This window comes from Lissotriton helveticus, chromosome 4_1 (assembly GCF_964261635.1).
Source record: "Lissotriton helveticus chromosome 4_1, aLisHel1.1, whole genome shotgun sequence".
NCBI classification, from domain to species: domain Eukaryota; kingdom Metazoa; phylum Chordata; class Amphibia; order Caudata; family Salamandridae; genus Lissotriton; species Lissotriton helveticus.
Window position 1 is genome coordinate 907,858,136 of NC_136063.1, and position 144,179 is coordinate 908,002,314.

At 44.9% G+C, this 144,179-nt stretch overlaps 2 protein-coding genes across 2 annotated transcripts; both read left to right on the forward strand.

Annotated features, from left to right (window-relative positions):
• Positions 1 to 4,016: 4,016 nt before the first annotated feature.
• LOC144827371 (uncharacterized) lies at positions 4,017 to 15,770 on the forward strand. The gene is made up of 4 exons (XM_078685709.1): positions 4,017 to 6,490; positions 13,468 to 13,560; positions 15,079 to 15,157; positions 15,575 to 15,770. Exons 1-4 carry the CDS (start codon positions 6,470 to 6,472, stop codon positions 15,742 to 15,744), a joined length of 363 nt encoding a protein of 120 aa, XP_078541835.1. The 5' UTR covers positions 4,017 to 6,469; the 3' UTR covers positions 15,745 to 15,770.
• Positions 15,771 to 16,118: 348 nt separating this feature from the next.
• Positions 16,119 to 73,874, forward strand: LOC144828088 (maestro heat-like repeat-containing protein family member 1). The gene is made up of 13 exons (XM_078686216.1): positions 16,119 to 16,221; positions 16,334 to 16,395; positions 18,198 to 18,317; positions 20,678 to 20,785; positions 22,592 to 22,712; positions 38,069 to 38,109; positions 38,426 to 38,567; positions 41,171 to 41,223; positions 42,373 to 42,480; positions 53,950 to 54,069; positions 55,420 to 55,518; positions 69,842 to 69,925; positions 73,307 to 73,874. Exons 1-13 carry the CDS (start codon positions 16,119 to 16,121, stop codon positions 73,388 to 73,390), a joined length of 1,245 nt encoding a protein of 414 aa, XP_078542342.1. The 3' UTR covers positions 73,391 to 73,874.
• The last annotated feature ends 70,305 nt before the right edge of the window (positions 73,875 to 144,179 follow it).

Sequence of the window (144,179 nt, forward strand, 5' to 3'; positions counted from 1 at the left end):
ATTTTGCCCAGCCTTTAATAAGACTATAACAAACATTAGGCCCCTGATTTAGAGGTTGGCATACAGGTTATACCGTAGCAAATATGACGGAGTACCCTGCCCTCCAAGCTTTTGTCCACCTGCCTTATTTACAGATGGGCAGACTACAACTTTTCAATCAGTGGATTTCTTGATGGCTCAGTTGAACAAAAGCCTAGAATCATTTTCTTTTGCCAATCACTGCAAAAAAACTTGCCTGTGAGGGACAGGAAAAAACAATAATGATCTCCACACCTTGGGAGAAAACTCCCAGAGTGTGGAAGTCATGAATCTTTTGTTTTTCAGAAACTGCCGCTTCATGGGTTTCTGAAAAAAAAAGTTAAATAGTTGGTGAACGGCTGTCAAACCGAGGATGGCCATCCACCAAACCTTTTGTACCTTGATGGAAACCGCTGTGACAGTGGTTCCTTTCAAAGTACAGAGATGATCGCTGGGCAAGAGGTCAGCTTGAAACATAACAACTCAAATACCATTGGGGAAGCGGACGCAATGTCCTCTGACACCCTGGAGGACACTGCTTTGCCTGTCAAATACAAAATCAGGCCCCAAATTCCATATTTTCACTCCTAAAGAACTTCTGAAATATCTTAACAAAGGTAGCAATATTGTAACACCGAGAATCGGATTCTTCTTTACATTCCACAGGTAGGCAAGGGCTGAGAACACAAAATAGAGTCAATCTGTATATAACAAACTAATAGATTCAAAGGTAAAGCTCTCTCATAGATCTTGATTTGTATTTTGTAGAATGAATTGCCTATTTTAGTACCAGATTTGCACACAGAAATGTGTGTGCATGTCTGTACTGGTTTGTGTGTGTAGTTGTTTATGTGTGTGAGAAACTGAGAGAAGAGAGAGTAAGAAAGGGGATGAGAGTTCGGGCTGCACTCATTTTAAATCATGGACTAGATTGGCAAAAACCACAGGAGGTAGGTGGTCTTTGTTTTGCAGCAGATTCTGCCAAGGCATGTGCTGGGCCTTTTGTAACAAGCATTGTACTTGCACCCATTTCACCCCCCACACTGTGTCAAGATGCATTACACCATTTGCTAGGAGGCTAGGGCCCATACAAATGAGGGAACACTTTTGTCCAGGTGTTTCTGTCAAATTACTGAGCACTGGCAAAGGGAAACTGGATCGCAGAAGATGTCTAACTCTAAGGGAAGCGGTGCAAAGGTAGCACGCCTACCGAGGCACACTTTGGGAGGTGCTACGGAGATTCTCAGAAACCCAGTCATCCCCATGAAAATGAAGTTAAGTAATATACCCACCTCCAAATGTGTTCCGATATGCTGGCAGTACAAAACAGAACAGCAGCTTGGAAGTGCCACACATCTTTCACTGTTGCACCCTCTCTGGCCTCTGTGACTTCAGGACTTCACTAGCAAGGTCATGTTTTTATCAAGATATACAAGGAGATGAAACAACTGTAGACCTATTTCGTAACACACCACATTGTTATTAGCATGTAGTTCATGTATTATACCATTACAGTACTGTTGATTTATTGACATTGTGCTTTATCATGTATTTCCTTGTATTTTTATCTAAGACAGTCCATCCTAATTAGAGTGTTTAAAATACATTTGTGTTAGACTTAAAATAGGTAAAATATTTGTAAATATAATCATTCAGTGTTTTTAAAGCCAGTTTACCTTTTGTTCCGCTCAAAAAGATATTGCAGTCTCTAAGGCCAGTATTGTGTTGAAAAGAGGTTAAATATTTCACAAACTCATACCCCTAGTACAGATATTTTATAAGTATAAAACACTAAGGTAATCCAGGTCTAGAGAATAGCCAAATAGAATTAATTATTTCTGATGATATATGCCCCATGCCAATACAGAAAGCGACTAGGTCGAATAGCTCGCACCTCTCAGCCTGTACCAAGCAATACATTTGGTGCACATCCTAAATGGTATCAGTCACTTTTGGATACCTCTGCAGTGCAGAAAGACATTCATTTATAAAAAAAAGAAAAGCCTTTTTGATGTGAAATTAAGAAAAGACAAGAATTTCTGATATTTTGATGGACTTATTATTCATTCATTGGGGGTACCAATATATTTATAATTTTATTATGACCCATTTTTATCCTGTAAACTTTCTTGCTGCTAGGGGTCAAGAAATCTCAGACTACAGCCTTATTTTCAATCTGTTTTGGCAACTGCTGGTTCTACTTGGTCTATTTCAAGGAGTGATTACATTGTTGTTATTTGCTCCGCTTCTATCTTATTGATAATTGAGTCTTAGGGCCTGATTAGGAGTTTGGAGGACAGGTTTACTCCATAACAAACATGAGGGATATCCCGACCTCCGTATTACAATTCCATTATATCCTATAGTTGGAACATGTAATTTGGCGGACGGGATATCCGTCACGTTTGTGACGGCGTATCCCATCCGCCAAATTCATAATCAAGCCGTTATTGATTTGTTCAAGCATCTCCTGTTTCATAATATTCCCTCTATACCTGATCCATGGTACTTAATACTTGTTTTGGATTTGTTTTTCTCCTTTTGTTCGTCACAAATGTTTCAAATTACCAATATTTCCTATTTCTGCATATTTAGGAGAATTCGCCTGAAGTTGAAAGGATGGCTTTAATGTGTCAAATTTCTCTTACCAAGTGGATACCACAGTCAATATCTTCTAAGATTGTAAATCTGTTTACGGTGCCTTCTATTCCAGAGGAGGTTGTTTTTTGGGCCATTCATCAAATGACAATTCAATACGGTAATTTGAAAAAATGCTATGTTAGTGTCAAACACTGTGCTCTGTGGCAGTCTACCGGATTCTACATTCATTTTAGGTCTGTCTGCAAATATTTTATCTGTCTATGGCTCATGTCATCACAACACTCAAATACACAGAGTGGGCTCTGAAGCATGTGGCAACATGTTCTTTCAGTTCCCTTACTCCATTGTTCTTTCAGTTCCCTTACTCCATTGTTTGTTTAAAGTATTTCTACATTTTGTACAAAACCCATAACAGTGTGGCGAATTTATGCATTTTACAGTGGTGATTGAGAATGGATCAATCACTAGCATTGCATATACAATGCAAATTGAAAGTGGAAAGAAGCCACAGGGTATATTTAAGTTATTTTCTACATATATTTCAAACTGATTGTGGCATTCAGAATAGAGTCCCATGCCCATGCCTTTGCCATTTCAGCCCGCATAGTTAAAACAATTAATTTTTTAAGGAAGTGACAATTAATTGGAAGGAAATACAACAGCACCACTATGTGTTGCAACCCCATGTCATAATGTTAATTCAAATAAGCTCTAAAACGATTACTTTCTGTACAGTGCTAATTAAAGAAACAAGCATCTCCGTGCTTATGCCATCAGAAGGCTTCAAAATATGGAACTCCAGCAAGAGGCCTTAGAAGTGAATGGTTGCATCTTAAATACAGGTCCACTGACAGCCACTTTTGAAAGATGCAAATGTATTGCTGCTATTTTGGTTATTATGTTCAAATGATACATATTGTTTTAGATTTGTTGAAATTTAGTAATTTCACATTTTAGATTCACATTTTAGCACCACATACCAGTACCAGATGTCCCTTACAGGTTTTGTTTCATTATGTCTCTTGAGGAAAAACTGTTAAACACTGAAACAGCTCTACACCAACCAGCTACTTAACTATTAAGCCTTTATTTGTACAAGGATTTAGAATTTCTGCAAATGCAGCAACTCTGCTATAATGCCGAACTCCTTCATCACCGTCATAAAAAGGTGCGAGTGAATCCTGGGAAAAGACAATGTGAAACGTTCTTTTCCGCTTATTGCATTACGTTTTATGTTCTGCTGGGTGGAAAATATACAAAGCCATGCATCAAGATTTTTTTACAATATGTTTCATGACCAACACCAACTTTGCAGCACACTCATCATCTTAAGTTAGTATTAGTGTTTAGTTTAATTAATTGTTTGTCCTATTTTCTCTTACAGGACCGGAAATGGAACCATATCTAGATGTGATTCTCAGAACGCTCTTTCCTGTAATGAAGACTGCTTCTACAATCAACCAGAAATATTGGTTTAGCCTTGGTGTGCACCTGCGCTGGTGGAGCGGTCGGGTTTGGTTTGATGGTTGGGAGAGTGTTGGGAGAGGACACCTTTATTAAATTCACTTTTGTAACATTTCCTGAGAGCACCCTTCATGCAAAGAGATGCAATTTCTTATGTCTGATTGGTGCAGAGAATACCAGTCCCTATTCATTCCATTGTTTTCAACAACTGATTACTTATCTGCATTAAACTTTCATTTGTGGCACAAATCAGAACTCAACTGCAACAATGGTCTGCATAGTTCGGTGGACAAGTTGTATCCTATTGTATGTGTAATAAGAGGGACGGGCTATCCCATCACGTTTGTGACGGGATACCCATCTGCCACAGCCTGAATCAGGCCTTATGTTGTGAACTTACCTCCCTAGGAAGTGGAGCATTAAAACCTGTAGAAATTGTACATCATTTCCCAGAGGTAATTGTTCACTTCAATGGCACAGACATCTTGTTGCAACCTAGAGCTCGCAAAATTGCAAACTAGTCACCGTGTTAAGTAAAGATTTAGACTGGTGCAAATCATGGAGTAAATATATTTTTACCATTTTTGCCTCTTGAAAAATAAAGAATGCAGGAAGCAAGATTTGCTCCCAACTAAACATTTTCAATATTAGGACAGAAAAAGGGGCAATGTGATTTCACACGTTTTGCTATGCTTAATATAGGAAATTGAATGAATCAGTGTTTATTTAGATGTGAGATTAAAACCAGTGTAGTGTCTTCCTGTCTGATTAGCAGAAGAGTGCAAAATCATTACACCACTTTTTACTCTGGTGATATCTGAACCAGCACTTCTTTGTAACCACATAAAATGATTCACAAAATTACTGATAAGGAATGCTCGGATGCATCATCTTTTATATTTTTACATACTTTTTTTTATTTTGCCAAGAGGGCAAATATCGTCATACAGTAATAACTTGTGCAAAATCTGATTTCTCCACTCTTATTTCATAAACAACAAAACTGTACAGACTAAATTGCTTTGTTGCTAATTGAATGCAAAAAGTACTCTGGTGAAACATATTCTGCCTTTCCTTCATTTTAGTTCAATACAATGAGTTGCAGTAATTTGGAATTATTACCATATATTGTCTAGAATGCTTCAAAAGTGCAATAGGATGCATGATCGAAATGGATACCATTACAGTATCTATGAGAGTCAGAGAATACCTATGTGAATTGAGTCTAATACCTGCTAAAACTCATTTCCTATCAGCAGACGCATTGCACTGTTTTTGCTCAGTATGTCCTATGCACTACCAGACGAGGTGGTACATGTGTAGATTAATGCAACACTTAAGCCTTTGAACTTAACTGTAATTTTTTTTATTTTTGTGCAGTCATTGAGATGTTATCAGGCCAGTTTGCTTCCAGTGTAGACACTCCTCTAGTCACACTTTTCTTTGAAGCCTACTCAACCTGTAAGGTATTTCTTCTTGAAACCATCCCCAGTCTCCAGGAGGTGAGTTGGTAAAGTGGGGAAAGAACAGAGTGCAGTGGATGAAGGTTTAGAGCTGTTACGTTTTGTGAGATAACTGATGCATACACATTGACTGCCCCTTCCTCTGCCTTTGCATATATACTTCATTTGATGAAATACAAAAAAATATGAAATTCATTCTCTTGACCCAGACTTGTGATCTCTATTTATGTAGCTGAATAAAATGTGTAAAAACCTTTATTGTACCCGACCAAGTATCAAATTCCTATCAGGTCAGATATATAAAACAAAATCAAAGCTAAACCATGCTATAATACTTAAGTATTAGGGAACAGTAAGTGTAATACGTATTTTTGAAAAAGAAAGTGACAGAATTAGATTCTAGGGCAATTTAATAAAATCGCAGCTGCAGTAGTGTATTTTCTATGTCTACTACAACCTGTCCATGAATAGGAGGCAGAGGAAATATATTTTTTTAAAAGAGCTGGGGAGAGGGAGAAAATAGAGAGAGTGGGTGGGGAACCCTCATCCAAATAAGACAAGAGCAAAACAAATTCATGGATAACATTTCTATTTTAGAGAATCAGTTTTGTCTATTGGAATATTCTGCCAGTGACAGAAACCACTTCCTTTGCATGACAGAATCACTTCCTAGTGAACAGATGTCAAGTGCAGCTGCCTCTCCAGGGAACCCTCTACTTCCACATGTGGCTCATCTTTTCTTAGTAGTTAATGTCTAGTGTGTGGAACTGAAAACCTGGTGTAATTTATTTTAACAGGTCTGGGGGCAGGTCATCACCACTCTGGGACATTTGGCCTCCATTCTGCCAGAGGAGCAACTAGATAAGGAGCTTCCTTGGTTGGTCAATGAAGTTGAAAGGCTCCAGCCCCAGCTGCCTGCTGCTATGGCATTTCGTTTGCTCACGGTGAGTGTGACCTTTATTTGCTGTCCATGCTTGACACTTCAACCAATCCCAAATGATCCACTCATAATGAACACTGTATCTCATAATGAGAGATTAGCTGCAATGAAACACTACATTATTGAGAAATGAGGGTACATACAGAACTACAGGATTCCATTGGTGAGTTAGTTACACCACAGGTGGAGTTGTGAGATGGTTCAGGCCTCCATCATGTGTACATTGGGGCAACATATTGGCATTCCGCTCCCAACAGTACCAATGTTGTGGGTATCAGAAATTTTGGGATGTGGGAAAAATGTATGATTCCAAGTTTGCCCCTTAGGTAACCCTGAGAAATAGAACCACCACACCTATTCGGACAGTAATTCCCCACTATTTGACACATTCACGCCTGGTAATTATTTCAGTTTTGAGCTGGTGTATTGTTTTGGAAGATGAAGGGATTACAGGGAATATAGTTTTCCAACATTAATTCCAAAATACTGAACCAGCTCAATTGTGATTAGTACACAATCCATGAAGGCAGCCAGAGAAGCAAAATGCACATTTGTATTTGTTACATATGAAATCGGGATTAATAAAGGAGAAATGTGGACCGAAGCAATTGTGCTAGATTTTAAATAAACATCAACAGTGCTGAAATTTGCTTCACCTGTTGTTGTGATACTGGGTAAGTAAAATTGGTTATGGAAGTGAAATTGAGCATACTGACGCTCCATCTTGATGCGTTAATCCTAACAAAACAGCAGATCTTCAGTCACTAGAGCCCTGACATAGGTCCCAAGCTGTAATTGGGCTTACTAAAGCCCTAGTGACCTCTTATAACAAACAGTGTGCCATTGCATTTTCTCTAGTCTGAGAGGCCGCTTACACCCTGTGAAATACAAGTACATTTACAAATGACCTTCACTAAGGAACCCCATGACTTTGTATTGCACTCCTGGTGACCGAACATACAGGTAAAACAGTGAAGTCTTAAGAGGAGCACTGGAAATGTATCATGTTGGTAATCAATAATGTGTTGGAATTATAGAATACTACTTTTAGTTGCTATAAAAACAAATATAAGCAATGGAAAGAGTCCGTAGTTAGAGACGTGCAAACTGTATTAGCTGAAAAAGCAAGAGTGACGTAGACCTTGGTGGACACAATATTAGAATCATTACGTCTCCAATCTGCCAATTTTCATTTCCACAGAACTATTGTTTTTAAGGCTTGAGAATTGTAGATTAATGTTGAGGCTCTAAGTGGAACAGTTTCTGCTAGGTCTGAGCACTTACAGTTAAAAGGACAGGATGTTCAAATTTCCTTACAAGTCCTTCTTTTGACAGTCTCCACTTGTAATAAAAATTTGAATACCAGCTACAAACATAAAAACATGACCGAATTTTGTTGTATGGCATATTGACCATATACATAATTTGAGGTTGTTCCCCCAATGAGTCTTACAAGCCTTCATTGCAGGTGATCATTCTCCTCATTAGCATCTGTGTAGCTAAATGTGTTCCTAAAACTGCTTTTAGTCGTCACCCATCTTCTGTGTTGCAGCTCCTGCCTCCACGTTGCCTTTGATTTTCATAAGCAACACTATCCGTTTAGGCTCCTCTGTACTCCCATGGTTCACAGTGTGCAGGGGTGCAAGAGGGACATTGAGCAATCCTGGTCCACAACTGTTAATAGTGAAACAGATGTAGCGGCGCGTACATGGATCCAGGTTTTAGAGGAGCACCCCAATTATGTCTGTATTTTACTATCTAACAGCAAACAAGGGGAAAATGTATTTCCAATAGTGTTCATCCACCCATGCTACATCTAAGTGTGCCCTTTGGCTTGAGGGTGTATTTTGCTGACTTTGGATGAGACTACATGAGTGGAGTGTGGATCACTTGGAGAAGCAGGCAGATAACTAGAGGACCTGTAGGATGAACAGGGAGAAACAGGAGGGTGAAAGGGAGGTCAAACAGAGGAGGCGGACAAGGGAACAAGACTCTCCAAAAAGTTCAGTACAACTGAATGGAGGAGGAGGAGGAGGACCAAGATCATTTAGCAGGATTAGGAACACACGGAACTGGATTTCCAAGATAATGAAGAGAAAGCAATAGCAGGAGGACCATGGCAAAAACCTGGAGGATCAGGCAGCCAAAAACCACAGTCGACCAGGATGACTAAGACCCCAAGGATATAAGGCCCAGCATGCCCAAGACAAAGAGGAGGATCAGTAAAACCAGGAGAATAAGTAGAATGAAGTAGACCAGAAGGACCAGAACCAGGAGGCCAAAGAGGAGAAGAAGTACAAGTAGCCACTTTATTAAGCGCCATAGAAGCCAAAAACTAGCTGACTCCAAACCCTTTTGGTGGTATAACAATGAATGTAGGCAAGCAAGAATTGCCCTTGGCAATGCTATCAGGGTTGGGGAAATGGGTACAGTCCGTAAATGTGTAAATGTAGTTGAGCTTATATAGCGCACAGCTACCCGCAGTGGGTTTCCCGGCGCTTGCTTAGGGAACCCGTCCTGGTATTCCCCTGTGAGATATCAGGGTATCCACAAGGTGAAAGTCAGGCATCCCGCCGCGAGGGGCCGTTGTGGAGATTAAGCAAGCTATTGCCCAGAGTCGCAGAGTGTGAACCCGTGAGTCGAGGAGGCACCGGGGCAAGAATTATCGAGTCCGTGGAATTTTTAGCCCAAGACCCGCCGAGGCGGGGAATTGAACCCTGGTCCAGGGCCGATCTCAGCTTCCGGGTCAACTGCCTCTAACCCCTGAGCCACACTTCTCCACTACTGCAAGATATGAATACAAAAATGCTATCCATAAAGCCAAGTGCCTATGGGATGAGCTTAGATGGCAGGACCTAAAAGAAGCTAGTTTGCAGAATAATACCAAATTAGTTTGGAATATCATTAAGTGAGGCAGAGGGGGTCAACCTGATCAGCCCCTAATTCATGTCTCTCATGAAGGATGGGTTAATTACTTTAGGTCCCAATATGGGCGTAACCCATTAGATGATCAAATGGAAGAAGTTAGTTATGTTTTTTATACTGATGAGGCTTTTAATGACAAAGAAGTTTTAGCAGCTCTTAGTGCAGTTGCTGGAGGTAGAGCGCCAGGACCCGATGGTGTCCCTGCAGATGTGTTCCTCTACGACAAAATACGATGGGGTAGATACATCTTGTTGGCAAATGCAACGGCCCAGGGTGGCCCGATCTCGGTTTCCTGGAAAGGGGCCATGATAATTCCAGTATATAAAAAAGGATATAAAACTCAACCGGGGAACTACAGATCAGCGTGACGGATACAATTCAGAAGGTAGTTGGGAGGTTGATCCTAAACAAAATCTTAGATTGGATTGAAGAGAATAGTATATTGCCCCCTTTCTAAGAGGGTTTCCTTAAATACACTAGCACAATTGATCAAGTCATTCATTTTATTCTTTTATAGTGGAAGACTGTTACATTGGGCAAGGGCAGCCTTTATGCTGCCTTTGTCGATCTACGTTCAGCTTTTGACCTTGTCCCCCGTTCCCGGTTATGGGTGACATTGAGGGAATTAGGCCTTTCGGACGAGATCCTAACCTTCGTAATGAGGCTGCACGAGGGCAATCATGCTAGAATCCGCTGGGGAGGGCAGGGTAGGGTCACCACCCAGTTTCCGGTTGAACGAGGGGTACGGCAAAGCAGTGCCATGGCACCAACGTTATTCTCTTTGTATATTAATGGAATAGTGTACCGTTTGTTGCCAGTGAATACAGATGCCCCTTCTCTAGCAGGTGTAAAAATTCCGATTTTAATGTTTGCAGATGACACATTAATTCCAAGACTCCTAATGGCCTCCAATGAGCTATATCAATTTTTGAAGATTTTTGTGCTGCTCGAGGCCTGGAAGTTAATGTGTCAAAAGCGAAATTCATGGCTTTTAATCCGCATCGAAGTTTTAAGGGGAGGGTTTTTATGAATAAACAACCACTTGAACTGGTCAGGGCTTTTACCTATTTGGGTATACAGTTAGAGAAGAAACTTAAGTGGGACTGCCATATAGATTTAGCATCCCTGAAACATCGACAAGTTATGGGAGCTTTAAGTCTGGAGCATAAAAGGTCTCTAAGAAAAAACAATTAGACCAGTCCTCCAAGTTTATGAATCTAAGCTGTTAGCCCCGCTCTTTATGGTGCCGAATTATGGGGGTTTGAGAAAGCAGCACCTTTAACTCTTTCTGAAAATAAGTTCCTCCGTAGCATTACCAATTTCTCAAAAAGCACCCCTCTTAAGCCACTTAGATATGATTTGGGTAGAAAAGCTATTATTGATGTCGCCAAGTTGCGTCCGATTTTATATAACAACACATGAAGTCTCATCATATGCCTCAGGTTTTCTGGATGTAATAAAATCTGATGCCTTCCATAAAATCGGTTGGTTAAGAGGTGTTAGGAATAGCCTGATTGGCCTGGGAATGAGAATGCTATGGGAGAACCCATTAGAGGCTTCTTTTCCCTCTAAACATCCTAAAAGAGAAGTATTGGGAGTGGGCTGCTTTTAATGCTTGGAGTAACTCTGACTCATCTTCTATGGTGGGAATCTTCTTAGAAACAAAACTCACACCCAGATTAGAATCCTATTGGGATAATATCACCAGGCCGAGAGATAGGAAGCTTTACTTCCAACTCAGGGCAGACTCCTTACCTTTAAAGTCCCTTATGTCCAGGTGGACTCCCACAAGTGTTAACATCTGTCCTGCCTGTGGGAGTCATAGCGAAACAGTTGCCCACCTGCTATTTGCCTGTCCCGCCTATGCACTGCCTAGGCGAGTTTGGCTGGCTCCAGTGTGCAAACTACTTTGCACACTTAGGAGCGCCAAAGCGGAAAGGCTTATGCGCACCAGCACTTTACCATTTATCACAATAGCGGTAGCCAAATACCTAGGATGGGCGTGGGCTATAAGGCTGAAACCTAAATCTGGGTAATTCTTTGGTGAGCATTAATTTTAACTTCCCTTGCCTGGCCACTGAATGTAATTGATTATTTTAAATTGTTTTTGTCTGCTGTAATGTATTTCATAATGCAAAGAAAATTGAATTAATGTAACTTTTATCTTGTCCATTTGCTCTGAGATCTACGTTTTATCAAACATTTTTAACTATCCAGCCAAGGCATTTTTAACTGTATCTAAATGTTGTTTGTTTTGTGCTTTTATGAGTATACTTCGAATAAAGCTACTTTGGAATGGAATGGAATGGAGAAGAAGGATGTGCAAGTGGAAAGGGAGGGTCATCAGGAGGACCAGGATCACCAGAACAAGAAGGAAGAAGATGGGCAGGTCAACACGGAGAACCTACACCACTGTGAAGACCCTACACAGAATGAGGAGGAGGAAGATGGGCATGAGGATGAGTAGAAGGGGAGGTGAGGGTCCAGGACAGCCAAGAAGCTTAGAAACTCCAGGACCACCAGAAGGATTTGGAAAACTTGAACCAACAGGGGACCAATACCATGTCCAAGAACTAGGAAAACCAAGAGGATCAAGACCAGGAAGAATAGGAAAAGGATTTCTAAGAGGACTGGGAGAATAATGAGGAAAACCAGGAGGATGGAGACCAGTAAGAGGAAGAAGACCATGAAGAGAAAGCACAGGCTAGGAGGTCCAGAACAGCAGCCACCGCCATGACCACCATGAAAAACCTGAGGGCCAACACCAGGATTGCTAGGAGTAACAGCACCAGAGGATCCAGAGGACCAGGAAGAGGATGACCAAGATTAGCTGGACCATGAACATAAGGACAATGAAGATCATGAGGACCAGCAGGACTGGGACCCGAAGAATGAAAAGATTGAAGAACACCAGGGCAAGAGCACCAGAAGAACAACTAGGAGGGACACAGCAATAAGCACCATGGTAAAGATAATCCTTTTAACAGGAGTAGGATCTCAGGAGGATAAGGGCTACTTATGGCCAATGGCCAATACCTAGAAGACCAGGACCAAGAATATGTAGATAAAGACCAGGAGGATGATTTTGAGGAAAATATGAGTTGACAGAGAGGAAAGAAGAATAAGAGGATGATCAGGAGGAAGAGACCTAGAAAAGGAGAACATGAAAATCAATACGAAGATTAAGAGAACTATTAAAAGGAAGACCTGGTAAACCAGGAGCATGAAGAGGAAAACCTATAGGTGGAAGACCAGGAAGAGGAGAATGACCAAGAGGAGTAGAGGGACTAGGGCAACCAGGAAGTCCAGGAGCACTAGGATTACCAGGTCCACCAAGAGGACACAACCATCAAGGGAATCACAACGGGACACGCATCAGGAGAACTAGGGACAGGAAAAGCAAAGGCTGTATGATGATATGAAAAGGAAAGAGAGATCAACAAAACTGATGGGTACCATTAAGACCAAGACCAGCAGGAAGACCAGGAGCAGGAAGACCAAGGCCAGGAAGGAAAGGACTAAGATGGCCAAGAGGATCTAGACAGTGCCATAAGAAGAAGGAGTATCAGACAGCCAAGAGAACTAGAACCACCAAGAGAACTAGGACAACCAAGGCAAGGGCCATCATCAACAGTGGCTAAGAATACAGGGCCCAACGATGACAAGTGAGTCTAGGCTAAATGTGTTAGGGCATGCCCCTGTTAAATGCTGAACATGTTCTCTTCTGGTTCCTTGATGGACTAAAATCCAACATCTGACTCCAACAGATAACCTCTACAGAAATCACTACGTGGATCTGAAAGATCTTAAGGCACTGTGAGTCAAGAAAACAGAACAACCAGGAAAGAAAAAATTTGACATAAGCACGGTCATCTGTCAAAATCTACTTGTGGTCATATGTATTTAGAATTAGTACACAAGAGAGCTCATTCGCACACCAACCCACTCTTGCATTCAGACAGAATTTACACTTTGAAGTTTGTAATTCACCACTGACCATCATCATTTGCACAAACTGCCCTTTGGCCTCATCTCAATTTTCTTATCTCCTTGCAGACCCTTGAGTTATGCATCAAGGCAGCTGTTAGTAAGGGTTGCAGAGCGCTGAATGGAACTGTGCCAACCGTGCTTGCCGTCCTGCATCACCTGGTAAGTATATACATGAGGACAAATAAAGCATATCAGTGGGAGGCGACAGGCATTTCCTGTGTAACATATTGTAACAAATAAAGTTTCTCCTTAATCCAATTTATAGTAGGAGTGTTTTTAAAGGGCATTTGGGAACTCTCTTGCATAAAATATTAAATTATAATCCATAAAATTCCTATATGAACCAATTTGCTTCTAGGATGCTAAGAAAGAAGACAATGGATATAAATCTGCCAGTGTTGAGAGCTCCTCTGCAAGAACCACCTATAAGTCTGCCTCCCGGCAGCTCTGGCTCTGATAATAGGTAACAGAGGAACAGAGTGACAGGGAAAGGGAAGGGACCCAGGGGTAACACCAAGGATGGAGACCTGAAAGAAAAAAGCTGTACCCAATAACAATGGTTTACAACAGATACATAATACTAACAAAGCTTATCTCGGAGGTTCAATTGTCCAGGTAGACTTTACTATATAACATATACTGGACTTTTCATGACATTCCCAACAACAGTACACCCAATCTTAAATCTATATATTTAATAATAATAAGGCTATATCATATGCATTTGATTAATGCCATCAATCAAGGAAATTCAGTATTTATCCCACTAAGGTTCCTAAAGTCAATATGTGCAGAAACTACCCCACAATTTAGTTCAAATAATCCAAATACACAACATTTCTGGAATATCCTTACAATCCAAACTTGAAGCATTCAAGACCCCAGTCCACATATAAGAAGGCCCTCTGAAAACAGGTGCACAACTTGACGGCCATAAGCATGAAATTCCAAATAGCAATGCTGGCACGTGGAATCTGGAATGAATGGGAAACAAAAGACAAGCATCTCTGACGAGGGCCAAAGTGCGAGAACTGAATGCCGGTAAAGAAAAAAAAAATGAAGTGGTACAGCAGAAACAGCAAGTGGCGTCGAGAACAGAAAAAGGCCCTAATGAAGCCACTGACAGAAACACTCGCTCCCCACTCTGCTGACTAGAGACCTGGGACGCAAAATGGGCAAAAAGTGAAGCAAAAAAGGCCTGCTCTGAAAAGCATGCAACCCACTATGCTGGCCAGACACCGTAGGACGCAAAAGGGGAACAGCTTTACCGTCCCCAGAGATAAACCAAGATGAAGTGTGACAACAGCCTTCGTCTTGATTACGTTGAATAGCCGCCACTAGTGCCAGCTTTGTTAAAAGCATTAAGTACCACTACCTTCTGCAATCTCGCCAGACTTCTGAGTCTACAAACTATCCTAAAACCATAGGAAACTAAGGAATCCATCTTAGAGTGGTATCTAAGAATTTGCACTTCCACCAATATCGGGCACCCTGAATATGCTGTATTCCACACAATTAATTTTACTGTAGCGTTGTATGGATCATGGCCCCACAAGTCCTGACAAACTCCTATGCAATCATTCCCCCACTGGAAGTTATTTGCTGTCTTGATGTATGGGATTGGCTTTCAGATAGCCTAGCTTCCATTATTATTTATTATGGCTTTGTTATTGGCAGATCTGCACACCCTCAAGTGGGGTTTCCGATGAAACAGAAGAGCCACTCAAGTTGTCCACGGCTATTATCCTGTCACTGGGTGAGTTGGTCATAAATGTATGTATGTATATATTTGTGATACTGCAAGTATATATTGGCCTTTACTAGGGATCAGGTCCTCTGTAACATTAATTTCTGTACACTGCCCTGCACGTAACTTGATTGTCTTAAAAGATACTATTGCTTCAGTATTTATCTTCCCACCCAGTACATTGGTTGGCTTGCTACTGGAATATGGTGCCCAGTTTACTATATACAGCTATAGTAGTCACATGAGTACCATGTGCTCGTAAGATCATAATTAAATGTTGAAGACCATTAATAACATACCTCCTGGACATGCGTTGAAGAATGGCCTTGATGGGCTGCTCCCCGGCGTTGAGTTCCTTCTTGCATAAGTTTATGTTGTGTTATTTTTCAATTATGTCTATTTTTTCTTTTCACTTTACTCTTGCAGCCCATTCTCACTCTAGTGAGGTCCATAAATATTTCGAAAGTAGCTTGATGCAGATAGGTGCAGAGTCCCGTGTAACAACATTACAGCTGCTCTGCAAACTCCTTTCGGAAACCGGTAAGACTGTCAGTGGGTGGGTGGCAGTGTGTGATTTAGGCAGGGAAAATAGTTAAAGGGATAACATGCTTGTCATAGAATCCGGAGCCCTAAGTTGTATTCCAAACTTACTCCCTTACTTGTCCAACATGGTGCAGCTATAAGCAAAATACTTCAATTTTATATTCTTCAGCTACATTAACTGCCAACTTTTCCTGGTAGAGCACTGCAATTTACGAATACAGTCTTGCTTACATCAACTTCAATTATGTGAATCATGGTGAAGAAATAAAGGAATGCCACTGTTTTCTTTTCGGTTAATTGTTCCCATTGTGAGCCATTAATGGGAAAGGGACACTGTGAAAACCGATCCTGACATAGACACTGGACAGGAACAAAAATGGAAATAAAATATGGAGCAGGTCGACACAGACACGCTCAGTGGTACATGATGACACAGACATGCACGGCGAAACAGGAAGGCATTGATAGCCCCATGGGGCTCACAGCCACAGACTCACAAACCAAAACTGAAAGACAGGACCCTCAGGGTGGTAATCACAGTTGATAGTGGAAACTTCACTACTTATGTATTAATCTTGATCTTACTAGACAAAGTCAATATCTATGTGTTATTAACATTTGGCGTATGGCTTTATTTAATAGATTCAGAAGGTGCCTTTTATCTGGATGCTGTCCGTCACGTGCTTGAGGATGACAATCGCAAGGTACCATCAAGCTATTATACGTGTGTTAAAGCACTTTCATAATTAGCAACTCCATCTAATTAAGTTATGCAGTTTTTGCATAGTGCAGTAGTCCTACTTACATGGACTCAGAGCTGTGGTTTGCACACCACAATCTGTTGACTTTCTCCAAGGCAAGTCTTCAGTGGAGGTGTTGGGTCATGCAACCTCCAGCCATTTCTGTCAGTTCAGTGTGTCTTGTGTTCCATTGTCTCCCTGTCCAAGTGGACATATCCCAGTTTTCCTGCCCTTGTCTGTGTCAATGCATTATTTTCAGACCCAATCCCAGAGGTTGCTGATCCCTAATTGTTTATTAAATGTGTGTTAAAAGAAAGTTTGTGTATGCTGTTAACATATTTGGTCTGTATTTCACATTGAGTTGATCTGTAATACCCCTCACTGAGGAGGAGAATGTTGATGATCAAATAAGGGGTTTTGAAGTTCAGAATGTTAATATCTCCTCAAATCTTTAACAACCGTGGTGTAAGGTATTTCAAATGTCTCTACCAAGAATAATATTTGGGCTATGTCCCAGCGAAATCTCACCAAACGTGGATCGATAATACAGGATAATATTCAATGTGCACGTCTGAAAAGTCTGATTGTGATATAAAAGATGTATTTTATGGAGAAATTGGAATATATGTGACTTTCTTGATGCCATGTATGTCCACAATGTGCCTGACTTCAGTGCCATGGAGAAAGCAAGTAACTCATTATCAGAATCACCATGTTTAGCATGTTAGCAAGCACAGGACATAGGCACAAAGGAAAATCAACAAAGCTGTTTTCTTTTGATAACGAACAAAAGGCTGTATTGCCATAACTTTGTCTCTATTGGATTCTCTTTGAGAGGTGTATTGGGTTTGTCATTTTTAACCTCAGGGCACGATATAAACCAAGTTATCCTTAGATATTTTTCAGATTAAACCAGGAACATCAGAGACAGGACTCTGCTAGGAATGTTAGAATCACAGAAATCAAGCATGGATGTATTCTTTGGCAGTTGAAGCCATTGTGGCCAGATTGTGCAAATATACAGCGTACAGAACCATGTTAGGGATGTGAATTTTAACTCAATACTGGATACAGGAGACTGTGACTATTTACGGTCTTGAGCCAAAACTACTTCTTGAAAGTGATATGGATCAACCAAACAACAAGGTGTGGGACAATGAACTCTAAGTACTGCAACCCATTTGTTATCTGCTGTCCGTGTTGGGATGTCTGCTCAATCTTACAGGTGGAGTTAGACAGCGGCCATTATTCTTCCCACAGACGACTCTATTTTTTTTTAAATTCCCTCAGCAGTGGAATCCACAGCCTATTGAATTCTCATTTGCATTTTTGTAATCAATATCAGGTCCTGAGAGCTTTTTTGTTGGTTGTAATCTACCTAGGCATATTTTGCAATTTTTTTTAAAATCTATTATCAAATCTCAGGCACCTATAGAAGGTGTAGCCCACCTGGAATATTTGAATATTCCCTCAATCACACTTCAGTCAGACACTCTGTAAAAACAGTTTAATTAAATTGACTCTAGTTTCATTCTCAGAGTGTCATAATAGCCCTTTTTGCAACATACTTTAAAAGGTTGTATCCAGGTACTGGCTTTCCGCACATAAAAATGTATATCTGTCTACTCTGTGGACAAAAGGAAGGAGAGAATGCATGGTTTTCTCACACTCCCTTGCTACTTTCTCACTGGAATGTGTGATTTTCTCCTATTCGTACACCAAAAGGGTTTCTCACTAACCATGCTTACCTTTTTTCTCAATTGCAGGTTATTCTTGCCACTTTAAGTTTGATGTCCAGTTTAACAGCCAAAGGTTTTTATGATGTGAACGGAAAAGCTGTGATGGATTATGTGCTTAAAAAAACCAGCCTCCTTATCAAAGAGCAGGTATGTGGCAGATGTACATATTTGGGTAGGTGAATGTGTTATTGAACAGCAACAGTAGTCAGCACGCAAGAAATAAGTGGACCTTTTAGCCCCCTTGTGCCCCAATGTAGTTACTTTGCCATATAATATACATTGGCAGTGTCACATATTTGCCCCTGGTGGTGGAATATAGACCTCATGTCCCTCTCGTTAGTTCCCATAGTCTCACCTTGACATTCTATGTTCTTCATTTGAGCTTGATGTTCCCTACTTCCACTCCAGTGCGTCTTTCTCCCTCCGTCACTTTTATGGGTGTCCCTTATCCATTTGTCTGCTTACATTTGCACCTGAAATTCAGCAGCTGCCCATCAGTGCCAACACTGTACATGCCTTTTCGTCATGTCTTGTTCTTCCAGGGTGCCCATGATGTGAACCAAACCACTCAAGTGAATTTACTTATAGCTTTCACTTCAAGAGTCATTCTTCCAGTACACCCAATCTATGGTTTTTCTATTATAGTGAAAAGTTTAACCTAGTGTACCCTTACTAATGTGGGGTCTGAGTTAGTGATGTCAAATGCAAGTGGAGTCGTTGTCCCGAAGTTCAACTATTGCAGCTGGTTTGATTCGTACTGTGGCACTTCTGGCAATTTTATAACTTTTATCCTGCTCTTATGTTGTGCAAAATCGTCCACTGTTGTGAACAATGAGTTTCAGAAAGTGGTCTGATAATATCCTTTAGTTATTCTCTTTCTCCTTCATTGCCCTCCTCTTCCACAGGCCTCATGCATGATTTTGTATTGGGCACTTCTTCTGTTTCTTCTCTTTTCTTGGACCATCTCAAGTCATTTGGGCACTTACACTTTGATCCTATCTCTAGTAGCTGGAGGACACACCTGTCATCTGACTAGGGGCCAGGAATGGGTGTTGGATCAGTGCTCTTCACTGGTGCTTGTGGGGCTGCAGGTGATATGTGGCAGCATGGGCAATGGCAGGTGGCATGGTGTCTGAAAACTGCAGTATTCTTGGCTTTGTCAGTGTCTCTGGGAGAATAGGCCACAGTGGTTTATGGTCTCACCAATTCCTCCATAACAGCAGAGGTGCCATGACCTTCTTGATCACTGTGAACCAGGTAGGACTTCCTCAAGCTTGGCCAATGCATCCATGTTACAGAGTAGTTGTACCAAGATGCACAACTCAAGTCCATGCTCAGTAATATGTGTGGGGATTGGGCACCACTGATGACGTCTGGTATCCATCTCCTTGGGCCCTGACCATAATCCAGAGTGTCTGCAGTCCATGCTTAGTCTTACTCTTGGGTTCCCATTAAGCTCAACTAATAGATGAGCCAGACACTGTCCATAGTTTTTTTTACCACAGGCCAGAGGCATCATGCCAGGAACAATTCAGATGCCTGTCCTTATGTTGCATCGCATTGTAACAATGGTGCTTGAATACCTAGATCCCATTTTAGTAACCAGATGCACATGTTGACTGGCATGAGTGCAAAGAAATAAGATGCTCAGACACTGTGAGAATGGGACTCGCTCCATACACGTCTCAACAGCAGTGCTCCCATGCAGTATATAGGCCTACCACACAATCCAGCCTATGTGAGACAACTGGCCCTTAGACTTTGCCGGGGCTAACTGGGAAATTTCTTGGGTGATTGGGCAAGGCACATGGGCATTCAGCGAATGCACTGATAAGCTGTGTTTTTCACTGATAATACATTATCTAGTGGGCTCCTTCCTGTTACATACCCCGCTTTATCGTTGAAATGCCTAACAGGGCAAACTGCCAAATCCTACACAAAGTAGCACAAACATACTTCAAATCAGTATTTCATATCAGCACTGCCTCCAAAAAATGCAGTTCCCGGTTTTGTCTTATTGAGTGTAAGAAGTACCATAATGTAGCACATACTTCCCCATCAAGCAGCAAGGGGAGGCCTCATGGGGCATCACAATCTTTGTAGTGAGCAAGAGAGACTACCTTGTGGTGCCAGAGGTGCAATGTGTCAGATGTAGTGCCCAGTGCATCAGAACCTTACATATTATAAGTGAGTCCACTGGTATTTTCACTGTATATGAATGCTATACACTTCTCCGCCAAATGACCATATACTTTTATTCTCTGTAGAGCGGAGCATGGGTGCATAACCTCGTTTATACATTTTTATTTACATGTTTGCGGCTAGTGGTTTTAATTTCACATTTGAATTTAAGCCAAGAGGTTCTCTCTGTGCTTACAATCTTGATTTGAAAATTGTGATGTTTTCACTCTCAAATCTCTTGACCCTCCATGAGGAGAGAAAACACAGTGAAAATGATGTGAAAATATATGTTACTTTACTTCTCTTGCTTTTCCACATTTTCACAGGGCATTAGTCACATGGATCCTGAATCTGATGTTGAAGAAGAGACCATCCACATCCAAATCTTTCATCTCCTCAATAAAATTGCATTACGCCATAAAAATACTGACGAGGTAAGTGAGAAGGATGTGAAATAAGGTGGGTCAATAAACTAGAAGTGTACAAAATATAAATTGCAGAATGTCCAAAGACTCCTCAATTCCCAGGTTATCTTCATTATCCTCTAACTCACATAATAGCATGTTTTAGTAAAGCTCTCTCTGCTGCATGTTTGTATGTGGGAAATATGCACATAGTGATCTGAACCATGAATGCATGTTTAAAATGCATTCCTTTTTCACCCAAGTCGTTACCATGATTTGCCTTCGGGAAAGCACTGGACTTTGGAATAGTATTTACTATTCCAACTCCAGTCTGTGTAACTGTAGGGAAAGAGTTGGACTTAAAGTACAACATTAGTCCAACCACGCTTTCCTTCAGGGAAGTGGTTGTATTGGCTTGCTTGATAAAGGAATGCATTGAAAAGACACATTAGGGCACGTACAGCAACTACGAGTCTTGCAGGGCAATGTGTTGGGATCTTAAATACCTTAAAAACATCTTGTCTTCCTGCCAGAAGCTGCCAGAAAGACAGTGGTCCAGTCTTTAATCATGTTGCATTGTTCTGTATCGCGGAGTGTCACAGACATGATGAAGAAGACGACAGTGGGTGCAGAATATGGCAGCTTGGCTGCTTTTTCATCTGCCTAGACACTCACCATCAGCCCCAGCTCTACCAATGCTGCTCTGGCTTCCGTTAAGGCATTGGGTATATTTCAAAGCCATGTGCTATTGTCACAAGATTCTCAATCATAAAGGCCCTAAATATCTTCACCTCTGATCACACCTTATCTTCCTAAAAGAAATCTGAGATCAGCTGATACCTCTCTTGCATCTATCCCCAGAATAAAAAATGCTCACATTGGAGGCCATTCCTTCAACTACTTGGCAGGCAAGATGTGGAACTCCCTACCACTTTGGCTTAGGCAAGAAAAATCTAAAATACGATATCGCAAGAATTTAAAAACATGTTTTTTCACGCTAACTTAGATTAGGGAAATTCATATTCTTACTCTGTATAATAGGACTGATACCCCAGTGCTGGGACACGCAGCTGACGCAGCTATATGCTTTATAATTCTCATTATTATTATTATTATTAGTGGTTTGGACCAAGTTGTTAAGGCACAGCGTGGTTTGAGACGCGATGTAAAGTCTGTTTCCTCTGCTGCAGGGATAGAGGTCGGCTGTCCCATGCAGTCCTCATTCCCAGCATTTCCGGCATTCATAGAAGATTGTTGAATCCTACCTCATTTTTTTTAATGAGGCAGGTTTTCCAAATTAGTCTAAATAGCCACTTTGAAACGAGATTGAATGGCACATCAGTCACATTGCAAAACATAGCTACTCAATCTGCATCTCCTATTTGCTACTTGATACATCAAGCACCAATATTTCATATCAACAGGGTCGTTCATTCCCAGCCATAGCTTTGCACACTCTGGCACATTTATAAAGATAGTTCTGTTTTGTGATTGTTATGAGGCTAACAGCAGATAATGAGATCATTTACAAAGCAGCTCACTCACAGGGTTTTTGGAGAATAAATGTTGCACTCATTCTCTGCAAATAATTGCTCGGATATAGAATCACGGATTGTATCATTGAACAGGGTTGGTGCTACATCAGTGCAATACCAGCAATCTGTCTTGGACCCCATCAGCAAGGAATGGTATCAGGAAGGGGATAATTCAAATGTAGCCCCATCTCCAGAAGACCCACCAGAAACCCTCCCACCGGCTATGACTGTTTATCTGTGGGAATGCAGCCTTATTAAATGCTAATGATACTAATAACACATTCGCTGCTCTTTCTTGCAGGGATTTTGGAAAGAGATTTTGAGCTACATGCTGAAAGATGACTATACTTCATCTGTGCCAGCACTGTGCCAGATGCTACTTGTTGTAGATAAGAAAGCAAGCATCAACTTTCATGAATGTGGTGAGTCTTAAGCATCCTACTCATTGACACAGTGGAATCTACCATTGAAGGTGGTTAATGCTTCCTCCTCCACTCCCCAGATCCCCTCTTACTTTGTCATGATCAGGCATGAGTTGAAGAACCAGTCCATTAGCTCAGGATGTGATGGTTGAGTTACTATAGAATGTGGGTGTCAATATTTCAAATAACATTTATTGCTCTCCTTTTAGAGATAGATGTGTCTGTGCTGATGTTGCTGCTCGCTGTGAGCCTTATTCATAAGGAATTAACTAATTGCTGTGCCTCAAGCCATTTGGCTGTGCCACGCTGCGTTAATTCCGCAGCACCGGGATGCTTCATATCTACAATGATATAATCGATCCCTTTGCTCTCCCAGTGCTGGTGCATAATTAGCTGCCATGCACCTATGAAGGCACCCTTGTACCATGGTGCAAGGGTGGCAGCGTCACAGGGATGATTGTTTTTGTGCAGTAAGGCATATCTTTGTTTTTATGCAGTTAGGCATACCTTTGTGCACAAAAACAATCACAATAGGTAATTTCCTCTTCCTAAATGTGCTGCAGTATGCAGTACGCGTAGAAAGAGGTAAACAACGAGGAGAAATAAAAATATGTGTTCTTGTTGCACCTCCCTATACCTCCCCCTGGGGAGGTGTAGCATTCTTACAGATTTCCAGGTGTACTATTTCTTGTACATCTGGAAATGCGGCAGAAGCCTTGGGTGTTGCGCAGGAAATCTCACAGCAAAACCCATGGCACAACTGTTCCACACAAAGTGTTGCGTGTAAAGGGGCCATGTTTACAAGGGCATTAAAAGCCACGCAGGGTGGCTTTATCTGTCCTTGGAAATATGGAGCAGCAGGTTGCACTGCTGGTGTGTCTCAAAAAGTGATGCACAGGTGGCACAAAGGGCTTTTAAATAATCCCTATATACTTTTTGTAGTTTGCCAGACATAAAGTGACTTTCCTGTTTGTTTCAGCTCTTAGTCTGGTTAATGCTCCTACCCCCTAAATGCAATGTACTAACTGTCCCCGGTTTCCACACACCATGAGGCTACTCAGGGCTCTAATGCTCCTCTTCAAACCTTGGAGTATTCTTGCTCTCCATGATGTTACTTCTGTCTAGTATGTTGATCATGCCCTGCTGGGTATGGTACCTGTTAGACCTGTCTGACTTTTTGCGTAGTCCCTCCAATTTATTATTTATTTTGTCCCCTTTTTGCCCCTCATGCCTTTATTTATTTTTGTGTCCACTAGATTGTTATGGTGTTGGCCTGGGGGGATAGGTGCTCTTTTTCCCTCATAAACAGTCACCTCAGTTTAGGTGCCTTTCCTGTCAGGGATGTACTGAGTTTCACAAAATGGTGGCCACCAACTGTCCCCAACTGCCACATCCTAGACTGCCCCATAGGTTAACATTAGGCCTTCCAGAACTTTCTGGACCCTACTGGACCCTGTGTGGTTTGGCTATAAAAGGGCAAGGGTCAGGGAGCCATTTTGTGTAGAACAGGGAGTTGGAGGAGAGAGGCAGTGGTGTGAGGAGGAGGACGCACTGGAAGCAGTTAGTTTGTCCGTGTGATAGACAACTGTTGGAAATGGGATCTCTGGCTGGCCAAGGCTTTCGCCAAAGTCAGTCAGAGACCACCACACCCAAGTCAGGGCAAGGGAGTTACACGCCAAGATAACCCCTACTCACCCTCTAGGTAACGTGGCGCGAGCAGCAAGGCTAAACTTGGAGGCGATGTAAGTTAAGTATTTGCGCACGCACCCCAGCAACAACAACCAAAGGCCCACCACAAAGGAAACTCCACACAAGGTTATATAAAAATAGCCTTTGTATTACACCAAAACACATTAGATAAAACACACACTTTACAATGTGCCAGAGGCACGGGCAGAATTTACAGGGGATATGTACAAGACAGGGCCACCTGGACCACTGTCAGGAATCAGAAGTAGCACTTTCAGAAAGTAAAATTACTTTAGCACAAAATAGCACACAATATAACAATAGAGCGCACAACCAGTAATTACTGGTAACCAGGATCTCACTAGCACCACCTGTACTAGGGAGAAAACAACCACCTATGTATCACAATACCTGTAGGGGTGTAAGAACATACACATGATGCAATGCATGACATTCATTCAGAGGTGTAAAAACAATATCAATTGCGCCAATCTCACAAGTCACCACCTGTGACTGTCCCTGTGTCCCAATGTCAGGGGCCTAAACGTAGCAGTTGCCCACAAAGTGCTGGGCAACTGGTGCAGGGAAAGTTAGGGCAAAGTTGGAGCCTCTCTGGGCTCAAGAACCACCACTGTGGCACTGGTGAGCCTCTCTTAGGCTCTCTGACCAGTAAGGGGGGGGCTGCTGAGCCTCTCAGGGCTCCAGCAACAAAAAGGTGCAGCCTCGCTGGGCTGTGGGGTCCCCCTCTCTGGGGACCCAAAGGGATGAAGTTTGCCAAGAGCCTCGCTGGGCTCTAACTCAACTGGTGCCCCCGGGGCCCCTCGTGACTCAACAGGAGCGCTGAGGTGCTCTCTCTCGTTGGAGCCTCTCTTAGGCTCGGGACGCGGGGCTGGCAATCGAGCCTCGCAAGGCTCGCCAATAGAAAATGCCCCCAGAGCCTCTCTGGCTCTTACTGACTACAGGCGCGAGGTCGCGCTACAGAGAGGGGGCGGGGCGGACACCGGCAATGTGTCCCGACGCTCCCCCCCCTCCTCTGCAGGCACCTGCACTCACCGGGTTCGCGCTGGGCTCTCCAGCGACGGCGGGTCTCTCCCGCTGGTCCCGGGGCTCTCCTCGGCAGGCTGCTTCTCGTCTTGCCCCCGGCCTGCCTGACTTCCGGGTCGCGGCAGCGGGGCGGGACTTCCGGTCGGCCTCTCCGGGGCCGCACTGTGATTGGTCGGCCGCCTCACCACTTCCGGGTCGCCGCGGGCAGCGCGGCGGCTCGCTTCTAGGCAGGCAGGCGGCTTCCCAGATGATCCGAGGAGTGGGCTCCCTCGTAGATCAATAAAACCGGACAATAACACCGCGGCAATGAGCGGGGTGGCACCCGCGCCGCCAACTCGCCACACGGGGCGATCGGATGCCGGGTGGGCACCGGCTGTGCACACCCAGCGCTGGCAGCGCTAGTAACGAAGGGCAGGCGCTCCCAAGCGCCTCCAGGACCAAATACAGCGCTCACAGCGCTAGGGGCAAAATCAAGCGCTTTCCAAGCGCTAGGCAGGCGATTTCAGCGCTCCCAGCGCTGAAGGGCAGGGAGCAGCGCTCTCAGGCTGCAGGCCAGGAGTCCTCAGTGCTCCCCAGCACTGGAGGACAGGACAAGGCTCCAGCAGGGTCTGGAGGCAGGCAGGGGGGGCAAGGCTGGGCCAGAGCCAGCACACTGGGTCTCCAGGCAGGGAGACACCCCAAGTGGCGGTCCTCCTGGCCCCAGCAGCAGCAACAGCCCCCTCTGGCAGGATCCAAAAAGCAGAACAACCTCTGTGGGGACACAGCCCCATTTTTATACAGTGCATTCCTTTGTTCAAGGGTGTAGAGTGGGGGCGGAACCAGTCGCAGCTGGTTCTTGAGTACTCTGTTTACCTCAACCACCCTCTCTATTCACTGGCAGGGCTTGGGTCATTAGACAAACCACAGGGGGGCGGAGCCAGCATTGTGTGGGGAAAACCCAGCCCATCCAGGACACAGGTACACTCCTCCCACACATTACTCATGCAGATCTCCCACTCACCACCGGGCAGACCCATCCAGACTTCCTGGAGCCTGCCATGCCAGCCAGCTCCAGCCAATCACACGCCAGCACCCTCACAGCACACGTACAGCCATGTCTAGAAATGGCGCTTCCCTACTAGACACATACATGCTGCATACACCGTTGCGCAGCATTCACTCACATGAGTTCACACATACCAGACTCAAGCCTGTACACCCCACGCATCAGGAACTACCAGGGACACATACATTCCCCATGCATTCCTATGGGCGGGCAGGCCTAGCTCAGCACATGCACTCAGAGTGCGCACGCACTTTCCACTGGGACACAGTGAAAGTGCACAGAATCCAAAAATCACCATCTCCAGGTCACCATTTCAAGCAAAAAGTCTAGGGGTGAACCTGCCCTAAGGGCCAAAGTCCAACAACAACCACTTCAGGGAGACGTTCCCCTCTGGCCCCTGATCAAACCCTCCCAACCGCCTTCTTCTTCTGTGAAATTGGCCCGGCTGTGGCGGAAGACCCCCCCCCCCTTGAGCCCTTGGCCCCTCTTTCCCCCGTTGTCCTAGCTCCTGCTGGGGACCTTCTCCCTACATTCCCCTGGTAAACTTCACCTACCAGCGTTTTGGTGGAAGCGGATTGGAGCGAGGTGTGGTGCCCTGCGCCTCCAGGAAGCTGCAGTAGAGAGGCGAGTGACAGCGGAGCTTGTGCGGCATTGAGCACAGGAGGAAGTGAGCGTTCGACTCTGTGCAGTTCCAATAGTGCGGCAGGGTGAGGAGAGAGAGCGCAGGCTCAGAAGCGGTGTCAGGGCAGGCGAGCAAGCAAGTGAGGCGGCGCCAAGCGGGAACACTAATCACCCGTGCCTGCGCTGCCTCGCATCCTGACAGTGAGTAGTGCGTCTTGCCCGGGAGCCGGAAACCCCGATTGCTTCAGCCCAGACGCCGCCCCCTGCGAGCCCAGGCGTCTAGGGCGTGCTTCGTGAGCGGAATAGTAGCGGAGGCAGGAGAGCTGAGGGGAACCGAGTCAGCGCCACCCTCCGCTCCATTATCAAGTAAGGTGGAGGCTTAAGGGAGGAGAACAGCTTGACTGAGGGGATCACACGAGAAGCGGAGGAGGAGTTCTCTTGAGCCCTTTATTGGAATCACCTGACAGAACCCTCCCTCATTAACCGCTATTTCCTGGGGATCTCCGTGTTGAGTCAGGAAGGGCCCGGGAGAGCCGGAGACAAGCCTACGTTTAACAAGCTCAGAGGGAGGCGTTTATGAAAAATCTCCACAGTGCTGGGGGAGTGTCCTGCAATTGCGGAAAGTTATAAACTTGAATGCTGAAGTGTGAGATTCTTTTACAGAGGGGGAGGGGAAGAAGAAACGGTGACCTCATTTTATTTACCTATGTGCAAGTGATAATTGAGCTATAGAAACATTCCATTTGAAACTTGAAACTGTCATCTTGGGGTTACTGATCTCTTGCGAGGAGGGTGTTGCTCTGTCAAGGGGAGGTAACCTTCCAGGGTTCTAAGACCTGGACATTTCTAATGTGTTAAACTGAAGTGGAGGAAGTGTCAATGTTGTGGACGTTCTGGTGATATAATTAGAGAGCCTCCACTGGGGTGAGAAACCTAACACTGTAGAAGACCAACTTCTTTTGAACTAAATTCTACTGAGGTTATATGTCAACTGGAATCTTCTGACCAATTTGTACAGTATATTGAGATGTAAAATGACTGAAGAGTAGATAAAATATTTTTATAAAACAAGCTCGTATTTTTACACAAACATTGGTGTAGTGTCATTTTTGAGTGATATTTCATTAGATTACTGCTGGGTGGTTTGCAACCTTTACACATGTGCCTCTGTTGATATTGCCTTACCCTAGGCCAGGCTACCCTAGGTGACCTGACATATTTAGGTTCCAACAAGTTGGTGTCTAGCGGTGGGATCTTGACTGTGGTTGCAACTACTCTGTAGTAATTTAGTGTAATCCACTAGCCTACACCTGGAGTTTTCTCCTAGCAGCCCTCTTAATTTTTACTTTTGTTTTTCCAAATTTGTTCCTGGTGGTGGGGTGGAGGTAGCTTCAGGTTGCCCTTGCCACTCTATTCTTTTTGTGTGCTTAACCTTGTGTTGCCCTTTTGCAAAATGGAATTTGCACTGGAAAAACTGGACACTTATTCATTGGCCCAGCTAAAAGATTTCTGTCAACAATTGGGAGTGTTCTTTAAGCGTGGTGCCAAGAAGGGGGAACTCCAGACCAGTTTGAGGGCTTGGGTGGAAGCGCGCAATGAGGAGGGAATGGTGGAAGAGGAGGAATCGGACAGAGGTACTGTCATTGATAGGACTGCAGAATGTTCCCCGGGGGTGGGTGAGATGTCAATCAGCCCCAAGGCAACCTCACGGGAGGGCAGCAGTGTGTCATCGAGAGGGTTGTCAGAAACCGAGTTAGCTGACAGGAGAGAGGATAGACTGTTAAGGTGGGAAATAGCAAAAATGGAGTTGGAAGAAAAGAGGGAGGGGAGGAGGTTAGAACAGGAGAAGGAAGAGCGGAGAATGGCTCATGAATTCAAACTAAAAGAGTTAGAACTCAAGGCCCTGCAACGGGGACCCTTTCCAACTCCAAATGGTGGCAGCGAAACCAGAGAACCAACCAGGGAGGCCAGACCCTACCTGCCTAAGGATATAATTGCCAGCTATAGTCAGGGGGATGACATAGCCAAGTGGCTGGCAGCCTATGAGGTCTCCTTAAGAGCCCATGGGATCCAGGAGAAGCACTGGGGGGGTGGGTTGTATAAGTACATGCCTCCTACTGGTCGGGACACCTTGCTGGCCTTGGAATCAGAGGAGCAGACCAACTACCCCACCATGAAGCTAGCATTGGTCAGGAAGTTTGGGCTTACCCCGGAAAGGTATCGCCAGAAGTTCAGGGGGAGCCACAAGTTAAGCACCCAGAACTGGGTGGACTTCCTTGATTATGCAAGAAAGGCATTGGAGGGCTGGGTAAAGGGCAGTGAGATGAGGGATTATGAGGGGTTGTATGATCTATTTTTGAAAGAGCACCTCCTCGAGAAATGCTTTCCAGAGCTGCGCCAACACCTGGTGGACAGCAAGCTGACCAATCCCCGGAAGCTTGCAGAGGAGGCGGACATCTGGGCAAGTACCCGGGTGTCCTCAAAGGGGACTGGAGGGGATTCCCAAAAGGCCGGACAGGGCGCCCCTCAGAAGAAGGAGGGGGGAGATAAAAAACAGGAGTTCTCTAAAGGTCCCCAAAACAATTTCCAGGGAAAGGGAACAGGTTTCACCCCTAAGGCAAACCCGCCCAGGAACCCTAATCCTGGCCAAAGCCAGCAGCCAAGGGTTCTCCACTGCTTTGAATGTGGTGGTGTTGGACATTATAAGGGAGATGTCAGATGCCCAAAAAGACCACCCCCTCCCACCGGAGGAAAACCACCGGGAGTAGCTAGTGTAGCGCTCGGGGAGGAGTTGCCCTTAGATAAGGGGGGTGAGTGGGCGGGTGTCACCTTAGTGTCCCTGGGAGAACCGGAGATGGTTCCTAAGATCCAGGTGCCCCCAAATACTGTTAAGTTTGGGCAATGGATCACCATCAATGGCCAGAGAGGGGAGGCTCTGAGAGATACAGGAGCCAGTATGACTATGGTGAGAAGTCAACTGGTGTCTCTCCAGAGCAGGTGGTTCCCAATGTACTCCACCCCGCCGCGATGGCTGACGGCAGAATGGGCCACTATCCCGCGGCTGAGGTTTCCTTTGAGTGGGAAGGGGTTGCAGGTTCACTTCGAGTTGCCGTAAGCCCTGCCGTGCCAGTTGATTGTCTGCTGGGGAATGATATGGAGCACAACGCTTGGAGAGAGGTGGAATACCGGACGCATTCTGCGATGCTGGGTACACCTGACTGGGCCTGTGTGAGCACAAGGTCTGCGACTACCCGGAGAGGGAGTTCGCTTGGGTTGGAGCCTGGAACAATGGCCCAACCCGCTGCCAAAAAGGGACAGACCCGAAGACAGGAAGAGCCTGCTTCGGCTTCCACACCCCATGTGACAGATCGGCCACCTGCGGTGGTGGACCAGGAGTCCGTGGAGGGGGAAGTAGTCTCTCTGGAGGACCTACCCATCCCTGCTGAGTGGCATGTGGAGGGAGGGCCTACCAGAGAGGAATTCTTTAGGGGGCAGAGGGAGTGCCCTACCCTTGAGGGACTGAGGCGACAGGCTGAAGCCCAGGCAGCAGGTGATGTTACGGGACACTACCACATTTACTGGGAGGATGGACTCCTCTACAGTGAACCCAAGGTACCCTTACCTGGTTCATCAAGGGCCTTGGTAGTCCCGCAACAATACTGAGCCTTTCTGCTGGAATTGGCTCATGCCATACCCTTGGAAGGACACTTAGGTCAGGACAAGACCTTTGCTCGGCTTGTCCTCCACTTTTACTGGCCTCAGATGAAAGTGGCGTCCAACACCTACTGTCGGACATGTGTATCCTGCCAGGTCAGTGGGAAAACAGGGGTGAAGCTGAAAGCTCCCCTGGAACCACTTCCAGTCGTTAGCACCCCCTTTGAAAGGGTGGGCATCGACATTGTAGGGCCTTTAGATCCACCAACAACAGCAGGTCACAGGTTCATCCTGGTTCTGGTGGATCATGCCACACGGTACCCAGAGGCAATTCCTCTGAGGACAGTCACTGCACCTGTGGTGGCTAGGGCCCTAATGGGGATCTTTACCCGAGTGGGTTTCCCCAAAGAAGTTGTGTCTGACAGGGGGACCAACTTTATGTCAGCTTACATGCGGGCAATGCGGAAGGAGTGTGGAGTGACCTACCGGTTCACCACTCCTTATCACCCCCAGTCGAATGGACTGGTTGAGAGGTTCAACAAAACCTTGAAGGGCATGATCAGAAGTCTGCCCGAAAGCCTGCGGAGGAAATGGGACGTCCTCCTACCCTGTTTGCTATTCTCCTACCGGGAAGTGCCACAGAAGGGAGTGGGCTTTAGCCCCTTTGAACTTCTGTATGGACACCCTGTACGCGGTCCTCTCAGCCTGGTGAAGGATGGTTGGGAAAAGTCTCCCAGGAAACCCCCCCCAGGATGTGGTGAGCTACATGCTGGCCTTCAGGAGCCAAATGGCGAAGTTGTGGAAGCAAGCTTCTGACAACTTGGAGGCCAGCCAGGCAGTCATGAAAGAGTGGTATGACCACAATGCTCACCAGGTGGAATTGGAACCTGGCCAGAAAGTGTGGGTGATGGAGCCTGGAGAGCTTAGTGCCCTTCAGGATCGCTGGACAGGCCCATTTGAAGTGTTGGAAAAGAAGGGTAAGGCCACATACCTGGTGGACCTTAAGACCCCTCGACAGCCCCTACGGGTGCTGCATGCCAACCGACTCAAACCCCACCATGAGAGGCCCGAGGTCATCTTAATGATGGTGACTGATGGGGGAGAGGAAGCGGAAAGCGAACCTCTCCCAGACTTGTTCTCGTCTCAAGAGAAGGATGGGTCAGTGGAGGGAGTGATTCTCTCTCCCACTCTAACTCCTGAACAGCGGGAGGACTGCCGCCAGATACTGGAGCAGTACTCTACGTTGTTCTCCCTTGTCCCGGGAAGGACTCACCTGTGTACCCATGATGTGGACACAGGGGACAGTCCACCAGTGAAGTCGAAGACCTACCGGCTGTCCGACAAGGTGAAGACTAGCATCCATGGAGAGGTTGCCAAGATGCTAGAGCTAGGAGTTATAGAACCTTCCAACAGCCCTTGGTCCAGTCCGGTGGTGCTAGTGCCAAAAGCCGCTCCACCGGGCACCACGCCAGAACTGAGGTTCTGTGTGGATTACCGGGGACTGAACTCAGTTACAAAGACTGATGCTCATCCGATCCCTAGGGCGGATGAATTAATTGACCGGCTAGGAGCTGCCCAATACCTAAGTACCTTTGACCTCACTTCAGGGTACTGGCAGATCTCCTTGACAGATGGAGCGAAGGAAAGGTCAGCCTTCTCCACGCCTGAGGGACACTTCCAATTTTGCGTGATGCCCTTTGGGCTCAAAAATGCCCCTGCCACATTTCAGCGGCTGGTGAATCAGGTCCTCTCTGGAATGGAGGGTTTCTCCGCTGCTTACCTGGATGACATTGCTGTCTTCAGTAGCAGTTGGGAGGACCATTTGCAACATTTGCAAGCAGTTCTCCAGGCCCTGAAACAAGCTGGATTGACAATCAAGGCCAGCAAATGCCAGATTGGGCAGGGGTCGGTTGTGTACCTTGGACACTTGGTGGGTAGGGGGACAGTGCAGCCCCTGCAGGCAAAGATTGAGGCAATCATGGCCTGGGGACCCCCCAAGACACAGACTGAGGTCCGAGCTTTCCTGGGCCTCACAGGATACTACCGTCGCTTTGTGAAGGGGTTTGGCACTATTGTAGCGCCCCTCACAGAGCTCACCTCCAAGAGACAACCTCGACGGGTAGTTTGGACGAAAGCTTGTCAGCAAGATTTTAAAAAACTGAAGCAGGCAATGTGTGCAGCACCGGTCCTGAGGGCCCCAGACTTCTCCAAGGAGTTCATTGTCCAGACAGATGCATCAGAACATGGCATTGGCGCAGTGTTATCGCAACTGAATAAAGAGGGCCTGGATCAGCCTGTAGTCTTCTTATCCAGGAGACTGCTTCCCCGGGAACAGAAGTGGAGTGCAATTGAGAGGGAAGCTTTCGCGGTGGTGTGGGCTCTGAAGAAGCTGCGGCCATAGCTGTTTGGCTCGCACTTCCTGGTTCAGACTGACCACCGACCCCTTCGTTGGCTAATGCAGATGAAGGGGGAGAATCCCAAGCTGTTGAGGTGGTCCATCTCCCTACAGGGAATGGACTTCCGGGTGGAACATCGGCCTGGGGTGGACCACGCCAATGCAGACGGTCTCTCTAGGTATTTCCGCCTTAGTGATGAGGACTCCCAAGGGGTTGGGTAGCTCTCCCCACTTTCAGCTGGGGGGGACGCGTGTTAGACCTGTCTGACTTTTTGCGTAGTCCCTCCAATGTATTATTTATTTTGTCCCCTTTTTGCCCCTCATGCCTTTATTTATTTTTGTGTCCACTAGATTTTTATGGTGTTGGCCTGGGGGGATAGGTGCTCTTTTTCCCTCATAAACAGTCACCTCAGTTTAGGTGCCTTTCCTGTCAGGGATTTACTGAGTTTCACAAAATGGTGGCCACCAACTGTCCCCAACTGCCACATCCTAGACTGCCCCATAGGTTAACATTAGGCCTTCCAGAACTTTCTGGACCCTACTGGACCCTGTGTGGTTTGGCTATAAAAGGGCAAGGGTCAGGGAGCCATTTTGTGTAGAACAGGGAGTTGGAGGAGAGAGGCAGTGGTGTGAGGAGGAGGACGCACTGGAAGCAGTTAGTTTGTCCGTGTGATAGACAACTGTTGGAAATGGGATCTCTGGCTGGCCAAGGCTTTCGCCAAAGTCAGTCAGAGACCACCACACCCAAGTCAGGGCAAGGGAGTTACACGCCAAGATAACCCCTACTCACCCTCTAGGTAACGTGGCGCGAGCAGCAAGGCTAAACTTGGAGGCGATGTAAGTTAAGTATTTGCGCACGCACCCCAGCAACAACAACCAAAGGCCCACCACAAAGGAAACTCCACACAAGGTTATATAAAAATAGCCTTTGTATTACACCAAAACACATTAGATAAAACACACACTTTACAATGTGCCAGAGGCACGGGCAGAATTTACAGGGGATATGTACAAGACAGGGCCACCTGGACCACTGTCAGGAATCAGAAGTAGCACTTTCAGAAAGTAAAATTACTTTAGCACAAAATAGCACACAATATAACAATAGAGCGCACAACCAGTAATTACTGGTAACCAGGATCTCACTAGCACCACCTGTACTAGGGAGAAAACAACCACCTATGTATCACAATACCTGTAGGGGTGTAAGAACATACACATGATGCAATGCATGACATTCATTCAGAGGTGTAAAAACAATATCAATTGCGCCAATCTCACAAGTCACCACCTGTGACTGTCCCTGTGTCCCAATGTCAGGGGCCTAAACGTAGCAGTTGCCCACAAAGTGCTGGGCAACTGGTGCAGGGAAAGTTAGGGCAAAGTTGGAGCCTCTCTGGGCTCAAGAACCACCACTGTGGCACTGGTGAGCCTCTCTTAGGCTCTCTGACCAGTAAGGGGGGGGCTGCTGAGCCTCTCAGGGCTCCAGCAACAAAAAGGTGCAGCCTCGCTGGGCTGTGGGGTCCCCCTCTCTGGGGACCCAAAGGGATGAAGTTTGCCAAGAGCCTCGCTGGGCTCTAACTCAACTGGTGCCCCCGGGGCCCCTCGTGACTCAACAGGAGCGCTGAGGTGCTCTCTCTCGTTGGAGCCTCTCTTAGGCTCGGGACGCGGGGCTGGCAATCGAGCCTCGCAAGGCTCGCCAATAGAAAATGCCCCCAGAGCCTCTCTGGCTCTTACTGACTACAGGCGCGAGGTCGCGCTACAGAGAGGGGGCGGGGCGGACACCGGCAATGTGTCCCGACGCTCCCCCCCCTCCTCTGCAGGCACCTGCACTCACCGGGTTCGCGCTGGGCTCTCCAGCGACGGCGGGTCTCTCCCGCTGGTCCCGGGGCTCTCCTCGGCAGGCTGCTTCTCGTCTTGCCCCCGGCCTGCCTGACTTCCGGGTCGCGGCAGCGGGGCGGGACTTCCGGTCGGCCTCTCCGGGGCCGCACTGTGATTGGTCGGCCGCCTCACCACTTCCGGGTCGCCGCGGGCAGCGCGGCGGCTCGCTTCTAGGCAGGCAGGCGGCTTCCCAGATGATCCGAGGAGTGGGCTCCCTCGTAGATCAATAAAACCGGACAATAACACCGCGGCAATGAGCGGGGTGGCACCCGCGCCGCCAACTCGCCACACGGGGCGATCGGATGCCTCAGTTTAGGTGCCTTTCCTGTCAGGGATTTACTGAGTTTCACAAAATGGTGGCCACCAACTGTCCCCAACTGCCACATCCTAGACTGCCCCATAGGTTAACATTAGGCCTTCCAGAACTTTCTGGACCCTACTGGACCCTGTGTGGTTTGGCTATAAAAGGGCAAGGGTCAGGGAGCCATTTTGTGTAGAACAGGGAGTTGGAGGAGAGAGGCAGTGGTGTGAGGAGGAGGACGCACTGGAAGCAGTTAGTTTGTCCGTGTGATAGACAACCACTTCAGGGAGACGGTCCCCCTCTGGCCCCTGATCAAACCCTCCCAACCGCCTTCATCTTCTGTGAAATTGGCCCGGCTGTGGCGGAAGACCCCCCCCTTTGAGCCCTTGGCCCCTCTTTCCCCCGTTGTCCTAGCTCCTGCTGGGGACCTTCTCCCTACATTCCCCTGGTAAACTTCACCTACCAGCGTTTTGGTGGAAGCGGATTGGAGCGATGTGTGGCGCCCTGCGCCTCCAGGAAGCTGCAGTAGAGAGGCGAGTGACAGCGGAGCTTGTGCGGCATTGAGCACAGGAGGAAGTGAGCGTTCGACTCTGTGCAGTTCCACTAGTGCGGCAGGGTGAGGAGAGAGGGCGCAGGCTCAGAAGCGGTGTCAGGGCAGGCGAGCAAGCAAGTGAGGCGGCGCCAAGCGGGAACACTAATCACCCGTGCCTGCGCTGCCTCGCATCCTGACAGTGAGTAGTGCGTCTTGCCCGGGAGCCGGAAACCCCGATTGCTTCAGCCCAGACGCCGCCCCCTGCGAGCCCAGGCGTCTAGGGCGTGCTTCGTGAGCGGAGTAGCAGCGGAGGCGGGAGAGCTGAGGGGAACCGAGTCAGCGCCACCCTCCGCTCCATTATCAAGTAAGGTGGAGGCTTAAGGGAGGAGAACAGCTTGACTGAGGGGATCACACGAGAAGCGGAGGAGGAGTTCTCTTGAGCCCTTTATTGGAATCACCTGACAGAACCCTCCCTCATTACCCGCTATTTCCTGGGGATCTCCGTGTTGAGTCAGGAAGGGCCCGGGAGAGCCGGAGACAAGCCTACGTTTAACAAGCTCAGAGGGAGGCGTTTATGAAAAATCTCCACAGTGCTGGGGGAGTGTCCTGCAATTGCGGAAAGTTATAAACTTGAATGCTGAAGTGTGAGATTCTTTTACAGAGGGGGAGGGGAAGAAGAAACGGTGACCTCATTTTATTTACCTATGTGCAAGTGAAAATTGAGCTATAGAAACATTCCATTTGAAACTTGAAACTGTCATCTTGGGGTTACTGATCTCTTGCGAGGAGGGTGTTGCTCTGTCAAGGGGAGGTAACCTTCCAGGGTTCTAAGACCTGGACATTTCTAATGTGTTAAACTGGAGTGGAGGAAGTGTCAATGTTGTGGACGTTCTGGTGATATAATTAGAGAGCCTCCACTGGGGTGAGAAACCTAACACTGTAGAAGACCAACTTCTTTTGAACTAAATTCTACTGAGGTTATATGTCAACTGGAATCTTCTGACCAATTTGTACAGTATATTGAGATGTAAAATGACTGAAGAGTAGATAAAATATTTTTATAAAACAAGCTCGTATTTTTACACAAACATTGGTGTAGTGTCATTTTTGAGTGATATTGCATTAGATTACTGCTGGGTGGTTTGCAACCTTTACACATGTGCCTCTGTTGATATTGCCTTACCCTAGGCCAGGCTACCCTAGGTGACCTGACATATTTAGGTTCCAACAGTGCCTATTTATGTGTTGTTACTTTTGCCGACCGCAACAGGGATGTATTTTATTTCTCCATGGAGTTATTAGTTATGATATTTGTCTCTGCAATGTTTCTGGTTCAACATTTTGGACTTCAGCTCCAGACTAAAATGCTAGTTATTGGCCCTCACTTGTAAGCAGGGATGCATGCTCAATGATGGTAAGTGAAAATAAATATTTTGACTGACTCCAAGGTTATAAAGGAGATTCGCATCTGGTGGTGAATACCTGTAATTCCAGGGTTCCAATTAGCTCTCCCCGCTCAACTTTCCAGTGGATGTGTTGATAAAGTGCAAGTGACCTGGGCAGATGGTATCATAGTCTATTTATTTGTCACTCATGTTAGGAGTCCTGAGCAGAATCGAACAGGCAAAATATGTGCTCGTTCTTGCTTCCCCCAGGTTGTTAACCTTATTAGAAAATAGATATGCAAGAACATGCTCTGGAGTCCTCTTTTCTTCTGGGGTATCCGCTGTCAGAAAATGGCTCCCATTTTTCCATGGTCCTTCAGGATGTAAAGCACGTCCACGGCTCATGACGCATCCTCTCTTATCCCACTGGAGTCTTCTATCCCTCAATGAAAGCTGTAGCAGGAACCTATGCATGGCAGCTTAGGTAGCTCCTCCTCCAGCTTTCATTCCTTGACAGCAACCACTAAGGGAGGGAGGAAGAGAATTGCAGCATAGGCTGTCAAGGTACTGTACACCCCTGGGCACTCCTTAGTGGTAAGGGTGCCTTTGCCAGTATTTGCATGAATTTCAAAGCATCCTCATGACCGCTAGAGGCTCATTGAAATGCCACCCATCACCCATCATCTTCTTTACAGGTACTACTGGGTGTCTTAAGTGTGTGTGTCAGCCATGTGTATTCCTTTGGCAAGTATTGCTCAGTAATTTATGGATTGAGTATGACATATCTTCGTTCTTTTGTACCTAAACAGCTAAAGAAATTCCAATACACAGACTCTTCATAAGATTGCTGGTGAGTGAGTATCACATTCCACCCCCATCATATTCCACCAGATCCCTCTTCCCAAGTTGTTTGCTGCCATTTCTATGCAACCTGCTAATAGAGATCTTAAATTCAACTCAGCTTTTTTCCTTTTGAATTTGATGGTTTTATTTCCAGTAAATTGGTTATCAGTACGACATGCTACTTACATTGAACAGAAACAGCCAAAATGTGGTTGGTACTAAGTACTGCGTAGAGAACAAGGTAGCATTTCCAGAAGTTTTAGGCTAGAGAATAGGAACTCATGACAGAATCACTTTCTGAATTCTTTGTTGTGGGTTTTCAGGTAATTTCTTCATATCCTCGCTGGGATGTCGAAAGGGGAACTTCAGTCTTGGCTCTTCTCGCGCGGCTGATTCCTGCAAATTACCCATTTCTAGCAAAACTCCTCAGAAAGAAGATCCCCCCGCTGATAACATATTTAGAAGGTGAGACCCCAAAGCATGAACCAGTGAGCACACAATTTAAACAAGTATTAATGGCATTTCAAACAACCATTGACCAATGACAAAGCCATTAAGTCTGGTCTTGGCTGCTAGCTTTTAGACCTTGTCCACTCATGTTTTTTTCACGTTTTTATAAACTTGTATTGTGGTGGGAGATGATGCCAGGTTCATACCAAGATAAAAAATACTGTTTTGGTCTCAAAAGGTCACATTCTTAATAAGTGAAAATAATGTGTGTGTGGATGTGCTCCTTGTGAAAAAGCAGAATGCCATTGTTCACAGTGAAGTTAGCCAAAGTCAGAATTGGCCCATGATGTATGCTGTGGAGGACCGAAGAGAATGTGAATGATAGGACACGTTAGACCAGCAGATGAGGAGGTTTGGCTGAGGGCTTGTATAAGTAAGCAAAAAAAGAAATAGTCACAGTCTTTCTTTGTAGCTGGCCGATGCCATACTCCAAACCGTATGAGGCAATAACTGAAACGGAGTCAGGTATCTTCTTGCAAGTTCTGGGTTACTTCCGCATATAACAGAAAGGCAGTTGACACATTGGTTTGCCGAAAAAAATCAGTTTAATACAAAGCTTCTGCCATGAAGCGCTTCATCTGTCAGACGCAGCCTTGATCACATAAGAATGCGGCATCTTGATTCAGTGTTTTAAAGTACATATGTGCCAAAAAATTCCATAAACATAGAAAAAAATATTTCTTCAGTATATCCAAGGTCAACAATATTTTAGAGCACTACCTGTTTTGGCACCTTTTCTTTTATTTCAATTGGGACTTATTGTAACAACTCAGTAGCACCAACTCTTCTAATGACTAAACTTGACACAAAAACTCCTGGTGTCCTCAATACAGAAGAGATTTTGCACACACATTTATAAACACCAAACGCTCTCTCTGCGTTTGTATTAGAAGTAGGTATTAGTCAGGGTACATGGTAGGTTAGATTAGTCTACTCGGGCATAACATTGTTTGTGTGATGACTAAGGATGAACAGGGTATTTCACAGCAATTAATATGAAAGAAAATGTTAGAACTCTGGTACAACCATATGTTGCAGTTAAAAGTAATGTTTTAAATGTTTCATAATTGAATCCTACTATGTGAGAAGTTCACATGGAGGAACATTTAGAAAGGTTGGTGATATTATGTTGTTAATAAATTGATTGATACATATTTCTGTAAGGTTAGTCACCCTTGTTTTCTTAAAACAAGATTTATATTTCAGCCTGTGTAGCAGATATCATGCGGAAGTGTTTTATTGTGTTTTTAAGGTAGAATTAATTGCAAATTATAATGTCACTTATGTGAATTAGTCGGGTAGTTCCTACAAATCTATAAAGGATCTCCACGTTTTAGACAACATAAACTAAGGGATTGGTGTCCAGACTGATTCCAGACACCCCCAAAGGATATGTTAGTATGTAGACCAGCTAGCTCACAGTGCCACTATAAACCCCACAACCTTACCAAGGAGAGAATAGTTTCTGGCAACTATCGAACATGAGAACCCTGACCCCTCAGGGATCATGGAAACAGTACAATACTTTTTGCTTGGTCACTTGTGCTCACTATATCTCAGAGAGATACACAGACTAAATGGTGGGGGTGTTTTCAATAAGTATTTATTGAACCAGAGTCATTCTAGCATAAAATACATGTGCTGCAACAACCACGAGACAGAAACAGATATAGACGATTACAAGCACCAATAGAGTAAATAAAAAGTAGAATTCTACCATGGTGATAAAATAGTGAATATATGCAGACATATAAATACATAAAGTTAATAGTGCGTACTCCTACGATGCAAACCCTAACTAGATGTACCTAAGTGTACCTAGCATGTATGTTGGAGTATAGCCAAGAACCTCCTAGGAAAGAGCAAACCCCAATACCTGATGTGAGAAAGCAAAGGACCCCATCTTGGTCTCGAGTGGACAACCCACAAGTAATGTCAGACGACTGCCTACTGGAGTGTCTGCATGCATGGACTTCAGCGTCTCGTGTCAGCATGTAGTGCAAGGTAGGACAAATGTCGGTAAAAGCTTGTGCGACTACCTAGGACTATATTGGAGTACGTTGGGTATTATAGCAAATTAAGAAGTGTTACAAAATATTTTGGTCTTTGATATAATAAAGGAGTATTTTTCTATGTGTATGTAATTTTAGAGCACATATGCACTTTTTTACTCTGAACCACAACGGCGATCCCCTATGTGATCAAGGCTTAATCTGACAGCTGAAATGCTTATTGGCAGTAGCTCTGTAATAAACTGATTTTCTGCAAACAAGTGGTCTGGTGACCTTTCTGTTATATAAGAAAGGAAACCAAAATATATAAACCTACAATTACAACCAGATATAAGGAGCTAAAAGTGACATCAAGGGCACATGAACAACTAATGACCTTGAACTCAATTCCCAGGACAGGCTGAGCCAACAAACACATTTTGCACACTTTGAATTGTGCGAATCTACTTCTGCTAGTGCTTGGTATGTAAGCACATTGCCTTTGAAATGTTGCTTGCTATTCACTTTTACTTACATATATTTCTTTTTTACCAACTACTATTTCAGCTTCCACGGAAAGAAACTTTGACTTGGCAAAGTGGAAATGCACGCTTGTTTCAGTAAGGATGAATTGCTAATGAATGTCACACATGACGCTTGTCTCTTTGTTTTCCAAAGCCACTCATTCAGCGTGAATATATGCAGATATTAAATTCACCTCATCATAGTGCTGTTCTGTTATGAGGTTGCAATATTCTCACCATATCCCTATTATTTCTATGGATTATGATCGTTACTATGATGTTGATTATGATTGTGCACAGAGGGGGAGCAGCTGTACCCGGTACATAACATTTCCCTAATAAGTAATGTTTACCAGAGGCATAAAAAACCTTATTGGCCCAAGTTGACATTCATAAAACTGGAAATTGCATGCTTACGACACCTAGTCCTACATGTATCAGAGTTTATCTGCATGTTTTACCCAGGTAAATTACAGGCCCCACAGTGATCATTGCATTACTCATAAATCTGACTGTTGTTGCACAGGGCTAAAAATGTAGCCCCTTACTGGTAATTGTTTCCTCCGACTCTTTTTTATCCCCCAGGATAGTCACACTAGCACAACGGTCTTCTTTCCCTGGATTGTCACACTATCACTCTTCCCACTGCATTCCACATTATCAGTAAATTCATATTCTGCAATCGGATAGGCACATGATCCATGCTCCCTATCTTCATTTGAATTGTCACTCTGTCACTGTATGTTTTGCCAGGCCATCACACTCCACTGAGCTTCTGTTGTGCTCCTGAGATGAAATTTTATGTTCCTTGTTTTCAGTCTTCACCCTTGTTAACACTAAATTTACCTTCTGCTCCCTTGCTGGATACCCAAAATGTTTTTGCATTCTGCTTCTAAGTATGTGATATTGTTGCATAGTCCCAATGTGTTTTCTGTCTACATGGCGGCACTGTTGCTCTTTTCACAATAATTTGTGGGCAGCATGGTTTTGTTGCATGTGTTTATGTGTAAATCACGGCCACTGTCAAGGCCTCCTGTTTCTTCTGAGCACTGATATCACACCACACTATTTAAGCATTGCTGTATGTGTTCTCTGGTTCTTATGTCCAAATATAATTTCATTACCGAGGTTGTTAGCTGAAGTTTGTTTACCCTTATCTTCTCAAAATCACTGCAGACGTCAGCCGTGGATACTGCATTTACGTTTCTATTACTGCATTAAAGTCTCTCACTGTTTTTCATGCAGTTCCTGGGGACTATCCTAAAACAAGCCCCATACAGAGAATGGCATGTCTCTTTTATGGAAGAACTCACCGAACAGATTGACAGTTTTGCCCATCATGTGAATGAGGAGGTTAGTGCTCTCAAGGGTCAGTATTGAACGATTGGAGAAGTCAATTTAACACAAAGTCGGAGAAGGGTAGAACTGTGTATTCCATTAGTAAAGGTAATTTTTATAATATGGGTACACAGCATTGAGCTTAGCCTGTTGGGAAAATCAGGTATGGTTCTCCCACTCCCTGGAAGGACTGACCTACTAAGAAGCAGATGGAGATGAACTCCCTGAGGTAATCCTCTCCACTTGAATCAATAAAAGCCACAACATTTCAGTGCTATACTCATTTCCCTAATGGATCTCCTTTAGCCAATAGGTAGTCTTCATGTTAGAGCCAATCCCCATTCAGGGGATGTGAGGCCATATTCATGCAAAAAGCAGTGGAGGTATTGTTCCTATCAAAAAGCAAAGAAGAAAGGAAGGCGGGCAAAGAAGGGGGAATCTTAAGGATTATTTCTTGGTGCCCTCACACATCACTGAGAATGTAATGCTTCATAGTGGGCTTGCTTCTCATAGGTCCAGCGCTATAATGCCCTCCTTCCTTCTGTTAGTTCGATAGATACGTCCAGGAAGTTTATAATGTGGTCACTTATTTGCCATGTTAATTGGATTCTTTCATCTCTGGTGTTAAGTTCAATAAGGGCAGTTTCCAATTTGTCTCTAGTATCATCCCAGATGAAAAACAGGTCATCTATGTATCGTGCATAGAACTTAATGTGGTCTCTCCAAAGGCTCTGATCGTAGATGAATGAATTTTCAAATTCGGCCATATACAGGTTGGCATACGTCGGCGCTGCGCAATTGCCCATTGACATGCCGGACAACTGGACGTACCACTTCTGATCATGGAAGAAATAACTGTGAAAAAGCGTGTAAACCATATGTTCCATGAGAAATGTCTGTAAATCTATAGGAATGTCGCTGTTCAAGATAGCTTTTTCCATGGCCTCAATGCCGCCACCGTGTGGAATCGATGTGTACAAGCTTCTGATGTCTGCTGTGCATAGGATAAGTTGTTCATCATTAGTAGTTGCTAGCTCAGATAGTTTGATGATGAAATCCGTTGTGTCTTTTATATAACTTTGTTGTCGTTGTACCAAAGGTTGCAAGTAACGATCAAGGAACTTTCCCACGGCCTCATGAATAGAGCCTCTAGTGGAAACTATTGGTCTAAATGGTGGGTCCACGGTGTCTTTGTGGATTTTTGGGAGCATCGAGATGGTTGGGCTTCGTGGATGATCAACTGTGAGAAATTTGTTAGTTCTATCATCAATGATGCCGTCTTGATTTGCTTTCTCAAGGATTTTCAGGAGCTCTTTTTTGAATTCACTTGTCGGGTTACCTGCAAGCTGCATGTAGGTGTTCGAGTCGGAGACGTGTTCATTAATTTTAGCTGTGTACATGCTGGAGTTGACGATTACTAATGCGCCTCCCTTGTCGGCTTTAAGGCATTTGATTTGTTTGTTGTTGGATAATTTCTTTATGATACCTTTGTCTTTCTGAGTTATATTAGATGTTTTTGTCTTAGAGAAATTTATCCTTGCAATGTCTTGTCTTACTAGTGTTTCAAAAGTGTCTATGGTTTTGTGGGAACTCGGTGCCATATAAGTGCTTTTTGGACGTAGTCCTCGTAGTTGGTCCGGTTTACTCTCTGTTGTGGGTGTCAATACGTTGCTGAAGAAGTGCCTTAGTCTTAGTTTTCTGGTGAGTTTGAAAGTACTGATTTCCAGTTCGAGGAGGTTGCTTGAATGTGTAGGAACAAAGGATGTGCCCTTCTGTAAGATTTTGGTCTCATAAGGTGTTAAAGCAGTATCTGATATGTTGATAACTAGCGATTCTTCTTTTTGACTGCTTTTTTGGAGCCTCTTGTTTCGGTTTGGTTTCTTGCCCCGCCGGAGTCTTCTGTGGTTTCGGGGCCCTCCTCTAAAAAAGGATCCGTTGTTGGCATATTTTGTGTTGGTGACTCTGTGGTCGTGGGTGTTTCACGGGACTGTCTTAATGTGGTTGAAGCTGTGGTTTGCTTGGGCGGGCGATTTGACATTTCGCTGCCGGATGAGGATGTGTCTGTCTGTTGGCTGTAAGGTTTGTTACGCCGACGTTGTGCATATATGTCCGCCCAGGTGTACACTTCACCTAATTTATAATCTAAGGTGTCGCGTCTGAACTTGCAAATTTTTCGCTCATTTATTTCTTTGGTGTGTTTGTCCAGTGTTAATTGAATTTCTTCCAGAGTTTTGGTTAGTTCATCTGCTGGAATTAATTGTTCCAATTCGGTTTCAAGTTCCTTTATTTCCTTAGTTAAATCAGTGAGAATGTGTGATAGCTCTTCAACTATTAACAAGATGAGATCGAGGCTGCACTTATTCAGAATGGCGTTCCATTTATCCTGAAATTTTTTTGAGTTTTTACATAGTGAAGGTTTGAGTGAAATCCTCAGTCCTCGTGGTATGCGCAATGCCCGGTGATACTTAATTAAGGTGTTTGCGTGTAATTTTTGGTTGATTTCCTTTTTTGAGAGATACATCAATTGTCTGACACATTGCTCTTTGGTGCGATTGGAAGTTGATTGTGTGAGATCCTCATTAATTAGAGCATAGATCCGTGCTGTTTCGCTTTCACCAAATGCTAAAGTACTTGCTCTTTGTTCCGTAGTTTTTGATATTTCATTGTACTGCATTGTTGAAGTTGGTTGATTGGCGTGCCACTTGCCTTGAGGGAGGTGTAGAAATTCAAATGAGACTGATGTGGCTAAGTGCACAGCAAATTTTGAAAAAGATCAAAGAAGGGTTAATGGTTGATTTGTTGATTTTTGGGTGCAGTGAACAGGTGGCGTAACCGTCCTTGTACGTCATAGATTATGAGTGAATAGCGCAAAAACGAATGTTGATGCGTCCCTGTTAGATACGCACTCCGTAGTGGTTCGTCTAAATTAGACTGACTCCAAATATCTTAAACCATAATTTGTTCAATTCACGTGATTTTATTTAGAAGATGAAATCGTTTGATCAATGTTAGTTCATAATTGTTTAAACATCATTCTTCCTGTTGGTACAACTGCTCCAATGCATTTCGGGCTTTGCCCTTTTTCCAGGAGCTCTGTTGGTGAAAGTAACAGACTTAAAAAATGCTAGCTAGCCTGCTAACTAAATGAAATACAATAACAGATGATATTCAATGCATTATCATAATTCTCAGATGAAACGTTAATGAGATCGCACTACTGTGGAAATAACTTTAAAGAACACAATCAAAATGCAAAGAAAACATGTAATACATACCATGTGTAGTTCGAGTGTCAGGAATTGTCGAGGGAAGCTGTCGGGAAATGAAAGGAGTGGGCTGTTAGAATTGTGTACCGGGTAAGCGGTAAGTTAGTCAGGTGGTGTGCGAAGTGCTGTGAAAGCACTGTGGAACTTACTTAATGACGAAAACAATGTCGTCTAACACGGTTCTCGGTCCCGAAGGAATGAAGTTCTGCGGGTACTCCAGGGACGGAGTGAGCTGACCCGGGGGAAATGTTTGGGGCGGGTTGGAAACTCGACGGACCCAAATGTCCAGGGGTTTCAATATAGAGAACGGACTAAGCGCTGAAGAAAAGTTTGGCGGCCATATTGGAATGGTCGGCAATTGGAGGTTAAAGGTGGGACGTTGGGAGGTGCATGGGGTGACTGATTGCGGTTTGCGCAAGAGAAAACAAAAATATAGGCATTTAGTGTCACAATATGGCTGGTATAAAAATAAAGTTACAGTCAGTACATTACATAAAATCGCAAGAGCGGGCAGTGTGACAGACGTGCTTATCAAAGATAGCAACTGAGTTCAATACGATCATTAAGGCCAAATGGCTTCAATGATTGGAGATGGTAAATCCAAAATGTCTCTCTTTGTGATAGATTGGCATTGTTGTCTAGCTAGCATTTTTTAAGTCTGTTACTTTCACCAACAGAGCTCCTGGAAAAAGGGCAAAGCCCGAAATGCATTGGAGCAGTTGTACCAACAGGAAGAATGATGTTTAAACAATTATGAACTAACATTGATCAAATGATTTCATCTTCTAAATAAAATCACGTGAATTGAACAAATTATGGTTTAAGATATTTGGAGTCAGTCTAATTTAGACGAACCACTACGGAGTGCGTATCTAACAGGGACGCATCAACATTCGTTTTTGCGCTATTCACTCATAATCTATGACGTACAAGGACGGTTACGCCACCTGTTCACTGCACCCAAAAATCAACAAATCAACCATTAACCCTTCTTTGATCTTTTTCAAAATTTGCTGTGCACTTAGCCACATCAGTCCCAGCTCCTTTTATGCCACTTATGCCGGCGCCGGCTCCGCCTTGGCATTTCTCGGCGCCTCCGAGGTCATCGACGCCGATTCCATCGTCGCCGGCTCCGACTCGACCTCATGAGCAGCGGCCTGGGCTTCCAGATCCGATCTCGACGCCGGCACCGGCTCCATCGGAGTCGGTCACGGATCCGATGGCGCGACTCTTGAAGGAGAGATCGAGGCGAGAAGCTCAGCGCCTTATAGAGGAGCAAAGATTTAGAGAGGCTGAGGCTGAGGTGGAAGAAGGTGAGCTTCAGGAGGACTATTTTGATGATTTGAGGGATGCTAGTGGTTTGGAGCTTTCCCCTGAATGGGAGCTGTCCTCTGTATCTGATGCCCCTTCAAAGGACGTTGCACCATACCATGTGGTCATCAAAAAAGCTGCGGATCTTTTATATTTGACTTTGCCTACAGCTGAATACAAGTCTAATATTTTGACTTAGGTCCTCCATTCCCCATCTTCAGTTGTGGAACCATTGCTTCCTTTTAATGAGGCTTTGACTGAGCCTATATTGGAGGTTTGGAACAGGCCTCTTACAGCTCCTGCAGTGGCTAAGGGTGTTGCAAGGAGGTATAGGGTAGCACCTGGTGATCCTGAGTTTCTATCCTCACATCCTTTGCCTGGAAGTCTGGTTATACAGGCAGCCTGTTTGAAGAAGACTGTTGGTGCTTTCCCTCAAGTGCCTGGGATAAGGAGTCCAAGAAACAGGATCAGACTGTGAAGAAGATTTTCTCTTTGGCAAGTATGGCTCTAAAATCGACCAATGCCACATGTCTCTTGGGGAGATATATACATGCCCTGATGGACTCTGTACGGCAGTTGGCTCCTAAAATTCCTGAGGACAGCAGGAAGGATTTTAATGAGGTGTTGGCCGATACACAGGCGGCTGCACGTCAAGTGATTAAAAGTGGTCTTGACACCGCTGATTCAGTTGCTCGCATTATGGGAACTTCTGTTGCCTCTAGAAGGGCTGCCTGGCTGAAGTCATCTGACTTTTCTGTGGACGTTCAGGCAGCCTTGTTGGATTTCCCATTTGATGGTGCTGGACTATTTGGCAAAAAATCTGATGCAGCTTTGGAAAGATTTAAGGACAGTAGGGCTACTGCCAGATCTTTGGGGCTGCAGTCCAGAGGCTCTGCGACTAAGAGGTATAGAGGTTTTGGATGTTCGTCCTTTCGTCCCTACCGTCAAACTCAACAGCAGCAGCAAAAGCAAAATCCACTATATAAATCCTACAGGGGCAAACAAAGAGCTTGTCCTCGAGGACGTCAAGCCTCCTCCTCCTCTTCCCAACCCCCTTCACCATCAGCAAAGCAGCCCTAGATCCACCATTCCGGATCATGCGGGTCCTGTAGGGGGTCGGCTTACCCATTTTCTACGGGATTGGGAATCGATTACATCAGATCTTTGGGTTCTCAATCTTGAAGAGAATGGGTATGCTCTTCCTTTTCTGGAATTTCCTCCAGATTACCCTCCTTGCCAAGGATTTTGCTCAGAGGACCGCCTACTTCTCCTGCAGGAGGAAATCCCGTCACTGTTACGAAAGGGTGCGATAGAGGTGGTTCCGGAGCAGGAAAGGGGTCAGGGATGCTACTCCCGGTATTTCCTGATTCCCAAGAAGGGTGGCAGACTTCGTCCAATCTTGGATCTTAGGATCTTGAACATTTACTTGAAACAGGAGAAGTTCAAGATGCTCACCCTGGCTCAGGTTCTTCAGGTGCTGCTGGAAGAGGACTGAATGGTGTCGATCGACTTGCAGGATGCTTATTTCCATATTCCTATCCTGAAGTCGCACAGAAAGTATCTCCGTTTCACGGTGGGATCGCAACATTACCAGTTTGCGGTCCTTCCGTTTGGTCTTACTACTGCACCTCGAGTTTTCACCAAGGTGATGGCTGTGGTGGCAGCACATCTCAGAAGGTCGGGGATACCTGTATTCCCGTATCTGGGCGATTGGTTGATCAAAGCAGAATCTTCAGAGACAGTGCTCCATCATCAGCAAGTCACAACTCAGTTGTTGTACAGGTTGGGTTTTTCAATAAATGTACCCAAATCTCACCTGGTGCCCTCCCAGCGCAACCTGTTCATAGGTGCGGTACTGGACACAACTGTATGTCGAGCATTCGCTCCACCTCAAAGGATTCTCGACATACAGGGAATGATTCCTTTATTTCACAATGGAGCGGTCGTTCCAGTCCTGAAGGTCCTTCGCCTGCTCGGTCTGATGCCTTCCTGCATTCTGTTGGTCAACCATGCACGCTGGCACATGAGGGCACTCCAGTGGTGTCTCCGCAGGCAGTGGTATCAACACAACAGGGATCTCAGGGAGTCTGTGAGGATTTCCAGAGAAGCTGCAGCGGATGTATCTTGGTGGAGCGTGGAAGGCAATCTGTCTCAAGGAAAGCCTTTCTATCTACCTCCATCGGTTGCCACGGTGATAACGGATGCATCCATTCTAGGGTGGGGTGCTCATCTGGGGGATCTGGAGATCAAGAGGAAAGGTTGCTTCACATCAACCTTCTAGAGTTGCGGGCGATACGTCTAGCACTCAAGGCCTTTCTCCCTTCCCTTCGCGGGTGGTCGGTTCAAGTCCTGACGGACAACACCACCGCGATGTGGTATGTCAACAAACAGGGAGGAGTGGGGTCGCAGTGTCTCTGCAGAGAGGCTCTGCGTCTCTGGTCCTGGGTTCTGGACCATCAGATTTGTCTGATGGCAAATCATCTGGCCGGAGTTCTGAACGTGCGTGCAGACAGTCTCAGTCGGCAGTTCTTGGCCGACCACGAGTGGAGGCTTCATCCAGAGGTAGTTTGTCACGTCTTTTGGACGTGGGGAACTCCTCAGGTGGACCTGTTCGCCACTCACGAGAATGCTCACTGCCCGTCATTCTGCAGTCTTCAGTATCCGATGCTGGGAGCTTTGGGGGACGCGTTTCAGTTGAGTTGGGGCTCACAACTCCTTTACGCGTTTCCTCCCATACCATTGATTCCTCGGGTTCTGAGAAAGATTCGCCAAGACCGGGCCCAAGTCATATTGATCGCCCCGGATTGGCCAAGAAGGGTGTGGTACACAGATCTTCTCCACCTCTCCTCGTGCCCGCCGCTCTGTCTCCCTCTCAGGGCAGATCTCCTCGCTCAGGTTCTACACCCCCACCTCCAGACCTTACACCTTCATGCCTGGAGATTGAAAGGGGCAACCTGAATTCCTTTTCTCTCCCACATGATGTGGTGAATGTCATTCTATCGGCCAGACGTGACTCCACCAAGTCTATCTATTCTTATAGGTGGTCTCGGTTTGTTTCCTGGTGTGGGGAGAAATCCATCGATCCTTTGAGGGCTCGTTTATCAGCTATACTTCAATTTGCTCTTTCTTTAGCGCAGCAAAGGCTTGCTGTTGCTACAGTCAAAGGTTATCTTTCGGCTTTGTCGGCATTTCTCTGCCTGCCGGATCAGCCGTCCTTATTTGAGTCTCCTGTTGTTTTAAGATTTCTAAAGGGCCTTAGAATACATTTCCTCCTACTCCCTTTATTGTATCTCAATGGGACTTGAATCTGGTGCTTACTGGGTTCTCCTTTCGAACCTTTGCACAAGTGTCCCTTGAGACTCTTGTCTTTTAAGACGGTCTTCCTGGTTGCTATTACCTCGGCAAGGAGGGTAAGTGAGCTTCAAGATCTTGGTTCGAAGCCCCCATTCTTGACCATTCATGCTGAACGAATGGTTCTTAGGACCAGGGCTGCTTTTCTGCCTAAGGTGGTAACTCCCTTCCATCTAGGACAGTCTATTACCCTTCCTACCTTCTATCCTCCCCCTCACCCTTCCAAGGAGGAGGAACGGCTTCACCGTCTGGACCCTAAGAGGCGGTGAGCTTTTATCTTGATAAGACAAAGGGCTATCGAGTGGATGACCAGTTGTTTGTTGGATTTGCTGGCAGTAGAAAAGGAAGAGCTGTGCACAAGCGCACACTTTCGAGATGGATTATTCTATGCATCAAGATCTGCTGCGCCCTGGCTGGTAAGGAACCTCCAGAGGGTATAAGAGCTCATTCTACTAGAGCAAAGTCATCAACATCTGCTTTGTCTAGGGGTGTTCCTATAGAGGACATTTGTAGAGAGGCAACTTTGGCCTCCCTCCACACTTTCGCGAAGCATTACTGCTTGGATACCGAAGTGAGGAGGGACGGCCACTTTGCGCGTTCTGTCCTTCAGGACTTTCTGGTATAGAGGAGTAGACACCCTCCTCCAGGAGTGGGGACTGCTGTGGGAATCTATTCACAAGGTGAGGAATCCACTGGCAGATGTATCCATCAGAAGAACAAATTACTTACCTTCGGTAACGCTTTTTCTGGTGGATACAGTATCTGCCTGTGAATTCCTCACATGCCCACCCGCCTCCCCGTTGTCCACTCTTCTATACCTGAATTTCTGGTAATGTTTTTTTAATGTATACATGTTATCCTCAAAGGAAGTGGGTTCTTGTACATGATTTACTATGTTATATTCACACTATGTGTGTTAACTTGACTAGTTTGTACTGTGTATACTGTGTATATATCTATTGTTGTTGGTCCGTCCGTGTGCCTCGAAGGCACGGAAAAAAGGGTGGAACTGATGTCATCACGCCGGCGTAGGCCTATTATGGAGTCGGTGACGTCAGCGCAGCCGCGCGCGATGTTGTGCGTTCCTGTGACGTCGTCCACGCCGGCGAGCTACAAAGAATTTTCCGAACGTTGCTGACTCAGGGGGATATTCACAAGGTGAGGAATCCACAGGCAGATACTGTATCCACCAGAAAAAGCGTTACCGAAGGTAAGTAACTTGTTCATCTCAAACAGTAGACTAAGACAGTTACATGGTTTCTTATTGGAGGGTACCACCTCATTGGTATCAACAGAATCATTTGTGTTACTGAAGAAGAGACCAATGCCAAGTCGCAAAATGCTTATCATAAGCACTGCTTAGTGTGGTGTCTGGGACTCCATAGCCGGGCATTCCATATGTGACATGGTGTCAATGGTGATATGGTATATCAGGTCCCATGTATGAAGAAAATGTCAATCCAGCCATAGTAAGAGAGTATCTGATTTCACAGGGGACTGAATTACACCTCGCACTAGAGGATTTCATCTTTCAAACCTTTGCTGTTGGTGGAGAGGCATAAAATCCACCCTTGCTCCATTCTGAAAAGGTTTAAAGGGCTCCAGGAATTAATAGCTTCCAAAATGATCTGCCGGAGGTCATCTGGAGAGTGGTTGGATTTGGAAAAGTGATGGCACATTTTTGTAGTGCTGTGTCTGCAGCATATGTTGCTCCAGTGCTCCATTATTCTTGGTTCGATAGCGCTCGTGGTCATTCCCGCGTAATGAAGGCCACAAAGGCAGGTGATCAGGTAAACACAGTTTTTTGTACTGGAGTTACTGTGACTTTTTTGTTTCCAGGCGAATTGGGGACCCAACCTGACCTCTTAGGAATGTTTAGTCAGTGGGCATACCCCGTAGGACCCACAGGGATAGTGCTCTGTGACAGGTGGTAAGGCCCACAAGGTGTTCTGCATGTGGGACTGTTGAATATGAGGTCTGGTGTTTACCAGGAGGTCCTTCAGTTTCTGGATACACTTAAAAGCGAATCATGGCTCTGGAATCTCAAGGGGCCCAGTGCGTCATCACTCCTTCCCACGGCCGCATGCACCCCACCCAAGGACAATCACTACAATTACCTGCACCTTAAAAGACGGGTCTTCTCCCCTGCTCAGTCTCAATCCAGATGAACAGAGGATGGTAGGTATCCTGTGCTCTCTGCACAGAAACCACATGAGTATGGTTGCATCTCTTGAAAACTCTGTTTTTCTTTTTTCTCTCACCCCAAGGCAATTTGGGTCCCCTTGACTTGCTGTTTCTTTATGTTGACTATCATTGTTCTTTCCACAGTTAGCAGCTGAGTGCTACACTCTGCTTTTGACCTATGGGTCACTGATCCAAAGGGTAAGACCCTTCACTCACTCCTGAGGACAACTTGTGATACACTGTGTAACAGCAACACAGATTGGTTTTATGTTATCTGTTGCCTGTATGTCCACTTGCCTGTTCGGTTATATTGCATGTACTAGTGTGTTTTTTACTTCCTTCACATTGTGGCGACTGATCAGCTATAACAATAGCATGCACATACAGTGTCCCGGAAAAGCGATCCTGGAGACACATTGGCCCATACATGCAAAACATTTGTTTACTGTGTGTTTTCTTCAATTTCTCATTTTTTTTCTAAGTTGGACGAACAATTTTAAACTTTTTGAACAAAGGTATTTTTTTTAGGGGATTACCTACACTTTATATCACATCTTAGATGTGGGGTAGGGTTAGCTCTCCCTTTTGTAGGTCCTGAAGAAGTGGTACAGATAGTTTTTGGGCCAACAGGCAAGAAACACGTTGACCTGACCACATTCACAGATTTAGGCTACTTGGATACATTACCTCCCTGTAGTCGCCCGTACCAAATTATGTTTTTTTTAAACCTGCCAAGGAAACCATCAGTTTAAAGTCCAGTTGAATACCTATTTTTAGTCTCTCTTCATTTCACTATACACATTCACTCAACCTCACACATTCAAAACGCCCTCACACTGGCACTTTCATCAGATGGCAAAAATAAAAAGATCTCTGCTAAAGCGACCCTTTGTGGGGCCCATAGGGCATTGCATTGCCAGCCCTATGAAGAACACCCTTGATGATGAGACTTTACATGCTCATGGATTTGTGAAGGCACCAAGAAAAAATCCTTAGGATTCCCCTTTCTTTGTCCGCCTTTCTTTCTACTTTGCTTTCTGAAAGGAGCAGTATTTCCACTGGTTTCTGCATTAGCACTTTCAGAGCCTTGGTACTGGACCTTAATTGGCTCACATTACCCCTCACTTCCTTATTTTGAGTCATATTAAGGCCATATACAAATCTCTACAATGTCCAGAAAATATAACTATACTATACATAAGATAACAAACATTTCACTCAACTTATTAAGTGCTATTTGAAAGTGGGAGACAAATATGTGTGTAGAGTGAATCAAAGATGAATACTCCAATATAAGTAAGACTTTCATAGAGTGAGCAGGAGATGCTGTTTATTCTTAACTCAGACTGTCTTTAATTCACTCCCATATTAGGGTTTTATTTTCCAGTGCCTTGGTAAGTGCATGGCCAGCTGTGATGATACTGCACTGATTTTACCCTTCCTTCGAAGCATGTTCGAATCTACTAGGTTCATCGCTACGCCTTACCATGCAGTAAGTATCAAGTGCATTTCTTACAATTATCATAGATTTATTTCTCTAGGGTATTTCACCCTGTACGACCACAACAAAAACAAGTTGAGAAGGTAGTCATATGGGCTGTGGAGCATCTGGATGTACATTGTGTAGGTTTGTAACTTCATTCATAGAGCTTGATGGTAAATTATTGATGACCGGTGAAACATTCCTCACTCAGTACTTCCTCTCACCCAAAAGTGTGATTTTGTACTCCATGCATAGCCAAATTATAGTAGAGTGAAACCCCTCTACAGAGTAGATGAGGACTAAGTTAGCAGAAACTAAATGTAGAGCTCCTTTTTTCAGGTGACTAATAATGCATTTCATCAGGGATAGTTAGGAGCCTCTTTAGGTGATCTCTCTTGATAGAAGCCAGTGTTTGAACAAGATAAATCAAGTTTAATCAATGTTGCAGATAAAGTGGTGAAAGACATAAAGCTATGTGAAGGCTTTGAAATGACTCTCTCAGAAAGGCCTTCAAAATAGACAACAGTAGACATGTGGAAAAAAAGATAAGCACCGCTTCTAAAGAAATCGCACTCCTTTGTTGTAAAGAAGGTTTGTGCATTGAACTGTCCTTGCAGTTCCTTTATGTGAAACACCAGAGAGAACAAAGTGACAGAAAACAAATAGTGACGAAACGCTCATCTTATTGTCCAAAGATGCTTTTTAAGTAGCATGGTAAAGGCCCTCCAGCATAGCTGTATAAAGGTATAAAGGTATCCTTAAATCATGCTTTCAGGCCACTGAATATATTTGCTTTACGGATGTATGTTCTTACAACGCATTCCATTGCAACGCATGCCTTTACCACGCATGCGTTACAATGGAATGGTTTTTCAATGCATAACCCTTTCCTCTAATTCTTGCGTGGTGACGTTGTACGTCGTTAAGAGGAAGCGGAAGTTTCTTTCCGTTTCCTCTTAAACTACGCCGATTTCCTGCACTTTCTTACGTGATTTCAGGTGAGGTTTTTGTTTGGGGGGGAGACCCCCCCAAGCCCCCCTTTTTTATTTTGAACCTTTACCACATATGCCTTTACTACTTACCTCTTAGTAAAGGTATGCGTGGTAAAGGCTTTCGTGTTAACCACGCATGCGTTGTAATGCATGCGTGGTTAATGCATTCGTGGAAACGGCCGCGTTGTAGTGGCCGTTTCCCTTGCTTTACTAGTTGACAATCATTCACCAATACCAGCTGTAAACACTGAATGTGAAATCAAGAACCAGCTTTATCCTTTCTTTCAAATATGAAATCTCTTGTACTAAATGTCTGTGTTTGGTTAATGTCTATTGTCTCCCTGAGGTTGTCTTTCCTTATTTGCAGGGCATAGTAATTGGTTTCCAAACATGTGCCAAGGTTCATCCTTTCGCATGCCGGCAGGTACTTGAAGCGTACAAGGGTTGTCTTTCTGATATTGAGCTGGTAAGAACCATGCATCTCTTTCTGTCTCATATTTCAAACTTTCCTCAGCAGCGGCGGTTCACATTTATTAAATGTATTTTACAATTAGATAAAAGTTTACGAGAAAGAAAAGCTAAAATATGTCTAAAGACGTAGGCAGTCTACAATTCCGAAAACAAAACTGTATCAAATAAATGGCCAGTGCAGCTTCCATTCCTCATGTGTATATAACATTTGTTGAAGAAATTTAGAAATTTGTTTAGAAATTATTTTTTGAAGGGGCTTATGATACCAAATGCAACACTTTCTTAAATTTACCATAAAAACAAGTCATTCAACCTTTACTTTCTCCTTTGATTTACTCATGACTTCAGAAGTAATAGAGCACTAACGGAAATGCCACCCTCCAAGACAACTTACATTTAGGAATGTGGGTGTTCAATACAAGACCAGGTCTAAGACCAGGCCCTGGACTCAAGGGGGGAGTGGTACTCGATATCAAACAACAGGCCTGGGTAAAGGCTGGGCTCTGTATCTACAGAATACAGTTACATTGAGGAAAGGTATGCGGCTGAGTCCATATTCTATAGCACACAGCTTACTGTGCTCTAAACTCCTACTGAAATGGTGACTGGCCCGGGCCAGGAGGCAACCGGCACCAGCACTGGTGAGTTGTGTTAAAGGACTACCTCTCCTGTCTGAGGATGGGCCTTCATGAGGCCAACGTGAACAACCCACCCTGACATATGGGTAAGGCAGTGTGATTGCGTTGTAGGGGCAGAGAACCACACATATCCCCTATGCCTAGGACAAGGCCAGGGAGGTTCATTGTATTTGGGGGCTGGGTGACACTGAGGCCAGGGTTGATTTAGGCAGCCGGGTAAGGCAATATTCACTGGATCATTGGGTTTGCAGGGCATTATCTTCGTGGCGTTCCTGCCGCCTTTGAGGTTGTGTGTGTGTGTGTGTGTGTGTGTGTGTGAATAAGAGTTAGGGTAAGGGTAATGGTACACATTAAAGTTAGGTATAGAGTTAATGTAAGCATAAAGGATAGATATTGACTTCAGGTTGCGTATATTGTGCCAGTTACGGAACAGTTCTTGATTAATGTTAGTCTTAGGGAAAACTTTATGGCTAGAGATGAAGTATGGGCATGATACAGGGTTAGGGTAAAGAATTTTGTTCAGCATACTTTGCTGGAATGAACTAGGTTCAGGTCTGTGAAAAGTGGTGGGTATATTATCCTCCTAGTGTTAGGGGGTTTGGGTTTCGGTTATAGTACATAATAGTAATGGGCAAGTGATAGTGATAGCATTATGGTTAGACATAGGATTTTGGATTTGTGTACCTTACAACAAGAATAAAATCCTACAAAATCATTTTCAGATACTTATACAGCATTAAAATTTGAAATATCAGTTTCTCACTTTTCTTTTTGTATTTTTTTCCTCTATATTTAATTTCTAAATGTTAACCTAAATACCACTGGCAGGGGACAGGTGTCTTTTGAGCAGACAGGTGCACGAGGTAGTGCTGCCCAAAAGTTTTTTGACACCATAATTCAACTTTGAGTGAATAATTTATGTTGCCTGTGCCACCACAATTGTATAGCACAGAAAAAGAATTGTGTTTAAACTTTATCATAACCAACAGCCATTACACATCCCTCACTTATTTCACAGTACATTGCGTACCAGGGCAAGTGGAAGCTGCACTCCAATAAATGCGCCAATAGCTATGACAAAATATGTGTTTGTTAAGGCATGAAACCTATGAGCTGCACCCTTTAAATGAAATAAAAATAAGATGTATAAGTTTATAAATGATATTAAGTGTGATGGATCGATATCTGAAATGTAGGTTTTCGTTTGAAGTTTAGCAGTGCCCAGAAGCTGCATGAAGTCGTCACTAGATGGATGAAATTACTTTTTCCAACAGGTTAAAGATCCGCTTTCTGGCAAAGCTCTTAACTTACAAAAGTGGTTACTTCATAGGTCTTTGCTCTAGACAGCGCATGTGCGCTGCTCTAACCAGCCTGCCCATAGGCTTCCCTGTAGCTGCCCCAATCGTCACTCCATTCGTCCGTGACATGAATACACCATGCCTCTTCCTGTATTGAACCCCCCCTGAAAGCACCAGCCAATTACTTATCTGTTAACACAGCGGCCATTTTAGGTACTCATTTTGGGAATACTTTTTCCATTGGTTAGAACTACTGTGCACGGTGGTTACAGGCGCACTCTCTCGTTGATCTTGGAAATACTTGTTTTTTATTGTTATCTTGTGCTTTTATCTCAACACATTATTGGCTCAGGTTTGTTTTCCGTTTGTCGTGTTTCCGTTGTTCAGCAGGTGCCCCTTTATGGCAGCTGCTTCATTGATCTAAGGGGTATCGCAAAGAAATTGGAATTTCAACAGCACAATGCCTGTCGTCTAAAAAGCTGTTTTTCTGTAGTGAGAGCATAATTCTGACAATGCCCAATGCTGTGTTGGCTAAAACACCGCTTCTAAGTTGTGAAAATCAAATAGGAGCGCTCAGTCAGATCACATTGGAAGCAAGCCTGGCTATAGGACCTGGCAGTAAGATTATAGATGGGACCAAGCAAGATGTGAAAACATGGGGTACACGCTGCATAGGGCTGCAGTCTTCTCTGCAGGTTTCGTTCTCACCCAGCAGAAACATTCAGTTTACTCGTATACTTTCTTTCTGCTCTCCTCCTTCTGATTCTGCGCACATGTTCATGTTTAACAGCCTGAAAACCGTAATAATAATAATGTATGTTTTCATTTATAGCTCATGTAACTGCATTTTTGTAGTTTCATAGCATTGCCGCACGTCTTGCAGATAATGTTATTAACAACCCAGGCACAAATAGATATCACATAGGCCGAGGGCTTTAAGTGGGCTGGGTCTTGCTGGTGCACCAGCAGTTCTAAAAAGCAAGTGCCGGGACGTGTCCTTAACGGGGTCTCCATTTTTGCCCGCACCCTCCAGGCAGAAACCTCTGTTTTGTCTGATTCCTCTTTTTTGCTGGAATGTCTGCTCTGATCCGGCTGCTTAGGGGAAGTTCCTTGCTACAGGGAAGCATGGGTCTTTTACCATTGCAACATACTCTGCAGAACAGCAATATAATGCAGAGTACATTATTACAGTGTTCACTACAAATGACATTAACTGTCATTTTCCTCTACTAGGGAAGGTTTCTGCCCTTCATGTGCTTGTATACTTCTGCAATTAAGGCAACGATTATGCTTACATGCTGTTGTTGCACAAAAGGACATATGACTTGCCAGGCCACACCAAGGTCACGTTATGCTTTTTTCTTTCTTTTTTTTCTGGCAGTTTATATAGTGTAAACTTGGCCCTAGGGCACTAAAGGGCTTTACATGTAAACCATATATTTTTACATGACAACTGTTCTGCAGAAAGAAATGCTTTGAGTGTGTAATCGAGGTATTGAAGCATATATTTTGTTAAACACCAAGGTTGTTAAAAATAAGTTGTGCAGGAAAAAAAGTTATGAGAGAAAGGCAAGGGCTTTACTTGAATATCCTGCGTTAAACTCAGCAAAAACAGAAGATGGCCTATTTAAACTAACCTTTTCAAATCCTCCCTTTGATAACCAGCCCCCATTGAGAGAGAAAAGACTTAAAAGGAAGCAAATTATTTGAAAAGGGCATGGAAATGTTCACCCTCAGATATAGCCAATGGAAATACACACCATTGACAAAGCTGACAACCTGGGCTTGTTGTATCAGCCATGTAACTTGCTGTATTATATATCTGGGTGCAATGACAGCAGCTCCAAAATACTAGTGGGGAGGCACACTATACAGAAGCACATATTTTTTGCTTACATGTTTTAAGCCACATCCGTAATCTTCTTGCCACGCCCCTTTGAGGGGCCCACCAGTTTTTTCATACACTTGAAGCCCTGCATAGGCCTTTCGTCGTAGGCCAGGGTTTATTTAATGAAGCATGCTACAAACAGTAACTTGCTACATTTAATTTTTTTTCTTTCTGAGCATGATGAGCTGCCAACTGTGGTAGACTTTTATGTTTATGGTAATTCAGCATTAGTCGTATCATGTTGGGGCTGCCGCAAATTGCTGGACTCTTTGTTTCAAATTTTTTGAGACTAGTCTTGTTCATTATTCTATGATTCTAACTCCTGTGGCCTTGCACCCCTCACACTGCAGTGGAATTGAAAGTGTGAGCATTTAATTGTCCCTTTCCACCCCCCACCTGGGCTCTGCAGGTAGGGCCTTTTCCTGCAAAGTGTGGCCCGCACTGAAGTGGCCTCCCACTCCGTGCACTGCCTGGTCAATAAAACATGAGCATTGCCTATTTTTCTCAGAAAGTAAATGTAGGTCAAACAGTTAGTATGTGTATGGAAATGAGTGGCAAACTGTAAGGTACTACACAATAAACATTTTGGTAACTGTCAAAGTCATTTTACACTCATTATCTGATCCAATGAATCCTGTTACATATGTTTCTGTTATTATATTGATTATACCGTAATTGCATGTACATGTGATTTTTCTAGGATTACCTTCGTGGGCATTCTTCCAAGGGCAGGATGACATATTGAACATTTAGTGACACCCATATTTTCTGCATCTACAAATCAGTCAACTGCCCCCACACCGTGGTCAAAACACACACAGCCATTTTGTTTGTCGGGAATGCTGCTACCACCAATTCATAAACTACAATGTCTGCTTGCTCATTCAATCTTGCTCTCTGTCTCACTCTGAGAACACGGAAGAGAACACATATGCCCTTGTACAGGCAAAGCATTGGAGCGCTATTTGGTATCTCTCTGATGGTAAACCACGCAGCTGGATAAAGTCATGTTTTTAGGCCTCAGCTCTAGACGGAGCATATGGGCTGTCTCAAACCGAGACATGCTGCATCTACTGGATGGGCTTTAGCCTGCCCATGGGCTTCCCATTTGCTGCCACCATCATCACTCTTCAGTTATATCCACATATTCCAGAGCACACAATGCCACATATTTCCTCTACACAGCTTCACACCATGCCATACAATTCCACAACAAACAATTCCAATATAACACATCACTCACTCCCTTGCACTATCATCAACCCTGTCATCACTTCCCTACACACCCACTGCCTCTCTCATCTCTCCCTCAGACTCCCAGTACCTTCTCTCATCTTACAATACCGCTGATCTCTCCCTCCCTCACGCTCCTTGTCTTCTCTCTATACTGCCTGCTCACATCCGCTACCTTCCTGTACCTCCTCATGCTCTTCACAGGTCCACCTCTCGCCTCTCCCCCTATTATTGGTGCCCCTTCCACTTGTACCTCTATCTCTCTCTCTCTTACTCTCTCTCACTGCTCTCTCTCGCTCTCTCATGCACTCTTCCTGCCTCTCTCATACGGTTCACTTGAGTTCTCAAGCACAGTTTCCATACCATGCCTTTTCACAAATTTCTGTCCCTCAAACCCACACTCTCCTCTTATTCTTTAACTGTTTTACTTTCCTGCATACATATGTGCCCCCACTTTATGCATCTATGGCCTCCTCTCCCCTTCTTTCTCACATACACTTTCTGCTCCTCTATCTCAAATTTCTGTCCCTCAAACCCACACTCTCCTCTTATTCTTCAGGTGTTTTCCGCATACACATGTGCTCCCGTTTATGCATCTGTGGCCTGCTCTCCCCTTCTTTCTCACATACTCTTTCTGCTCTTCTATCTCAAATTCAATCACCATTTCCTGCACAAACTACCTATCCCTCTCTATCATCCATTTCTATCTATTTTGTGCAGCTCTCACCCCTATCTATTCACAATGCACCGCAATTCCATTACACAAATACACCACACACTTCCACCCCACACAATTTCAAAACTAACAACTTGAATACAACCGACATAATTCCACTGGACATCACATACATCCACTACACTCCAAACCAAAAAACATAAGTAAAAGACATTGTAATTTACGTCTATCGCTCTAACCCGTGCAAATTCGAGACCTATTGTAAAATCATGCAAGCTAATATATGTGAAGGTCTCTGCTCATTGGCTGGGGGTATGACAATGGTGATTAAGATGATCAGTGGCTAACAAAAGCAAGACAATGAAAGGCTCAGATTAGATGAATAGTTTAGAGAAATGCAACAGCACCAAAAAAGGGGAAGAAAGGTGTCTGAGAATATGTCAGTCACAACAGCAGTCCCAGCTCTAGCTAGTTACTCTAACACTTTACACTGGTATTGCATGTATGTATGCATAGATATTTCTATAATCTGAACTTCAGAAATATTGGAGTGTTGATAGATGGGCCAGCCCATCTAATAATGAACTCCATTTGGGCAGGGCAGTGGAAGCATGTACTCCACTGACCTGGTAGCCATACACCTCACCGTATTGAGGGATTTCTGACAGCCTGAAAATCCCATGATAGGTTGTAGGACTTCAGTCAATAATATTAAACGTTGGGGAAAAGTTCAGCTGGCACAACTGAAGGGTCAGCTTTGACATCGAAGTGAACAGATTGGTTGAGTTTCATTGTTGCAATTTCACACTGGTTCAAGAGCAGTTATTGCGCAAGAGGAAATTCTTGTTGAGTTTTCCTGTAGCTGGATAGTAATTTCTTTATTTTTTGAAAATTCTTTTTATTGAGTTTTCAACACATTTAAGATCACACTACTGTATCACTGCATAGCACTCCATCCCATGCCCCCCTTGCACAACATCCCATTTAGTTCTGGAATACCATGAAGTAGATGTCAGTTAAGTCCGCTGTTACCAATCCGGTTCACTATAGATGGATATGTGCCATGGACAACTGTGCACTTTCCACCAAGAACTTCCTATGGGTGGCCAGCTCTGGGTGTTTTGGGCTGTACTTTCCACTGTCCCCAGATTCTATCATACTTTTGTGGTTACCCTCTGGATCTGTACACTGCTTCCGCAGCTAAAGAGCAGTTATACCATCCCTCTTGGCTACTTTGAGATTGTGGGGGGCCTGCATCTCCAAAGGCCCGCTTTGTGACGTTTAGCAAAAACACAACTGGTCCCAATCATCAGTTTTTGTCCCCTTACCCATCCCATCCCAGAAATACTTCCATGATAGCCAACGTGGGATTGTGTTCTATCAGAAGTCGGCATACCCTTTGTAGGTTAGGGTATTGCAGGATCCAGTACACCTGAATCACCTGGCATTTCCATACCACATGCATGAAGGAGATCTGGTCTGTCCATAACGAAAATATTCAGGGCAGCTGTCCCTCCCCATCCTTCATAGCCTCTCAGGGGTTTAATAAATTCTTTAACCTGGTCTAATCTCAGGTGAGGCAATATTACCCATTTTCGGCTGCCATTGTTTACCTTAATCCATTTGTCATCATCCAAGGGCTTCAGGTCTGACTCATATCTTTCCTGCAATTTGTTTAGCCGGTCTGGGACATTTAGCACCAGAATTCTGTATAAGCAAGATCTGCCTTTCCTACCAATAGCTAACATCATGAGTCAGATTTCTAATGGACTGTACTCTTGTGAGCGCTGTTATGTGGCCTGTGTGCCTAACCAGTGCATGTCCGCACAGTAGGTAAATAAACAACTGGGATCTCTGTAAATCCTCTTTAGCTTCAAGTTGGTCGTAGAACATCATATGGTATGTCTGCCAGATGTCTCCCTATTTACAGATCCCAAACTTATCTCAGGGCCCAGCAGCCCTAACGTTTCCGTTGGGCATGTACCCATGCACAACAGCTTCTTCCTAGTAGGCAACCTCCAGTTAATCAATGGAATGGCTGGAACGGCTAAAATGGCTGGAATAGTGGGCAGGAGAAACTCCCCATACAGCCAAAACTCTGGTGCTTACCCGGTAAAGGGAGTCTGCTTAAGTTCCGTGGCTGGGTCCCCCGATCCCCAAAGATCCAGTCATTAACCGCCAGCAGCTGAGCTGAGCTGCCCAGTATTATAGTCTGATGTCTACTGCCCCTAGTCCGCCATCACAAAGGATTGAATGCACTCCTTATGAGAGATTCATGGCACCGGTCCTCCCTACTTGTAGCTATTGATGTTGAACTGTAGGGTTGTAAACCAAAGGGTAAGGATTTTCTGGAGGTAGTGTGGCAAAACATGCAACAGCTGTGGCAAAGCAACCATTATGAAGAGGGCTATACAACCTCATCATGGAAGGAAGCAACAGTGGTCTCAATCTTTAAAGAAAGGTGCAAAACGTGACCTGGCATGCCAAAGGCCCATTTAGTTGATAGATGCCACAGATAAGGTTTTGGGCAGAGTCCTCCTTGCACGCTTGAAAGATTGGGCAACAGAAAATTGGATTCTGTCCAATACTCAATATGGTTTTAGGAGAGGGCGGGGTACAACTGAACAATATCTTAATTCATCTTTAATCATTAATAAGCACAGAAGGTCCTTGAAGAGTTCTATCCATCTGGCCTTCATGGACCTATCTGGTGCTTTTGACACTGTCAACCGAGATAAATTATGGGCTATGTTGGAAGGTATGGGTGTGGAAAAAGCGTTAGTAACCCTACTCCCCAGTCGTCACTCCGGTACAACAGTCATAGTAAGATATGGCAGTAAAGGGGAAAAAACACATACTTAGATGCCTGTCAGGTTTTAGCACATCACACAGAAAAGGTAAGTAACTTCTCATACTTGGGCAATCTTTTTAGCAAACTGTTGAGATGGGAATCTCTTTTAACCATAAGGGCACAGCAGACAAGTAGGGTGATGGATGCACTATTCCGTTTTGCTTCTAAATTGGGGACAACTTTTTGTCTTTATTGCATTGTCCCTAGGGAGCTGGGGGTCTTGTCCCTTTTCCTGTTTGAAAATTATTAAAACATTTAAACCATGCATTGGGGCACAAGCCTGTGAAGGAACTAATTACCCTTTATAGCCAAATGTCTCTCTATTGCCAGGTATGGAGCTGGGGTTTGGGGCGACGCTAAAAACCAACAGTTTGTAGGAATCGAAAATAAATTCATGAAAAGATTACTGATGCTCCCAAAAAGTGTTCCTACCTCTTTTGCCATACAGAACTTAACTAGAATTTATGGAAGACCGTATAGGCAGTGCCCCTTTTCTTCTATAGGCCAAGATAGGGACCTCTGAGGATTTAATACTTTCATGTGATGTTATTAAAGATTCCCAAAAATCAGACAATGCTTTAAAGGTTCCATGGTTTTAATATTTAGAGAGGATTTACCATGAGATTGGTCTGGAATACTTTATTGAAAACCCTGAAGGAATTCCTCTAAATGTCAAAGGAGTTTTCAAGGAGGCATACTGTTCCAGGGGCAATAGGCTTATTAGTTACCAACATGACAATATTGGAGTCCCCTGTTTGCTTCCTGCCCCTGCACAATGTTATCTATTTATTTCTAATAAGTTCCAGTTCTGATTTTATCTAACCAGGTTCTGTTTATGCACTGTGCACTTTGTTGCCGGCATTTCCTCGCCAAGGAGGGTGATCAAACAAGGTTATGCTCTGCCCATGTGATAACGTCTCAGTTTAAAGAACTATGGACTTTGTATTATTTTGCACATTGTATAAATCAGAGAGAACTAGATTTCTGCTGCCATTACTAAGAAATACTCACTCTTGCTCGTATTGATGGTTTTAACTTCTTACCGTCTTTGGCTACGGCTGAAATCTGTATTGCAGTAGCTAATTACATAAGAGACTCCATTGCGATCAGATAGCCTTAGGAGTAAAATCTGTACAGAGATTTTACCTTTTTATGATGAATTGTGTATGTATTGTATTTTAATCATATTAATTTGTAAATCTTTTCATGGTTCTCTGAGTTGAAATAAAGTTATTCTTGACTTGACTGGCTCTATACTCCATTATGATCGGGGGGAGATCTATCTCACCATATTTCCCTTAATTTTGCGTGTCAACGGGGTCATATTCCTGTCCCAGGTTTCCTATGGGTCTCATGTGTTAGAAATTGGGTTTCTGGTTGGCAAAAGAATGCAGCCTGTCCAAGCAGAAGCAGTAATCCTAGTCAGGGTAAGCTAGATCTACACTAAAAGATAACCTGTGTTCACCCTCTGGTAGCTTGGCACAGAGCAGTGAGGCTTATATAAAGAGGCAATGTGTAAAGTGTTTGTGCAACACACAAACACACAGCAACAGAAAGAATACCCCACAAAAAGACTCCATACACGTTTAGAAATACTAACACTATTATAAACAAAACAAGACCAAAATGACAAAAATCCAAAGTATAGAAGTTGCGATATTAAATGTTAAAGGAATACATGCAGTGAAACGCTTAGAAGCACGTAGCATTAAAAAAGTTACTTTACATCGTGCTGGACCGGGTCAAAGTCAACGTTCAGGCTGACCGCGTGGAAGGGCAGGCCAGCTACAGGTCCCATGCAGGACCAAGTGATCAAATTACCTTTCCTGGTCACAAACAGTGAGATGAGTCGATCTGTTCCACGTAGTGATGGCGATGTGTCAGTTCAGAAGATGGGTGCTTGAGTCGAGAGGTGTTGAGTGATGTGCCTCACCAGATTCTGCCACACAGTCGAGGGGATGCCTCGATCTCACCAAGCTGCAGTGGCGGAGATGCGCTGTCCGATGCATTAATCTCTAGAGGCAAAGTGCTGGTTCAAATGTGATGTGGCAATTAAACTCCAGCAACAGTGTTGATCGCCGGTTCTATTACACACAGACAGGAGATGCGCCAAATTCCATGTTGCAAGTATCTGGGCCACTTCCAGTAAGCTTCAAACAACGAAAGAGTGTAAATCAATAAATGTATAGAAGCACAAAAGCAGAGAAGATGAGTATGCAAGTCGTATTAGATTTGTATAGGAAGCCCTCACTCACCACCCTGGTTGGTGACATGCTTCATTATCGGGCCCACCGGGAGAAGCTGAATGCCTCCCCGGTGTGCTACAACGCCAGGATTACTGCGGAGCTGGTTAGTTGTGATGATTATGTAAATGTGAAAAGGGTTTAAAAATGTCCAGATTGTGTCTCACATAAAAACTTTATTCTGTGGCCAATCTGACATATTAAAAGCAATGTGTTTAGGAAACTACCAAGTTAATTGTTTGGCTATTTCCACTTAAAGTGGGGTCAACATGTTTCTGCCCTTGATGTGTGATTTACTGGGCATTCGTCAGGACCATGGGGAGTGTACCTCGGCGGTATGGGCACGCTAAGGCCCACCCTGACCAGAGGACGTGAAAGTTAAAAATCAGTGCAAAAAAAGGTGCAAAATGAACAAACCAACAAGTTGTGGGAAAATTACCTCATAATCAGAGGAACCTGTATAGTTTGAAAAATAAAAGATCCACGCCCCATAGGTCTCGGGAGGGGGGTGGAGGCGAAAATGGCACACCGCCTGCAACGCCTGGCGTCCGTTCGATACCTGCGTGTAGCCTCTAACCGGACCACTTCCAGTAAGTTCAGGCACAGGAGCAGGGGTAAGGACTTTGATATCCTTGATTCTCAAGCAACAGGAGGCAAGCCACAAGCACCTGGAGATCACTTGGCGGTAAGGCAGAGTCAAGCTCTCCTTCAGCAGAGTCCGAGCACAGCAGACAGCAGGGCAATGCAAGATAGAAGCAGGCCTTTCAAGCTTGCAGTCTAAAATGAGTCATTTGAGCACCACAACAGTCCTTCTGATAGATTCAGTTCAAGATCTAGAAGTGTCTGATTTTCCGGGTGGGGGTCAAAGACCCAGTACTTATACCCAAAAGTGCCTTTGATGTGAGGGTGTGACTTCAAAGCAGCCCTCTGAAGTGCATAGATTCTCCTTTCAACTCAGTCCTGTCCATCAGGGATAATCTGTCCTTTTAGTGAGGACAGGAGACTGCCTATTCAAGTGACGTGTTGGACCCTCCCTTCCACCCCGCCCAAGCAAGGCCATCAGAATGTAGACATATTTAGATGGGTACTCAGATCCATCTATCCTTTATGTGTTGTGGCGGTCTTGCTTGAATGCACAAAGTGTAGCTGTCACCCACCCCAGACGTATATTAGAGACGGGCTGTCACGCACAAAAAGCAGTAAGTGCAATGTCTACTTTCTAATAGTGCTGTAAATAAATAGAGCCTAAAAAGAGCCCGTTTGACTAGGGCCTGTGCAATGTGTCTTGCATGAGACGTAGTATTGTGACCTAACTCAACCCTAAAGTACCCAACTTTTCCCCCCAACAACCCTCTAATCAACACTTCTAAAGAGGAAGCATCTGTCGCCCCAAAAACAAGCAACCTGAATAGGAACAACATACAATACAACATAGTACTCTATCAAAATAAAGAAATCACCATAGTCTTGTGTAGCAGGGAGTGATTTGCCCCAAGACAGCCCCTCTTTACAGATGCAATGTGTCTCTTCTTTGTCAGCGAATGAGAATAAACTTGTAGCTCTACGTGGAAGAAAGGAAGGAAAGGGACCAAACTCTATACCACTGAATAACATCTCATCATCCACTGGTAGCGTCCCCTCCCCCATGATCACCAGAGCTCTCTGAGGAGGATGCCCTATGTCTGTCCTCCAGTTGTGACCACAGTTGGCCTCCTATCAGTCTGCTGAGTTTCCTCCTAGAGTGGGATGGTTGATCCCCTTCGGCCTCCCAAATTGTCATTGGCTCCTTAGTTGATATGGGCAGTTATTTCCTCTCCGCCGCTCAGTCCCAGACCTCTTCCGGACTCTTAAACAAAATGGTTCTCCACTGATACATTACTTTCAGTTTGGCAGGGTACATCAGCATATATTGAATGTCCTTAGCCCTAACTTTACACTTAACCTCTAAGAAAGATGTAAGAAGGGGCTGCACTTTACCTGCATAATCGGGGGAGAGCGTAACCATAGAGTTGTTGCAATGGACGTTGTTGTGCCTGCCGCAGGATATAGTCTGTCCATAAGGTACAGTATACTGATGGTAATGCCTCTAGGCGGTCTCCCTGGCTGTGGCCTTAGGGCCAGTGCCCTGTGCACCCTTTCCAGAATGAAGTAGGAGGATAGCTCACAATCCATAATGCAGGTTCTGAAGTATTCTGTGGGGAATTTCTCTCATGTTGCCCACCCCCTCTTTTCTACTCTGGGCCACCAAATCAGCTGGGCTGTCACAAGCCCATGGGGGTGCTTCAAATGAAAGGTGGTCCCTACCACTCCCCTCCCATGTGGCTGTATCCTCTCCCTTGCGAGTCAAGAGTCAATGCAGAGGTAGAGGTAAGTCGCTGCAGTGAGATTGCAGCTCCAGGTTGTGTCTGTTGGCGGCATGTCCATCTCCCGGCAGGTCGTTGTTTGCATAATAAGTTTCTCTCATCCCCGACTCCCTACATGGGCTTAGGTTGGCCAAAGGGGACAAGTGTAGCGGGCACCACATGGATGTTTGCATCCAAGAAAAGGTTGCCCCATAGTTGGCTCAACCAGGCTGCAGTTTCAGTCCTAGCCACGTGTGGTGACCAGTCCATCTCCTCCACTCTAAGGTGCCCGTTACATTGTTACGGGCCAGCACCTGGAAGTGAAAGCAGCAATGTGCCACACCTCAGCCACGTGCCTGTCTTCTCTCCCTCTCACGCTCCAGGAGTCGATGCAGAGAGGGTTTGCCACTGTGGGTTTACAGCTCCAGGTGGTGTTTGCCTCCCATCTACAGGTAGGCCGTATGCACACCCAGGCCGTCGATTGCATAAATTGGCTCTCTCATCCAGGGCTCCCTGGATAGGTTTGGGTGGGCCAAAGGGGGTGATTATAGGGCCACTGCACTGGTGCCTGCAACTGAAAATAGGTCACCTAAGGTTCGGATTCAGCAAGGTTCTAGGAGCTGGCATGTAGCTCGCTCAAAATGCGGCTACCATCTTCGGCTGCTTGGCCACGTCCTCCAATAATTTCTTTCTTGATTTCTTTACAATGTAGTGGAGGTGAGTGATCTGTCAATGGTAGGCGAGCCCTTTGGGAGCCAGGATGGTATCTATCAGATGAGGTAGAAACTGTATTGTTTAGAAAGAGCCATACAAGATTTCTTAGGTAAAGAGCAGAGTGAGCACTTATGGTAGCAGCACACGTATACACTGCCAAATCACTATTATTCACTGTTACTGCATCTTTGATCCATTACTCACATAAGCAATATTTCACTCACACATATGTTCTGCTTTTAGGTGATGAGTACAAGGTGCTAAGGATGTGAAATGCCAAAATAGGAGTGAACATAGTATGCTGTTTCTTGTACATATGTTTTTTATTTGCTTGAGGTGTGCAGCCTTTCATGACTTTCATCTTCAAGACTCATGACAGTCTACATTTGTTTACAACGGTCTTGGTAATGCTGATCTTTTTTATTATATTTTCAGGATCCATACAATCTGCTTGAAGAACTACCACCACCAGAATACAGGGATGACTTCCACATCCCCAACTTTTCACCGGAGAAACATGTGAGTTTTCTTTAAAATACAATACCATCATGTTCATGTGCCTTCTCTCTCAAATTCTGTTTCTTCCATACCATCTTCACAAACAAAGTACATCCACATGATATCACACGAATAACTTCCCATGGAAACTATCCTCCATTCTCAGAAACACAAGGAATTCTTTACGTTATTAACAAGGAGTGAATGGTGTAGCAACTCAATCCGTCTCTCATCCACTGGTACCCTTAGAGAGATAGAGCTGATTTCTTAACTTCAAAGCTGGTTTTAGTGCACAGTGTAAATGTACAGAGGTGGAATTTATCTCCTGAAGGAAAAAGAGATTATTTAAAACAATTACCCTTCTGACTACTAGACTAACCTCTTCTGCGAAACAAAATACACTGGGGTTGATCCAATTTGTGGACGAGCAAGAATCCATGGGCTAAAAATTCCCTTTCACAATAGGAGCAAATTTAGCTTTTTCTATCCTCACTTCTAGACTAGACAAAGAATTTGGCTGGCCTTGGCTTTACTCAATGGAGAAAAAAGCTCCTATTCCTTGGGGTCAACCATTTACTGGCAATGCCCACAATTTGAGTTTTTTGAGAAAAATAAGTCAACTGTTATACATGTTGTCATGTCTAAATAGCCTTCCTGTTTCCATTCTCTCTATCTACCAGCTTGAGGACATGATCAAAATGATGAAAAGCACTCTCAGGTTGTGCGAGTTCATACTTTCTAAGTAGGGTGAGGTAAGATTTTGATGCTTTTTTCCTGTCAATGTGAGTGAGAGTGTGAGTACTATCAGACTAAAAGGATCACACAACAAACCATCACTTATCGATAGGGGTCACTGGAATGTAATGTAAATGTAGGGTGGATTTGTAGAGAGCTGCTTGTCACCCGTGAGGGTCTCCAGGCACTTCTTCCATACAATAATGGGTTTACTATACTTGCCAAACAATCCACCCTATGCTACATAGTTTACAGTTTTTTTTACAAATAAATGTTTTGCTAGTTTAGAAGAATCAACAATTACACATGGTGTTGCTCTGTGGCAAATGTTAACTACTCACCTGAATTTATCACCCATCTGTTATACTGGTACTAGAGAGGCAAAACATTTTGCGAGAACAGCATTAATATTTGATAAAACAGCAAAATAGTATTGTCACAGAATGTACTACATTATGCTGCTTAATTTGCACTGTGTTCCATAATTTGGCCTTCCTATGTGTCTCATGAATAACAATATTGTGGGACACTAATATCATTGATAAAAAAATCAAGAGACAAAATATCAAAAGGTAAGTATGTAAAGATTTTCTGTACCTAATTCATCATATGTGTACCAAAATACATATACATATATCTTTATTTATTTGGAGAAAAGAATGGCAAATGTATATGTCCCTTTGTGCATTTACCCTTTAATATTTTGTCCCTCGATATTTTGTCCACAGTATTACTGTGTCACGATATTCTTGCACTAGATGTTCAAGAGTACAATCGGCCCTTCTTAGTGTCATAATTCCAGAGCCACTTATAATATAAGGTCTTTGGTTACTGTTTTAAATTACATTACAGTTATGAGGGTTGAAAAGGAACGAAATACATAGGTTATCAAGAGCCTAGGGAAATATGTAACCAACAATGGAACTAGCGAGACTGAGCGATCACATCCCATTGGTGCTGGAGGAGGAGAGATTTCGGGGTAGGGTTGTCCAAAGAACTCATCATCATAAAAGAAACACCTCTATTTTGGGGAAAATTGGGTGCAAAACCTTTTAGAAGAGAACTACTTTACCAATTCAGAGATTCATCATGTGAGAATAGAGCCACCAAGAGCTTAGCTGTAATTCCTCTATGGATGCTTTGTGATTGCACAGAAGAGCAAAATAATTCTGCAAATGTGGTACAGATGCAAAGGGGGGCCCATGAGTAAGCATCGTTATCTGCCCCCTTGAGCCCGCCCAACACTGTCATGGAAACATGGACCGACTGACCTCTAGTTGGCAGTCACGACCGCCTAATTATGATGCAACCACACATGGTGCGGTCACATACTTACATTTCCCTATGGGAGCATGAGTTATGGCTATAAATCAGCTGTAGCACAAGCTCCCATAGAGAAATGGGAGGCTCTGTTCCTCCCTGCACCACGTATCAGGCACCTCAAGGTGCCTGCCACACAGTGCTGGGATCAACGTGCCCCCTTGGACCCCAACCGGAGGCCGCAACAGAAGGAGCCCTGCTAGAGGCCCCCAAACACGCTTTCCAACAGGCTTTCCATGTCGGAAGCCGGCATGGAAAGTCTGCCCCGGAAACCGTGCATCATAATTAGGTCTCACGGTTTTATGGTATTTATTATTTGAACATTTCCGTCTGTATTTGTCCATATTTCTTTTTTGGCCAGCTTATTGGTATTTATCCATATTTAATTTGTGTTGTTTAAATAGATGAGGTGATAACTGGTGTATTTATGCATTTATTTAACAGATAAATGTGGACTCATACTTAAATGCCTGTCAGGTTTTAGCACATTACACAGTAAAAAATATAAACATAATAAACTCACATTAAAGAAATAGTGTAACTACACACATACATGTTGAGATATGCAGTAATTTAAGGACATATCATTGAGTTTTGTAGCTCCCCTTGCTGTCATTATGTACAGCTACTGGCCTGAAAGTAATTAATCTCAGCATGATGAATCACTCAAAAGAAGCTAAATTATCTGTATTTTTCCACTTTCAAAAATAAATACAGACAGGGGAGACAGTGTTTTCTGTCTGTGTTTATCTGTAAAAATCAGACAAAGCGGAAATCAGGGAACCCTAATCATAATATGGACAGTATAAAAATGCATCCATATGAATTAAGGGCCAGACTCCGACAGGCCGACGGGCTCCTTGAGCCTGTTGGAAGCCAGCTGGAATGACTGGCCAGTTTCATTTCCGACAACTGAAATTGTATTTATGGGGTCAATAGTGAAACCAACCATCTCGGTCGGAAAGCTTCCGTTTCGACCGAGATCGTAATCGACCCCTAGGACTGACATTTATCAGGCCTGTTTCACATTGGTAAAAATAATCTGTATGATTCCAAAACAACAGGGTGTGACACTGGAGAAGACAAGAGGCACCTGCTGGAGTAAAATATTGTATGGCAGCACATTTTTATAAACTGCCTTACCTCTCGTGTTTGAAGAGTCACAATCTCTTCAGTGCTGACTCCCCCGTCACCTTGGTGAACGTTATTCAAATTCTTTGCAAGCCAAAGTTGAACACAGAGCAAAATATATTTTATGAGCTCCTGGTGCCTCCATTGCTTGCTGGACTGTGAGGATGGGCAATTGCCTACTTGACCTATCTGACCTTGTACTTTTTCAACTTTCAGGTTTCAACCTACTTACCATTTCTTTGGCCTTTGATTCGACCACTGCGACTGATACCACTGACAAAATGTATTGAGGATCCCTAACCATCTGCCTTTCTCATAAACATTCGTTGCTGAAACACAATATCCCACCAGAGGACATCCAGAGAACCATTAGAAATCATTGAACAGTAAAGCTACACCAGCCATAGAGAAACATGAAGATTTGACTTTTGTGATTTGGCGAAGGACGACAACCGCATCTCAGGAGTATGGCTGAGGATCACTTTGAATGATAACGAAGCACTACTTCCCCCTGGTCTGGTGCTCCTACATGAAATCATTCACCAATATCATCCATGAAATGTTAGTTCATAATAACGAGCAATACTAAGCAGTTGTTCAATAGTCACTGTACAGCCATGGTGAATTTTAAATTGCTTACTATTTGTAATGTAAATCTTACTGTTTAACATGTTTGTATTGCAAATGGTCTTGTGCAAACTCTCGGAATGTGAACATTGTACATTATTTTATGTAATTTAATTTAATTTAAATGTTTTAAAAATTAAATCACTCTTGTCTTTAATGATGACTCTCATATATTCTTGGTTACATGACTGGCATAATCCTTCAAGACAGAGTTTCAAAACTAAGTAGGTGTGGGGAATGTTGCATCACAATGCGTCACTCTTGAAAAATCACTCTCAGCAATGTTTTTCTATGCAGAATTTAGGATTTGGATGGAACATGCTTCTTCAATCACATTCAAAAGTTTGAAACACAGAGACCCACTGGTCTTTGTCTATTAGTTCGCTTGGCTCAGATCTGTGCAAGGGAAGTAATATGAAAAAAACAATTCTGTTCATTAGACTAATTTGTAGGCCTGGGCGGTAAACTCTGCTACCCTTGAGGAGTTTGTGGACTTTTTCTAACTCAGCGCTCCGCATGGACCTCAGAGCTTCTAAAAACTCAGCATAGAGGTGTGCAGCAGATTCTTTCCTCTCTCATGGCTCGCCAATATTGAGTTAGGAAGAGCGAGCTAGGAAAATCCAATGCTAGACTATCTCCCGGCGAGATTTCTCATTGCGAGGGGTCGCGGTAGATCATTACTGCTCATGTTGAGAAACATGCCACTTGCATTGAGGAAGCTGCCACTCGAGTAGAACATCTCAAGTGGCAGAAGGATGCACCCTTTTGAGCTAAAAATCAGCAGTGCAACTTACCTCACTCCATCGCTTGCGGAACTCCATGGAGAGTTTTTTGGTCACTCCGCAAACTCTGGCCAGGCCTCCTACTTTGTCCCTTGTTTACGAAAACGCGTATGCCAGCCATTAAGAATCTAGGAAACCGCATTTACACAAACCACTATAAAAATAAATTCCATGTTGATCACATTTAGGAATCTTCTTTGGCTATTCTCAACGATCATCGTAATTTGGGGTGTTCAACGGCCAAAAAGAATCTTACTGTTTAAACATACATCTTTCTTAAAGAAATAAATAAAGGACAAAGCTAAAAAAGTGGATCTGTGCACAAGCCCCTAACTTGCATGAGATCTTTACCCCAAATTATTTTTTCTACTCCTGACTCATTCTAAGAAGGAAGATATATACCTCAGGGTCACATGACTTCTCTGTCACAGGTCAGAGACGAGATAATTAGAAAACAAACCCCTGCCACTGTGTGTCTCAAAATGTATGTCTCAAAATGTGCTTGTTGTTTAGCAAAAGTAGGAGGGATGGGATCAGATAAGCAGGATGAGCGTTGGGTGCTTTTTATGGCAGGCTTAATACTGCAATCTCTGGAGGGATTTCTTTCCTCATGATGCCCCTCATTACTTCGTCTTTACTTGATACATGAAAACTCATGTCATATGGTATAATGCCTCACTAAAGGCCTTTACTAACTGACTATTGGGGTACAAGTCTTGAAGGCCTAAGGAGATTTGATTGTGTGAAAATTGTCATAACAATATGATAGTGCTACTTTTATTCACTTAATCTCCCTGTGCCTTAAAAAATTAATGTGTCCCTCTGTAATGCAACTGGTGTTCATGTGAGGAGCTCTGATGCCTTTGGGTCAAGTGTGCCCTATATACAACTGAAAAGAAAGTGCTTCACCCAACAACAGGTTGCCAGGCTCACTCACCAAACAATGGGTTTTCATGCCGTTCAAATAGGAAACAGCCATAACCAGGCGAAAGTACAATATAACCCTTTCTCTCCTAAGGAGAGGGAGAAAGGCTTTCTAGAGAACTGGGAGCAGTACTTGTTCAAAGGACATCCCATCTGATGAGGTAGAGGCCATTCTTGGGTGGTAAAAAGGAGTGCAGGTGGTTTTTCATAGCTTTACTGATCTGACAACAATGGTAGGCTTGAATTCACTAACAAAATATAATATTTAGTATTTTTCTTCTTTTATCCCAAATTTATTGTGACATTGTTAGTACTGGTCTTGTTGAGATGACTAGTGTAATACTTAGATAATACTAGAGGATAGGATTTAATAAAAACCCATTATATTAATGATCTATTGCCTGTATAATGAATTGAGTAGACACAATTGGGGTAGGCACATCACGGTTCCTCCAACTACACTGTTAGGTGTGCTCACAAATGGGCTTTCTTCTAATGTGTATGGTCCTCGGGGACGGGTATGAGATGACTGTGTGCTTTCCCTTACCTGCAGTAACGCACACATATTCCTACAGCTCTGGGAACTAGCAAAACCTAGCCAGGTGTGCCTTTAGAAAGGAGTGATATGAACCAGTGGTACCCTATATTGGCCAGTTCACTGGTTGCTACAAATTTCAAATTTGAGTGACATACTAATGTGTTTGGAAGACCCATGTGTACTTATAAATCTTCCATAGAATCAAGTCCCCTTATCCCTTAGGGCTTTTTAAGTGTAACAGATACAAAAGAAACCTGAGATAAGAACCAGTACCTGAATGTTACTAAATTGTGGCTGATGAAGTAAATATTCCACAGAAAATGCACCCTGTGGTTACTATCTACTTGACAGGGAATAGAGATCCTGCTGACAGAAGAAGAGGTCTCATTCATTATAGGGACATCTTCACTCGTTAAATCTATCATTAATGAGTAGCTGTTGCTGCAGCTGAGAGTAACACCTGATGAACAAAAATCACTTGCTATTACACCTGCCCAAAATCATCCTTACTAATGCAAAGAGCTTCTCTTAGCATATTCAGAGCTCACAAAGTAATACCAGGGAGGGTTACCACATATCATGGAGCTAGGGTGGGTGAGTCTATTAATGCTAGCAGTCAGCAATGACCAGCTTTAGTGGAGTACACCTCTCACCTAGCAAGGGACCAACAGTAATTAGTGGTCAGCAAGAACATTCTACAAGAGGTTATAAATGTTTACTGACAGCTGAGACCATATGTATTCATGAACTAAGACTGCAGCAGGCCTACTTCACTTGTTACTCCTACCCCGATTAATTCATTGACTATAATGGTTACAGGGTACAATGAGATTTTCAGGTGTCACAAATTCAATTACAAAGAGTACCTGGGGCATCGGCATGCACCAGTTTACAGCTGCACTGCATACAGACAATCAATCGTCTCAGTAAAAAACTTCAGTAATCTTATGAGTAATCCTTTTCATCTAATTTTATCTGTGTTCAATTTAAAGTTCAGACAGAGAGAATGTGATTTAAAATCTTTCAATGCTCCAAGAATGCCCGTCTGGGCTTTGTCCAACAGCTCCGTGTATCACATTTCAATTTGAGTAACCAGATTTAAAGTCCACCCAATGCATTTTGGGCTACAGACCCTTCGTCAGGGGTAACTGGAAATTTAGAACAACCCATCAGGAACCATGTATAAATTGTTAGACTCTTCAAAATTAATGTAAAATGTTATGCATATTGTACTCAAACATATATTTTCTCAAAATATGTGTGCCTATTATCAATTACTTAAAATTGAAAATTAGTGAAAAATTACCCATGCTGTTCATATATGTATATGTGCCTTTACACCGCAAAATGAATAAAGCACCAAAAAGTGAATGAAACAAAAAGTGAATAAACCCTGTGTTAAAATCAAACACTATTTATAAAAAACCTAACCCAAACACCCAGCTCAAGAATTCTATGAACGTTGTTTTTAGTCATCTCTGACTCAGCCTTACAACCTTCAGTGGAGCCGCTTGTTAAATAGTACATGCCTGTAACGAATTGAAAGAATAACCTTTGGGCCACAACCGCAGAACGGACCACAGTCAACTCTCAAGCTGTGTGAAAAAGGCTTCTTTATTGAAAACAGGTGCATCTAACAAAAAAAAAACCTTGGCCTTTGCCTCCCAAAACTAAACCTCTATATACATGCTTCATCTACGTATCCCCCTCGACCACCCCTAAGGTTTCCACTCCCTTCTCCTGTCTTTGCAACTATTTAGCAACCCCAACTCAGTCAATCACGGTTGTCCCTTTAAACCCTGTAACCTCTTCTCTACCTGTCAAAAGATCTACCTAACTAAGTATCTCCTATCCTACTCTTATTACCTGCTCCTGGAGTAACTTGTTCCCAACTATAAAGTGAACTGTAAAATTGAACAGAACTAGCTTCCAGACGCCATGAACCTGCTTCAAGTGACAACCAATTACAATGCATTTTCACTCCCCCGATGCCCTGTACCCAACAAATTCGGCCATCCATCCCATAATAACCAAAATAACCCCCCCCATCTTACCTTCTAAAGGGTCGGTAGGAGGGGATCGGAAACTGTCCCTAACTGCCGGCTGCCATGTCACCTTACAAAATGGTAACACAGCCTCCAAAAATTTCCAGCTAAAACACCAAAGCACATAGCCCAAGTGCAGCCCATAAAGACACCAATTTGTCGCAGGCTGCACCAATGGCCCAAAAACCCTGGGAGTGCGAGCCTCCCCAAAGCCCTATTGGGCCACATGCCCAGAATGGACCACAATCAAATCTCAAGATGTGTGAAAAAGGACACTTTATTGAAAACGGGGGCATCTTACAAAAAACATAACCTTGTCCTATGCCTCACAAGACTAAACCCCGCTATAAATCTTTCATCTACATATCCTCCACCCCCACCCCTAAAGTTTTCCCGCCCTTCTCATTTCTTTGCAACTATTTAACAACCCCAACTCAGTCAATAACTGGTGACCCTTTAAATCCTGTAACATCTTCTCTACCTGTCTAAATATCTACCTAACTAAGGGGCATATTACCAAGCAATAGCGATAATTATCGCTATTGCTTGGTTAGAGACAAAAATTTACCGCTGCGCTGCTGCGATTTTTATCGCAGATAAACCTTGGTATTACCAAGGTTTATCGCAAATGCGATAAAAAACGGCCGCAATGCATGAATATCGCTGAAAAGTCAGCGATATTCATGCATTACCGAGCTAATGCTCTTAGCCATGTTATCCACCTCCCATTGGATAACATGGCTAAGAACTGCTCAGGGCAGGTGTTAGCTTTTGGAGATATTCGCGCTTAGCGCGAATATCTCCAAAAGTTGGTAATAGGAGATAGCGATGTTAGCGACTGTTTCCAGTCGCTAACATCTTGGCACGCCCACTTTGCATGTCATTAGTGATAAATATCACTGACATGCAAAGTGGGGCCCAAGATGGTCGCTATCTCCTACTAGCTGTCGCTAACTGGTGTTAGCGACAGCTAGGTAATAGGGAGATCATTTTATCTCCGCTTTCTTGGCTTTTAAACCCAAAAAAGCGGAGATAAATCCCCTTGATAATATGCCCCTGAGTATCTCCTATCCTACCCTTATTATCTGCTCCTGGAGTAACCTGTTCCCAACCATAAAGTGAACAGGAAAACTGTACAGAACCAGCTACCAGACGCCACTCAGAAACAGTCCCTATAACGTTCCTGCCAACCCCTCCCCCCCCATCACCTAGGCTATTCTTGGGTATCTTCGTATGTATAGTGCTTTGTCTAAAACTTCCTTTATTTGTATATCAGGTAAATCTCCATCCCGTAGTGAGACAAATGAACACCATCAACCCTGAAAAAGTACACTGCAGCATATCTTAGTTCTGGTTGTTCCACTCTACCGAAACCTGACTCACCACAAAAGACCCTCATGTCCCTGTTTATCTTCCTCCTGGCTTTATCAATGGCGGCACCCTCCATTGTCTTCCAGGGATGAATTCAGTCCAAACGACAAAGCACCCCGACCAATGCTGCCTAATCTCCCTCAAGTCCCTTTTCATTTGCTTTAGTAGGGCCAAACCCTTGCAAACCACTAAATCATTCTCCCCGAAATTAATTATTAGAACATTCGGGCATCAATGTATTCAAACTGGGATTGAGCTTGTGCCAGCGCAAACCCCCTTTCCCATGCCAACCTATTTTAAACAAGGCAGGTTCCAATCCTAAGTTAACACCTTTCCCTTTTTGAAGCTAGTGTCTCTCTGCTAACTTGACGAATGAATGCCCGACTATGCAAATGGCTATCGCCTCCGACTCTGGCCCTGCTACTGCACCTGAAAAGACACATGTCCATGTTTGTAATACGTACCCCCATCGAACGGGACATATCAAAGCCTCTTCATTGGCCCCTAGTAATACTGTCTTCTACACATCCCTTTGGTCCGTCTTCGAGTGCGTGAGGAGGATCATGACCGCTTCACTCCATGTACTTCCCTCAATGAAGGCCTGCAATCCATTTCCTCCTCAACAACTCTGATACTCTGAATGCTCTGAAATACAGCCATTAAGGCAGCAAATAAATCTGCTTCCTGTAAGCTAATGCATATCCTGGGTAGCTCCTCTATCATCCTGCCTAATAATGCTTTTGACACCGGCATCCTGGCCCGCTGTCCTTTCCCTGCTTGCCTGGCCCAACCTTCCAGCATACACTTTCCTAATTCACCTGCCGAAGGGGCATATCCCCACCACAACTTGTCCATGAGTGCTATCCCCGCTAGCTTGGCAGCAACAGTGAACTTCACCAAACCCCTATCAGAGACATAATGAACTGTATGACATCCTCCTCTCTGGCCCAAGTCCCTGTCCTCCTCCTTGCCCCTCCTGTTATAAAGGCCTGCCAGATCCTGGCCATATGCCCATCTCGTAAAAACTTCTAATGACCCTACCACCAGTTGCAGCATCCTTTGTCTCCTTTGGACCACATCCCCGCAGGCACCAGCGTCTTCTGAAACTCCCTCTCCGTGGCCAGTCCATGGAACCTCCCCCACTGCGAGACGAGACAAAGCATCGGCAATGTCATTGTCCACTCCCGGGTTGTGCTTCGGCCGCAACTGTATATCACACTTCAGACAACTTAGAATGAATACTCTCATCAACTTCAGGACCTGCTCATCTCTTGCTGACTGCTTGTTGACCACCTGCACCACTGCCATGTTAACCACCCCGAAAATGACCTTTCTATGCGCTAGGCTCTGCATCCACACTGTGACCGCTATGACTAAAGGAAACATCTCCAAGAAAGCAATACTCCTGCCCCCATTCTTCCATTGTTGCGGGCGTACCTCTGGACACCACCTGCCCTGCCAGTACATCCCAAACCGGCATGCTCGGACAGCGTTGGAAAATATCTGCACGTCCCATTTGCACTCCTCTGGTGCGGACATGGGAATCTCATTGAATTCTTCTAAGAACTTGCCTCACATGTGTAAATCCTCTTTCGTCCCTGCGGACAGACACATGTGATTGTGTTGCAACATGAGTCCCGCTAATGACCTGCCCAATCTCCTGCAAAATGCCCTTGCTGACCTAACTACCGTGCATGTAAAGTTCAGATGCCCTAGCAGCACCTGTACCATCCTCACCATCCCTTTTGTCTTGGCCAACATGTCATCAATAAATAATCTCACATGCATTTTCTTATCCGCCGGCAACCTCGCTTCCATGGCCACCGAATCCAACTTAATACCTAGAAATGACAACACCGTGCTTGGACCCTGCGTCTTCTCTGGTGCCAGGAGCACACCTAGTGCCCCATTGAGCTCTTGGAAATATGCCAACTGTTGCCGACAGTCCAACGAACCAGGCCATCCCAACAGGAAGAAGTCATCAAGGTAGTGTGTCACCGTCTCTTTGCCCGTTTTCCAAGGGAAGACCCATTGCAAGAAGGAACTAAACTTCTTGAACAAGACACATGATATTGAACAGCACATGAGAAACTCCTTATTCACAAAGATGTTCCCATCCACTTGGATGCCCAGCAGCTGAAAATCCTCTGGGTATACTGGCATCAGATGGAAGGCAGCCTTAATGTCACATTTTGCCTTCTAGGCACCCCTGCCAACGTGTTCCACTAGGTCCCTCGATTTGTCCCCTGATGAATAGGAAACTAATGTCAGGTCCTCGATATGAAATCATTCACTAACCCTCCCTGTGGCCATGACAATTTCTGAATCTACCAATACTAGCCTGGTTCTTTCTTTGGCACCACTACCACCGGAGAAATAATCAAATCCATTATCGGGCTAACAGTGAATGAGCCCTCCATGCGCCCTGCTTCAACTTCCTCTTTTAATTTTCCCCAAACCACTGATGTATGAGCCACCACTGACTTCAGATTCTCTGCCTATCTTGCTGTCCGAGGGGCCTCATATCCTAATTTAAAACCTTCCCTGAAACCCTTACTCAGTAACTATGCATCCTGCTCCCGTGGGTAGAATGTCAGCCAGGCATCCACGCAGTCATTCTTAATGGATGTATGAGCATTTGCCCATGTAACCCTGCTCCCCTCTTCCTCCCCTGCCTCTCAGCCCCCTGTTGTCCCTGCTGTCCACTATAAGCATTCTGTTGTTGGAAACCTTGCCCCCCTTGCTGTCCCCTTCCTGCATATCCTGCCCCGAAGCATTGCACCAATGGGTGCCTTCCTGCGCATTTTGAGCATTCATGACGAAATCTATAATATACCCGCGTACAGGTTCCTTTATTGTAATCCCAACATACCCCCGGACCCCCCCACCTCCTTCGGTGTGTATCCTACCCCTCCCTTGGTGGGGCGATTTTGAAAAGGGCGGTAAACTAAATGTAGCCCACTGGCCGTATGCGTTGTCTTCCCAAAGCTGACTGCCCCCATCATCTGGTGATACAATACCTTCCCAATTTGCCTCGGGATCCCAAACTAGTCTGGCTCGGAACTCTTTGTAGTAGTGCGACCATGCATAACCCCGTATGTCAACTGTGTCCACCTAACCACGTCCATGTATTTAAACAAGGACACACACCTCTCTGCGTATTTCTCGCAATATACACTAGCGAAAATCAGAAAAGCTGCTGTCCAGTTTTCTATGGTCCTCTTTCGATCTCTATTTGGGCCACAATTCCATATGCAGGAGCTTCAACATATCCACATATTCTCCCTTCCAAATATTTTCTTTTGTGGCTAACATGATGTATGCTCCCAAATGTTTTGTTGGTTTCATTGGTTTAGTTGATTTTAGGCAATCAGACCTCTTTGCTCTCTTTGGCCCCCATCGCTTGGCTTTTTCCTCCATCTGTTTTGCCATCTCCTGTGTCATCCATCTCTGTCACTGCTGTCTGAGCTTTCCCGTCTACCTTCCTTGTGTTTCCACTAGACCCTGTCTCCCCCTCTGTCTTCTGCCCTTCTGTACCTACCCCTGTGTCCTGCACACATTGTCCTTTGCGCAGATTGATCTCCCTGTCCTCCCCTCATGCATCAGTTTCGGTGGACACCTTCCATCTTGGACAAACTGCCCAGCCTTTTCCCCACTTTCTTAACAGGCTTCAAGGTTGTCATCCTCACTGGAACCCTCTGCCTAACCAGTCCTGCAGAGGGTTGAGTTGCATGAGGCTTGGCCGGGACAACCACTTCCTGCTCTGTGTCCTGCAACATACTAGGCACAAAATTACTTGTCCCCTCCTTTCTTCATCTACTATCTCCCCCTCCTCTATGTTATCTTCTTCATAATCCAATGGTATTTCTTCCCATAGCCCCCATCTTGCTCTATTTGCTCCCCCAAATGTGCCTCTGCACACTGTCGCATACGCTGAATAAATTCCTCCAAATTGTGCTTCACATGTGGCGGGAGCTTTCGTTGCCGTTCTGCCACCTCTTGCTGTCCCTGCATTGACCATGTCACCGCGGAGCTAGAGGCCGCATCCGCCCAACCGGGCTGTCACCCCAACGTGACCATATCAAACCTCCACTTATCACTGAGTCCGTAGTCCCTGGCCGTGGTCCGGCTGGCCTTCCAAGACCCTGCCATCGCTTCCACTTGGTACTGCGGAGCAGCATCTGGCTCACCCGAGGTGTGTGCCTCTCGCACCCGTTGATCCTACAATGAAATGGCAAGGTCCGGCGGACAGGGTTTAGTATCCCTATCCGTCCCTGTCTCCCATTGGGCCGGGCACAACTGCTAATACCCCCTGGTCCTGTACTGCTCTTCAGGTAACTGTCAGTGCCCCCTCATACCCCTGCCCCCCAAACCGTCTGCCTAAAACCTCCTCTACTCGTTCCCGCAGAGTACCCCTCCTGTTTGCCTGGGGCCCCTACTTTTGACCCATACACTCATATAACCTTACCAGAAACTCTTGATTTCACTCTGTCTCACTACCATAAAACTAAACGGTAGATCTCAACGTTTGGAAACTGTGATCGAAAACTGTCCCTAACTGCTGGCTGCAGTGTCAGCTTACAAAATGGTAACACAGCCCCTAATATGTCTGGCCTAAAACCCAAGCCCGAAGCCCAAATGCAGCCCAAAGAGAGCAAAATTGGGCCCGGGCTGCACCCATGGCAAAAAAAAAACTAAGGGTGTGAGCCTCCCTACTGGACAGCCACCCCCCAACGCCCCATTGTGAACACCGCACGTGCAACCTTTTCAAACCTGCCGTGCAACTATCCTAACGTGTGAGAACCATGTGACTTAAGTAATCATTCTTAAACTAACTTAGAAAAAACAGATCTGCTAATGAAAACAAAATGAAAATAATTCATGCTGTTTACACCAACAAAGAAGTAATGCAAATCAAGCAATAAACCAAAACAAATTTGTGATAAACACATCAAGGAATAAACCGAAACAATTTTGTGAAAAACACATTTTTGTTTTTCAATAAAACACAATGTTTGTTATCTTAATATGGCTGCTTGGTTATCTCAAATAGCCTCTGAGAGGGTGCTTTTTCCTTTAAAACATATGGGGTGCAAACATTGTTCATAGGTGAAAGGTGAGAGGTGGATCCTCTGGGTTCTTTTTGTGAAGAAGGAGATGATCGATCTGAGCGCGTCCCCTTAGATGCCGATATGTTAGATCCTTTTGATCAGAGTGTGGTGGGATACGGTGTAGAAGGCTGCTGAGAGGTCGAGGAGGATCAAAGTTGCTGTTTCTCCATAGCTGAGGAGGGTTCGTATGTCATCAGTGCTTGCAATTGTGCTGTGATTGCTGCGGAAGCCAGATTGGGAGGAGTCGAGTAGCAGGTGTGGCAAGAGTGGATTGTTGATAATCCTTTCCAGTACCTTCACTGAGAATGGGATGGGAGAGATTGTCAGAGGTTTTTGAGTTTGCTGGGGTCAGTGAAGGGTTTTTTGAGTAGTGGTCTGACATCTGCGTGTTTCCAGGTGTCGGGAAATGTTGCGGAAGTGATAGAGGTATTGAGTAAGATGGTGAGTTCCTGGCTAAACCTTTGGTTTATGAGGTTGAAGGTTTGGTGCAGGCATGGGTCTGTAGGAGCTCCTGAGTGGATGGATTTCATGGTGGAGGTGGTGTCATGGGTTGAGAGGATATTTCAGATGGTCAGAGTGTGTTTTGTGTCAGTTACGGTGGTGTTGTATTTGTCAAGGAAGTCCGTAGGTGTGGGTTGGGGTTTGCAGTTCCTGTATAAGGTTGCGATCTTGTCAATGAAGAAGTGGTCGAGGTTGTTGCACAGCTCCTGTGATGGTGTGATGTGGTTTTTGCTGGCAGACAGGTAAGAGCATTTGTTAATAATGTTGAAAGATTCCTTGGTGTTGTTGATGCTGGTTTCCATGTGTGCGGCAAGAGCTGTCTCCTTTGTTGCCCCCAGCAGGTGGTGCTAGAGGTTGAGGGAGGGCTTGAATGCTGCCCTGTCCGAGGTGTCCTTGAACCATCTTCTCTCCAACTGTTTGCTGTCTCATTTCACTGTCCTGATTTCTTGGATGTACCATCTGGCCTTTTTGGAGGATTTTCTCTGGATGTTGCTCTTGAGAGGGATGATTCTGTCTGTGGAATTTGTGATCCATGCATTAAAGTTTTTCACTCACTGTGCAAGGTTGGTGTCGGTAGTAAGCTTGGAGGAGTTGAGGGCATTTGCACAGCGGGTCTCAGAGATTTTGTTCTACCTCCAGTGGGTGGTGTTGGTCATCTTGGGGGTGATGGTGCGGGGGCTGAAGATGCTGAAGTGGATGATGGAGTGAGCGGTCCATGTGAATTCTATGACATGGCTGTATTTGATACGGTTGCTGAAGGTGAAAATTGGGTCCAGTGTGTGTCCAGCAGTGTGTGTAGGGTGGTGGACAATCTGGGTCAATCTGAGGCTGCTCATGTTTCGGGGGGTGCAGTGTTTTTGTCATTGGAGTCGTGGAAATGTAGGTCGCCGAAGAAGAGGGGTTCATTGTAGTCGGGGATGGTGCTGCAGAAACTGAAGGCAGGGCCATGGGTCAGAATGTGAGGGTTCTTCTGATAGTTGTCTTGTCATCCATGTGGAGCATGAAATTGAGATGTTCCATGGGAGTGGTGGTGTTGTCGGTGGTGCTAGTACACTGTATGGTTTTGTTGTGGATAATGGATGCCCAGTGTGAGCGTGGCGATGAGGTCCCATAATTCAAAAGAATGCTTGCATAGTAAGCGTGGGTTGAGAATGGCACATGCGAGTTGGTGTTTTGTACAGGTGGTGTCTGTGATGTGTTCGGGGTAGGGCTGGTTGGTGTGCTGGTCCTTTTGCCGTGGCTGGTAAAGTAGCAGTGGGTGCACATGAAAAGTCCTAGTTCTAACATAGAAATCTAAACAGTTCATACAATTGAGAGCAAACAAATAATACAAAGTTGTGAAAGCAATAATCGCTGTGTGCTGAGACTCATGGAACTAATCTATGCCTCTCCTCTGAGAAAGGTATACCATAGTTCTAAAATGAAAGTTAGGGCATTAGCCCTATTGAATAAGTGGTGGGTACAATTCTTATTTGTACTCTTTTAAGTCCATCTATTCGTTCTCAAGTAACTGTGGTAAGGTGGATCGTGGATAGTACCCAATGAAATTCTCCCTGGGTGACATTAAATTTCTATCTTTGTTGTTCAACAGGCAGACCAAGGCTGTGAGTGCCAGTTGCTCTGCCTCAGCCCAGTTGATGTTGCCTCAGACCAAGCCTTCTGCATGTGGTGCACCTGCCCCTTCCTGACGAAGACAGGCAGCACCACCATAAACGATGAGGAGTTTGCACTCTGCTCTCTGGTTGTGCTCCATTGAATTTTCACTGGGGCAATCTTTCTCGGACCCAAACACAACCCAGTCACCCAAACAACCAGCCCACCATATGTCGCAGCAGTTACCAGGAGATAGAGACTGAGGCCACCACTGATTCTGGAGAGTGGTCTGACCTAGTGCTAAGCTGCCTAGGGCACTTTCAGATAAGGCTGTCAAATGTGATCACGATTTTCTCAGTCCAATTAATCACAGGCTCTATGTCTTCATGGGAGGGATACCACAAAATACATTTGTGGTATCCCTGGGCATGTCTCAGCTACAGGATATACTTTCCTTGACACAAAGCAGTAATGCTGGGGTCTCGAAACCTCTCCACACAGCCTGAGGTGCATATACTTCTCTGTTTAGCAGCACACAGCTACAAGTTGTTCCACTCCCAGTTCCTCACAGTTCACTCCTTATAGGTATGATCTTCTTCAGGCAAGAGTACCTCTACCACTCTTCCTCAGCAGTCAGCCTGCTGCATTCTTCAAGGCAGATTCCTGCATCTCTTTTCCTGACAGATCACAGAGCACCAATTTCCATATTTCCACACATGACAAAGGGTAGCTGGCATTTAGCAGCCCCAACCTTCAAGTAAAAAATAATTTTTGGGGCGCGGAAAAGATGTGCATACCCATGCGGCCTGGGTTTCAAGAAAGTGGTCCGATCAGGCGTAAGACTTATGAGCTATCGAGTAATGTGTATAGTCTCTATCACTGGGGTGGTGGCTCCGCCATACATCCCTGATTCCACAATCCTCCTACCACTCCCTACCACTCCCTGACATAGATCCTGCCCCCCCAGTCCTCGGGTTAGAGCGGTCCATCCTTGCATCCATGACCAAATTTAAATTGCCACCCACCACAACCAAGGAGTCGGACGTGTGGAGAACCTCGGCCAGGGCCTCAGTCAGGAACTTCTCCTGATGTTCGTTTGGGGAATAGATTGAGGCTATTGTGAGGTTATAGGTGCTGATTTGTAGCCTCATCGCAAAGAGATGCCCCTTAATCTCTGCCACTGAGCCTTCTATTGAACCTCTAAAGCGTTTGAAAAACAGAATGGCCACCCCACCCTTCTTACTCTTCCATGAAGACCAGAACTGCAAGGGTAACCCCCTGGATTGCATACGGTGTCTATCTCTGTGAAGCAGGTGGGTTTCTTGAAGTAAAAATATATCCTCCTCCAAATGCTCGAGTAAGGAGAGCACTGCTCTCCGCTTGGTAGGATTGATAAGGCCTCCGACATTATAGCTGACTACCTTAACTTCCATCAGGTTGTAAAGAACCATGGCGATATATGTCTTATGCTATGGAGCCGAGAAAGGGGGACAGACCATGGAAGGGACCACACAGACAGATGTGACTGGATGGACCCTCCCAAAAGGGCCACAAGTAAAAAGCTCACCGGAGAGAGGACCCCCATCCAATAAAAATATAAACAAACCAGAAAACAAGAAACCACCAGCAAAGGCAAACACACAAAGTCCATCTCAACTTTGCTGCCACTTGATGATCGGCAGGCTTTGGCAAACACTTTTTCCTTGTGCTGGCAGGTCACATCCTATATTCAGGGTTGCTATATTTACTGCAGAATATATTAGGTTACTTGATAGGCATCTTGAGTAACACATCACTTTCTTTGCTCACTGATTAACCAGTTCTATTTTGATGGGGCAGTTGCTAGAGAGGCTACCATGTAAGCAGCACCCACCTCTGATAATTCAAGAGAATGCTCTAGAGTGAGCATAGCCAGTAGTGTCATTTTCACTTGGTGTAGAATTCTCTCCTTAGTTTTTGCGATTAACAGACCTGGATTATTTCAGCTCCAATTTCTTCATCTGTGTGGTCTAGCTCAGGTGTGCTGGCAGGATTGCACAGGCGAGCATAGAATGAGATTATAGTTTTGTCCAGACCTTGCTTAGTTTGACAATGAACCTCTCGCAGTCAGATTTTGACTGTGTGCTGTGCTGCCCATTTATGGCTACTATTGTGGCATTACAATTATTACCCCAGCGTTTGTTTGGAAGAGTGAAGAACATTTGTGAAGTGGAATAGGCCTTTTGGTGGTAGAATAGACCTATTGGATAAATCTTTCTCTTTATTAGCCGACAGGTAATTTTTAAAATGAGCTATCGAGATGTTCCAGCAAGAGAGTATGTCAAAAGGCTGGATCATCATATCTGCACTGTTCAACATGATTTCAATTCTGGAGTGCCAATTGTTGGCTGAAGTACGTGAGAAGACAATAGAAATGCTCCCTCTTTGGTCTTGGGTGTCATGACTGAGACTCGTCCCTCGAAAATGTCTCTCAGTGCTTGTTTTACTAGCTTTGAGCAAGTCACGTCAGTCGTAAAAGAAGCAAAAACTCAAACAGTAGCAAGAAACACAGCCAAAAACAAGTATTAGATTCTCCATGTTTGCACCTGTTGCCAGTGTTACTTCCGGTTCTATGATCGGAGAACAATTGGCCCAGCTGCAGTCTCACCTAGGGAAAATAGATGTTCATCACATATCAGATAGTGAGATGAATAGAGGAGAAAAGCCAAGTGTAGCTGAGAATCACCGTGGCATCCAGTACCTCCTCTCCCCTTATAGGGAAAATCAGACATGACTGCAGGTTGTGCCTTGGCACTTCTGATGTGTTAGCCTCATCCCCTTTGCTTTGATTGCTGCTGTTATCATTCACCAATGGCGTTTTCCATCTTCACAGGAAAGCCCGGTCCAACCATGTAATCTGAGTGGGACTCCCAATCAAAGTACAAAAAATTAGCAAATGGTGGTGTTCTGCGCCTAGAATGAGCGAGCACCCACAAGGTCAATTTGGTATCCTTGTCAACAGCTTTGGGTTCTAATACTTTACCATGGTCATGGGTTTCATAGGTTGACAGCATATCACAGCACAAGATCACACAGGTTCTTAGTCTCAGCTTGCACATGCAGAATTCCACACATGCCCATAAATTTGTTTTAACCATATGTTGTTGCACAGAGACCATTTTGAGTGGGCTCTTAATGTGCCAGTATCCTTGTAAGTAAGACCCCTCTCAACTGTAGACCTATGTACATAATAGTTGTCCAACAATGGGAAGACCTCTACAGACCTACGTCAAACAGAAGAAGGTGGTACGAGCTCTCTTTTCTTTGGGAGGTATGCAGAGGGATGCCCAGAGGGAAGTTGAGAAGGCAGACAAGATGTCAGGTAGTGGTTTAATAAATCTGATGGACCCCACATTTTGTTTAATAAATTGGAACTGAAAGTGGTCAGATGAGCTGATCCTCTCCCTTCCCTTGTAAGAATGCATTATCACTGCTAACCGCCACTGACAAGCTCTTACCATACTATGTAAGTACACTTGCACGACCTTTAAAGAGATGTTTCTGATGCACCATCACCTCAGGAGACTAGTATAGGAAGTGAATTATTATTTGAGGAGGGCAGCTGCCCATTTCAAGGAATAATGACAGTAACTGGCTAGGGTAAACCATAAAGTCCCTAAATAAACCTGAACTCAACCCCCTGGTAGTTGTGGCACAGAGCAGGCAGGCATACCTTAGGGTAATGTGTAAAGTACTTATGCAGTGTGTTGGACCTGCGATGGGCAAGCCCAGCACAAAGGGGGTAGCTTGGCTCAAGTGACAAGGCAAGTGAAGGCTGTAGTGTTAAGCCGGCTCTGACCCAATAATAACCCCTTGTACAATTCCACACCAAAAAGAAGGACACCACACCACTGCTGTAGAAAAATATGATTCCTTTATATAAAAGTTCTTTGTTGTAAATAGGGTTGTCTGGGAAAGCACATATACATTTCTTTTGGTCATACAGTTCTGGTAATAAATAGTATTAATAAATAGAATAACTTCAGGAATGAGTATCACAATAAATATCAGAATGAATATCAGAATAAATATCAGAATAAATATCAGAATAAATATCAGAATAAATATTGGTTCATTTAAATAAACAACCACATGTTTCTTCTGGTATCGCTGCCACCAATTAAATACTTTCGAATCATTACATCTGCAATACGTTTCAAATGGGAAAGATAACTCTTACAGTTTATGCTGTTTTCAATGACCAGGTATACGGCTTCTCTGAGCACAAAATAAGGTTTGGGACTCTTTAATAATCACTCAAGGCGTATGCGCGTATATCTAGAAGGCAAAGAAACACAGTAAATACATCATTTGCACTCGGCGGTCACCGGGATAGGATCTCTGCTTTGCCGGTGAAGTCTATGCGCGCCTACGGGCTTTAGCACCACTTGAGCACAGGCGGCACCAGTTCAAAGTCATTAGACTGATGAACGGGCTGCCGGAGAGGTCACACAACCTTCGCGCACAGTCAAATAAATGCCGGTTCACAGTTCCTTCACAACGCTGCATTCACTATGAGGAAACGGGCCCACCTCACATCGGCTGCAGTCAAGATACGATTCAGTCGGGCACAGCACTCCTCTCGTTAGCGACGGGGCTCTCAGGGGCTCCACGGACCTCCCTCCGACTTCCGCATACAGGGGGGTTCCCGCCCACAGCTACAGCTCCCGGGTCACTGGGGAGTGGCAGAGACGCTAGTCCCGCCCAACGAAGGCCGGCCTTTCCCCGCCCCGGCGCACCACCTCACCTTCTATCTGCGCAGGAAGCGCTCTACGCTGGTGGGGCTCGGAGACGTCCGAGCTCCCCTCTAGAGGCACCTGTCGCGAAGGGGGCACAGCTGACTATCGCGGTCGCGGCGAACTTGCTCTCGCCTCGCGACTCGATAAATCGATCACAGTTCACCACCGGGGGGCGGGGAGGCACACGAATCTGGCCACAGTCTTTTGGGGGCAATGAGGTACTCGCTGGGCAGGCGCTGTAGGCGCTAGATCACTTCTCACGTAGCTGACTGGAACGCCAGTCAGACACAACGCCAGCAACCCTTTGCTGCTCTACTGCCTGCGCTACCAGCCACCTCAGGGGTCAACAGGGCAGGTCTCAATCTGGTTTCAAGTCTGGAATCTCTTCTCTAATCTGAACTTCATCATCATCTTCTTCTAAAATGGCCGCCAGGGACTGGGCCTTATATAGCCAGTGCCCTGGGGTACTGGCACAAGCCAGAAGGTTCTAGAACCTTCTCTGGCTGTGACAATAACAAGGCACTCTTGAGGGGTATTTAGGACACTCAGAGCCACCGTACTGGGGTTCTAGAGCAGCCATTTTGTGTACTTGAGGAAAATAAAGGAATTCCTGTCAGAAATGCGCGCCAACCAAAGGGCGCCAAAACCTCAAAAGGCCAGGGTTCATGAAGGCTCCAATGGGAGTCACTTCACATGAGGAAAAAGGGTGTCCACCATTTTAAGTTCATTTATACAGGTTGACAACCCCAGTTTGTAATGCCACAGGTTTGGGCCAGGCGCCTTGTAAATAGGTGCCACAAACCTTGTGAGCAACTGGGCATCAAGGAACATCTAACCCCATGAGACAACACATAAAAAGTCCTGGTAGACAAATAAAAAGCGACAAATTTTGGGAGGTACAGGGGAACAAAAGAAATCATAGTGGTGAGGGGACTCTCAGAAGCAGACGGGTCTAACACAGTGCCAGTCAGTCAGTCAGTCAAATTACTTTATTCGATAATTCAATATCATAAAAAGACAGAGATGATCAATATATAAATTTAAAAAGTTCACAAATTTCATAAATATTAAAAATATTAGAAAAAAGGTCAATACATATACAAAGTAAGTACTATCCCATCCATATTTAAAAAACACACTGTGTACATAAAGTGCTTTGAAAAATTATCACAGGAGCACGGAGGCGCTTGATCGGAGGTACTCCATACTGTTAGTTGACCTAGATTCAGGTAAATCAAATTTAAACGGAAACGCGTTAAAAGAAATCTATGATGAGGTCTGTTGACTAAAACCAGGTAGGGCTCAGGACCTGGGGGATTTGAAACCATAAAATTGGATCTAACAGTTGTTTTTCTGAGCTCCTTCTCTTCTCTGCACAAAGACAACCTCTGTAGCATTGCCACCTTTGTTAAAGCTACATCCTTTACGGTTATATTTTCTGGCACAAGGAAGAGCTCTGGTCTTCCGATATTCTGAAAACCTTGTTTAACGTAAGATAACCACTTAATTTTGTTTGCGTTGTCTAAGCGGAGACAGTCCGTGAGTATGGACTGATTCAGGGAGAGTTCCGCATTCAGCCAGGTCTTCAGCCAGGTTATTAACGGCGCTACCTTTAGTAAATCCGTAATAAAACCGACGCCCAGCTCTGAATGCACCGAAAAAGAGGGGGTTGACTGCGGTACTGATAAAATTGTTCTCATGAATTTATTTTCAGTGATTTGCAAGCAGTCCATAGCACTGTATCCCCATAGTGAGCAACCATATGTCGCTACCACCAAACACTTTGCTTTATAAATATTTAACAGGGCTTCAATGGGCCTTCCCCCGAGCTTTATACTAAAGGCCATAATGGCCATAGAGGATCTTGCAAAGGCAGTGTTTCTTGCTTTAATCTGTGTGCCCCAATTCCACCTCTCCTCAAAGATAATAGCTAGGTACGGGAATGTGGGTACTCTGCTTAGTTCCTCTCTGCCACAGAAGAAGGTTTTCACGTTTTTCTTTTGACAACCTTTCCCTGTTATCATGATTTGGGATTTTTTACATTAATTTTAAGGTCTAATGAGTTCATAAAAACTCCGAATGCATCCAATAAGCGTTGAAGCCCCACCCCAGTTTGCGATAGAAGGACAGCGTCATCCACATACAAGAGAACCGGTATACCCAGATCTCCTGCATGTGGTATGTCTGCCATCACCTCCTTAAGCACCGGTTCAAGGGCGTTTATATAGATCGTGAACAAGAGAGGGGCCATGATACACCCCTGCCTGACCCCCCTTTCTGAATGAAAGTGGCTAGAACAACGCCCCTCTGTGTTCACCCTAACGGAGGCCCGCAGGCCAGAGTGTAAATCCGCCAGGAAGTTTACCAAAGTTGGATCAAGGCCTAGGTCAATTAGGATCTGCCAGAGTTTCGAGCGATTCACGAGGTCAAAGGCCGAAGAAAGGTCCATAAAACCTAAATATAAGGACCCCTCCCTGGCAACAGTGTATTTGTCCACTAACAGTTGCAGGTTGGGACACTGATCCAAAGTACTTCTTTTGGATCGGAATCCATATTGGACATTAGATAAAATCCCTTTCTCATCGAGCCAATTCTGCAATTTGCGCAGGATGACCCGCCCCAGGATTTTGACAGATGAATCTATTAGAGAGATTGGGAGGTAACACACTGGGTCTGACCGATCCCCCTTCTTAAATACTAGGACGATGATAGACTCTTTCCAGGATGATGGAATATTCCTGTAATTTATTACATTGAAGACCTTGCTCAGGATTTTTGACCATAATTTTGAGTCGCACTTAAAAATATCTGCAGGAACCCCATCGGGGCCAGGTGCCTTATTTTTCTGCGTTTCGTCTATTGCCCTTTCTACTTCTCTGACCTCGAAAGTAACATAATAACCCTCAACTCTCTCTTTAGTCATATATAATGACTCTTGAGGAGTGGTACTAGAGTATATGTTACTAAAGTGCATAATCCAAGCCTCGTCAGCAACGTTGGATTCAAGGGCACTATTCTCTACCGAAGCGAATAGGGGTTGATTTACTACTTTCCTGAATTGAGAACTACTTTTTAAAACCTCTGGATCTAGTAACTGTGACCAAGCATTATCTTTTAGCACATTTTTTCTGCTTTGTATAGCCTTTTTATAGGTTGCTCTTAGCTTGGCTACTAATGCGCGATCTTTTGGATCAGACTTTAGGGCCTTTAACAGGTCAGCATGTGCCTTTGAGCAAGAGCGATCAAACCATCTCTTGGCCCGGTTTTGTGGGCGGCCCTTAACCACCATTAAGCTCTGGTTGATCTGTTTACAAATACTGTCAAATGAACTAATCACTTGCTCAGTAGCAGCCTGAGAGTCTAAACACATCGCTACATCATCATCCACCTTATTCAATACGTCCTGTATAACTGCCTCTGGATTTATGTTTGCCCATTTTAATCTGCGACCCTGATCTGTCGGGATCACTTCCTGACCACCCTTGTGTAACGCTGTTTTAAATGATAAAAAAACCCCAGACAGAACCTCCAGTAGAACTGGATTATGATCGCTAAAGACTGAGATTTCTGTTCTGTACTTTAATACCTTTCCTAAAATATAACAGGACATAAAAATAAAATCAATAACTGTACCATCACCTATACCTTTAAAAGTAGGGACAATCAAATCACCCCCCCTGCAGCTTGATTCGTACAGGTTCCACGCTGCCAAGAATTCTTCAAAAGCCTCCCCCCTTTTTGTGTGTTCAAAATGCGCTACTGCAGAACATGGAGGACCCTCTTCTACTGAATTGGCACATGGGTAATTACACGGGTGAGTATTGAAGTCACCTAAGAGAATTATCTCAAAGCAAATTACCGTAGTTGTATAGACTGACAAAAATGTATCTAGCTGGTCTAGATTAAGTCTGGTGCTATCGTTTGCAGTGGCATTATAAAAGTTTATAAATAAAATACTAGTAGAATCTGGGGTATTCATTTCCACAATTAAACAATTGCTACATCCTGAGTGAAGCTGAGTCAACTTTCCTTTTAACTCTATTTTAAACAGACTTAGTAGACCACCTTTAGATCTTCCCGCCCGACTACCTGTGGCAGGGATAAAGAAATGCGTTGAGACGATATGGGGTTAGGGCTTGGCGCACAGTGGGTTCTGTGGAGGGTGACCGTGTCTGGGCAGATTAAAGTGGTTTCCAGGTGCTCCACAGGTGTCGCATCCGTTCAATTGCGACTACAAATGACTAAAAGTGAAGTGTGCTACAGCAGTGTAGGCACATCCCTGTATAGGGCACACCGATTCGGTTCTAGGCACCCTGTGCCATAGAGTTCCAATAGGATATTCAACAAGTGAAAGGTAGTTTTTCAAACAGAGTTTATTCCATAAGATTCATATTTTTCTCATATGAGTCCAAGAAATGACGTTAAGATCATGGTATTATACAGTGCTCCGATGCATTTCGGACGTTCTGTCCTTTGTCAAGGAGCTCTACAAAAAAGATGCAACAGAAAAGAGAATCAAAGCGAAGCCTTCGCAGTAAATGTGCAGTCATTTATGTGACAGGGTGATTAGAACGACCGTGTGCAGCCCAAACTGAGGATAACCGATAGAAAAAGATAATGATACGTGAGGAGTGAGAGTGTCCCATTAGCGGGTTGTGTTTAAAGGATAAAAAAAGTGCTTCTTAAGTCTAAGCGGTAAAGCATGCATATGTGGGCGTGACGAGTATGGAAGGAGCTGATCGGTTAAAGACTGATGTTCACTGGAGTGCTGCTTACATAAGAACGTGCAATAACATTTAAACGGAAAGCATGCGTGAGGTGCCATAACATCTTAGACCATGTGAGACATGAGGATACCGGCTGAAAAGAACATGCCTGGTTATCTCGGGAAAAGTAAACAGTGAACGCGAGAAAAACGGATTCTAGCGTGACATGGACTGTCGCGCAGTTGAGGGAGTTAGAAAGGGTGTGGGTACTTACTTCAATACCGGGTCGTGCGGCATGCAACGAGTCGGTGTCAGCTGTGCGTGTTCGGCTGGGAGATGTGCAGTTAATGTTTAAAAATGATAATGGAAATCGACGAGGGACTACGAGTAGGGAATGTGTGATGAACTAGCCTGGTGATGACGGCGGCCATTTTAAGAAGGCTAAAAAGATTAAAGGATCAATGAAACATAAGAGTAAACAACAGCAGAATTACAGTGCAAAACGATCAATAAGCAAAAATTTACAGATAACAACTGAGTTCTGTGCGGTCGTTAAGACCATATGGTTTTTGAGACTGAAGTCTGTAAATCCACGATGTTTCACGTTGGAGCAGTGTCTTGTTATTGTCTCTCCCTTCTGTTTTTGGGACCAACTCGAGGACTAAATGTTTGAGTTGAGCCACGTTGTGGTTAGCCTCATTGAAGTGGGTGGCAACATTAGATTTGGAGTTTTTTGTGCGGATATTGGACTTATGTTCATTAAGTCGGATTTTGATCTTTCGGCTGGTTTTGCCCACATAGATTTTGCCGCATGGGCACTTCAAAAGGTAGATCAAATTAGAAGAGTCGCAAGTTGCATCCACATTCAATTTAATGTTGAATCCTCGCATTGGGTGGTTGATGTTATTGCCTTTAATGATGTTGTTACAGTTGTTACAATGGTAACAAGGGCGTGTGCCAGTGTGTTGTGTGGTTTCTCCTGTCAAAATCGGTCTAGAGAGGATTTCCTTAAGGTTCCTTGGTCTGGTGTATGCAAAGATGGGTGGTTCTTTGAACAGATCCTTAAAATCAGGCTCTGAGGAGAGAATTCTCCAGTGTTTCAAAATGATGTTTTTATAGCATTTGCTTGAGGTAGAATACCTCGACACAAGGACCATCCTGTGGTCAGCTGGTTTCACAGTTCGTTGTAAAGTTTGATCGCGAGGTATTACGGCAGTTCGTTGAACTGCGTCTTGTAGGATGTCAACAGGGTATCCTCTGTTCTTAAACCTGGTTTTCATGGATTCAATTTGGATCATCCTTGTTTCTGGGTCTGACACAATGCGTGTAACTCTGAGTAGTTGACTGAAGGGTAAATGTCGTTTCAATGAGTTCTGGTGAAAGCTACTAAAAAGTAAAGAGTTGTTGCGGTCAGTAGGCTTCCGGAACAGATCGGTTACGATGCCTTGGGGGGTGAGTCTAATCAAAACGTCCAAATAGGTTATCTCCTGAGCACTGATGTTCCAAGTGAACTCAATGCGATCGTCTTTGGTGTTAAGTTCAGTAAGAGCCGATTCCAGGTTTTCTTTAGAATCTTTCCAGATAAAAAACAGGTCATCGATGTACCGTACGTAGAGTTTTAAATGGCTCATCCAGTTGGCATTTTTGTAGATGTGACAGAGTTCGAAGTTGCCCATGTAAAGGTTTGCGTACGTCGGTGCCGCACAATTGCCCATGGCCATCCCGGACGTCTGGAGGTACCACTTGTCATCAAACTTAAAGTAACTGTGATACAAAGTGTATATCATCAGTTCCAGTATAAAGGGTTTCAAAGAATCATCCATCTCTGCTGAAAGTAGAGCTTGCTCTATGGCGTTGATCCCTCCATCATGGGGAATTGAAGTGTATAAGCTTTTGACGTCAGCTGTACAAAGGTATAACATTTCATTCTCACCAACTTGTACTGAATTCAATTTGTTCAAAAATTCAGTGGTATCTTTTATGTAGCTTTGTAGGTGCAAGACCATAGGTTGAAGATAGCGGTCTATGAATTTTCCCGTCGGTTCATGAATTGAGCCTCTGGTAGAAACAATCGGACGGAATGGAGGGTCCATCAGGTTTTTGTGTATCTTAGGTAACATGGTGATAGACGGACTTCTTGGGTGTTCTACAGTAAGGTATCTCTTGGTTTTGTCATCAATGATCCCATCCGCCATGGCTTGGTCGATGATTAGTTGTAATTCCATGCGGTAATCGTTAGTGGGATTACCTTCCAAAGGTAGATATACTTGAGGGTCCATCACGTGTTCCCGTGTTCTTTGGTCATAGAGTTGGGTATTAAGGATGACCAGAGCGCCGCCCTTGTCAGCCTTGATGCATTTAATTGAGGGGTATTTTGCTAGATTCTTCAGGGTGTCCAATTCCTTATTGGTGATGTTTCTTCGGATTTTTTTGCGAAAGTTGATCTTGGCAATATCCTGTTTGACCAGGGTCTCGAAAGTATCAATACTTTTGTGACTGGAGGGTGGTATAAAGGTACTCTGTGGGCGTAGGCCCCTAAGTTGATCTGGTTTCTGTTCTCTGGCTGGTTCTAGGATGTGCTCGAAGAAATGCCTCAGTCTAAGTTTTCTGGTGAGTTTAAAAGTGCTGACGTCCAGTTCCAAAAGGTTGGTATCATGAGTAGGAATAAATGACATGCCTTTTTGCAGAGTTCTGGTCTCGAAATCAGTAAGTTTAATGCTTGAGATGTTGATTACTAACGATTCTTCTTTTGAGTTTTTCGGGTCCTCGCTTGATGTTGAGTTTCCTCTTGATTTTTTGCCTGCTCTTTTCCCCCGTCTGGGTCTGCGGTTTTGTCTGGGCCTGAACCTAAAAAAGGCTCACTGGTAGTTAGGTCTACATCAGAGGTAGATGGTGTTTCATGAAACGGACCAGTAGAGGCTGAGGCGCCTGTTTGGGTTCTTTTAGGAGGACGGTTGGTAGTGTCGCTTCCTGAAGAGGAGGTATCAGTGTTAGGGTTGAAGGGTTTGTTTCTTCGTCGTTGGGCGTATAGGTCCGCCCACGTGTAAACCTCTCCTAATTTGTAGTCCAGTGTGTCCCGGCGGAATTTCCGGATCTTACGTTCATTTATTTCCCTTGTATGTTTCTCGAGTTGTACTTTGATGTCCTCTAGGGTGGATGTCAGTTCCTCAGCAGTTATTGCATCTTTCAGTTCATCCTGTATAATTTCAATTTCATGGGAAAGTTCAGTTAGGATGCCTGATAGTTCTTCTACAATTAGTAGTATAAGGTCCAGACTGCACTTATTAAGGATGGCGTTCCATTTTTCAACGAATGTTTTGGAGTTCTTACATAACGACGGTTTTAAAGCAATCCGTAGGCCACGGGGAATCCGGAGTACCTTGTGGTATTTAATGAGGGTATGGGCATGTAGTTGTTGATTAATGCGACGTTTAGATAGGTATAATAGTTGTTTGACGCATTGCTCTTTAGTTCTGCTGGTGGTAGTCTGTGTAAGGTCTTCATTGATCAAAGCGTAAATTCTCGCTGTTGCATCAGTGTCAAAAGCTAGGATATCAGCTCTTGCTTCGGTGGATTTCGAAATCTCTTCGTATTGCATTTTTGGAATTCAAAAAAGTCCGTGCTGCCAGCCTGGGAACAGAGAAATGCGTTGAGACGATATGGGGTTAGGGCTTGGCGCACAGTGGGTTCTGTGGAGGGTGACCGTGTCTGGGCAGATTAAAGTGGTTTCCAGGTGCTCCACAGGTGTCGCATCCGTTCAATTGCGACTACAAATGACTAAAAGTGAAGTGTGCTACAGCAGTGTAGGCACATCCCTGTATAGGGCACACCGATTCGGTTCTAGGCACCCTGTGCCATAGAGTTCCAATAGGATATTCAACAAGTGAAAGGTAGTTTTTCAAACAGAGTTTATTCCATAAGATTCATATTTTTCTCATATGAGTCCAAGAAATGACGTTAAGATCATGGTATTATACAGTGCTCCGATGCATTTCGGACGTTCTGTCCTTTGTCAAGGAGCTCTACAAAAAAGATGCAACAGAAAAGAGAATCAAAGCGAAGCCTTCGCAGTAAATGTGCAGTCATTTATGTGACAGGGTGATTAGAACGACCGTGTGCAGCCCAAACTGAGGATAACCGATAGAAAAAGATAATGATACGTGAGGAGTGAGAGTGTCCCATTAGCGGGTTGTGTTTAAAGGATAAAAAAAGTGCTTCTTAAGTCTAAGCGGTAAAGCATGCATATGTGGGCGTGACGAGTATGGAAGGAGCTGATCGGTTAAAGACTGATGTTCACTGGAGTGCTGCTTACATAAGAACGTGCAATAACATTTAAACGGAAAGCATGCGTGAGGTGCCATAACATCTTAGACCATGTGAGACATGAGGATACCGGCTGAAAAGAACATGCCTGGTTATCTCGGGAAAAGTAAACAGTGAACGCGAGAAAAACGGATTCTAGCGTGACATGGACTGTCGCGCAGTTGAGGGAGTTAGAAAGGGTGTGGGTACTTACTTCAATACCGGGTCGTGCGGCATGCAACGAGTCGGTGTCAGCTGTGCGTGTTCGGCTGGGAGATGTGCAGTTAATGTTTAAAAATGATAATGGAAATCGACGAGGGACTACGAGTAGGGAATGTGTGATGAACTAGCCTGGTGATGACGGCGGCCATTTTAAGAAGGCTAAAAAGATTAAAGGATCAATGAAACATAAGAGTAAACAACAGCAGAATTACAGTGCAAAACGATCAATAAGCAAAAATTTACAGATAACAACTGAGTTCTGTGCGGTCGTTAAGACCATATGGTTTTTGAGACTGAAGTCTGTAAATCCACGATGTTTCACGTTGGAGCAGTGTCTTGTTATTGTCTCTCCCTTCTGTTTTTGGGACCAACTCGAGGACTAAATATTTGAGTTGAGCCACGTTGTGGTTAGCCTCATTGAAGTGGGTGGCAACATTAGATTTGGAGTTTTTTGTGCGGATATTGGACTTATGTTCATTAAGTCGGATTTTGATCTTTCGGCTGGTTTTGCCCACATAGATTTTGCCGCATGGGCACTTCAAAAGGTAGATCAAATTAGAAGAGTCGCAAGTTGCATCCACATTCAATTTAATGTTGAATCCTCGCATTGGGTGGTTGATGTTATTGCCTTTAATGATGTTGTTACAGTTGTTACAATGGTAACAAGGGCGTGTGCCAGTGTGTTGTGTGGTTTCTCCTGTCAAAATCGGTCTAGAGAGGATTTCCTTAAGGTTCCTTGGTCTGGTGTATGCAAAGATGGGTGGTTCTTTGAACAGATCCTTAAAATCAGGCTCTGAGGAGAGAATTCTCCAGTGTTTCAAAATGATGTTTTTATAGCATTTGCTTGAGGTAGAATACCTCGACACAAGGACCATCCTGTGGTCAGCTGGTTTCACAGTTCGTTGTAAAGTTTGCTCGCGAGGTATTACGGCAGTTCGTTGAACTGCGTCTTGTAGGATGTCAACAGGGTATCCTCTGTTCTTAAACCTGGTTTTCATGGATTCAATTTGGATCATCCTTGTTTCTGGGTCCGACACAATGCGTGTAACTCTGAGTAGTTGACTGAAGGGTAAATGTTGTTTCAATGAGTTCTGGTGAAAGCTACTAAAAAGTAAAGAGTTGTTGCGGTCAGTAGGCTTCCGGAACAGATCGGTTACGATGCCTTGGGGGGTGAGTCTAATCAAAACGTCCAAATAGGTTATCTCCTGAGCACTGATGTTCCAAGTGAACTCAATGCGATCGTCTTTGGTGTTAAGTTCAGTAAGATTCGATTTCCATCATCATTTTTAAACATTAACTGCACATCTCCCAGCCGAACACGCACAGCTGACACCGACTCGTTGCATGCCGCACGACCCGGTATTGAAGTAAGTACCCACACCCTTTCTAACTCCCTCAACTGCGCGACAGTCCATGTCACGCTAGAATCCGTTTTTCTCGCGTTCACTGTTTACTTTTCCCGAGATAACCAGGCATGTTCTTTTCAGCCGGTATCCTCATGTCTCACATGGTCTAAGATGTTATGGCACCTCACGCATGCTTTCCGTTTAAATGTTATTGCACGTTCTTATGTAAGCAGCACTCCAGTGAACATCAGTCTTTAACCGATCAGCTCCTTCCATACTCGTCACGCCCACATATGCATGCTTTACCGCTTAGACTTAAGAAGCACTTTTTTTATCCTTTAAACACAACCCGCTAATGGGACACTCTCACTCCTCACGTATCATTATCTTTTTCTATCGGTTATCCTCAGTTTGGGCTGCACACGGTCGTTCTAATCACCCTGTCACATAAATGACTGCACATTTACTGCGAAGGCTTCGCTTTGATTCTCTTTTCTGTTGCATCTTTTTTGTAGAGCTCCTTGACAAAGGACAGAACGTCCGAAATGCATCGGAGCACTGTATAATACCATGATCTTAACGTCATTTCTTGGACTCATATGAGAAAAATATGAATCTTATGGAATAAACTCTGTTTGAAAAACTACCTTTCACTTGTTGAATATCCTATTGGAACTCTATGGCACAGGGTGCCTAGAACCGAATCGGTGTGCCCTATACAGGGATGTGCCTACACTGCTGTAGCACACTTCACTTTTAGGGATAAAGAAATGTACATATCCGTCGAGCGAAAAACAGTTCGATTGGTCCCATGTTTCCTGTAAGGCCACAATGTCAAAAGTTTTTAAGTAGTCAATCCAGATTTCATTCCCCATTTTGCCCCTTAATCCAGCAATGTTCCAAGTCATTATTCTACATGGTTGTGCGTGGAACTGTGGGTTGTTTGCCAGCCAATCAACTTATGCAGTGCCAAAACAGGAGAACCAGAAGAGGTCATGAAACCTCGCTGTGACCACAGACATCCTAAGTCATACACACTCTGAACCCATAGTAACTCTCAGAGTAAATGGTGACTCGTGAACCTTCTTAATTACAGCAAGCTCTTGTCAGGGCAATCAGTTTGGCTACTTGTGGAGAAGTTACATGGCACAGGTAGGACGCTTCCAAGACTCCAATCAGAGTACATACACCATAAGCGGCTCTTAAGATACCATGTCGGTCTCTTAGGCAGGACCCATCAACAAAAAGAGTGCAGTCAGATTCGGGAAGAGGTACATCTAGTTTGTCAGGTCTCGGTTTTGTGCAAAAACTTGGTAATGCTAGCACAGTTGTGGTAAAATTTGCCCTCATCATCTCCCTCTGGATTCGGCAAAAGATAACATGGGTTTAGTGTATTACATCGCTTAATGGAAACATTTTCTGCTGCCAAATGATTCTCTCATAGTGAGTTAAATGGCAATTTGTCAAATGCTATGTGTGGGAATGGGTCATGATGTTCTCGATCGGGGTTCACAGCTACAACCACTTTGAGACATCTGTTGTGGAAAATGTGAAATATGAAAACATAGCGAAACAACAAACACCAGCAGAAAGCATTGCACAGTCATACATAGTGAAAGAACAGTGTGGGCCAACATGTCGTACAGACAAGAGAGAGGTGATGAGTTTGGGAAACAGCCATAACAACGCATGCCTTACATCGCATTCCTTTACAATGCGGTTGTTACAACAACCGTGTTGTTACAACGTGAACCATTACATCGCAAGTTGTTTCAACGACTTGCTGTAGGGGGCGCACTGGTGTTGGATTTAGAATCCAACACCTTCCCTGCTGTTGCACAAACTGGAGTAGGAATAGTAAATTATACTATTCCTAAGTCCAGCCCGCCCCCACAGCAAGTCGTTGAAATGACTGGTGATGTAATAGTTGGTGTTGTAACAACGCGGTTGTTGTAACGACCGCGTTGTAAAGGCATGCGATGTAACGCATGCGAAGTAAAAGAATATATTCGAAGAGTTCACTTGAGGACATAATATAATAAATAACTGAAAGCGATGCAGTTAAAAGGCAACTTGTGTTTAACAAGCTTAAAGAACTGTATGGCTTTAGCACATTGGTTTATTGGCACTTATTTTGTGTTTCCAAATAGATTGAAGCTTGACTAGACAGTAAGAGCAGGAGATAAAATTACTTAAAAAAGATATACTAAGGTCTTAGGGGCACGATGATAAAGCACACATACCACTAAAATTGTATTTACCACTAGGCATGGGCGGATTTGGCCGATCCACGATTCGCGGATTTGCGTATTCACGGATCGTGGATCCGCAAAATCCGCGGATTTTGCGGATCGGCGGATTTGGGGCGGGGCTTCCGTGCCAGGATCATCTTGCCAGATTGAACCCTGCCCTTCATATTTATTCAAGAAGACGCCACCATTTTGTGCCATACCTCTACTCAACTGGAGTACTTCCTACTAGATAATCAGTAAGTGCTACCTCGTTGGGTAGATGTATAGTGCTTTTACTACACTACAGCTGCCTAAAGTGCCAGAGAGTTGTCTACAGCGACCAGGTGTGTGTTACTATGCAATCGCGCCGAAGGGCGCAGGGGTCCCGTGAGTGAGCTGTCATAGTGGGTAAATGGCGGGAAGACGGTGCACACCACGAGTGTGTGGGCGGGGCCAAACGGACGGGGCTTCCATGCGAGTGCACATATCTCTTGTGTGCATTAAAGGTGAGAGACCGATCAGAGCCGCAGATAAAGATACAGAAGCTCCTGGCCACAGGAACAGCACGAGGATTGCGCTCGTGAAAGTCAAGGATGCAAAGGCCTCTGTCCAGCATCACAGCTGATTTGCGATGGTATATTAGGGAAGAAGGCACATCAGCCTAGCCTTGACAACGCTCACGATTGTTTTTGGGCCAATGAATGAGTCACTGAATTTAAGCTTCAACTAGGGCACATGCTTAATCGATATCTGAAAGTGCCTGCGGTTGAGGTTTAATTTTTGTGCCAGGACCGTCGTGCCAGAATGAACCCTGCCCTTCATATTTATTCAAGAAGACGCCACCGTTTTGTGCCTGTTGTAACTAATTTACGATGGCGCCGGCAAGCTGCCAGCGCCATCCTAAAATAGTTACTAAATTAGCTTCAACAGGAAGCTCTAATAGATAAAATAAAGCAGGCGCTCGATGACCTGCTTTATCTTATCTATTAGAGCTTCCTGTTGAAGCTAATTTAGTAACTATCTTAGGATGGCGCTGGCAGCTTGCCGGCGCCATCGTAAATTAGTTACAACAGGCCAGCAAGGTTTGAACTTTTGCCCCCGGGATCCGCCGCTCGCGGATTGCGAATTTTCGGTAAATTCGCGAGAGTTCGCGGATCGCGGATTTACCGAAAATTCGCAAAATCCGCGAGCGTAGCGGATTTTGCGCTCATCCTTATTTACCACAAATATACATGCATTCAAGAATGAAGACTGGTTAGTTTGTTAAGCATTGTTGTAAACTGCAATAAAGACTGGGTAGAGGATTAGTTTTGAGTTTGAGGTTACGGGGCCACGTGCATTTCAATGCTTTCTACTTTCAATCTGTAACTACTAAGTCAATTATTATTTGCTGGTCTGTAATAAAGTACTTTCTTATTTTGTATATAAGAAGCTGACTGGGAAACAGCAAATTGAGACCGGCTGCCTGCCTGTTTGAGGAGGGTCGATTTCCAGGTCACAACAGTAAAAAGCTGTCTTTACATTGCAAAAGAGGAGTCTGTCTTTTTTCATTTTGTTACGTTTTAAAGTCACCCTGCAACAGTTAGCAAGCCAGCCTGGAAGTCCCTCTTGCCCTCACCTGACTGCTAAAGCCGTAAGACCACCTACCCCTGCTGCATAGATTATTGCACACCTTTTGATAAGGAAAGCAGCCACTGTGTTCGCTGAATTTCTGGCTGTACATGGGGGACTGGTAGGATCCAGAGATTGCCATCTTTTTATGGTGAGGACAATGCAGACAATGGTCCTTGTTTTTGTATATATTGTATCAGTAGTTTCCCTTGGCAATAGTAAACACAGATGTAGATATACGAGATATAAGGTTATAAGAGACATAAGGGTATTGCATGCAAGATTGTGTGAAAGGCGCTACATAACTGGTTACCTTGTTAGTCCCAATATAAAGTTGGAATTGGTCAATATGGGAAATTTGAAATTGGAAGGTGCCAATATGTGTTCCAATGTTTGACATACAGGGACAGATGCAAAGCTGATGTAGGCACACTTTACCTCCAGGTACGATCTGAACACGCAAATTACTGCCCTGGACCTTATGTCCAGAAGTCATTCAATAGACTAAGAGATACATGGTTTGAAAAGATTATCCTCTCTGAGCGCAGAGGCAAATGACCGGTGGTTGCTAGGTGTATTTATCGTTTAGAGTACAATAATGCTGATTAACATTTAGAAGTAGTTGAAGTGTTCATATTTCTTATGCTGATGGTGAGTGCGTGTGTGTGTATATAAATAAAATGTGGGCTCAGTATGATGATGTGTAATGTTGTATAATGTTATTTTCATGTGTATTGCACAATTGATAAAGGCAAAGTTGATGAATGTTCTTGTTTTTAAAAAACTTGTGTACGTTTTAAAGTAATAGTAATATTTGACCAGATAGATAAAAAAAATTACATTGTAGAAGAATTTGAAATACGAATGATCATGGAGACTCCCTTAGTGCATATAGAAAAGATATTTCCAAATGATCAGAGAAAATTGCAAAAATATCATTTAGAACGGTTTAAAGCCTCCCAGAAACATACAAATCCCAGGCCAAAAGAAGGGAGACTTGACGACAAAATACTAGAGCATATTGTTACACATCTCAGAAGTAAATATGCAGGAGCCAAATTACAGAAGCGAGAAGCCACTTTAGCTTTATTTTTATTTTTTTAAACATAATTTTTATTGTTTTGACAGCATATGAGCAGCAAGCATAGGCTAAACATAAGGTTAACAATCCCCTCATAATCAGTCGTCCACTATAATACATACATCCGGTGGGGTTTATCATCTCCTGAAATTTTGCACAAAGTCAGTCTTCTGGTGTCCAGAGTGCTATATCTGTGAAGGCAAACAGGTGGAGGACCATATATCCGAAACAACCCCACCAATCTCGACCCCAGCTTCTACCTCTCCCCCGCTACTTCCCACCCTCCACTCAAACGATGAATCAAAACAAAACATCCCACTCCCCCCTCCCTCCCCCAGGCGTGTCAGAGTACTACTTTCTTGGGACATGCCTGCCCCTCTGGACCTAACCAGCAATGAGACCAACGGAGTCATGTAAAATGTGTCACCTCTTGTCTCGGGAAGGGGGCAGCAGTTGAGAATCTAAGTTCCCTTCAGGTCGCACACTGTTTTATGGTAACCTTGCCACAGGGCTATGGGCGGGGGTCTCCTCATCCTCGTCAATCGGGAGTGTGAGTTCCATGACTAATCTTTCCCAGGTTCTCGCCCTCTCCAGTGCCTGTTCATTACCTGTCCTACGTGCCAATTGCAGCCGGGCTTCCCATTCGCAACGGGCCCACCTACTGAACTCAGCTTTCCATTTCTCTACACTGGGACCCTTGTTCGCCTTCCATTGGGAAGTTATAGTTCTTTTCGCTAAGATCAATCCCAGGTCAAGAAACTTACTAGTAATTTTGTTCTTGGAGGTGTGGGGAAACCAGTGCAGAATACAGTGCGCCATTGAGGCGTGCAAGTCTCGTTCTGTAACATCTCGTAACAGCTCCGTCACCCCTTGCCTAAAGGAATCAAGTGCTGGACAGGACCATAACATGTGTTTGAAATCAGCAACCTCCATTGGGCATCGTGGACAGGCCGCTGAGTGGGACGGAAAATATTTATGTAGGCGGGCTGGGTTCAGGTATGCCCTGTGTAGGATGTGAAAATGCACCAGCTGGAACCGTGCGTTGCGCGTACCCTTCCAAGCCCTTTCCACAATTCCATTCCACGCCGTGTCAGGTATTTCCATCTCTATAACCGCTTCCCATTTAGTTTTCAAGGCCATCAGAGGGGCCAGAGCCTCCAGGGTCATGCGTCTGTACAGGCATGTGACGGCTTTGATAGTCCCCGCAGCAACCACTACATATTGGCAACCCATAGCTGTCGGTGGTTCCGTCACGCCCAGTTTCCAATGTTTGCGGATCGCTGTTGTCAGCGCAGCATGTACCAGGAAGTCACCTCCAGGTAGTTCGAAACGTTCTCTCAGAAGGTCAAATGGCATCAGCGAGCCATCTTCATATAAGTCGCCTATATTTTTCAGACCCTGTTGTTCCCAGGTCTCCAACCCTCGCCATGTGCCCCCGTGGGGGAGTGCCCTGCAAAATTTCAGTGGAATCTTGGGTGTGTATGGGAGCAGCATCCCTCCCCGTTTCAGGTACCTAATCCAACACTTTCGGGCCGTGGCAAATTCCTGAGTAAGGTGTAGATCTCCGAGAGGGAGGCACAGAACTATACGAGACAACACTTGCACGGGGCCGGTCGGTTCGCCATGCTCACCCCCCTCTCTGGTGGCCCTCGCCACCCATTGTGTGAGCCACTGAAGTTGGGCTGCCAAATAGTACGTCTCAAAGTCCGGGACCGCTAGACCCCCCTCCGCTCGAGGACTCATTAGCGTCCTGAGTGCCACCCTGCATCTGCCCGACCCCCACAAGAAGGAAGTAATCATCATCTGGAGCCTTCGGAAGTAGCTCGCTGGTATCCAGACCGGAAGAGTCCTAAAGAAGTAGAGTAGTCTCGGGAGGGTCACCATCTTAAGAAGTGCCACTCTCCCCATTACAGACAGCGGGAGCGTGCCCCAAAACTCAAAGTTTGCTCTGGCGCTCCTGATCGCCTTCCCCACGTTCCCTTCTAGAATGTCCCCCATTGCATGGTAAATCGCAGTTCCTAAATAGGGAAGGCACCTCCCCTCCCAGGTCATGCCTTCCGTAGTTTGCGGGCACTCCCTTCGTTCTCGAGTTGGGAATAGACACAACTTCGTCCAGTTGACCCTTAATCCAGCTACCCCACTCAGTGCCCGCAGCAGGGACTTTGCTCCCCGCAGGGATTCCCCCGTATCCGCCAGAAACATCAGGAGGTCATCAGCATAGAGCGCGGTATGATGCACCTGCCCATAGACATCCAACCCCCGATAAGCCTGTCCTGACCTAGCATGCGCTGCCAAAGGCTCCACCGCTATCGCAAATAGCAATGGCGAGAGGGGGCAGCCCTGGCGCGTGCCCCTACTCACTGCACATGCCTCCGAAATCACTCCCCCTGTCCGGACCCTGGCCTTTCCATCCTTATACAGGAGAGCCGTCCAATTCACAAAATCCGGACCCAGTCCCATCCGACGCATCACGTGAAAGAGGTAGGCCCACTCTAAGCTATCAAAAGCTTTTTCGTCAACGGCAAATACTGCGGCTTCGTCTACCTCGTAAGTATTGGCCTCTAAAATGGGTAGAAGCCATCGTATATTAAGCGCAGTATTGCGGGTAGGAATGAACCCGGATTGATCTACGTGAATCAGTGTGGACATATAGGGGAGCAACCGAGTCGCCAGAATTTTGCTCAAGATTTTATAATCTAGGTTGAGCATAGACAAAGGGTGATACACCGATCTATCCCAGGGCTGCTTGCCCGGCTTCGACAACGGAACAATGATCGCCTCCACCGTAGAGGTCGGCAACCTACCCAGCCTCTTAGCTTCATTGTAGAGCCACGTCCGTCGGGGAGCCAGGAGGTCGACATAAGTGATATAGAACTCCGCCGGGAGGCCATCGGAACCCGGTGTTTTGTTCCGTGCCATACTTTTGATAGCTGCCCTCACCTCTCTCACCTCGAGGTTCCTGCCCAACAAAGTCGCATCGCCATCCTCCAATTCCGGCAAGGGCAGATCTCCCACGAAACTCTGTAAGTCGACCTCCGAAGGGATCACCCTGCGACGGTATAGCTAGGTATAATAATCAAAGAACAACTCCTTTATCCCCAGCTGAGCAAAATGGGCCCCACCCGATTGATCCCTCAGTTCTAATATAACTGAGCAACGGCGAGCAGGGTTGGCCAGCCAGGCCAGGAGGGCCCCCGATTTATCGCGCTCAGAATGTGCTCGTGTGAGATAGGATTTGTGATCAAAACAGAGAAGGCGTTCTACCGTTGCCGCAGCCGCCTCTCTAGCCTCTAATAATTCTTCCTGTTTATTCGGGTGTTCAGGTCTCTCTTTCTCCAGGGTGCGCAACCTCTCATCTTCCCTTTGGATGTCTTGCAATAAGGTCTTCCGAGTCCCTGATACCGCCGCAATACAGCTCCCTTGCACCACCGTTTTGAAGGCATCCCATTCAATATTTACCAACCCCGCAGACCCCTTATTAATAAGGAAGTCGTTTTCTATGCTCGAGGCTAGAGTGGTTTGGAAGACCTGGTCCTCAAGCGCCTCCGGGCGCAATCTCCAGGTAGGTATTCTAGGACGCAGTCGCGACCACTTCAACTGGGCCATCAGCGGGTTATGATCAGAAATGGTGCGAGTGAGATACTCACTAGTGTAAATCGCGCCATGCACATCGGGGGAGCAAAGGAAGGCATCTATACGCACATGCAATTCGCGAAGGGCAGAGAAAAAGGAGTAATTGCTATCTACAGGATGTTGAAACCTCCAGGTGTCAATCAATCCCCATTTTTGCTGCCAGGTAGAGCGCGCAACCGCCAGTTTGCCCGCTGGTGCATTTGGCAGTGGGGGGTGTGAGCGATCTAGGGCAATATCTGCAACACAGTTAAAATCTCCTCCAAGCAACAACGGACCCACCAGGACAGAAGCCAATTTACGGGACAGTGAGGAGAAGAAGGCGGGCTGTTCTACGTTAGGGGCATACACACATCCCAGCGTTAAATTCCTACCATCCAATTGTCCCTGTATCACTACATATCTGCCTTCTGGATCAATAAATTGTGTTGTACGTTGAAAAGGAACCCCAGCCCTTTTCCAAATTAAAACCCCTCTGGCGTAGGCCGAGAACGTAGTGTGAAAAACTTGGCGCCTCCATCGGCGTTGCAGAGCTTTCCCTTCTTTTGCCATGAGGTGGGTTTCCTGTAGAAAGGCGATTTGAATACCCCTTCGTATCAGAAAGGAGTGAATCTTGTGGCGCCTATGCATAGTGTGCATACCCCGTACATTCCAAGTGAGACATGCGTAGCCTAATGCGGGTCCCATTGCGGATAGTGTTCCTTATAACATTCCATCCCAAATTCCTCCCTGACACGCCCAGGTCCCCTGATCCATATCCCACAAATAAAACAATCATAACCTCCCCAACTCCCCCTCCCCAGGACAGGCGTCCAACGTGGCATCCCCATCCAAACCAAGTAAGAAGAAACTCTTATATCGTTTAAGTCAGTTCAGGCTGCTTGGAACGTCAAACCAAAGGGTCCGGACGTCCCCCCCCCCCCCCTCCCATGTGTTCATCTCCGTGAACCAGGTCCCCATAAAAGAACTGCAAATCTTACAGTAATCATCTCCCCACCCCTCTCTTACAGCTGACGCCCCAGGGGCCAGCATGTACGCCGCTCGCCGCTTTGAATCGCTTCCCCTCCTCATCCGCTTTTAGGGGGTGCAGTGAGGTCCCTAGGAGGTCAGTGCTTACATAGGCCAGAGTCTAGGCGAGTTTGAGTCCAGGGCTCCACATGTAAGGCCCCCGTTCAACTGCGTCAGCAGCTGCTAGGCACCAGGGTCGAGAACACCTACTCTCACTCCGCACCAGTGGAGGCTCCCATGGCATTACTCCAACTAGGGAATTGCGCTTCTCCGCGGTTCAAACTCCAGCACTTTGGTCACTGTGGAAATGTTCCCCCCGGAGCCTCCCGGGCGCCGCCATCTTAGGGTCAGGCAACCCACCTTCCGGCCACTTGTAGGGTGTTTCAGGGCAACGCTGCCGGTGTCCCACCTGCTATTTTCGTGTGGGCGATGGTCCCGCACCCTCCGCTCTTGTTTCCTGACAACAGAGGCCTCCCTGTTCTCAAGGGGGAGCCTCGGTCAGGCGCTCTCTCCTCGCGCTCCGGCCGCCATTTTGTAGCGCGGGGCTCGAGAGTCTCCAGACTCGCCGAAAAGCTCTCCTGCACCGCTCGCGGGATGCGATTTCCCGTGCCTCTCTTTCCAGCAAGGGCTCGAGGCTCAGGAGGGGCCCTTTCTGGGGTAGGGGACCCAGTATTGTGTGCAGGATGAATGCGGGAGAGGGCGGCCGCGGAGGAGCTCCGGAGTCCGCTGTCGCCTACATCGGCGTCCAAGCCACGCCCCCCAAGCCACTTTAGCTTTATGGCAAGATTTTTTTGAGAAGCCTAAGAACCCCTCGAAAGTTGATATCCATAGTACCCCGTCTATTCCCCCACCCCTATATGATCCTATGAACACCTCTCCCAAGGTACCTGCTATTTATTCACTGGTGCCGCTCCAGCAAACCTCAGTGGTATTTGAGAACCCCGACATTGAGACACCTTTACAATCTCTAAAAGTTACCTCTAATGTTACTCTACAAATGCCAAAGCAAAAACATGCAAGTATATCTAGGCAGCAAGTAAGGGTAGGTGACTACCAGTTTTCAGGACACCTAGAAACACAGTTAAGATACATTTAGATCCAGCTTGTCCCCAGGAAGACAGAAGCGAACAGCAAAGACCATGAGATAGTGATGACCAGTTACATGTTTCATCAGCAACATTGCTTTTGTTGCACAGAAGAGACACAAAAGGAAGGGCAGTTAGGAAGCAGATGTCCACCCACAGCAAAGAGATGGAGATGATGTTCGATATAGTGACTAGTTTATAGGGCTGTAGGTAAGGTGCAATGGGCAGTATCCCAAGAAAGGAATAGGACTGAAGGGGAACGTAATAGTTTCACCATAAAGTGTTTAAGAATGGATATCACGAAGTGAGAATAGAAGAGAGGCAAGGGAAGTGAGGAGAGAGGGATATCACAATAATTTTTCAGGACAGATTCAGGGAAGACTTGGGCGAATAACAAATGGAAGAGTATATACATAAGCGTGTGGATAGTATGGATGAAATGCTTCAACCACCAAAGGCTAGGCACCTTACCTATGATGTTAATATTCAAGAAAAAACCCTTATCGATTTGGATCACACAAAGAGTGCAAGACCATTGCCTATTCATCTTGATATTAAAGAAGGTGTACAGAAAATGCTTTCTAGAGTTAGGAAAACTTGAGCAACAGAGCTCGAGCGATTGCAGTTTGAGGGAACACATGGTCACCCAGACCTCAGGATGGAATCTTGTGAGGCCATTGCAGGATTGACACTACATGATAGACCAGTACAGTATATTAATTTTCAATCAGTTTTGCACACCACAGATTTCACCCCTAGTGAGATAGTCGTTGAAGGAGAAGAAAATAGCTGGCACAGTGGTGTGCCATATGGGGATAATTTAGTAGATGGGACTGAAAGGTTAGCCTCACAGATGAATCCATGACCACAGAAGGGAAGGCTTGTTTGTTCCATATGATATGGCGAATGCTGAGGATTGCATTCTTTTTAGTGAGGGAGATCTAGAATGGGATTATCCCTACATGCTGAAATGTTCCTTTGTATGTTAGAAATATGCTAGACAGCACTATCCCCAGCGTTCTACCACTCCCTTACAGATGCGCCCTGATAAGCAGGGGACCTGGGGCACCTTGTTCTGTTCCTTGGACCCAAGAAATGACTACCGCTGCTTACAGAGGGGGCAGGGAAATGGATTTGAGCTTTCGAACAGCAAACTGGAGGTATCACCTTGGCAGTAGGGTGCATAAAGTGTCTTCTTAGATTGCTTATAGAAGATGAAACAGACATTGATTTTCGAAAAGCTGGAGTGAGAAACGTTGCCCTCACTGACACCAGATATAATTGGTCTCCATTTGATTTGGTTAGAACAGTGCTTTGGGATCAGCTGAGGAAAGTGTATCCTGATAGGCCAGACATTAGATCTCTCATGGCTCAATCAATGTAGCAAAATGAGGATCCCGCGCAGTTCCTTGATAGGATGAAAGAAAAATGGACAAACAAGAGGTGACATAAAAATCAGCAGCTAAATTAGTGCAGCAAAAGTTGGCAAAGAAAGGAGCAATAGAAGGAGCTTAATTGGCAGTCACGACTCGGATGAATGCAATATCTGTGGGATTGGTCCCAGTGACTACTCAACAACAGTACCCTCAACAACAGGATAATGTAAGGATAAAGGGAAGCATTAGAGGAGGACAAGGAGGAATAGGAAGAGGTAGGCTACGGCATCAAAGGATGGATCAAGTAGGTCATTATTGTCAGAGGTATGGACATTTCATTAGAGACTTCAGAACTAAGAGATGGGATGAGCAAAATGGAAGAGCAGGAGTTTACAATCAGCCAGGAACCACAATAGTACAGCCACAGCCAAATCTGAAAATCATATATGTGCCTCAGACGCCATCACAAAATATGCAGCTACCAGTAATGCCTCAAGGACAACAGGTCCCGCCTTAGCAAAACTACCAAACACTCCCAATGGTGACTCCACCTCAACTTGAACAAGGAGGTGTCATTAGGAGAGGAGGGAATCCTTTCCAGATTAATTCTGTGTGAGGAAATACACAAGGAAGGTAAGCACAGAGTATTTATATGTGTCCATTATTGTCAGTGACATACAGGCCAGATGGGGAACCCACTGTGATGACAAAAAAAATGACAAAAGGTATGTATTACTCATAGATACAGGAGCAACAAGATCCTGTATTAGAGAGGGAGACCCTCTGATTTCCAACAGCTCATTGGACACTCATGAATTCTCTGGGGAAGTATTGAGGGTTCCTTTAGTAAACCAGTTGAGGTGGAAGTAGGAGGGAGGCACATCAATGGCTGTTTACAGTTATCATCAGCTGCCCTAGCCAATTTGTTAGGGAGAAATCTCAAGGCCAAGTTAAATATGACTATTCATTTTGAATCTGATGGTACCATGAATTGTTCTACCCCTGGAGTGCTACCTTCCAGGATCATAAAAAAGTAGGGTCCCACTGGTACGTGAGCAATGACAAATGCAACATTTAATTAGCACTTAAGGCAAACACCTACCACTCTTGAAAATTGCTAGGGGAGAATGTACATTGATTCTACACATCCCGCATCACATGGAGCGCTTGCACCATTGTGAGGTTGCCCTATATTTCATCGCACTTCTCTCTGTCCTGATGAAGACCGGTATGCTAGGATCTAAGTCACCTTAGGCAACAGTCGGGTCTAACCGTTGACTTTTTTAGACTAACAAGCCGGGACTGATTATTGAACAAGGAGAAATAAGAGACCGTACTAAATCCTGTAGACAGGCTACCTTTGTATTAATCCTTTCTTCACCTTCTCCATATCACTGCACACTTGAGCACCATCTGAAACACTCTTTTCTTTTTTGAGCTACTGTTATACAATAAATTTCATGTATTCCTTTGCTGAATTATAACTAATGAATCTTGACACAAAAACTGAATCCCATTGTTTGACTCTTCATTAAGTGCATTTCATTTATGTTGTTGCCTTTTGTGTTTGAATTTGTTTTGTGCTCACCTAAAGCTCAAATTAAATGTTGTATTTGTCATTGCTCATGTACCAGTAGGACCATACTGTTTTACATACCACATGTTACCCAGGTCCTATGAGTTTTGTATGGGTTAGCCCAGTATCTTGTAATAGTACCTTCCAGGATCATGATATTAACAGTAGATTCCTCTACCGAAGGTCAGATCAGAGCATGACCTGCATATATGGATGCATTTACTATGGCAGTATATACAATCATAGCAGAGACACAAGAGTTACCTAAAGAATTTCTATTTTGGCAACACTCGTAAGACTCTTAGATGCCTATTGCTGAATTATTACTGCAAATAGAGGCTTTCGAGGTTATACCAACTTATGGCGCTCTAACATCCAGTGACCATAATCATGTCTTATGGGTATGTGTTATCTTCATTGAAGCAGGAAGAATGGATGACCAACTCTTTTGTGTTGATTCCATGAAAACAGTTGTCGTCTTTCAAAATGACATACCATTGAGGACAGTATTAGAAGTAAGGATGCCCACACCAGGTAGAGTTTTTGGTTCTGTTAGGGAAGCAGATCTGTCCCATGTACCAGACACCTTGTGGACTAATAGTCCAGATGATGTATTCTTATTTGTACTGCTTCACTATTCAGAATTACATTAAAGGAATGTGCTACCTCACCTAGCATGAGGAAGTATACTTTTTCTAAGGAGGCAAATGGGGGGCGTGGCCAAGATGGCATTGTGAGCATACGTGCTTTGTAACCGTTCTGCTCCGGCCCTGGATTTTTGCACCTACATCGCTGAACCCCGGGGTCCTGGGGGGGCCCATCTGCTGCAGCTGCGACACTGGATATTCTCCGCCGCATTGGACGGCCCGGAGGGGTTTTTGGAGGCCGTTGCGGGGGTCGGACGAAGCACCAGTGCTAATGAGCCAGCTCGCCTGGACCTGAGTGAGCAGGGCTGGCTGCACCCTCCGCTGTGGCTCGGTGGGATGCGAATGGCGTGGGACTAGGGAGCTGAGGCCCAGCCGACTGAGTGTGAAGCCCCCACAACGTCCAGGCCTGCTCGCTGGCCCCATCCATATCTCACGCGGCGGCCCGCGGAGGATGGGTCGTCGTCGGAACAAACACCTGCATCTGCATTGCCACTGGCCTTCTCCTGCGAGGCCTAGAGGCGGCGGAGAGGCGGCGGCGCCTGGCCTTCCTTGCCGGTCTTTGAAGGTATGGGGAATCCTCCTGGAGGTAGCGGTCCCCCCCTCTCATTACCGCACATCTGGCTGCTTGGCTCCATGTCCCCCAGGGGGGGCGGCGCTGTGCTCCCCCTAAAGACACTCCCAAGTCCATCAGCAGTGGGAGGCCCAACCTGAGGCCGGCCCCCCTCATTCACAAAGGCTCTTTACTTCGCCGTGACTACACCAGGTGGCATGGGGGCTATAACAGGACTGTGGCTCCGCCCCTCCCCACTTTGTCTTGGCCCTTACTGCCAGAGAAAGGTGCTAGTTAGTGAATCATGCTGAGGGCCTGGGGAGGGCTGACTTAGTGGCCTCCAGTATTCAGCGGCATTGTGTGGCAGGATGGCATGGGGCCGAGCTTGGAAGTGCCCCGGCGGTGGGACCAGACTCTGAGGGCACCTAATGCTTCACTGGCTCCTAACGCCTTATCTGAGGCCCAGGCTGTTGCACCCTCCCACTGCCTGTGGTGACTCAGGGGGTTCTCCCTTTGTGGCTCCCCTTGGAAACAGATGCTTTGCGGGTCCCTGCTGGTGAGCTCTGTGCTGGCGATTTCTTCTGGTGCCTCACAGGTTGGAACGCTCCATGCTCCCTTTGGACTAATTACCTGTCCATCGCCCTTGCGCCCTCGGAGTCCACCTCAGCCTCCAAGATGACCACTGCCTGGGCTAAGAAGGAGCGTTCGATCAAGGACATGCTTGCTAAACCCCCACCCCAAGAGCGCTCTCTGCGGAACCGTCGGCCCCGGAGGGAGGTTTAGATGGGGGATCCCCCATCACTCGCTCCTGTATGGATGCACTTTTCCTGTCGCTGAAGGAGGACCACCAGCAGATCAAGATCGACCTGGCTAAGGACTTGCAGGCCGTCCCGCAGGATGTCTCAGAGATTGGGGACTGAGTGGACTCCTTGGAATCCAACGACACTGCTAGGGGTGAAGAAATTGAGTTCTCCGCCAAGAAATATTTTGACTCTCTGATAGATAGATTGATTTACCGGCACATGCTGAAGACCTGGAGAACAGGTCAGACACAACAATGTGAGGATTCAGAATGTGCTGATCTCAGTGGAGGCAGGAAATGTTGAGGAGTTCGTCTAGGCCCTCTACGCACAGATCTTGGAGTATGTACCCGTCTCTGAGATACGCCTTGACGGTGTGCACCGGGTCGCACTCCCCCGTGCCCCCAACAGGCCCCCGCCGGACATCCTGGCCTGTGTCCACAGCTTCCCCATGAAGGAACATATCCTGCGAACTGTCCGGGGGTCCGATTCCTTTAGCTTTCGGGGTCACTCCCTCCAACTGTTTCAGGACCTCTTTGGTGTAACCCTCCAAAAGCGGCGACAATTCTGCCCAGTGACATTGCATCTTCGCAGCCTTGGTATCCCCTATTCTTGGGGCTACACTTTCCATCTACTTTTCGACTGGGAAGGTCAGACTTTTCAGAACCTTTTGCACCAAGCAGCATATGCCCTCCTTAAGATCGCACAGCCAGAATCTCAAGCTGGGAGCTTGGATGAGCCAGGGGCGGGAGGTGGGTGCTGGGAGACGCAGCGGAGGAGACGGAGGGGCAAGAAACTTTCAAAGTCTAGCCTGAGGTCATCATCCAAGAACGCAAGGCAGTCCTGGAAAGCATTACCGGAAGGTCCTCAATGGGAAGGACAGACTGATCCTACAGGACCCATTTCCAGGGCCTCGGAGGCCTGTTGGTTGCAGTTTGGGCCCCAGGGCTGAGCAGCGCTTGGACTGACTATGGCCATGATCGACCCCATCCGGACCTTTCCTCATCGGTGGTAGGGGACCCCTTTCCAGGGCCTATCCCCCCAGAGATTCGATTTTTCCTACTGTTTGGTCATGTTTGTGGGGGTTCTTTTTATGTCTTTTGTTTCCACACCAAGTACCGCTGCGCCGAGCACTGGTGCTTGACACACCTACGGACACCTCAGGTTACGCTCTGTGGGTTTCAGGGTACTCATGGGATACCTTTGCTGAGAGGGCAGGCTGAGGGCTAGGCCCCTTGACATGGTATACTCTCTTTCCTTAGTATGGCGCCCCATGGAGAAGTGTGGCTCACTGGTTAGAGGAGGCAGACCTGGAAGCAGAGGTCAGCCCGGGACCAGGGTTCAATTCCCGGCTCGGCGGGGTCTTGAGTCCTAAAATGTCCATGGACTCGACAATTCTCGCTCCGGTGCCTACTTGATTCACGGGTTCACACTCTGCGACTCTGGGCAATAGCTTGCTTAATCTCCACAACGGCCCCTCGCGGCGGGATGTCTGGCTTTCACCTTGCGGATACCCTGCCGGGGTTATCTCACAGGGGAATACCAGGACGGGTTCCCTAAGCAAGCGCTTAGAAACCGCTTGGTGATTTGCGCTATATAAATTCCTGTACATTTACATTTACATTTACATTTACATTTACATGGTTGGCTGAAGGTTCTCTCCCTTGACGTAAAGGGCCTAAACAATCCGGTTAAATGGAGGGCCATCCTCCCGTTTCTAGAGAATTCAGGGGCAGATATCTGTCTCTTGCCAAAGACTCACATCCTGACCGGGGACGCACACCGGCTTAAATCCAGGAAATTCCGGCAACGATTCTTTTCCTCCTCTGGCCATAAGAAGGGCGGGGTGACTATCCTTTTTTCCCACTCCTTTAGGCGTTCCATTGGTCCAAAACTGGCAAAACTCAAGGGTCGCCTTTTGGCATTTGACATTGGGCACCATATATACCCCGAACGAGGGGCAGGAACGCTTTATTTGGGACGCTCTGGCTTATTCACTGCTTTCGCATGACCGCCTCATACTAATAGGTGGCAATCTCAATCTGGTCATGGACAACCTCATGGGCCGTTCGCCCCACAGGGAGGGCGGAGCGGGGGCCTTCTGGAATGCAGGCATTTCTTGGTTGAAGGCAGCTGGACTTGTAGACCTCTAAAGGGTTCACCACCCAAACTCTAGGGACTTCACTTTATTCTCTCATGCACACTGGACCTACACTAGAATTGATTACTTCATGGGCTCTCAGGACTTCCTTAGGCTTTCTACTTCAGTGAAGATTGATCCGCACACCCTCTCTGACCACTCCGCGCTTGTTTTGGAGTTCAGACCCCCCTTCCACCAACAGGCTAGAAGACAGTGGCGCTTACAGGAGACCTTGTTAAGCAAACCAGAGACCCAGGGGAAGATTAGGAAACTTATCACTGACTATCTAGCCACTAATGACACCCCGGAGGTTTCTCAGGCTGTTGTTTGGGACGCAATGAAGGCTGTTGTCAGGGGAGAATTTATCTCTTTGGCAGCTGTTGACAATATGGACCGGAAATGGAAACTGGCAGTACTCCAATCTAAAGTTAGGGAGTTGGAGGGGATTCATCATCACACAGGGGCCCCAAGAGTGTGGCGCCAATTGGAAGCTGCCAGGAAACAGTTTGCGGGGTTGGACTTAGACAGGGAAGAATTCAGCTTGCTTTACCTCAAGCATTTGTATTATCTTAGTGGTAACAAAAGTGGTAGGCTCTTGGCTGCTAAATTGCATGCCCATCGCTTAGCTAACATAATATGAACGTTACGGACAGAGAGGGGTACTGACCTTACAGAGGACGATTCCATTGCTGAGCACTTTAGACTCTTTTATTTCTCCCTATACACTGCACAGGCCACCTCATCTAACAATATTACTGACTATCTGCTTACCTCTACTGTTACTAAGGTCACTGATGACTTGGCGTCATCACTCGACTTCCCTATTAGAGTGGAGGAAATCGTTTCGGCATTAGCCAGACAGAAGCTACTGAAGTCCCCTAGCCAAAATGGGTTTCCTGCCGGGTTTTATAAGATCTTCTGCCCTGACCTTGCCCCAATCCTGACCAACTTTTTCAATTCATAACTGACTCTGGCTCTCTTCCAGCGTCCCTGCTGGATGCTACCATAACCATTATCCCAAAGCCAGGGAAAAACCCCACACTTTGTCCGAATTATCATCCAATTTTGCTTCTTAGCTCTGACTCTAAACTCTTCACAGGAATACTGACATCTTGCCTTAACCTTCTCATGCAGGGCCTCATACACCCCGTCCAGGCCGGGTTTGTTCCACACAGACTCTGCACAGACAACACCAAAATACTTTTACATGCCATCGACAAATATCACCGTAAATGAGGCTTCAGTATGTTGCTTACAGTGGATGCGGAAAAGGCCTTTGATCAGGTCCACTGGCCTTTTTTCACTGCACACTGGAGCATTTTGGTTTTGGGGAATGCTTTCGGTCCTTGGTTTTAGTGCTTATAAGGCACCACAGGCGTCTGTCAGAGTCAATAGGTGAGTTCTGAAAAGTTCCTTATTGGTAGAGGCACTAGGCAGGGCTGTCCCCTATCGCCCTTTTTGTTTGCTTTATACATGGAGCCATTCGCCCAGCACATCAGAGACCATGGCCAGATTAAGGGGATCCCCATGGAGGGGGGAGCACCACATTAGCCTATACGCAGACAATGTTATGGTCATGCTGGACTCTAGTCCAAAGAGCCTCTCTGGGTCTCATAATATGTCACAGAATACCCGCTGCATGCAATCTTGACTGCAAACAGTGCACTGACCTGCAAACACATGCCATAACATTCTTACTGTAATGGGCCAGAGGGAGTTGTACTCTATCGACTCAAGCTCTTCATCTCTTGTGGAGAAATCAGAGTTGGGACATTTGAAATACTGAATATCACAAGTTAAAAACTCTAAGAAAAATGGAAGCTAAGGAAAGAGTTCAAGGGCAGCCAAATAAATGACACTTACATCTCTGCAAAGCACCTGAGAAACAAAGAGCACACTGCTTATTGCAGAGAACTGATTTGGGTTTATGCCTCTCTGGTGCCTGTTACTATCTTTGCATCTGCGTGACCAAGACCCAGTCCTATCTGTGACCCAGCAGTCACAATATGGGTAAGCCTAGGGAAACTGTGCCCTACAAGGTAGAAGAAATATGAAAGGGGTGGTAACATGTTATGAGTGTACAGGCATCGATTCTGGCTCGTTCTGAGAAAGTAAAAGAGGGGTTGACAAATCCAGTAGTGTTTTTGTTGACCATCATCCAGCAGTGTTACCACTAATGCCCCATCTATGGACCCATGCCTTGCTCAGTTGGGTCGGACTAGAGCTGACAATTTGTTTATTCTCCTTGACATTGTGTGTACACCTGGCATCTCTCCAAGAAGTGTCTCACAGCAAACAAGGAAGACTAGCAGCTCCGCGTGGGAGATAATTAACAATCTTACCATTATTTACCCCATCCTGTTTCCTGTATGCGGCAATAATGACTAATGTACCCCCTTTTCCCCAGGTGTAGCTGAGTCATCTAACCAACTAAGGCCCTCTATTGGTTACACTCTAAGTGTCTCTCTCCAACAGTGAGGGAGGACCTAATACTTATGACAAGAAGGGTTGGGTGGATTGGACCTAATAGGAAAAGTATCGATGGGGACTGAGTTACTATAGATGTTAAAGACCCCCATGTAGCAGGTGAAAATCTGTCTAGGTCTCCATGCCTAGTAACAATCCTAATAACATAGCTCTTCTGCCCTGGGGTATTTCTTATCACCACATGCATCACTCTCGCAGGGTGCCAGCCCCCGCTCCACCTTCCCAATTTCCAGCGGCTGATTGTCAAGCTGCGGTTCCTCAGCCAAAAGATTTATGGCACTAAGCGAGTTACAGGTAATAGAATGACATAACATCATTGGGGGTTCAGCCAATCAGGGGGAATGGGGTAACCAGACAGTAGTTAAAACAATGAATTACTAAGGACATTATTTTGTGTAATTTATTTAACTACTCTCTGATTTCCCTCCCTATATATCTTTTCTATTCTCACGAGCACAATCCATTTCCCACAATCCCCCTGAAGCAACCCACTTTTCTGTTTTGAGACGTTTCAGACAGTGATCTGTTATAATAACTGTGAGATTAAACAGTCACTATTGAAGCTATTTACGGTGCTTGTGTGTCTTTTTGAGGATATGCTTAATTGAATTGAGGAACTACTGGGGTACACTTATGATGTAACTTGAGTTCTATGTGTACCATATTCATAGATTTTGACTTAATGAATACCTTCCTAGGAAAATTAGTCTAGCATCCCCACTACCAGCATCAGTGGGACATAAAGGAGTATCTTTTTTACATCATGGAACATATTTGGTTTTAAAAACAAGCTAGATACCCCAGGCTGAGTCTATAGTACCTCCACTTCACATGTGATTTGTCTTCAGGAAACCTGGGATGTAGTCCCCTACTACGTGGAGGGATTCTCTTCTATTTGTAAGTCCGCTGCTCCATCATTATCAGGTTGGCCAAAAGGTGGTCTTTAAATTCCAATTTAAAATGTGTTACCTGCTGTTACTAGGAGATCCTTTACTGCCTCACCCTATTACAAGCTTGTTTGACTGTCCTTTTCAGGCAGATCTCACCTGGTTTTAATTAATTTTTATAAGAATATTTTTGATTCCACATGTAGTGAGGTTGTTACTTCTTTGGAGGGGGATTTAGATATATTTTTACAAACCAGTTCTTCAAATTGTTTTGTTTTATTAACAGGGGATTTTAATATACAGACATGTATGCTTGCTGCTAAATTGGTGTGTGGTATTGATAGAGCGCGCAGGTCACCCAACCAACAATTTTACCATATACTTATCGTGCCCATAAACTTCAATTTATCTTATACATTAATCAGGTGACCTTACACTCTACTACCAGTAACCCTGGTTCCTTCCTATTTATTTCTACTTCTACCCGACTTACCAATCCACCGTTACGGGTACCTATGACCACAATGGATCAGGGAGCTAGCTGTAAAAGAAAGGCAGGCAAATACAATACCAACTTTATATTTCTCCGTATTCATTAAATAACCACAAACTCAAGAAGTTTTAAAAGCTTTATCTAGATTTCAGATTCAGAAAATATGAAGTTTACAATCAATAAACAATCTATAACCAAGATAATAAAGAGCACATATCCATATAGGAAACAAACCAAGCTAACCATTTATGAGTCAAAAATGGAAGGTAAGAACAGGGAACATGCTAATCAGAATTTTCGGGAATGTAACTTAGGAATGAATAACTATGAAGGCGGCAAATGTAGGCACATACTAGAATTTCACTACTGGAAAATGCTACAAAATTGGGTGAAAGTTTGAAAATCCTATACATCTACAGGAAGGGAAAAAATGGAACACGCTATAGTTATAGCAACATTACTTCAAATCAACTTGCAGGAGAAAATTATAAACCACATCTATATGTCATAAACAGTATGGAGAAAGGTGCATAAAGGAAGGGTAACATAGGAACATGCTAAGAAAAATAATGTATGACTTTTATATAATAGATTGCGCAAAGCATGGAAAATTAGCATATGCAAAGGTATGTCTTTATTGAAGCAAAGACAGAAAAATAGAAGGTGCAGAATAGTCTTTTTAGCACTATAATTACCTAGACTGGTGTGAAGACCAACCCTGGCCACGGGTCAGTTAAGGACAGGATAAACCCCAAGGAAGAACAGTCATCGACAGGACAGCAGGTGCAGAATGGACACCCCAGGATAGGACAGGAAACCCAGATTCGGATCAGGACAGGACCACCAAGGCACGACCAGCACCCGCAGTTCGGAAGCAACGCCTGCGCTCCACCCTCACTGCAGCTATCAGTCAGAACCCCGATTGGGTTATCGAATTCTCCAGCAAAGTGCTCCGCCAGCACTTAAGGTTTAGTAAAACCTCTGAGTCTATGGAATATTACGGACAGAGTGCTCCGCAGCCCTCTGTATCAGTCACCTATTGAGTGCGTTGGGTCAGTGACAGGTCAGCTATTCAGACTAGTCGGACAATTTCTCTAGTTAAACCTAGGCTAGTTATACTGTTTTCGGGTCAGTGTACCACCCCCCAAATGTTGCAAGTGTCAGAATCCCCAATTTCGATTTGTCCCCAAGTAGGATAGGTCAACACACCAATCACATTTGATTTCTACAAGCCTAGTTTTGCATACTCTGGGACCGCCTAGTGATTTTGGGGTTCCCATGACCTATTCTACAGAATACAATGGAAAACATTACAAATGTTGCAAATGCAGAACATTTCAGCTTCTTCGGCTGGGTGAAGGTGCAATTCCCAGGCACGTTTTGGCCGCGACCTCTGGTTGGCAGCCATTCAATGTCACCGGCCGAAGACTGTCATGCGCAGAACAGCATTTCAATATGGATTCTCGAGTGTCCCATCAGACTCTCAATATCGCGGTATATGAAAAGTAAGCGAAAACAAATTAAAATATAGAAATAAATGAATACACTGTATACCATGAATAGCTACTCTATACCCCTTTACTTAAAATATACTATGGCATGAAAGATTAGTGCAAACAGACAATAACATAAAACATCAGTGCAAGCTTCACCATGTGAGGACTCCAACAGCCATTTTAAAAGCCAATGTGCAAGCGCAAAGATTCCCACCAGAACTGCAAGTACGTAACGTCACGTGAGTGTGACTAACACATGCGCAGAAAGAAAACCCGCCAAGCAGCGGCCATTTTAGATACAAACGTTATTGAGTTAGTAAACACATAAGCAAGCATCACTAGGACACCCCAAATGTCGAAATAAAAGGGAAATTAGTAAGACAGACAGGTTGAATTACATTGTTACAAGTTATTCGAGGTTCATGAATCCAAGCAAGTCGCGTAATATGCGAATCCTTGCTCCATCAGTATAACCCGTAAGCAGGTGATGGAGTCCCTCACTTTTCACTTAACTCCTATGGGTACTCTCTCAAATCCCTAATTTTTAAGTACGATTGATTATTACTGGAGAAAATTACCGAGGAAATGAAACGCAGACTCACACGTATACGCTGAATATGTTGCTCTGACCGGTTTGATGCTGATCGTACTTTTAACGCATAATTAGGAAAGGCCACACAGCTTTATGGCTAAGTCAACATAGTGCAAAATCACGACAACTGGAATTTTCCCTATTTTATGAATTTGAAAACTACTAGTTGGCTTTACGTTATAATCCTACAAGAATTAGCCTTGATGAAGTCTGTGGTTGTTACCACGAAAGACGAAACACGTGTTGGCTAGGTTTGCAGTTGAAGATCACCATTAAATAAGGATATTAAATGAACCCTGTATTTCACTTGTATTTCTATTGTGTGCTCTCATTGAACTGTTTGTTTCCTATGTATGCCTGTAAAGCGCTCTGATACCTTCAAGGGTCTTGTTCGCGCTATATAAAACCTTCAAAATAAATTACAAAAATAAAAATTATGAGACGTTTGCTACGACTTTGATTTATTTTGAACATTGACTGGTGTTGGAATTTAGCTCAGGTATACCTGTTTGTTTTTTAAATAAATTAACAGATCCCTTCGTTTATTGGTAGAGGAGCCAGTATGACTATTGATCATTTTAGGCTGCCTTTCAACCAGGAACCTTGTTATCGATCATGGAATAATACCAAGTGCACTAAGTGACCATAAGCCGCTAGTTGTCTCTTGTTATTGTAGAATGAAAAGCAGAGGGTTAGCTCCAAGACTGCTAACATGGATGCCATAAGTAGACGGGGATAGATCATCCAGCTGTGCGCCAGAAGCTGTTAATTACTAATGAAGCAGAGTTTAAGTATTGCCTGGGTGACAAGGTAGATATGTTACTGTTAACGCGGGATTTCAGGTCTATAGTTATAGATCTAGATCCCCACTCAGGTTGACTGAACCGTTGGTACCTGTCATAGAGTAAAAGGCAATCCACTACTAGGTCAATCAGTTAATGACTTACACCACTCTAAAGAACCACTTATAAGAATAAGGTTTAAAAGTTTATTTCAAAGCCAAAGTTAACTGGAGATACAAACATCTCAAAATAAGGTTCAAAAGATATACGGGTATCAATACAAACATGAATTTTCTAAATGTTCTTAGTCGGCAGAAGAATATTACCAAAACCAATTCAAGAATAACCAAAGTTGCAAGAATGGACACAAGCTGTAGCTTGTGAGTCATTTACAGACAGGAAGATTTCAGATTAGACTGTCCCTACACTAGACTAAGTGACATCCCTACTTAACAAGTTCTTAACCTAAAAAGGTGTCAGCCGTGGTGACTTCCAAAGAAGATCACACACTTCTCTTAGTCTTCGTTGTGAATCGAGGTTTCGCAGTTAACCTATCTGCCTACCCATCCGCTCTCTTAGGTTCCTCAGATCATCTGCCTTAACTCCACCCAGGGGTGCTGTCCCTAATACAAAATCACATTTACAATAGAAACGCCCCTTAGAGACGCCCCTCACGTGGTGTTGGTTCTGGTATGTTCCGTGCTGATACTCCTCTGGACCCTTCGTTAGAGTTGACCTTGCTTCCCAGGCTCCTCTCCGGCAGGACGGTGCCCCCCAGGAAATTCCTGAAGACTCCTCCAGGCCTGTGCCTGGTTCCCGAGACAAAAGTCTATTCATCACTCTCTTGATTAAAACCCCATGGCACCTGCACACAGACACTTGTACTGTGGGCCCCAAATTCCGGCCTCCACCGTATCTTCTAAGTCGTAAACCATCGAGCAGGCTCCACAGTTTGTGCCTAACACGACCTTTCTCTAACGAGCACATGCAGATCAAAAGGAATGACTTTCTCTATTCATGCCTATTAGAATTACATGAAACGGGCCTATGCACTCTGCAAACCTTTAACTTATTTGTCTAAACCGTATTCTAACTTATTACACAAAATGAATATATAAACTTATATAAAACATATTTCAGTTCTATGATCAATAATACTTTGAACTACAATAACATTAAAATCCATATTATGTGGAAATGCATCAGCTTCTTGTATTCTCTGTGAACTGCCATGTGGCCTACACATCTCTACGTTTAGCAGAATTACATTTTCCCCTCCAACAGCCACATAACATAGGATTCCAACATCATTCTAACATTTCCACACAATTCTACATTAGTTTCCCACACAGATATATGCATTCTAATTTAATTAAACACTCTTATACATTTGCACTCTATAAATTCTACACTCCTACATAATGTTTACTAGACTAATACAACGTGCTTGTAAATATGGTGCACTTCTACAATTTTTCCCAAATTGCGCTCTCTCAGTCCCCCCTTTGATGACTTTTAGTAGTCATCACCATCCCAACACCATCTCTGAGGTAAGAATTGAATCATACAGAACTCGTTGCAGTACTCCCTCGTTTCATCATCTCTAGAGCTCTCAGACTCCTGTACTGATTATCCTGCATCGTGGATAATCTCCTCTCCTGCTCTCTCATAGATCTCTGCAACCTATTTGATCTATACCATTGGTACAGCCACACCAATCCCCACAAGGTGATTATACAAATCACTATTATGATGATAGGTTTAGGTATGTACCAAATGAAACTCTTTCAAAGGTTGGCAAACCAACCTCCAACTTTACCCATTCCTTTACCTACTTTTTTCCCACACGTTTACCTGCGTCAAATCCTCAATCTCATGATGAATTTCAGTAATGTTCCGTATGTACTTCTCTAGAGGTTTCGAATTGTCTGGAATGTAATTGCAACATTCCTGGACCTTCAAAGCCTTACAGACTCCTCCCTCTTTGGCTAACAGAACGTCTAGAGCAAGTCGGTTCTGAAGAACCATTGCCCTTATCGATTGCATCTCTCCCTCCACCAGCATTAATGATCTAGCAGTACTGGCGGACAACCTATCTACAACTGTTGCCAATCTTCTAATCTTGATGTCATTCAGTATTATCCCCAAAAGAGGAAATGCAGCACCAAATACATCTCCAACTACCTCCTCAGTGCTGACATCTCTTCTTCCTCTAGCTTGTGTTCCTCCCTCTATGATTTCTAAATCCTTAGCATGGTATATTTTGGGGAAGACAATTGCCAAATAACATGATCCATACCAATTATCCGGTAGTTTCACGTATGCATTTCTTCCACATACAAAATATACATTTGGAATCACCTGCATTTCCTTCAAGAAGTCCTTAGAGTAATATTCTAGTTGGAAAGCATGTTCACAACTTACTTCTCCCACAAACACATTCTCATAATAGGTTTTACCCCTATGCATACACAGTTTCCCCTTTTCTCTCGGGCTAGAGCTATTGGACCATTGCTACCCTTTCGTTGATGTGACCTTTCTTCCTCGGTCCAATCTGTTTTCCATTGACCTGAAGATTTTAAAATCTTCTGTCTCCTATACCAAGCATCCACCTGTCCTACAAACTTTTTCTCAATTTCTGACACTGTACAAGTCAAATTATTTCTTCGGGCATGTGAAGTATCTAATGTTTTCCAGGGAAGGAAAAATTTCTGTAATCTGTCTCCACTCTTATAATAATCCCACTTATTTAAATGCTTGTAGTTTGGCACTTCTGGTAACACTGCATCAAAGTTCGAAAAATAGTACTCAAAACCATCACGTTCATAAAATATGCTCAGCAACAAACTACATGTGATTCCATAAGTCAATGGAAGATGATGATATCTAATACCTTCGTCTACAGAGGCTGGCAATTTCATGCACACATAACAATTTTTAGCCTCCATAGCATCAACATATTCATAAAGCAATTTAGCATATGCATTTGATTTAAAGTTCCCCTGTGATGCATCTACATGTAACCTACGAGTCTCAGCTGCTAGTAAAGCTTTATCTTTCTCTGTATTGTTCCCCTTTTGACCAGCAGTTGTAGGTTTCTGTAGCAATATAATTTTTGCTTCCTTTGTTGCTTTCTCTTCATTTTCATGTCCCACTACATAGGATATAGTAACCACTAAAACTATAAGAAAAATCACTCCCACTAAAAGTGTGCCTACAATGCATTTTGTCCTGCGGTTCGGGTTGCCAACTTCCATGATCTCAAACAGTGTAGTTCCGATTTTCTTTCACAGCACAATGTCTCTTTTCTTTGCACAATGTCTCTTTTCGAACCACACCTGGAAGCTGATAATCCCTTTTGCAAGATCAGTCTTTGAGTTCCATAGCGATAGACAACCCTAGCCCTTCTCCGTCCTCTATATGGAAGTCCCTAAATCTCCTTTTCCACTCGGCGCTAGGTTATCTCTCAATCTGTTTATTTACAAAGTCTTTACAAAGTCCTTTAGCAATCCATAATTATACGTGATCCAGCGACTCTAGTCACGCACTCTAATATTTCCAAACGAAGAAGGATCTCCCCAAGTATTGACCTCCTTGGACAACAAGTCGGGAAATCTATTCTGTTAAGAATCATGTCTCTTATTCCGCTCATATAAGGAGGATACGGGATATTGAGTGTCAGCAACCCTTCGACCTCCACTCCCGGTATCAGCAACACTATTTCCACTGTTATGATGGGGTCAGTACTGGTCAGGGTCACTTCCCTCACCCTCCCAGATCCCTGTACACTGGACATCTGCAGCGAGGTAGGTCCACTCAGGAGTAGCGTATCTTCTGCAAGGCACTCGCACTCTCCTCGATCTTCTCGGACCTTCCTGTTCCTGTCCTTGTGCACTTTTGTCCAGATCCGAGTCTTCAGATATAGGAGCAAGAGTTCTCTCTGGAGTTGACTTCAAGCTTGGCCTCTTTCTTCTTTCAGGCCAACTAGCTTCTCCACGCCTTGTTCTCCTGTATCTTGTCCTCTCACTCAGTTCTTGATCACTCTGGACTTATTCTGAGTCTGAGCCGTATTCACAGCAACTTTCTCCTTCTGTGGCAACTTCAGTTTCACTGTCGTCCTGTCTTTCTTCTTCTGGATCTGTAGCGCTCCCAACTTCTTCCGACACCCCTGTGGTATATAAATAAATAATACCGGATCTATTTTTGAATGAATAAATGAATAACAGATAGCTCAATAAATAAGAGTCAAGATTCGAGGTAGTAGGAGTTTTGCAGGTTTATTACAGCATAAAGGACAGGAACGGGACAACCTGCATAGGAATAGGATGGCAGGGCCCAGCAGCTGCTGGGGCTGGATCTGGGATGAGCGCGCTAAGGAAGGAATAACTTTTTAATAATAATACATGAGCATATATACATAACGCAAACACATAGCATTACATCGCAATAGGCGTAGCAGTGGGAGGAGCAATAGGCGTGACGCGTAGCAGTCGCGAAAGATAAGGGTGAAAAAGAGGTGTAACAGAGGCGTATACATAGACATGTGATGCAGACGTAACAGAATATGTCATGAATGGGGCGGAAACATGGAGGGGGCTACCTAAGGAGCCGGGACCTCTGATCTAATGGTGCGCGCAAACTGGCAATGACGTGTTACTAGGAGAAACTGGGGGCTTCGAACTCTGTGCTAGGAGCAGAGACTGAAGTCTGGAGAGTCAGGGCGACATGTACCTAAGCAGTATCTAGTATCTGGTGTTTAGAGAACATGTTGATATAAACTAGAAGTCAGGAGGGGAAAGGCTAACAGACACTAAGACTGGACCATGCATTATTCTACATGTAGTACGTGATGAAGAATATTAAATGACCATTAAATGCAGTATTTCTCTAACATGGAGACGTGAAGGCTAGACAATGACGGAAACTATTGATGCGATTCAGTAGCTTTAGGAATGCAGAGAAGGAGGGCTGGACTGATAACTGGAATCATAACATACTCTTGGCAGACTCAGAGGCAGAGCCAAGCTGAGCCGGGCACTGCGAGGCAGGAAGTAAGTGAAGGGTCGAGGATACAGGTGGGGGCTGTATCGCTCCTCAGCGACGGCTCAGGAGACAGGAGCTGAAAACTGGTGTCCGGGCCCTTTTGAGGCCTAGAAACGGGGACTTTACAATGGAATAACGTGCACACTGAGAAACGTGGCAACGTGGCTTTACATAGGCCTGATATTCGTAGTATTCACGAGAACTGGAAACTGACATACTAAAGGTGGACACAACTATAATTGCGTCTTTAATCGAACATAGGGAATACATATGCATATTTAATCATGCACTCATAACATATGATGGATGACTCGTAGGGACACAGAACATGGCAAAATTTACTTTTCCACATTCCCTCCTTGTCACTACGTTTCCATCAGGAAACATCAATATTCATGATACCATCTATCATTTCATACAGTATCATTTGCTCGTCACGAATTTTCTGGGAACGTGTTTTAGAACGGGGCTTGGGACTAGGAATACAAGAGGTAGCACAAATGCCGCAAATCGCAGGGCCACATTGTATACAGAGGCAGCAGCTAAATATGATCGCTACTGCAATACCTAGAAAGGACAAGACTTTCCATCCCCAAGCGGAAATTATATTCCAGAACCAACCGGACCATGTCCAGGTGCCTGGATTTTGGTGTAACAGATGGGCAATTTTATGGAGTCTGGTTATTGCTGAATAAACAGACGGCGCGTTATTTGGAATGAAAATGCAGCAACTAGATCCGATGACTCTACAGGCCCCGCCCCTATCGGCCAATATGACGTCAAGGACGAGACGATTCTGTAAAACGACAAATCTCATAGCAGATTGCTCTTCGGTTAAGTTACCTAGAGCAGAGGCAGTTTCATTGACTACTACTTCAAGGGTTCTTGTTAACCTACGGATTAGCTTACTATTCTGGATAGGTCCTATAAAGAAGAAGAAACCTCTATTGAAATCTGTGTACTGTTCTAGAGCAGTTTCAGTATAATCGACAATTGGGGACTCGATCTCCCTTCTATGTCTAATGTGTACTAGATGTGTGTTTCTATGATAGTCAGGTGGGGCTAGAAAAACTGGTGGCAGTAGGAAGGCAATGTAACAGGTTCCCTCCCAATCGAGGGGCAGACGAACATATGCAGTTTGACCACAAATAAAATAAGAATGACGTGAAGCTTTGAAAATAGATTTCCCACTGTCACTATACTTGACAATAGTAGTACAATCACTATGTCCTACATGTACGGAACCATTATTTCGGACACATAATTCGCCTTTAACTAGTAGTACTGAAATAGCAGGTAAGTCTGGAGTGGTATCAGACTGAACATTCAGGACCATGAAATTCGAAGAATAGTTACCTAAATTATACACTTCATTTTCTAGATCTAACCCGGTTCTGTGGGGGAGACCTTGCTTGTCTGGAAAACATGTACTGTTAAGAAAAGACATATCTGTTGAGGATGACGTTAACGTGGACCATGCTCCACACGAACCATTATGTGAAAAAGGATAAGGAAAAAGTGGCAGAACTCCCTTCGGCATCTGGAAAGGGGGGAGTCGACCACACACCCAACAATTAGTGGCATTGTTGGTCTGATGTGAGTAATGTAACATGCGGATGAAAGAATTATTTCGCATAGCGAGGCGGTAAGAGAGTTCATGAGGAGGTAGATCACTAAACGTGTGCTCTACTGTAGCATTAGCAGACTTATTTACATGAGAAACTGGAAAGTACAGGTAAAACGCATAACTGGTGCAGGAAATCATAATACTGAGAAATAATATGAAACATAGAAAAACGATACATCGGATTGAGTTTTGACTAACTCTCTCACTATGGGGGTCTATTTTATACATGTCAGAAACAGTCTAACCGTTTCACCTAGGGGAGGACTTAGACAATCAAACTGGCTGACTTATTTTACTAGACCGGAGTTTCAACTTATACTCCTGCTGCGGAATTTTCTCTAACTGGGAAGGGTTCGTAGCAATGTCTTTTGCGGGACAGTCCTTAAAAATAATACTTTGGCAATCCTTCAAATCCTGGGAAATGTTCTTTGAGACGGGTTTCAGTCCATAAAACTTCTTTATGTGCGAAAGGTGCACCCAGCCTTTGCGACCCTCCAACTTCACGGCTGTACGGGTGGCGAGGAGGACCTGTCGGGGCTCCTTCCAGCGAGGCTCCAGCGGACTTGAGCGGTCAAAATTGCGGACAAGAACCATGGATCCTGGAACGATTTCATGCGGTGCCACCTCGGTATTGTCTGGAAATGCGGCGGCAACCTGTGAACGACAAGAGTTGAGGGCAGACATCAAGGAAGCTAGGTAATCTGTCAGCATATTACTTGAAACATCGGTAATACTTCGGGGTCTAGGAGTACCCCACATGTTAGGGGGGCGGCCGAAAACGACCTCATACGGGGACAGACCTGATCTGGAATGTGCGACCATGCGCATATAGAACAAGGCAACTGGCAGAGCTACTAGCCAGTCCACACCTTTCTCTTTACATACTTTGGCGATGCGGATTTTCAGAGTCTGGTTATGTCTCTCTACGAGACCGGCTGCTTCAGGATGGCGTACACAATGGAACTTCCACTGGTACCCTAACAAAAGGGAAACATGCTTCATGAGTTCAGATGAGAATGGCTGGCCGTTATCAGAATATACGACTCTAGGGAGTCCATAGCGGGGGAAGAACTCACGAACCAGCTGCTTGGCAGTGGTCGCGGCTGTGTAATCTGGGACTGGATATGCTTCTGTCCACCTGGACAAAGCGCATACAACTACAAGAACATACTTGAAACCTCGACATCGCTCCATCTGAATATAATCCATCTGGAGGACTTCAAAAGGGTGGTCAGGGGGCTGGAATCCACCTTGTTCCACCGGGACACTTTTACCTGGATTAAACTGACAACATATCATACAGGTACGGACTTTCTGCTTGGCTGCAGCTCGTAAATGCTTGTTGAACCAAATATTCTGGATACTGTCTAACATAGCTTTTTCTCCTAAATGTGCTGGACTATGTGCGGTATTAATAATGACTTGAACCATAGAGTCGGGGAGAAACCAAGTGGCTTTTCCTTTTGTTAACCATCCTTGATCTGTCTGGACCCCTCCTTGTTTTGACCATTTCTTGATTTCTTCAGGAGTAGCATGTAACTGGATATCTATGACATCTTGTGTAGGGTCCTTAACTGTCATACATGTAGTCGGATCTGGAGTAAGTGTCTGTGTCGGATTAACTGGAATGTCTGGAGTCTGTGCTGTAAGCTTGGCTGTGCGATCTGCTAGATCGTTACCTTGAGAAATGGTGTCAGTAACTTTCGTATGTGCTTTGCACTTCATGATAGCAATGGATGTCGGTAAATGTATGGCATCTAACAGAGCTTGAATAAGGAGACCATGCTGAATCTTGGTTCCATGAGAAGTCATGAAACCTCTCTCCTGCCAGAGCACTCCGAAGTCGTGTACAACTCCAAATGCGTAGCGTGAATCTGTGTAAATATTAACTTTCAAGTTCTTGGCGTGTATACAGGCTTGTGTCAGAGCAACTAGCTCTGCTGCTTGAGCGGACAGGGTGTCAATACGGTGTGTCTCAATAACTTCAGTATCAGTAGTCACTGCATACGCGGCGACTAGTTCTCCTGTACTTGTCCTCATACATGAACCATCCACATAAAGTGTCAGGTCGGGGTCTGGTAACGGAATATCTGTCAGATCTTGTCTTGGCTTTGTCGTAATGTTAACTACTTCCACACAGTCGTGTGTGGCAGAATTCGAAGTAACTGATGGTAACAGTGTAGCAGGGTTCAGGATGTTGCAGCGTCTGATTTCTATGTGTGGCTGGAACAGTGTCAATTCATAACCTGTTAAACGTGCAATTGTCAAGTGCTGAGTTTGTGTTCGGTTTAAAAGAACTTCCACGGAATGTGGAACTTGTACTGTCAGGGAGTGTCCTAATACTATGGAATCACTTTGTCTGATAGCTAGGGCTGTGGCTGCTACTGACTTGAGGCACGCAGGCAGAGCCTGGGCTACAGGATCTAATGTGCTCGAAAAATAAGCACATGGCTTGTATTGTCCTGCTTGATCTTGTGTGAGAACAGATAATGCTGTACCTTCGCGTTCAGTGACGAAAAGTGTAAAAGGCTTACTGTAGTTTGGTGTAGCTAGAACTGGAGCTTGACATAGGGCTTTCTTTAACTCATTGAAACTGAGTGTGTGTTCAGATGTCCAAGGGAGGACAGTCGGTACGGCTGCCTCCTGTGTCGTTAACTGGATACGGTCTGGTGTCAACTGCCTACCCCTCTTGGACAGTAAGTGTCCTAAGTAGACCACTTGCTGGACACAGAATTGAAGCTTCTAAGGGGACACCTTGTGCCCCATCTCGGCTAGGAAATACAAGACTGTAAGGGATGCTCGCTCGCAAGCACGTTCAGAACGGGCCGTGATCAGTAGATCATCGACATACTGGAGCAGGGCAGTGTCAGTTGGCATGTGAATGTTGTCTAGTTGTCTCTTAAGTGCTTGACTATAAATACTAGGACTTTCTGTGAAACCTTGAGGAGCTCGTGTGAACATATAGCTCCTTCCATTTAAACAAAATCCGAAAAGGAACTGGCTGTCTGGATGAATAGGGACACTGAAAAACGCGTTCTTGAGGTCGATTACAGTAAAGAACGTGGCTTCGGAATCAATGGCTGTCAATAGGGAAGAGATATCTGGAACGACTGGATACTGAGGAATAATACATTTATTAAGTTCTCGTAGATCAATCACTAATCGATATACTGGGGGTGCATTTGGATCAGTACGTTTCATGACCGGAATGATCGGAGAATTGCATACATTGGAGTCAGTTTCTACAACCACTCCTTGAGCCATGAGCTCGTCAATAATTTTGGATAAGGCTGCTACAGCCTCAGGTGGCAATCTGTACTGTCTGATTCGTGGTAACACTACACCTGGCTTGAGAGTCACACGATGGGGTGTGATTTGCATATAACCAACATCAGTTGGACCTTGCGCCCATAGATGCTGCGGAACATTGGACAATCTGGGATCAAAATCTCGTAATACATAGTGACCCTTGAAGTCACATAGGAACAATCGTATTCCCTCTGGGGAACAGCATATAACTGCACCTAACTCTTTCAGTGTTTTAATACCTAATAGATTTTCTGGACATGACTTAGTAAGTAACAGGTCAGTAGTACGGGACAATGGACCTACTTCTAGAGTAACTGGCTTTGATATTTCATTTACAATGGGTTTTCCTGAAAATCCAAGGGAAACATTTCTTGAGCCTGAGAGCGGAGCCCCTGGAACTTCGGCGTGACTGATGGTGGTCCTACTTGCCCCTGTATCAATCAAAAACTTTCTGTCTTTCCCTAATACTTGACTGTGAACATAGGGACCTTCTTGATCTACAGGTATCTGGATGAGAGGCAAGCCTACCTCCCTCTCTAGGCTGTTTCATGAATATGGCTGATACTCTGGATACTCAGACTGTGCATACTGGTACATCTGCTGTGTAACGTGCTGTGTTGCAGCGATGGGCTGCGGTGCTGTAACTGTCTGTGGTGCATTCTGTGGCTGAGGAATCTGTGAAACTTGTTCTTGTCTAGGCGGACGTGGTCTTTCTTTAGTCTTACCAGTGGCTATGTTGTGTTTCAGAACTGCACACTCGTTTATAAAATGACCTGGCTGTTTACAATAATTGCAGTTCCCTTTAACGGGAGCTGCAGGATGACTGGCTTGATTTGGACCCCTCTTCTGACTGTCTTGAGGAACAGATTGTGCAACTAGTACTTTCATTTTCGTGTCTTTCATACGTTTTCTCTCGTGTTCTTGCTCTTCTCTAATTCTATTCTGGTGGTATTGGAGCATCTGTAACATCTGGGACGGGGTATTAGCTTGCCAGGTACTTTCGACTTTCAAAACTCGATTTTTAATTTGTGGAGTTGAATTCTCGACTAATTTAGTAACAAAAAGGTGAGGGTATGACTCACTACTTGTCTTGAGGCCACTGTTGATGCTAAAACATTTCTCAAATCTGGAATAAAAATCACTAATGTCTTCGTCTTGTTTCTGTTTACAGGCTGAGATTGCATCCCAGTCTTCTTTTCTAGTTGTCAATAACCTAGGCAAAACTTGTATTAATAATTCCGGTAATTCTTTACATTTCGCTCCAAGACCGGTACCTGGTACTCGTGCCTTGTCTTCAGCTTCTAGAACTGCCCAATCGATCTTTTTCTCTCCCACCTCCCATTCTTTTTCCTTGAGCTTTTCATACACCCCTGCGGGCAGCAGAACCTTTAACATTTTAATTATATCTGGATACGTGTATTCTCCCATACGGAGCATGTCTTTTAATTCTCTATGGAACCCTGCTGGATCTTTATCATGACAGGGGATTAATTTTTTCACCTCTAGGAGTTCCATCTTTGTAATCGGAGTGTAAACAAACACTCGTTCTAGTTCGCCACCCGTTCCTCTAACTGGGTGGACTTCTCGTAACGGATTCTGTCTGTCCATGTAAAATGGTTTACTTTCTGGGGGTGAGACATGAACAAAATGCGGGTTCAAAAACGTTCTATATTTGTGACGCTGTTCTAGAATGACACTAATTAAATCGGTACCTAAACCTTTCCATCTATACTGGAGTAACTCGTTCAGGATATCATGTAACGGGCCTGGATCAGAGTGTTGACCCTCGTACAATGTAATGAGGTGCTGGATCATATACATACCCGCCAGTCGTTGCTCGGCTGGGGGCATTTTCAGAAACATTTGTGCCACTATTTCGTCTGGAAAAGTGGTAGAATCAGTAGTCCATCGGACTGCTGATCGGGCTAGTTCTTGTTCATGCATAGTACTTAACTCGCTATAACCGATTCGTGATTTCAGAATGTGATCGGTAGCTTGAAACACTTGTTCTAGAGAACCTTGTTCTGGTGCTGGATGATGGAAAGTTGACTTGTGTTCTAGGCGTAAATGGCGATCTGGAAATCTAGATTTTCCTACATACGCTATTCTGTCGGGATTCTCGTCGTCTACCTCTTCAGTATCAGAGTTACTTTCTTTCTCGCTTACTTGTGCTGCTTTACGCTGTTCGTGTAACTTTATTATTTCTTTACGGATTTTCTTGTACATACTCTCCATAGCACCGACGGTCTTGTGCTTACCCTCGGCTATATTATCACTCCACCTTGTCAGGGTTTTCATTTCAGCCGGATCTTTAGACGGGTAATCTTGTTCTCTTATTAGACAATTGATCAGAAACTTTAATATCATGAGCTGGGTCTCAGCTTTCCTTTGAGACATGGCCTCGCCAATGCTTCCTGGATCATCCCCTGTACGGATGAAACGATATATTCTGTCTAGGTCTTCTTTCATATTCGGTAGGGTGACTAGATACTCGGCCACCTTTCTTACGCGGAATGAATATAAAACCATATTATCCTCGCCTGGGACTGGATCATAGCCACATTCATTAAGGGCTTTTCTTATTTCTGCTACAGACTGATGTCTGGGCGTACGTTGTGACGCTTGTGTATGTAATTCGGCTGTCGTTAAACGCTTGTATGGCGGCGGGGTTTGAGGAGTACCTCCTCCTGCGGCCCCTAAACTAGAATCATCGACTGATGCTCTTCGTCCTGGCAGAGTGGGAAATGGAAATGCAGGCTGGACTTGTATGGCGGGCTGGACCGGGGGTACCGTAACAGGTACTCCGGTGTCTGGAGGAGCGGGGAGTGCCTGATTTACAGGGACTGGCGGGGCGCGAACAGGATTTGCATATTCTGGGACTGTGTCGTCCAAATAGGACGAAATGAAAATATCAGCTGCGGTCTGTTTGTGACGTAGCTTGGTCGGAACTAATGGTGGCGGGAAATTACTGGATGCCTCTGGGGTCGCTTTTGGCAAGCCCTCGGCAAGAAGAGGATACATACCCTTAATAAGGGCATGCCTCTGTCTGTCTGACTGTTCGGTTTTAACTCGTTCACCAATCTCGATTAATTCCCTTTCTTGGGCTCGTTCCAAGGATTCTCTACTTAATTCTGACTTTCTGATTTCTTTTTCGGTTCTTTTATGAGATTCTTTGCGCCATAACTCGATGGCATCTTTCTGTGACTGTCTGGCTTTCTTTTTCCATAATGCTTCTTCTACTCGCATGATGCACTCGGCATCCCATGTGCCTGATACAGGCCATCTATACTTTTCCTCTAACTGTTTGGTATACTCGACCCATAAGTCTAGATACAAAATGGCGCTTATGCCATGCTTCTGATACATAAAATGACCTGGACTGTCCCTAGGCGGGACAGGAACTGCTGCTTCCAGCAGACCTTTTCTAGTTCTCAACTGACGCAGTTTTGAAAAGAGCGGCATGACTGAACTATAATCTGGACACAATACGATACACAATAAACACGATAACTACTTCACACTCATTCCACGACATCAAGATACATGAATAACATTCAGAATAACAGTTCGAACAGAATACTACCTGGAATACGGAAAACAGAATACATGACTTTTCTCGAGAACAGAACTGACTAGAACAGAAACTAGATGCACTGCTGAAACAGTACGAAACTTACCGGTCTCATACAGAGACACGTCAGGACCCGTATCCACCGGAGTGAACACTTCGTTTGTGGGACTGTGTACCACCAACCCACGGACCAGAGTCAATTAGATTGACCCTGTCTAGATACTACCCCAGTAACGGTACTCACCGGGCAGCAAGAACGGAAGGCCTCGGACTGGACTGGACTGCTACGACGACGGACGACGAACTTCGGACTTCAGTTACGGGTGGACCTCCGGATACCTCGGACCTTGGACTCTCGGCTCGGGCTCTGGTCGGGACTCGCCGCGTTCCTCCACCGTCTCGTCTGGATGCTGGACCGCCTCCTCCGTCTCCTCCGTGGGCCTGAGGGATACTTGAAGCAGAAATATCTGCACGTGCACGGTATGGTTCCGTCACGGCTGCAGAGGGTCAGGGGGTCGGCGTGGCTTCACCGACGCGTGGGGAAAGGGCAAGTCCCTGTTCGGGCGCCATTATGTGGTATATAAATAAATAATACCGGATCTATTTTTGAATGAATAAATGAATAACAGATAGCTCAATAAATAAGAGTCAAGATTCGAGGTAGTAGGAGTTTTGCAGGTTTATTACAGCATAAAGGACAGGAACGGGACAACCTGCATAGGAATAGGATGGCAGGGCCCAGCAGCTGCTGGGGCTGGATCTGGGATGAGCGCGCTAAGGAAGGAATAACTTTTTAATAATAATACATGAGCATATATACATAACGCAAACACATAGCATTACATCGCAATAGGCGTAGCAGTGGGAGGAGCAATAGGCGTGACGCGTAGCAGTCGCGAAAGATAAGGGTGAAAAAGAGGTGTAACAGAGGCGTATACATAGACATGTGATGCAGACGTAACAGAATATGTCATGAATGGGGCGGAAACATGGAGGGGGCTACCTAAGGAGCCGGGACCTCTGATCTAATGGTGCGCGCAAACTGGCAATGACGTGTTACTAGGAGAAACTGGGGGCTTCGAACTCTGTGCTAGGAGCAGAGACTGAAGTCTGGAGAGTCAGGGCGACATGTACCTAAGCAGTATCTAGTATCTGGTGTTTAGAGAACATGTTGATATAAACTAGAAGTCAGGAGGGGAAAGGCTAACAGACACTAAGACTGGACCATGCATTATTCTACATGTAGTACGTGATGAAGAATATTAAATGACCATTAAATGCAGTATTTCTCTAACATGGAGACGTGAAGGCTAGACAATGACGGAAACTATTGATGCGATTCAGTAGCTTTAGGAATGCAGAGAAGGAGGGCTGGACTGATAACTGGAATCATAACATACTCTTGGCAGACTCAGAGGCAGAGCCAAGCTGAGCCGGGCACTGCGAGGCAGGAAGTAAGTGAAGGGTCGAGGATACAGGTGGGGGCTGTATCGCTCCTCAGCGAGGGCTCAGGAGACAGGAGCTGAAAACTGGTGTCCGGGCCCTTTTGAGGCCTAGAAACGGGGACTTTACAATGGAATAACGTGCACACTGAGAAACGTGGCAACGTGGCTTTACATAGGCCTGATATTCGTAGTATTCACGAGAACTGGAAACTGACATACTAAAGGTGGACACAACTATAATTGCGTCTTTAATCGAACATAGGGAATACATATGCATATTTAATCATGCACTCATAACATATGATGGATGACTCGTAGGGACACAGAACATGGCAAAATGTACTTTTCCACACCCCCACAGCTTGACTGATCCCCTCTAGTGGTTCACCGTCCACAGCTGGATTTTCATCTGCGAGAGGAGCTGTCTCTTCCAGGGGTGCTGGAACTCTTCGAGTATCGGAAGCGTGGATCCAGTTTGGCAGCCCTCCACACTTCACGGCCGTATTCGTTGTCAATATGACCTGGTAGGGCCCCTTCCAACGCACGTCTAGGCAGTTCTTCCGGACGTGCTTCTTCAATAGGATCCAGTCACCTGGGCACAAGTCGTGACATAGGTCTCTTGAAGATGGAACTTCAGCGGCCTGCACCTGAAGAGACACAGAATGAATGGCGTCAGACAGTCCCTTGCAGTAATCCAGGATCAGGTCATCTGTAATATTCAACAAAGCTGTAGTCTGTACAGACGGAAGTCTCATTGCCCTCCCCATTACAACTTCGTGTGGAGAGAGACCTGTCCTCCTGTCTGGTGTGCTACGCATACTCATGAGTACCAAGGGCAGAGCATCAGGCCAACTTAAGGAAGTCGATGAACATACTTTGGCTATTCGGGACTTCAAAGTACCATTGATCTGCTCCACGATACCTGAAGCCTCTGGTCGATAGCTACAGTGCAACTTCTGATCAATGTTCAACGCAGAGCAAAGCATCTTCACAACTTCACTGTTGAAATGAGTTCCTCGATCTGATTCCAGGGAGGTCGGCACCCCGAAGCGCGGGATCAACTCTCTAAGCAACAACTTTGCTACTGTGAGTGTATCGCACCTGCGTGTAGGGTATGCTTCGACCCATCTGGAAAATATGCATACAACCACCAGAACATACCTAAGGCGGTTGACTTTTGGCATCTCAATAAAATCTAATTGCATTCGGTTGAAAGGCCCCCCAGACCTCCCAATGTGACTCATTGTAACTGGTGTTCTTTTCCCTACGTTCAATTGCTGACAAGTAACGCATCTCCTACAGACTGCTTCTGCTGCAATCCTAAACTTAGGGCAATACCACGTCTGCCTAAATACCCTCAGCATGGCATCTCTTCCTAAGTGTACTGGACCATGTATCTGTCGTGCCATTGGACTCACTAATTCCTCAGGTAACACTGCCCTACCATCTGCTGAAACCCAGAAGTCCATTTCACTTTTCACACAACCTGCTGTTTCCCATGCCTTTTTCTCAGAATCAGGTGCATTCTCTTGCATGTTTTTTAAATCCTCCCAAGTATCAACTGTTTCTAGCATCATGTTTAACTCGGTCCTTTCCTGAGCCCCCCCTACTTCCACCTCCGTGAAAGAATACCCTTGCTCCGCACAGTAACAGGCAACTTCATCCGCATATCTATTACCTTGTGACACAAAATCTGTATTTTTGGTGTGGGCTACACATTTGACAATTGCAATTGCAGCTGGATCTTGTAATGCTTCTAACAACAGTCGCACACATTCTCCATTTCTAATAGGCGAACCAGAGGAGGTCATGTAACCTCTCTGAGACCACAATTGCCCAAAATCAAGAACTACCCCGAAACCATATTGGCTATCGGTATAAATGGTGACTCTAATTTTGCTACCTGCTATACAGGCACGTGTCAATGCAATGATTTCTGCTACCTGAGCGGAGTGTACTCCTTCCAGGCAAGCGGCTTCCACAACTCCAGTAATGGTGCAAACAGCATAAGCTGCTCTCAACCGACCAGTATTGTCGTGTATTTCTATAGGTTCTGAATCGATCCCCCTATTCCTGACCCTATTCTGGTTAAACTACCTAGCTAGTTAACTAACAGTCAGCCCATGAGGCAAGAAATCCCCCATGATGCAGATACCGTTATCTGACGCAGTCACACTACGGCACAGGAACGTGTTATCTGATTAGGTCATAACGCTTGAGATCTAATTAGACAAGCGACATTCCTCCAGCCCCTGATAAGGCATACGACGTTCTCATAACAAATCAAACCTATGACAACCTGGATAATCCGTGCGGCCATTGTTTTGATTTCACAGAGAACTTTAGTAAAGAATGTGCTAACGAGCAAGTCGTATGACATCTTTATTGACGTACCTATGTCCATCCTTACGTCAATCCCGGCACCTTTAAGGTATAAATATTGCCGACCTTGCCCTATGCAAACACACGCGTGGTGACAAGACGGAGCAGCCATACTTGCCGAAGCCGAGAGCAGAAGCAGACCCCGCTGGCAGCAGCCCCGCCTTCCTGACGCGCTGAGAGACGCGCTGCTATCTCAAGCCGAGAGACCCAGCACCGGCGCTTCCGGGTAGCCCTCGCAGGCAGCCTGGAATATCGAGAGCAGAGAAAGAGATACCATTCCTCATTCATCCTAAATTCCAGGTACAGAACTGAATAACCCCTCCTAGAGAATTCTTTAGTTATTCACTTGGCAAAAACAAACTTAACTTAAACTGTAACTTTCTATTCCCGCCCA

Bases quoted from the DNA above. Each gene is read 5' to 3' on its own strand.
- LOC144827371 (XM_078685709.1), top strand. From the start codon at position 6,470: ATGGCATTTCGTTTGCTCACG. The intron at 6,491-13,467 runs GTGAGTGTGACC...ATCTCCTTGCAG, and splicing joins TGGCATTTCGTTTGCTCACG to ACCCTTGAGTTATGCATCAA. The intron at 13,561-15,078 runs GTAAGTATATAC...TGTTATTGGCAG, and splicing joins TTGCCGTCCTGCATCACCTG to ATCTGCACACCCTCAAGTGG.
- LOC144828088 (XM_078686216.1), top strand. From the start codon at position 16,119: ATGACACAGACATGCACGGCGAAACAGGAAGGCATTGATAGCCCCATG. The intron at 16,222-16,333 runs GTAATCACAGTT...TTTATTTAATAG, and splicing joins AAGACAGGACCCTCAGGGTG to ATTCAGAAGGTGCCTTTTAT. The intron at 16,396-18,197 runs GTACCATCAAGC...TCTCAATTGCAG, and splicing joins TTGAGGATGACAATCGCAAG to GTTATTCTTGCCACTTTAAG.